General features: G+C 38.1%; 1 pseudogene; it reads left to right on the top strand.

Moving 5' to 3' along the window:
- Positions 1-72,854: 72,854 nt before the first annotated feature.
- Positions 72,855-125,769, top strand: LOC149153161 (receptor-like protein kinase THESEUS 1; annotated as a pseudogene).
- The last annotated feature ends 18,410 nt before the right edge of the window (positions 125,770-144,179 follow it).

The following is a 144,179-nucleotide window of genomic DNA, read 5'->3' as shown; positions in this document are numbered from 1 at the left end:
CAAAATCATTGTCTAGGGATAAGTTCATGTACTTGAGAAATAATATGGAGCTCGTGGATATTACTCCTCTCATTGAGAGGGAGTATTGATATGTTTGTAGCATTGATGGAAATTATCATGGTAGGGAGAATGGGTCCGAGAGGCCTAGAATGCTCAACAAGCAAGTTTGAATGAGTGCCTCTCAGAGGAGACCCAATCACATAGTGAAAATAGGGTGTAGTGAGGTCTATTAGTATTTAGACCCTGATCACACATTAGGAAGGGTGGAATGAGGTCCTTTAACATCTGTATTCGATCACAAACGAAGGAAGGTTGTAATAAGATCTTGGACCCTAATCACACACTAGGTAGAGTGGAGCGAGGTCCTTTCAGCATATAGACCCAATCACCAACCAAGGATGGGTTAAGTCAGGGCTTGGCCCAAAATTCTCACCAAGAAGGGTGAATGAGTGCTTGCTGGTTAAGGGTCTCAACATTTTGGCCTAGGGATAGGCCATGAGATTTAAGTACTGATCACTCTGGAGGAGTGGGTACTAATATGTTGATGACATTTCCATGTGTTTGGTACTGCCATGGATATGGCCACTAGCAGATATTGATGATATATTATGATGTTGGTGATGATGTATAACTTTTCCTTTATATAAATTTGTCAACATGAGAACATCTATGATAGTGATTATGAATACCTTCCTAGTTAAGAGGGATTTTTGAATTTGTAACTATGGTAAGTCTTCATAATGTATATTTGGTCATTTGATGCATTTCTATTTATCATTTTAAATCATATTTTAAATGCTAGAGTCAAAATAAAATTTATTTTGAGTCAAATTCTCATTATGAATTTTTAAAGGAGAAAATTTGAAAATTTGAAATGTAATTTTTTTCTCTAAAAGTTGTCAAGTCGATCAGCCCTAGAAAAGGACACACCCATTTGAACAAGACATACTACTATATAAAGGTAGTTCGACATCCTTCACTTGGGTATCCACATTTCTCACACAAGACAAGTTTTGAGCAAGCAAAAGAAGGACAAGAAGGGAAAATAGGTCGAATTGACACTCTCTTCTCTCTCTTGCAACTCACATGTGTGGATAGACACTTCTCTCTTTGGTTTGAAGTATTTCTGGGAATTATATTGCAGGGGGGAGAAATTCTTGGCAATTGCAGGGGCTGAAAATTTTTGGGTGACTAGAAATTGTAGTAGGGTCAAAATGCTGGGTCAAGATATGCAGAGCGAATTGCTGGATCAGATTGGGAGGCTTGACTTAAAGGGGAAGACCATGTTTTACCATAGGTCTAGGTGTGTCTCTTGTTGAACAAAACAATTTTTTCTATTGAAAAGGTTGCTAGGTTCCCCCCCCTAGTGGATTTTCCCAGGGTAAATCTTCTCTTCTTTTGTGCATTGTGACCTCTATTGTTCTACTATTCTTTATGGTTGAATTTTTGAAGTATATTTTTTTTTTTCTTTTCTTTTTTGAGGCTATGGTTCATGGACACCCTGGTCAACAGGTGGCGCTACATCCATGGAAAAATCTGGGTTGATTGACCCTGAAGGGAATCTAGCCCCACGACCCACTAGCAAGGCCTGACCCTAAGGGCTTCGGGGAGATTGGACCCTGTGACCTCCCGATGGCAAGGCACTAATTTTGACCAACTGAGCTAACCCTTGGGGCTTTTTGAAGTATAATTATTGAATTATACATTGGAATAATTTAAAATAATAACTACATTAAATGTAACAATCAAATTTCAGAAATATTGTGGTAATCCCTATTGCACTTAGAAAATCAACAATATAGAGCAAACAAGGAAAGGGTACAAGCCATATTTTTCAAGAGGAAGTCTCGGGTAAATTAGCAAGGACATCCCACACCCAGTGAGATAAATAAATAAGACACATAGGGAAAGAGGTCATGTTATCCACCCATTGAATGTTGGGGTTGCGAGGAAGGCCACGCATTTAAGGAATACCTTCATTAGGATGCCAAATTCAAAACTATTCCCAATGTTTAAGGAGTTGACATAGTGGAATAAATGGGTAGGAGAATGCCCAAAATATTTGTAACATTGGCCAATCGACAAGTTGATCAACAAGCAAACATGATAGGATTTGAAGGTAAGAATAATAACCAACCCATACGATTTTAACTGATTATGTAGATAGCCATAAATATATTCACCTAAAGCTTGTTGAAATATTTAGTTTGAAAAAAACCATCAATGGTATTATTTGGTTTGATCAACTAGCTACAAGTACAAAGCAAAGGACTGATGACTTGGTAAAAGAGTGTCCAATAGAAATCAATGGTGTAAGCACCAAAGGAGATTTAAATATCATTCCTCATAGGTCATATGACTGCCTCATATGAATCAATTGGTTGGGAAAATATCATTTTTTCCTATAAAGCGATAAGAAGGCATATGTTTCTCTTGATGAAGAAGAGAAATAGATGAAGGTGCAAGAAATTCCAACACCTATTTCTATAAGGGAAATAGCGAAGAATTTTTTTAGAAAATTATGTCATATTTTTGTAACCCGTATGAAGGAGGATCCAAGGATAAGGTACCAAAAATTTAGGACTATCTAGTGATAAAGGAATATGAAGATACTTTTGTTGATATTTTAGGGTTTCCACCTAAAATGGATCTTGATTTTTTTATTGATTTGATGCCTAGAGCTATCATGGTTTCCAAAAAACCATACAAGATGAGCATACTCAAACATAAGTAATTACAAATACATATTGAAGAGTTTGTATAGAAGGGGTACATACACCCAAGTGTTTCATCTTGGGGTTCCCTAGTGTTATTCGTTATAAAGAAATATGGTACACTAAGTTTTTGCACATAATTCAAACATTTGAATAGGATGGCAATAAAGAATGAGTATCATTTACCAAGGATAGGTGACTTACTTGGTTAACTGAAAGAAGTTAAGGTATTCTCCAAGGTTAATATAAGGTCTAGATACCATTAAGTCATAATTAATAGGAAGACATTGGTGAGATAGCCTTCATAACTAGATATGGTCACCATGATTTTGAAGTGGTTCACTGTGGTTTATCTAATGCAATAGCTATATTCATGTGCCAAATGAATGGGATTTTCATATTTTTTAGACAAATTTTTCATATCATTTCTAGATGAAATCCTTATATATTCAAAATCAATGGAGGAACGTAAGAATTTTATGAGAGCATCAAATCTATGCAAAAATTTGTAAGTGTTCCTTATACCAAAAACAAATTCATTTTTTGGGTTACAACATTGTTAATTAGGGATTATTTATGGAACAAGAGAAGATCAAAGCTATATATGAGTGGCCAGTACCTAGAAATGTGATAGAGGTCAATCCTTTTATGGGGTTAGTAATTTACCATAGAAGGCTCATTGAGGCCTTCTCAAAGATAGTACACCCAATCGCCTCTTTACAAAAGAATGGTGTAAAATTTGAATGGCTTAGAGATTTTGAAAGTTCCTTCCAACATTCCATGGGGCTTTGGATTGACGGTGAATGGGTGCACTGTTAAGGCACTCCTTGTGATAGGTCACTGGTTCAAATCCCTGTGGGTGCTTACCTACCAAAAAAAAGGAAAGTTCCTTCCAACATTTGAAATTGCTTTTAACAAGTGCACCAATTCTACTTATAGCCATGAGAAATTCATTGTGTGCATTGATGCATGCAAGGAATGGCTTGGGCAAGTCCTCATGCAAAATGGATAGGTAATATTCTTTGAGTATAGAAAAATAAAAGATCATGAGAGGAAATATGTTACCCATGATTTGGATTTGGAATTCATAGTTAACACTCTCAAGATATACAGACATTACCTCATAGGTAGGACATGTGAATATATAATAGAATATTGATCCAAGGGATCCATTTAGTGCTCAAAATTTAAAGTGCTAAAAAATTCTCAAAACTTGTACGATTGGATAGATCTTAGCAATCTAAATCCAACACAACTCGTTTCACTCAAAAACAATATCGTATGCTCCAATATCATGTTCTAATAGAATTGCCAAACTGTTAAAATCTTAAAAGTTGAAGTTGCAAGTACACCCAGTCAGCAGTCCATACACTGACTGGGCATGATTATGTTTTTGTGGGCCTATGGATTATTAACACTTGTCTTGTTGTGATTGGTTGTGAATGGTGTGTTGTTATTGGCTCATGGGTTCATTTATATGGACCAATTAGAGATAGCCATGTGGCCTCCTGATGGCCTTGCAAAATTTTGGTATTTGGCCAAATCGACCTCCATCGGATTCAAACACATGACCTCCCATCCAACAGCAAGGCTCTCCAACACCCCACCTACCATGTTACTTGATAAACAATGGAGTTGGGATTTAATTTAACGTTTGGTGCAATATATATTTGGAAAGGGGCTGGGGCTAAGCCCCATCCCTGGTCACTGTGCCCATGAGGTTCTAGGGGTGGGACCATGGGCAAGGTCTTAGCCCCAGCCTCATGGTCATGACCCAAGCATAAAACCATGCATTGGGAGCTCAATACCAAACTGCAAGCAGAAATATGGAAAGGGGTCAACCCTAAGAGCTATCCCCTGGGTCATATGACCCCTCACAGAACCACGAGTGTAGGCACGAAGGGGGCCAACCTGGGCACATGTGACCACATTGCAGCATAAAAGAAGTGTGACTTTAGCCCACAACATGAGAATAAAGACCTACAACTCGATCCAATGCACAACTATATGACTGAAATTTTTGGAACTGGGGGTTAATGGGCAGTTTAATTGTCCTACAATTTCACCTTTCGGGTAGGATTGTAGATTGGATTTGCATGCCGGTTCTAGGTTTGGGGTGCTCAAGCCATGTTTGGGCTGAATTGGAGGATGATTAGTTATGGAATTGGGTAAAAACTTGTAACATGCATAAATTTCTCAATTTTTGGCCAAATGAGGTGTAGAAAGAACCTAGATGGTGGTTTTTGACAGTGTTGAATCCATTGGAGACATCAATTTTTCTATGTGAGCATTGTAAATACATATAAACACACTTTTTAGCACTTAATAAAAGAGGCCCTGCATTGGAAGTTGGACCAGGAAATATAGCCGGGGAGAGGGGTGAACTCATTTATCATGTTTTGTGTTATGTGTTTCAGATATGGTTATTTGTCTCTATTTGGCTGTAAAATTTGGTTAAAAATCACTTATTTATGTGTTTAGTAAATTGATCCATTGCACAAAACACATATAAATTTTACTTGCAATTTATTCAAATCTTCAAGTTTTCAATTACAGATCATTTTGGTATCAGAGCACAAGTTATTATGAAGGTTTGATTTGTTTGGAAGTGTTTTTCTGATGCTTACAAGGTTGACGTTTAAAAGAGGATAAGGAAAACTGGTGGAGCCAAGATCTCAAATTGTTTCGAGGAGAAAAAATACACCTCCAGCTTCAATAGTTATGGTTAATGAAGAAGGTCCTAAAGGGATGTGTGAAGACGAGAAAACTTTCATAAAAGCATTCTTTGAGATGTCTAAAATGGTTAAGGTTATTTATGAAGAAGTGAATTCAATATTGTATGGAGAGAGCTCAAAGCCTCCAAAAGGAGATGGAGGAAAATGAGACAAGCCTCCAAAAGGGAAGGGAGGGAATGGTGACAAACCACCACCTTCACCTCCATCCTCATCCTCGTCTTCATCCTCATATTCTACTTCTTCTACCCTTTCAAAAACACCTCCAAATTCTCCAAAGGGACATGGTAAAACTCCTTTTCTTAAGCTTGATATAAAGTTTGAATTTCATATTTAGAATGGAGAGGTAAATGCTAAAAAATTGGATAATTGGCTATGTCAGATTGAAGTGTATTGTAGGATACAAAGAATCAAAGATGATGAGACCAAAATTCAACTTGCTTCTCTTAGATTGGAAGGTGCAGCACTAATTTGGTGGGAAGCCAAAATTCAATAGGACATGAATAAACATGGTAAGATTTTATCCTCTTGGAATGATTTTGTTGTTGCAATAAGAAGGCAAATTTATCTGTTAGCATACATGCAGAAAGCTATTATGGATTGGCAAAACTTTAGACAAGCTAAGGGGAAAAATGTTCAAAGATATACTCAAGAATTTAGAAAAAGGGCTTTGATTTTGGGTATAGAATTGTCTTCTAAAGATACTTTTCTCAAATACATTGGAGGATTACATAGTTATTTGAGACATACAATTCTCATGTTTAACCCTACAAAAATAGATGAAGTTTTTGTATAGAAAAATCATTTAGAAGCAAGAGGGAAGAATTTTCCTGAAGAGGGAAGCAAAAATCCATTCAAGAATGGTGACAAAGGAAAGGGGAAATTCAAAGGAAAAGGAAAGAATAATGCTTTAGTCAAGAAAGAGGGAGAAAAATTGACATTTAAACATTGTTCAAAAGAAGGCCGTGGTGAAGACCACTATTGGAAACTTCATCCTGAAATGAGATCCCAAAAGTTTAACAACAAAGGGAAACAAAACACTGTTGGAACTACACAACATGATTTAGAATCTGACTTTGGGGATGAAACAAATATCATAGCCATGGGATTCAAAGGTAAGGACTCTATTGAAAGTACTAGTTCTTCAAGTTGTAGCCTCAATGAAACTCAACATGAAAAATAAATAATAGAGATTTTCCACATTAGAGTTATTTCAAAACATACCAAGATAGATACATTGTTTGATAGTGGTTCACAAGCAAACCTGATTTCTGAAGGCATTTTCAAGTAATTGAATTTGGAAACAACTCATCATCATAAACCATATCCTTTAGGTTGGATATGTGACAATGCAAGATTGCATGTGACAAAAAGATGTAAATTAAGATTTTCCATCACTGCAAACTTTATAGATGAGGTAAATCTTGATGTCATTCTACTTGATATTTGTGGTATTATTTTGGGAAGCCCATATCTATATGATAGGAAAGCCATATTTCATCACCATGAGAAAAAATATCACTTGTTTAAAAATGGAATTGAGTACATTGTTAGAGCACATAACAAGAAGTTGAATTTTTCATTTGTGAATGATGAACAAATGAAGAGGTTAGTCATTGCTAGTAAGAACTTTGTACTCTTGATGATCAAACCCAAAGAGAATGTTGAAATTGAATCTTTCCAAGGATGTGATGCAAAGTTAAAATCTAAATTGTATGAGGTTTTTAACACATATGATGAGATTTTTTAGGAGCCCAAAGGATTGCCTCCTAAAATAGGTATCCAACATGAGATCCAATTTCAACAATATTTTCCTCTTCTAAACATTATCATGTACATGATGTTAGTTATGGATAATACAGAGATTAAAATACGAATACAAGATTTTCTTGAAAAAGGGGTCATCAAACCAAGAACATTGCCATGTGCGTCACCAATTTTGTTAGTACCAAAGAAATATGATTCATGGTGTATGTGTGTAGATTTCAGAGCCTTCAACAAGATTACCGTAAATAGTCGTTACCCTCTTCCTCGAATTGATTATTTGCTTGATCAACTGAAAGGTGTTGTGTATTTCACTAAGTTGGACTTGAGACGTGGTTATCATCATATTACAATTGTTGAAGGAGACACATGGAAGACAACTTTTAAAACAAAGCAAGGTTTGTTTGAATGGTTGGTTATTCCATTTGGGCTTTGTAATTATCCTGCAACATTCATGTGAGTTATGAATGATGTATTAAGGCCTTTTATTGATGATTTTGTACTTGTCTACTTAGATGACATATTGATATTCAACATATCTCATGAAGAATGTGTTAGGCATGTGAAACAAGTCTTAGATGTCTTGAAGAAATAATTTTTTTATTTTAAAGATGTCTAAATGTGAGCTTGGAAAGACCTCATTAGTTTATTTGGGACATATTGTGTGAGGGGGTGAATTGAAGATAAATCCCTAAAAGGTCAAAGTCATTGTAGATTGGCCCAAGACCAATAATGTAACTAAGGTTAGAATATTTTTGGGAGCATCCCAATATTGGAGAAAATGTATTGCTAACTTTTCTTCAATTGTAGCTCCATTCACTACAACAAAACAAAAAATTTGTGCCAGATTTAACACCATATTTTAGTGCATTTCTTCTTAATTGGGATGAGTAGCTCAGTGGTAAATCTAGCTCTATTGTACAGTTTTTAAATCATCCTTTTTTGCACCAAATTTTGTATCTTGTTTTATGCCAAATTTTGTATCCTTTTTTGCATCATTTGTTGCATCTAATTTAGCATCATTTTTAACACCATTTCTTGCATCCAACTTTGCATCCTTTTGAGCGTCCAAATTTGCATCCTATGTCGATCCATGTGCTGCATCCACCTTTGTATCCCATTTTATGTCTAATGTTACGTTCAATTTTGAGCCATTTTTTTTGTCTACTCTTGCATTTGTTTTTGCACCAAGTTTTGCATCATTTTTTACACCTAATTTTGCATCCAAATTTGAGCCATTTTTATGCCCGTTTTTGCACCATTTTTTCTACTTTTGTGTCCAATTTTGCACAATTTTTTATGTCCAATTTTTCATCCTTTTTGGTGTCTGATTTTTATTCCTTTTTGGCATCCAAATTTGCATCTTTTTTTCTGCCACATATTGTGTCCACATTTTCTTCTCATTTTGCACCTAGGTTTGAGTTTGAATTTGCATCTAGTTAGGCATTATTTTTGGCATCCAATATGGAATTCTTGGTTTCACCCTTTTTTAGTCCCATTTTGCATCTTGTTTTGTGTATTTTCTTACATTATTTTTTGTGCCCAATTTTGCATCATAAATTTACATCTTTCTTTGCACCCTCATTTTGGTGTCCATTTTTGTGTCCTCGTTTACGCCCAATTTGGTATCCTTTTGTATGCCCTATTTTGTTCCTTTATTTTGTCTAGTGTTGCGCCCTTTTTAATTCTACTATAAAACCATTTTTTTGTCATTGTTTGCATCTTGTTTTGATGGCTAGTTTAACATCCAATTCTACTCCCAATTTTGCATCCATGGTTACATCCACTTTTGGCTTCTTGTTTAGAGTGTACTTTTCTTTTCATTTATGACCCTCTTTATGGGTTCATTTTACTAATTTCATTTACATAGTGAAATATATTACAGTTTCTAGATATGATTTAAGAATATATCACAATTCAAATTGTTAACTTAATGATTGTAAGCAAATTTATGGGTAATTGACAACATTCATAAAAAAAATAGCAGTATCATCATATATAACAATTCTCCATCAAAATATCATTGACAAATTTCAACACATATATGACTATTAAATAAACACCTATCGCAGATATCATTATTCAAAGGTAAATTCACAACATTACATCCAAAAATAATAATATCATCATATATAATGATTCTCCATCAAAAAGCATTGACAATTTTCAACACATATATAAAGTAACAAGATAATACTAATAATATCCTCATCATCTTTAATCAAATCAACTAAGATTCAAATGTGTGATTATCAAATCAAAATCTTTTGTGAATATCATTATTCTAAGGTAAATTCACAACATCCATCCAAAGATAGTAATATCATCATACATAATAATTCTCCATCAAAATAATGTTGATAATTTTTAATATATACATAAAATAACAAGATAATAATGATAATATCATCATTATATTAAATAAAATTAGCTAAAAGTCAATGAGTGATTACCAAATCAAAATGTTTCATAGATATCATTATTCTAAAGTAAATTCACAACATCCATAAAAAATAGGAATCTCATCATACACAATAATTCTTCATTTAAAAAATGTAGACAATTTTCAACATATTCATAAGGTAACAAGATAGTACGTATCATCATCATTATTTGAATCAACTAAAATTCAAATGTATGATTACCATATTAAGACATCCCAACTAAATATAAAAAATAACGCATGGCTAGCTAGCACCATGAAAATCATAGTCAAGATCATCCTCATGATCATTTCCATGATCATCATCCTGACCATCTTGATAATATCATCCACATCATCATCACCAATGCCATCGCCATCCTCATCATCATCGTCTCTGATATCTGATGTAAGCTCAACATAGTATGTATCATCATCTTCGAGGTCATTACCTATAGTGTTCTGGAAAAAAATATCAATATTACATGTTAGTACTAATTCCATAGCACAATGCATATTTTTGTTACAATGCTAACCATAAAATGAGGTAGGACATAATAACATTTAATAGTACTAAAAAATAAAATGAAAATATGGTTTAAGATATATTGGAGATCCAACTAAGATTACACTTGTAATTCACGTTAAGTAGTAGAATCATTTTTTAATGCATATGAAGTAGGTACCCAATTGTTCTTCATATTCTATTGTGAATGTTTCTTATGATGTCCATGCACGATTAGAAAATTAAGAGTTACTAGAAGCTTTAGTTCAAATTACAATTATAATTCAGATTAGAAATGGAAGAAATTTTAACAAAAAAGAATGTCACATGAAAAAGTAAATTGTTTTTAATGAAAAATAAGATGCACCTAGAAAGAGTTAAGGTGTCCCTAATCTTGACAGAAACTTCTATGGTAGTTATATGAGCTCTTTTTAATCACATCTTTTCTAATATTTTAGGATCTTTGGTTATTTGTATAGAAGATTCAGTTGATACTCAATGGGAATATGGACATATACTTCTTTAGGATCTATGGCAGTTTTCTATGCTCCTTATTCCTGGGTCAAATATATCCAGCTTATGCTCCATGGAAATTTGGAAACAACCTTTCCAACTTCTATAGTTGTCTTCATCCATCACTGTAATCACTTTTTGGCCAGCATGCCATAATCTTGGGCTAACCATATCATGCTGTTGGATTTAATGGAAATGTACTTACACATGAATTTCCTAGTACCTTGCACTTTTCTGGCTTGAGGGGGCCTCACCCAGGTTCAGCGTTAGTTAGCCAAACAAATCCCTACACTACTGGCCCTTTTGGCACCAGCCCGCGTGGCACAGATTGAAGTCTCACTCGAAGCAGTATGGGGGGATGCTGGAACCAAGTTTCTGCACTGTTGAGATGGTTGTGATGTCGATTTATTCCAACTATACCTATGTTTGTGTAGGTTACTTAGCCCTCTGTTCAACCCTTCAGTACCTTCACAAAATGGTACAATTGGCTTCCGTGCAGCCCTAACCTGTGGCTTAAGGACCTTCGTGCTGCTAGGGCAACGAACTGCAATATCTCCCAAACTAGGCTAAGTGTCTTACTTATCTTATTAACTGATCTTAGTTAGCTTTGCGTAAAGAGATGTTCTTAATTTCATTCACTTAACCAACATATTTACATACATTCACGCATCATATAAGTATTATAAGTGAAATTCATACCCAATATAACACATGCATAAATAGGAAATAAAGACATAGAAATTATAGAATTCTTCCCTTTATTGATAATTCTGAACAATTACAGACTCGACTCACCTTATGCACTCAGTTGCGGACTTCTAGGCCTCTGTGCACTCAGCTGCAGAGCTTCTACCTATGCTACGACCCAAACTTAGACTTCTACTACATAGCTATCTCTCATACATCATATCTTCATTAATTATTGATTCTTTTTTTATCCTCCTAACTACTTAGAGCTTAGCCCTATTTATACAATCCCATGGTCCACGGACCATGGGTAGATCTTTTACAGCTAACATTACATTACCAAAATAAGGGTGGACAACCCTATGACTCTTTAACACCTACGCGCTCCGTGACCACAAAATGCAGATTCTTTACACTTGGATTACAAAATTGGACCAAAATATGGGCTTTTAGCCCCAAAACTGCCCTTGGCGGATCCTGCGCCCAATAGGCCCCCAACACAAACATCGTGACTCGCCCTCAAATCACTCTGCAGGCACAGATATCTTAGGGCAAAGACCTCCCAGCTCTGTTTAAATAACCACAACCTCGGTAGCGCACTATGTGACCACCTGCTGGACTTCTTCCACTCGCTTCTCGGTGACTGCCACTGAACTACTGCCCCGAATCTTCTGCTGAGTTTCCTGCACTGTCACGAGCTTCTCTTCAATGGAGGTTGTGATTGTATATGCTTCATCTATCCATGGTTGTAGGCGCGCTTTTAAGACTGCTTCTTTGTGCTGAGTGACATCCACCTGTTCCTTATGCGCCTTTTCCTCCTACATCTGTGCAAGCATCTATGTAAGGGCGACTGCCTGCGTGGTCCCTTTGACCTCGTCATATCTTTGTTGCAGCATACATGTCTTTGTTTCCAGGCGGTCTACATTCGGGTCCTCCTGTAGGGTAGTCCAGACCTCGAATGCCTGTTCAAAACGTCATGTGCAGTATGCTAATGCATTGCCAACAACCGCTATCGATGTTGTAACTACAGTGATACGTTGTTCCCTTACTTCTAGTGGAGTCGAAGGTTGAGCCCTCAACTGCAATTCGACAATCTGTAGGTTCAGCTCCAGCTAAACTTTGGCCATCTTTGTTCGAGCATGGCGCATCCCTCTGGCCAACTTGTGGGCACACACCTCAACCGGTTCCTCTGCCTAAATGTCCAACTCCAAAACCATCCAGCATTCTTCCTCTACTACCTGAATGATTTTCTTATTCTGCTCTACTGCCTCATTACGCTGTAGGCCCAACTGTTCTATATTGATGCGCTGCTCGCTCATCACCTGCAAAGTGTGACTCTCTTGAGCCCTAAGTTCCATGGTGACTCCATCCTGCAAGAGGTAGAGCATCTTCTGAGGAAGCGCGGCCATATTCAATCCTACCCCTTTCAAACTGCTAACTGTGGACCCTGTGACAATTCGTTGCTTTGCGCAGTCTTGAAATCACGCATCTCTCCAACCCGAGCTATGTAGTTTATAGTCTCGCACCTCCTTTCAGCTACCTCGAGTGTTAAGACTGTGCTACTTTCATTTAGTCACATCGCCGGATCATCAGTGTATAGCGTCAAGCGACTGCCATTCACCTTTCCTGGGAAGGGTTCTCCATTTAACTTGAATAGTTGTACCGCACCTCCGTTGGTAATCTCCTTAATAACATATGGACCTAACCAATACATCCTGAATTTTTCGAGGAATTTATCAAACTTACTTTCATACAACAAAACCAGATCGTTTACCTTGAATGTGCGCAACTTGATGTGTCGATCATGCCAAGTCTTTTCACACTGCTTTTGGACCTACTAGTGAAATCCAGCCAAAAAATCGTTCTTCTTCGAGTTCATCCAGCTGCGCAAGCCTCTCTTCCAGGTTTCTGTGTTCCATCATACCTATGAGCGCTACTATGCACAAACTAGGTGTTAGCACTCAGGTTGTCCTTAAGCTCCTTAAAGGATACGGCCGAGGTAACCACAAACCAATCTTTGGACTGCAGGTGCTAGCCCACCCGCAATCAGAGAGGTCTCTCTCCTAATGATTTAGCTTTGTTATTAGTTGATTTTAGGCTAGTTATTGAGTTCAAGGGGTTTTGTTTAAGTTTTGGTGGGAAGGATGATGCTTTCAAGTAGAGAGGCAGGTATAGTATGAGAGTTTAAAACCATTGGGCATGGAGTCAAGGAGTAGGACTGCTGGTGCGTTTTCTTGGTCACAAGAGAAATATGGAGCAAGATAGCTACACATGAAACAACATTCAAGCTAAATGGGGATGGATTGAAGGCTAAGGAATGAGAGGCAATTAAGAATCTCTCATTCAGCTTAACAGAGGGAAGGTGAATGAGCTCTATCTAGGAGCAGTAAAGAATCCCTAGATAACTGTCAAACATGAGTGAATTAGGGGAAATATGAGCCAAAGGGAATTCATATTCATTACCAATTCAGATGAAAACATAAAGAAACAGCAGAAATTGAGCATAGAGTGCAGTTAAACAAAGTCTAAGCTATTCATTTTTCCTGCTATTTTAGATGGTGATATGAGCATATGTCAATGGAAAACAGAGGTAGGAAACACTTATTGAATCATGTTGCAGCACAAGAATTCCGTATTCACCCTTCAACCATTAAACACACAGCAAACAGTCATTCCTCCAACCTCTTCAGCAGTCTTTGATTAAGTAAAACATCAAGTATACAAAGCAAGTCTCTAGTGGAGCAATACAACCAACCAACCCCCTAAACAGTGAATTAGGGTGGTTTATATAGAGAAAAATATCTAAAAATATCTATTACAGTAGACCTAAAACAGGTCTGAGGGAAACTAGTTTTTTAACCTAATTTTGTCCTGAAATTAATGCAAGAAAATATCTTCGAGCTGCGTTGGAGGCAGCTGTATCAAAATGAGTTAATATGGTGTCCTTATGGCTCTGTGCTATTCATTTAGCCATAAATGTGCTTTGGGTTCTGATCCCCTGCTCTTGAGTGGCTTTGATGTGCATTAATTGTGATTTGAGAGCCTTTAAATGGCTTCACCGATTTCTTTGACTTTGCTTGGGGGCCTTTAATGTTCAGCTGCTTTGGTATTGCCGATCTGATACTCTTTGCCGCTTCACTGATACTCTTTGATTTAATCAGGGCTTCATCTTTCCTCTAATACTCTTTCACGATCGAATCAGGCCGTTTTCTCTCCCTTGCTGTGTTGGAAACTGTCAAATCGCCTCTTTTCTGCCCTTTCAAGGCAAAAAATGGCTACTGCAAATAATGCTTTTCGTGGCCTCTGGAATGATATCGGCGCTGGCCGATTTGAATATGAACATGAATGATGAAATCCTGTCAAATTGCGAGTTTTTGGGTGCTGCAGGTAATCGAGCCATGAGAGGCCCTCCATTTTGGCCAATTTCTCTTAGCGATGCACAATTAGTGCTAAGCTAAATGAGAGATTCTTAATTGCCTCTCATTCCTTAGCCTTCAATCCGTCCCCATTTAGCTTGAATGTTGTTTCATGTGTAGCTATCTTGCCCCATATTTCTCTTGTGACCAAGAAAATGCACCAGCAGTCTTACTCCTTGACTCCATGCCCAATGGTTTTAAACTCTCATACTATACCTACCTCTCTACTTGAAAGCATCATCCTTCCCACCAAAACTTAAACAAAACCCCTTGAACTCAATAACTAGCCTAAAATCAACTAATAACAAAGCTAAATCATTAAGAGAGAGCCCTCTCTGATTGCAGGTGGGCTAGCACCTGCAGTCCAAAGATTGGTTTGTGGTTACCTCGGCCGTATCCTTTAAGGAGCTTAAGGACAACCTGAGTGCTAATCGCGCATCGAAAATTGCCTCAGTTTTTCATTCCGGGCATCCTGTGCTGCGATTTTCGCCTTTCGCGCCTTTTTTGGTGATGACGTCAGCATGATGTCAGTGGTGGGTCCCGGTACGACATGATGACGTGGCAGGGTGACATGGCAGTACGACAGGGTGACGAGGTGGCAGTGACACGTAACAGTGGGGGGGCGACGCAGAGGTGACATGGCGCAGACCTGGTGGTGGGGTAGGGATGGAGAGACGGAAGGCGGTTTATGGTTTCATCGAACCGCCTTCTGTACGAGAGCAGTATCTGTCAGAGGTCCTCTGATGCAATCAAAGGCGGACATGCGTCCTTCTGTACGGTGGAGAAACCGCTAGCCTATCGGAGGCTAACCGTCGATCGTCGGGGCGGCTCCGAAATTGCTGAGAGCCGTCGGATCTGGGAAGGCGGATCGGAGGGCTGACGGAGCGCGGAGCTGGCGGCAGGTTTGTGCACGGGGCCTGCTGGAATATTCAAATATTTATACAATGCTGCAGGGGTTTTAGACTTTGGGTTTGTGGGTTTTATGCATGGTTTGCGCGCCGGGGTAAAGTTTAATCAAAATATTTAAACAAAACCCAAAAATGTAAGTGCGCAGGGTAAAACAGTAAGGTTTATGGGTAAGAGAGGGGAAGGGAATGGTTGTTAGTTTAACCAGAAGTTAAGCTAACTCCTGGCTAAGACGCGGATGGGTTAATAGTAGCCCCAGGTGGACTATCATTTCCCAAAACCATATATACATAGCTATAATGCTATAAGGTGGGATATGTATTATTTTTTGGAATTTTATATAGTTTTTTGTATAATAGGGGATAAGGAGATGATCTAGGGAGCTAGATAGTAGAGTTAGGAGTTAATATGAATTTGTGAGGTGAAGTGTAGGGGAGAGGCTAAGTTTGTGAGCTGAAACTTAGACATAGGAAGTGAATGGACTATGGAGACATGATTTTTACACAAGAAATGTAGCTTCTTTTCACTGAAGAAAGTCAAAGCTTGACTTGGTATTTTACAAAAATGAAGTGATAACAGGACTGGTTGGGCAGATCCCAAGGTCCTCAAGGGGATGTTAGTGAGTGATTTGGGGAATAAGAAGAAGGGGGAGTTAGACATGCCTCGCTTGAGCTCCTCCAAAGGGAAATTGTTTTGTACCTGTGATCTGAATAGATATAACACTTGAAAATATGTAATGGATCACAAGCCATGATTCTGCAACCACAAAGCTACCTGCCCAGCCTACTCACCTAGCTTTTTTTCTTCTTTTTGCTTTGGGTGCACTTGAACTAGCAAACCCAACTTTTCATTTTTTCTTTTTGCTGTCCTCCTATCTAAATCTACACTTATTGCATCCAGGGGCTCAGATTAAGCTGTTGAGCACCCTTGTTTCTCTACCTATCTACAAATCTGCCAAGATTACGCTGTTTGGACAGATATTCATTCTCTACATTCTAAAACAAGAAATTGAAACCTAGGGAAGCCAAGATTAAACTGTTTGGCCTTCCCTTACCTGAAAAAATCTTCAAAAATGGAATAACTCATCAAAATTTGGAATACAGCAGTGGCATTTAGACTGGCACACTTTCATGGCCTCTTCTTTGGCCTCTTTCTGGAAATATGGAACCTTGCAGCATGAAAAGATGACATATTTGGCACTTTCAACTGTCAATCATGAAATATGAACACCTGTTGCAACAGGAGGCTAACAGTGGCTCCACTTGGGGATGGCTTTTCCTTGTGAAAAGCCAAGAACAGCAGGTCAGACTACCTTGATCTTCTTTTGTTGCTGTAGACTGAAACTTCCCTTGTGCTGGCTGTCAAATGATTGAAACTTTGAAACCTAAACACAGCATTCTCATAAACTGAATTTTTATACAATAGCAGCACCGCCTGCTTTCTTCTGCGTGCTCTATCATTATATGCACCTCTGCCTTTGAAATAAACACAGCATAGGGGAACAAAACTGGAGAACTTCCCTTGATTCTGTCTTGAAAAAGGGTGCTGATGTAAACTGAAAATCCTCCTTTCTTTTAATACTCTTGACTGAACAACTGCCTACTCTTTTGCTGAGATTAATGCAATGACAGAGATCTGAATGGAGGACTTGCGTTGGTTCTGCCTTTAAAGAACTTTGCTGTGCTGTTCCATTACCCAACCTGCTATAAAAGCAAAACAAAGTGTTGAAAATACAAGTATTTATGTACAAATATAATACAGCTGCATTGTGTTTAACAACAGGGATCATGATAGTGCTTTAACATTCGCCCATTAATAGGGCCTTCTTCAATTGTGCTTCCCTCTACAGATTTGAGGAAATATGTGTTATTTCCCTGCACAGCGCTGATAACAAATGGACCTTTCCATAGAAAATCAAATTTTTCATGTTTGCCCTTGTCTTCTCTTCGTGAGTCCCACCTTAGAATTTTGTTGCCAACACAGAAATCCTCAGCCTTAGCTCTCTTATCAAACATCATTTTGAGCTTCTCTTGCAAGATTTGAGCTCTGTCATAGACCTGCTCTCTGGTTTGCTGAAGATGAATGGTCTGATTTATTCTTCGTTGAATATCATTTGGTTCTGCCTGAACCTCTTGTAACAGCTTCATAATGGAAATGCCCAAAGAAGATGGAAACCTGGCCTCCATGCCATACACCAGCTCATAAGGGCTCATCCCAATGGATTTCTTTGTTGAAAGTCTGTCTGCCCATAGGGCATTTGTGAGCTTTCTATGCCAGTTCTTCTTGTTTTCTTCTAAGATCTTCTTGATAATACTAATCAAGCTCTTGTTAGATGACTCGGCTAAGCCATTACCTTGAGGGTAATAGGCTGTGGAATGGCCCAAGGTAATGTGAAATTTATTGCAAAAATTGATCATATTTTTGGATTTGAAGGTAGCAGCATTGTCAGTAATGATCTTCTTAGGGTAGCCAAATCTAGAAAGGATATTGCACTCAAGGAATTGGATAATGGTGGTATCATTGGCTTGCCTACATGGGATGGCCTCAATCCACTTGGTGAAATAGTCGGTGGCTGTTAAAATCCACTTGTGTTGGCCCGAGGAAGAGGGATGGATTTCTCCAATGAAGTCGAGACCCCATTGTTGAAAAGGTTTCTCGGTTGAGATGGGCTTAAGGGGCAATGGCAGCAGCTTTATTTTGCCCTCAAAGATTTGGCATTTGTGACATGAGATAGCAAACTTCTATACATCTGCAAACAGAGAGGGCCAATAGAAACCAGACCTTAAAATTTTATCAGCAGTGGACTTCCAATATAGATGTCGTCCACAGTCCCCCGCATGGAATTCTTTCATGACATTGTTAGTTTCATTCATAGTTAAACAATTAAGCAATATGCCTTCATGATTTTTCCAAAATAATGCACCATCTAAGACACAAAACTTTAAAGCCTTCATTTTCAAAAATATTTTCTTGGTTCTGGACAATCCTGGGGGAGCAAACAGGTTTAACAATACAAAGCATATATCAGCATACCATGGAGATTGCAAAAAGGTTTCACTGATCTGTGGAGTCACCAGCTCCTGTTCATTGTCTAGTTGGTTAATGTCTAAGGCTTGAAAGTTTGTTTCGGACATCAGTTTGGCTAAACCTTGTCCCTTTATCAGCTTGGTTGGTTTTATTTCTATGTCATATTCAAGGATGTTAGCAATCCACTTGCCTCTTTTGCCTACTAACCCCTCTTGGGTTAATATGTCTTTTACAATAGCATTTGGGATATAAGCAATCACATGTGAATATAAAATGTAAACTCGGAAATCTTTGATTGCTTTAACAAGGGCATAGGCTTGCTTTTCCATTATTTGATACTTCAAAGGGGCATCTCTTAAGGCTCGGCTGAAAAAGGCAATTGGCTTTTCATCTCCTTGATCATCCTTTTGCAAAAGGACAGCAGCTATGGTGTGATTAGATGCAAATGAGAATATGATAAAGTCCCTATCAAATTGAGGACTTGTGAGGACTGGAGCTTGGGTTAAGGCAGATTTGATATTGTCAAAGGCTTGTTTGGTTTCAAGAGACCATTTTACCTTGGCATCCTTTTTTAACATGTTGCTTAACAGTCTTATCAGCTTGGCTCGATTTGGGATAAATCTCCTTAGGAAATTGATCTTTCCAAGGAATGCTTGCAACTCTTTTATGTTTCTTGGATATGGGATTTGGAGGATGGCTTGGATCCTTTCAGGATCAATTCTAATCCCGTCCTTTGATATGATATGGCCAAGAAGTTTGCCTTCTTCAAGGCCAAAGAGAGACTTCTTGGGGTTCAAGGAAATGCCATATTTCCTACATGTCATGAATATTTGCCTCAAATTTTTTAGGTGCTCTTGATCAAATTTGGAGAAAGGGGTTAAGTCATCGAGGTAGACAACTAGGAAATCATGTATTTCTTTGGCAAATGCAATATCCATTGCCCTTTGAAAGGTAGCACTAGCGTTTTTAAGTCCGAAAGGCATCTTCACATACTTAAATGTTCCCCACGGTGTGGTAAAGGTTGTCTTGTCTTGGTCATCCGGGTGAACCAGTATTTGATTGAAACCTGAAAAGGCATCTAGCAAAGAGATTCTAGATGACCCCACTACTCTTTGCAGAATGTGATCCATTTTGGGCAATGGGTAGTGGTCTTTTAGGGAGACTTGGTTTAAATTTCTTAGGTCTACACATACCCTAATCTCACCTGTCTTCTTTCTTGTGGGAACAAGATTGGATACCCATTCAGAAAATCTGATGGGTGCTATGATACCTGCTTCAAACATTCTTTTTACTTCCTTCTCAATCAAGGGAAGAAGCATAGGATTGATTCTCCTCAGTTTCTGTTTGAAGGGCTTTTGGTTTGGTTTTAAGGGAATGGTGTGTTGGATTACTGAGGTGTCATAGGACTTCAAGTCCTCATAACTCCAAGCAAATACATCTTGGAATTCTTTGAACAAATCAACATATTTGGGCTTTTGATCGAGTGGCAAAGATTGAGATAGTTTGATCATTTTGGGCTTCTATGCTGTTCCAATATTGTGTTCTTCTATAACAGTGTTTAAGGGCTTCATTTTTGGATTTTTGGGAACATCATTTGCATCAAACATATCTTCTAATGGAGTGAGGCCAGCAGGGAGAAAGTTATCCTTTAGATCAATGATCTCGGCCTCTGTTTTGGCTATTTCCTCCAAATGCATCTGTTTCAGCTCTTCTATGTTTGCATTGTCAAAAACAGTTGGGTTTAGCATTTGTTTGGCTATTATAGCTGTTACAGCCTGCTGATTTTCATTTGTTTGGTGTTGTTCATCCGTCATAGTATCCATGTCAATGTTAATATTTGAAAACTCATACTCAAGAGTGAGGAAATTGTTAATCTGGGCATCATTTTCGAACACTTGCCAATCTTTAACATTATTTGGGACAGCAAGCCTATGTTTTGTCTCAGCAGTGAAATGGTGATTTGGCTCAAAGGGAAGCTTGCATGTACTAGCAAAAGTGGCTAGGCTGTGTGCATGAATGTTATGATTTCTTGAAATCTTGGCAAGCTTGGATTCAGTGAATGCATTGAGTATATTAGTGGCAGCAGTCCTGTAGACCCGCATTCTATTGTCATTGGTAACAAAGTTACCTTTCATTTGTTGTATGATTAAATCAGAGTCACCTAGAATGGACACTTTTGCAGCTCCTAGAGCTTTGAGCAGTTTAAGGCCTAAAAGGAGAGCCTCATACTCTGCCATGTTATTGGTGCATTTGAAGTTTAGTCTGTAGGCATGGCCTTCTGCATGATTGTTATGTGTATTGTGAATCCATACACCTGCCCCTGCTCCTAACTTGTTAACAGAGCCATCAAACTCTAAATACCATGTGATTTCTTGCTTGTGGTTAGTATCAAGAGTTTCAGTCATTTTAGGATTGGGCAGATTTGAAATTTCTGTTTGGGGAGGTTCCTCTTGTATGCTGGTTGCATTGGTTGTTTTGACAGTTTCATAAGTATGGGCAACTGATTCTTCATTGATGCATGTTTCTTGTTCTAAAGCCAAAGGCTTATCATCAGTTGGAGGACTTGTTTCATCATTAAACAAAATAAAAGAATCCATATCAGAATGGATTGAGTAAATAGGAAAATTTTGGGGCTTGTCCTCACTACTTACCACATATTTCATTAGTGTTTCTCTATATAGTCTCTTTGGTTTCCCAAAGACAGATATAGTGGCATAGGAGAGGTCTAATTGGAGGGATCCTTGGAGTTTTGCTCCCCATCATCTTGATAAGAGCATGCCATACTTTGGTGGAATGTCAGCAACCACCACATCCATGAGGATTGTCTTGTTGGGATATTGGACTAAGGAGACACACAAGTCTTTGATGAGGCCTAAACACTTGACTTGACTTGAGTCAAAGGAAAATAGATCTTTGTATGGCCTAGTGACCTCAAGGTTTAGCTTCTCCATTACAGCTTTGGGCATAAGATTGTGTGAGGCACCTGAGTCAAACATAGCATTGTGCAAGACTTTGTCATGTATGTGCAAACTGACATAAAAGGGTAGAACAGATCCATATGTTGATTTTCCATTAACTTCTGGACCGAACAGCAGTTTAGGCTGATCATCAAGAACATTCACATCATCCTTGTTCTCTGGGATTTGCAGCGATCTTTTGATTTGCTGCCTATAGATATCATGTTTGGCAAGTTCAGATAAAGGGATGGATATCTTCAGTTTACCTATTTCTGCCTCTAAGTTAAATGGTTTCTCCAATGGAGTCTTTGTGTTGGCAGTAGCAGATTTCCCCTTCTCAAGTGTATTTTCTGCATTTTCCTCTTGATTATCAGAGTTATGGTGAGTGATATCTTGCGGTACTTATGTTTTGGGAAAGCTTTTAGAAGTGTGATTCACATTTTCCTTTGAGGAAGAAGGTGGTAGAGGTTAATCATTAGAGGGCTGCCTGTCTGTGACATCCTCTACAGTCACTTGACGCGGGTTTGGGACAGTTATATTAGCAGTTTCTATGAGGGAAGCCTTTTCTTTGATCTTCTTTGGCTGCTTGGTATCATTTGGTTTAACCTTTTCGGGCACATCTATGGTTCTTGTCCTCAGCTTATACTGTTTGTGGACCTCATAAACAGCTGACTCATAACCTTGTTTAAAGTCAAAAGACTCACCAGACTTAGTCCGAAATTGATTTATCTCATGGTCATCTTGGTCTTCTTGGGTTAGGAAAATTTGTTGCTCACCCTTTAAATCCACTAAGTTCATGTGAGTGTCCTCTGTGGGCTCACTAGATGTAGATGCTTCAGCATAATTTTCATGAAAAGGAGGCCTTATATCATGGTCTGGGCTAGACCTACCAGCATTTGTGTTCTGAGTTTTCCTGAAATTTGGGTTCCTTATGGTATTGGGCTGTTGTCCTTCCCATGATGATCTTCTCTCGACACTCTCTACTCTGTCTCCCAGGCTGTGCATGCGAGTGATAATAGCATCCAGCTTTTGATCTAAGGCTGAGGGTTCTTCCTTGAAGGTGGTTCTTCTCTCGGTTCTAGCTCTGTTTCTTTTGGCAATTAGATTTGCCTCTACGCTAACGGCAACATTTTGAATGTCTGCAAGGGTTTGAGGGGCTCTTTCCCTTAACTGATAAGCCATATCAGTATCAAAACCATAAGGGAATTTATACAAAGCAAGATCAGGTGGAGGTCTTAAGTTCTGTGGTATTGCATTATAAACATTATTAAATCTTGCACAATAGTCCAAGACAGACTCTTGAGGGCCTCTTTTGATGGTGTCATATTCAGATAATATGTGCAAGGGGTCTTTCTTTTTCTCCCATCTGTTGATAAATGACTGATATAAGGCTTCTGGGTCTGCTATGGAATTGGCTATGAGTGCTCTAAACCAAGTCCTGACATCACCTGTCAAACTTTGGACAAAAATCTTCATTCTCACGCTATCATCATCTATCTCGTAGTTCTCAAAATAGTCTTGCATCTTCTTGGTATGCTGAAGGGCTGTGCAAGAACCAGTTCCATCAAAATATGTGATTTTAGTTTGATAATCTTGAGGCATAGCCCCAGGATTAGCAGGTAAAATCAGAGGTGCATATCTATTAGCCATATTCACAGGGATAAGTGGAACGACAGGAACAGCTGGAACAACTGTAACAACAGTGGTGGTAATGGTAGTAGGTGCAGTGAATGGAGGTGTGGAAGGAATGCTTTGAGAGGTGGATGATGAGCAAGGGGAAGTAGGGGTTGAACGATATAAAACTTTGACAGGGGTAGGGACACAGCTTGGCTGAACTGTTTCAGGACTAGAATCAGCAAAATCCTCTATTCGCTCTAGTTTCCTGAGATTTCTTGGGATTAAATTCGGATTTTCAAAAGCAGGTGGGGGATTTGGGTCTGGATTTGACCTTTTGTAACGTGAATTCTTTTTGGGAGCCAGCTTCTAGCTTGTTTTTTGGGGATTTTTCTAATAATATATGGGTTAGAAACTTTCTGAAGGTCTGGTTCTTTCCCAGCGGAGCTTTCCAACTTGATTTGTAAAATTCTCTGAGGATTTTCCCCAGTGGGGATGCCATTATGTTAGCACTCAGGTTGTCCTTAAGCTCGTTAAAGGATACAGTCGAGGTAACCACAAACCAATCTTTGGACTGCAGTTGCTAGCCCACCTGCAATCAGAGAGGGCTCTCTCTTAATGATTTAGCTTTGTTATTAGTTGATTTTAGGCTAGTTATTGAGTTCAAGGGGTTTTGTTTAAGTTTTGGTGGGAAGGATGATGCTTTCAAGTAGAGAGGCAGGTATAGTATGAGAGTTTAAAACCATTGGGCATGGAGTCAAGGAGTAAGACTGCTGGTGCGTTTTCTTGGTCACAAGAGAAATATGGGGCAAGATAGCTACACATGAAACAACATTCAAGCTAAATGGGGAGGGATTGAAGGCTAAGGAATGAGAGGCAATTAAGAATCTCTCATTCAGCTTAACAGAGGGAAGGTGAATGAGCTCTATCTAGGAGCAGTAAAGAATCCCTAGATAACTGTCAAACATGAGTGAATTAGAGGAAATATGAGCCAAAGGGAATTCATATTCATTACCAATTCAGATGAAAAAATAAAGAAACAACAGAAATTGAGCATAGAGTGCAGTTAAACAAAGTCTAAGCTATTCATTTTTCCTGCTATTTTAGATGGTGATATGAGCATATGTCAATGGAAAACAGAGGTAGGAAACACTTATTGAATCATGTTGCAGCACAAGAATTCTGTATTCACCCTTCAACCATTAAACACATAGTAAACAGTCATTCCTCCAAGCTCTTCAGCAGTCTTTGATTAAGTAAAACATCAAGTATACAGAGCGAGTCTCTAGTGGAGCGATACAACCAATGAACCCCCTAAATAGTGAATTAGGGTGGTTTATATAGAGAAAAATATCTAAAAATATCTATTACAGTAGACCTAAAACAGGTCTGAGGGAAACAAGTTTTTTAACCTAATTTTGTCCTGAAATTAATGCAAGAAAATATCTTCGAGCTGCGCTGGAGGCAGCTGTATCAAAATGAGTTAATATGGTGTCCTTATGGCTCTGTGCTGTTCATTTAGCCATAACTGTGCTTTGGGTTCTGATCCCCTGCTCTTGAGTGGCTTTGATGTGCATTAATTGTGATTTGAGAGCCTTAAATGGCTTCACCGCTTTCTTTGACTTTGCTTGGGGGCCTTTAATGTTCAGCTGCTTTGGTATTGCCAATCTGATAATCTTTGCCACTTCACTGATACTCTTTGATTTAATCAGGGATTCATCTTTCCTCTGATACTCTTTCACGATCGAATCGGGCCGTTTTCTCTCCCTTGCTGTGTTGGAAACTGTTAAATCGCCTCTTTTCTGCCCTTTCAAGGCAAAAAATGGCTGCTGCAAATAATGCTTTTCGTGGCCTCTGGAATGATATCAGCGCTGGCTGATTTGAATATGAACATGAATGACAAAATCCTGTCAAATTGCAAGTTTTTGGGTGCTGCAGGTAACCGAGCCATAAGCGCTAATTGCACATCTAAAACTGCCTCAGTTTTTCATTCCGGGCATCCTGTGCTGTGATTTTCGCCTTTCGCACCTTTTTTGGTGATGACGTCAGCATGACGTCAGCGGTGGGTCTCGGTATGGCATGATGATGTGGCAGGGTGACGTGGCAGTACGGCAGGGTGACGAGGTGGCAGTGACACGTAACAATGGGGGGGTGACGCAGAGGTGACGTGGCGCTGACCTGGTGGCGGGGTAGGGACGGAGAGACAGAAGGCGGTTTATGGTTTCATCGAACTGCCTTCTGTACGAGAGCAGTATCTGTCAAAGGTCCTCTGATGCAATCAAAGGTGGACACGCGTCCTTCTGTACGGTGGAGAAACTGCTAGCCTATCGAAGGCTAACTGTCGATCGTCGGGGCGGCTCCGAAATTGCTAAGAGCCGTCGGATCTGGGAAGGCGGATCGGAGGGCTGACGGAGCGCGGAGCTGGCGGCAGGTTTGTGCGCGGGGCCCGCTGGAATATTCAAATATTTATAAAATGCTGCGGGGGTTTTAGACTTTGCGTTTGTGGGTTTTATGCATGGTTTGCGCGCTGAGGTAAAGTTTAATGAAAATATTTGAACAAAACCCAAAAATGTAAGTGCGCAGGGTAAAATAGTAAGGTTTATGGGTAAGAGAGGGGAAGGGAATGGTTGTTAGTTTAACCAGAGGTTAAGCTAACTCCTGGCTAAGATGCGGATGGGTTAATAGTAGCCCTAGGTGGACTATCATTTCCCAAAACCATATATACATAGCTATAATGCTATAAGGTGGGATATGTATTATTTTTTGGAATTTTATATAGTTTTTTGTATAATAGGGGATAAGGAGATGATCTAGGGAGCTAGATAGTAGAGTTAGGAGTTAATATGAATTTGTGAGGTGAAGTGTAGGGGAGAGGCTAAGTTTGTGAGCTGAAACTTAGACATAGGAAGTGAATGGACTGTGGAGACATGATTTTTACACAAGAAATGTAGCTTCTTTTCACTGAAGAAAGTCAAAGCTTGACTTGGTATTTTACAAAAATGAAGTGATAACAGGACTGGTTGGGCAGATCCCAAGGTCCTCAAGGGGATGTTAGTGAGTGATTTGGGGAATAAGAAGAAGGGGGAGTTAGACATGCCTCGCTTGAGCTCCTCCAAAAGGGAAATTGTTTTGTACCTGTGATCTGAATAGATATAACACTTGAAAATATGAAATGGATCACAAGCCATGATTCTGCAACCACAAAGCTACCTACCCGGCCTACTCACCTAGCATTTTTTCTTCTTTTTGCTTTGGGTGCACTTGAACTAGCAAACCCAGCTTTTCATTTTTTCTTTTTGCTGTCCTCCTATCTAAATCTACACTTATTGCATCCAGGGGCTCAGATTAAGCTGTTGAGCACCCTTGTTTCTCTACCTATCTACAAATCTGCCAAGATTAAGTTGTTTGGACAGATATTCATTCTCTACATTCTAAAACAAGAAATTGAAACCTAGGGAAGCCAAGATTAAACTGTTCGGCCTTCCCTTAACTGAAAAATTCTTCAAAAATGGAATAACTCATCAAAATTTGGAATATAGTAGTGGCATTTAGACTAGCACACTTTCATGGCCTCTTCTTTGGCTTCTTTCTGGAAATATGGAACCTTGCAGCATGAAAAGATGACATATTTGGCACTTTAAACTGTCAATCATGAAATATGAACACCTGTTGCAACAGGAGGCTAACACTAGGCACGATGTATTCCATAGGCATTACGGCTTCCACACCATAGACAAGCCTAAAAGGGGTTTGTCCCATCAGCTTTTTGCATGTTGTCCGATAAGCCCACAATACTACAGGTATGCGTAGGTCCCAATCACTTCGCTGAGCATTACAAACCTTTGTCAGTGCGTTTTCAGGAACTTTTTTGAATGCCTCCACTGTCCTATTAGCCTGTGGGTGATAAGGTGTGCTCTTCTGGTGATACACCTGAAATTCCTCCGTTAGTGTGCTAATCGTCTCATTCAAGAAGTGCGTACCACAATCACTCATCAAGATCTTTGGACATCCAAATCGTGTTAGTACATGCTCAAATACGAACTTCACGGCTATTGTGCCCGTGCAATCCTTCACCGGCTACGCTTCTGACCAACAAGTCAAATACTCTGTCGCAGTAATAATGTACCTCACCTATCTTTCCTTGGGGTTGAATAGGTCCTAAAAAATCTATTGCCCACTTTTCGAAGGGTTGCAACGTTATTTGTGGATTCAAAGGCATTTCATCCCTTTGCAATGGCCTGCCTGTTCTTTGACATACATCACATGCCTTGCAATATGCTTTTGAATCCTGATGAAGCGTCAGCCACCACAACCCTGTATGTAGCATCTTCTATGCAGTTGCTCTCCCTGCATAATGTCCTCCCACAGTGCCCCCATGAGCGTCCATGAGGATGCTGCTTCGTTCAAACTCAGGTACATACCTTCGTAGTATCTCATCAGTCCCCATCTTGTATAGATGCCCAGCACTGACAGAGAAATTTGTCGTGCACACCACTAATACCTTCCTTTGTTGGACAGAGTATCCTTCCGGTGTAGTTCATGTTGTTAGGAAGTGTATTATATCCTTGAAATGATCATCCGTGACACACACTACAAATAGTTGCGCGTCAGGCAATCCTTCTTCCAAGTTAGTAGGTTCCTCCCCTGTTTCGATGCACAACAGATGATCTGGTCTTGCGTTCAATCGTCCAGGCTTCACAACAACTTCAAAATTGTACTCTTGGAACAATAAGAGCCATATGCATATTCACCCCCCCAACACAGGCTTATTGACCAGGTACTTTAGCGCGGAGTGGTCCATATACATCTTAAAGTGGCCTCCTAGCAAGTAGTGTCGGTACTTTTGGAGCACATACACCATAGCTAGCCCCTCATGTTTAGTGGTAGAATAGTTCTTTTCTGCTTTGGCCAACTGCCCACATGGATCATCCCGCCCATCGTGTTTATCTGTCAGTTGCACCTTAGGCTTCTCAAATCATGTTCTCATCATCCTCCTACATTCACGCCAATCATCAAAGCTTCCCTTGTGCATACCCCACCATCTTGCGGGCATAGCACGTAGTACCCAGTCCAAGGCCTGGAAGCACTGCTTTTCTAGCACCTCTCTTTCAAATGCATCCAAAAAGGTATCTACCTCATTTAGACCATCATAAATAGGAAGATTTCTTTCCTCTAATGACACACAATGTAGTGACTAGGTCATCATGTTGCAATTCAGCATAGTTACTTCATGTAACCGATTCTGTGAGCGTTCTATTTCTTCGTCAGAGTCTAAAGTGCAGGAACTCTCACGCTCCCACGTGATCTATCCATCCGCAATGGGATTCACCCAGTCTTGGTCTTGCACTGTTATCTTGTAGATGCAATCCAGATCATCATCACTCTCGTACTCATGGACTGCTTATGTATAGCGCAATCCTTCAGCAAGATCCAGGGGTATTATTACACAGAGTGATTTCTTCTCAAAGATCATCTTTCACTTCTTCAGATTGATTTCCCCATTCATATCAGTAGCCCAATCAATTCCCAGGAGTGCGGGGTAGGGATTGTTGTCATCCACAATCTCTATTACTTCAAAATCTGCCAACGTGCTCGCTCCCTCAATATCCACGGTCACTCCCTGCAGCGACCCCATGGGGATGATTTTCTATTGATTTGTCATCCTTAGCTGAATCGGAGACCATTGTGGCGCAGGTGTCCCCATTTCTCCCAAGATTGTGTCTACAGAACATTCGTATTTGACCCTAGGTCCAAAATGACTTGATCCATTTCATATTCTCCTATTTCCATGGTCAGTCTCATCTCCTGTCCCATCCTTGTTTTATGCTTGCTAATCTTTCGCACTACGTGTTGCTCACTTGGTGTGGTCCTAGCACATCTATTGATGATTTCTTGTAACCCTTTCATAGCCTTACTTTCGTGCAGTAACTTCATACAGGTTTCCAGGAAAGTCGTGAGCATAGAAGGGTCCATCTCCAGCTCAGGATTATCCTTGCTTCTTGAGGTAGAGGCCTCAGTGAAGCTCTTCTTAGCTTCAATGAAGGCTTCACAAGCACACTCAAAATCGAACTCAACCTCCTTTGTCGGGGCTTTGCAAACCCATTTACTTTCTTCCAGTTGTTTCCCCTTGTCATCTCTCATTGCGATTCCACTCCCGAGAACTATATTTATGTTCGGATCTTCCTCTCGTGGCTCAGACCTCATCATCTATAGGTTCTGAGTCAGGAGAGGTGGTAGCACCCCTTTGTCACATATCCTAGCTATCAACGTATGACAATCTTCCATTTCATGATCAAACAGTGTGTAATACTTGCACGACGGACGCATCGGGTTAATGCAATCATGGGCATAGTGTCCTGGTCCTCCGCAATTGTAGCAAATCAACTATCCTCGACCTCTACCAAGTCCTCCTCTGCCTCGGCCTTGTTCGTGCCCCTGAAATCCTGTCTGCGCCATCCCTACATTCTAGTCAATGGGCCGTGTTTCAGCCTGAACTCTGTAGGTGGGAGTTCTATCCATCATCAATTCATAGCTCCTACAAGTATGCTCATCATGTCTTACTGACCTACAAAAGTTGTAGAACAATTGTTGCGGTTCTTGGACATACTTCTCTAGCAAGTGACAGTTATCCATGGAATGTTTTCTGGCTACCTGACAGAGAGCACACCATAAAGCAGGCGTCGCGCTAGGTCCTACTTGAGCTTCCAGCCTTAAGGGCATCAGTCCCCCTCCTGTAAGGTAATTTGCAAAGACTGGGCAATGGTCTTTGTCATGACCCTGACTCTTACATTTCAAGCACCATACTTCCTCGTGTATCTCTGGTTGAACCATCCTGTCCTGCTTCAGACTTTGCATCTAAAGGCACAAGTTCTTCAATTGCACATGGATCTGCTGCACTCCTAGATTAGGATCCTGCATCAGAGTCTCATGCAGTCTCATGGCAATCTCCAAGGCCTCTACCTGAGTTGTTATCTTTTACTGCGACAACACGCTCCTTAAGTGTGGTAGTAACGAAGCGACAAACCACTCGCGATGTTGTCCATCTGTCAAATTCATGTTGGCTTCACAGATCATACATTTCAGCCTCTGATCCATTTCCCAAGGCATCTTGCCTGGTTTCATCGTGATCTCTTTGAATCCCACAATCGACTGTGCTTCAGATTTGGGCCTGCTAAAGTCCCTATTTAGTGTTGCTTGGATGTCTGCTACTCTAACATTTGGGTTATCGTTGGAGTACTTAATATACCAAGTTAGCGCGTGATCTTATAGGGTGTTAACTAGTGTCTCTTTATTTATAAGATCATTTGTAACACTTTGAGCTTCCCATATAGCCCTCACAATGAACCAAAATTGGTCAGGGTCCTCATTTCCCAAGCCTTTGAACAAAGGCAACTTCACAGTGTTTGCCATACTGAATTGTAGTGGAGGTGGAGGTGGTACGGGTGAAGTTGGAGGTGATGGAAGTGAAGTTGGTGGTGGTGTGGGCGGAGGCGGTATTTGCGGGAATCCTTGTCTTATCAACTAAATAGCACTTCGCAGAGGGACCTTCGCGATCCCTTCTTTGTCCCCTCGCGGAGGTGAAATCAAGGGGCTATGCTCTGGACCCTTATTTCCTTCGTTTATGTAAAATATTCCGCTTCGTGTAGTCTCGAACATCAAGGTAGTTGCATAACCTGTTTTTTGCACAAAAACATTTTAATCCAAGCATTCAAAGATTTTACGTACTTACCTCACAGTCCTTTGAAAAGGCGTCACTCTACCTTGCTATAGTTGATTGAGGTGTCGACCATGAATTCAGTCACAAATCCTCCTATGATGCGATCGAGCCAATGATCGATAGCGTGGGTGATCTTATCCTCTGATTCTTCCAACCTTTGTCCTAGCTCTGGGGTCCACACAATAGGACCGTCAAGTTTCCACCTTCCTTGGTTATCTGCTAGCTTCACGATCCTCTCATATAACTCAGTAGGAAACGAGGCGAAAAATATTTTATGGATCTCTGTATATAGATATCGGTCCAACCACTATTCTTTTGACAGTTGTGGGTTTCTATTCTCCTTTGCCACGAACTCGTGGATCCTTCTATCCAACCAGCCTTTGATTTCTTTCTTAGTTGGATTCTAGTGATACGACATCACACATCTCTTATGTAGATTTTGGTCCTGGAAACGGAACCATTTGTTGGCTTGAGGGGGCCTAACTCAAGTTCAACGTTAGTTAGCCAAACAAATCCCTACACTACTTGCCCTTTCGGCATCAGCCCATAGGGCGTGGACTAAAGTCTCACTCGAAGCAGTATAGGGGGATGCTGGAACCAAGTTTCTGCACCCTTGAGATGGTTATGATGTTGGTTTATTCCAACTATACCTACCTTTGCGTAGGTTGCTTAGCCCTCTGTTCTACCCTTCAGTACCTTCACGAAATGGCATAATTGGCTTCCACGTAGCCCTAACCTGCAGCTTAGGGACCTTCGCGCTGCTAGGGTAGCGAACTGTGATATCTCCCAAATTAGGCTAAGTGTCTTACTTATCTTATTCACTTATCTTAGTTAGCTTCGTGTAAACAAATGCTCTTAATTGCATTCACTTAACCAACACATTTACATACATTTGCGCATCATATAAGTATTATAAGTGAAATTCATACCCAATATAATAGATGCATAAATAGGAAATAAAGATGCATAAATTATAGAATGCTTCCCTTTATTGATAATTCCAAACTATTACAAACTCGACTTTCTCTGCGCACTCAGCTGCAGGGGTCCGTGCACTCAACTGCAAACTTCTAGGCCTCTGCGCACTCAGCTGCAGAGCCTCTACCTACACCAAGACCCAAACTTAGACTTCTACTTCAGAGCTATCTCTCATACATCATATATTCATTGATTATTGATTCTTTTTTTACTCCTAACTACTTAGAGCTTAGCTCTATTTATACAATCCCATGGTCTGCGGACCATGGGTAGATCTTTTACAGCCGAAATTAAATTACCAAAATAAGGGTGGACAACCCTATGACTCTTTAACACCTACACGCTCCACGACCACAAAATGCGGAGTCTTTAGACTTGGATTACAAAATTGGACCAAAATATGGGCTTTTAGCCCCAAAACTTCCCTTGGGGGATCCCACGCCCAACACACTTTTAGGATCTTTGACTATTTGTATCGAAGCTTTAGTTGATACTCAATGGAAATATGGACATTCAATGACCTTAGAATTTTAATTTGTTCATTGGATTATAATAATAGTGTAGGTGTTGATCTGCACTGTGAGAGCAAGGATGTTATTCTAGAAATAACAATTTGCCTTCAAGAGAGAGAGAGTGGGAAGGGCTACATGACTAGGAAGCTTATATGGAGCCCACTATCAAGCAACTGAGAATCCCACAAGGAGCAGGAGAAAGAAAGACAAAGTATCCAAAGTGCATTCAGGGGTAGAAAGGAAGGCTTAGAGAGAATCAAGCATGAGGACTTGGGAGTTGAAAAGAAGCCATGAGAAAGCTTTCAAGATACTCTACCCCTCTAAAGGATCAATTGTTGGCAGAGGAAACAGAAAGATTTAAGAGAGAAGGATTCCAGATGGGATAGAGTAGTGCCCTCTTTGTTCTCTACGAAGGATCCTTGGGATACTAGAGGATGTAGAAATGTCTTTAAGACATCTACAGATTCCCAGTGGATGGTCAAAGATCTAACAAATGTTGGCAGCCTAAACGAGAACATAGAATCTGAGCTTGGAAATTCAGTCCACAATATTTCTGTTGCTGATAGGGAATTCATAAAACAAAGGCTGACCTTAGTGGAGGAGCATGTTGTTAAACAAACCTTGATACTAGCATATTTTTTGCAGAAGGTTGGGATAAAGAATTTGAAATTTGAAGGGATGGAGTGATAAGATCATGTATAGAATCTAGTGGACCAGTGGCCCTTCTTTAACTGATTAAATGAATCCAAACTCTAGAGATATGATTTTGGGGCATTCTACTGGCCATATGCCTTTCTCTTAAGTTGTTATTTGTCTTAATGATTTATATCTATCCAGAACAATATTTCTTTGAGTTATATGCTAATAGTCTTCTGGAGAGGTATAATCAAGTTGTCAATGGAAGATCTTTGAAACTTTCTTTGTTGTATAATCCAAGGACAACAAAAAAGGACATTGGTGAGGGGATATGTGAAACATCAAACCAAGAATTGAGAGAAAAGGAAATATCTAAATACATAACAATGATATGAAAAATAAAAAAGAGAATGTGAAATGAAGAACTCATAAACAATTGGTAAAGAACCCTTAAACCCTACCTTCATCTTTTGATCCATGAGATTCAGTCCCATTTCCATCAACATCAACTTCACTGATCATATCATGTAGTTGAGAATCACTTAGATTCTGTCCCAAAGAGTGTATAACAGTGCCTAATTATTTGGTAGTAATACAACCTACAAAAAATCATGGTCAACAAATTGTCTAAATTAAATATGACCCCAGCTAAATATTTTTCAATTTTAAATCTCACAGAGCTCTCTCCCATATTTTAATGCCTAAAATTTATAATAGTTCAATTAATGAAACTTTATAATACAACCTAAAATGGATATATTTACATAATATTCACTTAAACACCCATTTATCTTGTGTTACCAGATCTGCCTAGTACGTAAGGTGATCCAGTTTTGGATCTGGGAGTGCCCACCTTAGATCTGCCTCAGCTAGTGGAGACTGCTAGGATCCATCCTTGGAACATATTCTATGGAACAGGATGCATCCAACACACTGATTGCAACATTTTAGGACTAGATTCTATCATGTATGAGGGTAAGGGTTTTCCACTTAATCAAAAGCACCATTCTCTCATGTACCCTGAGGTCAGTGGACTTAACTGTTGAAGATATCTATGATGACCTGCGTAAAATTGGAACTTTCACTAAAGCCAAAATCACTGATTACACATATTCAAATTTTTGCCTCACTTTAATGCTTTCATTAGCCAATTTCACTAAAATTGTATGGTTTTGTCTTGAGCAACAAAAAAATCATTCCATATAAGTGTTGTTGGGTTGTGTTATATTCTTTCCATGACTAGCCCCCTTAGTTAACCAGGGGGTTGGGGGGGATGGAGCTCCCCCTTCGTTGCGCTGATTGTTGGTGAGTTCCAGTATTGTAGCAAGAATGCTGCAACTCCTGGGCTACAAACTTTACTTTTATCAACCTAGTAGTTCGTAACAAACTTGGAAGTGTCAGTGCTATATGCACAAGTACTAGTTCTCACTACAGGTTGTCACTTGGTCAACCGACACGAGATCACTAGGAGCTCAAGCCAACTTCTATAGATTTTAGAAGAATCTCTATGTGTGATGAAAGGAAAGAAAGATTACTCTACAGATGCTATTCTAACTGTAGAAAGGAGAAAGACTGGAATGTAAAGCAAAACCTAGTAAACCCTAAGTAACAAGCTAATTCTACTTTTGCCAAAACACTATGAAAACCATGAAATAAATGCCATTACCTACTCAAGGAAGTAAACAACATCTAACCATGCTATTTCTGGAAGTAAATAAGCAAAAAACATATTTTTGGATTTTTATGTGTTTTTATGTGAATTTAACATGCATCTAAGTTATTGTGTGTGAGTGTGGCAGCAAACAGGTGGTGTTAGAGGGCGGTTTTGGAGCTTGAGAGGATGTAGGATGGTGTGGATGGTTCCTAGGAGGTCTTATGTGGCCTTCTAGAGGCTTTTCCCACACTCTGCCTTCAAAAGAAAGCCTACAGGAAAAACTACAGGAGGACACAGGAAAACTACAGGAGGAAAATAGGGAAACTACAAGAGGAGGCCGAGAGCAATTTTCGTTGTTTTGAGGGTGTGAGAGTGGGTGGAAAAGGTGGATGAAGGTTGGAATAAAGTGTTAGGGTGCCTAAGGTCTACCATGAATCACCAGGAGAGAGAAATATGATTGGGTTTGCTCAAGGAGAGAGGAAGAAGTTCTATGAAAATTGAAGGAAACTAGGGCAGAATTGAGGTGAGGTTTGGGAGACCTATAGGACATGGATTAGATGGAGGGTGTGATTGCTGGTAAGCTGGCCTACTGCTGGAAGAGATCTGTTGCATAGAAACTGATAGTCAACCAAGAAAATCAAGCAACCAATGGAATGAGTGCATCCTAGGAAAAATAGAGTTTTGCATTAAAATGGCCTAAACTATGATGTATAGAAGGAAATGTTGGGAAATGTTGTAAGAAAGGAAAGCATGCAAAAGGACTATTGAAAATAAAGAATTGAACATGATAAAGAAGACCTAAAGCAAAGAAAAATTGGACTATCAACCTACTAGAGAGCTGCAAACACTAGAAGTCTTAGGAATGAGGATAATCTGTGTTTTTGGGGCAGCAAGAGAGTCTTTGCCTCAAATCATGGTCCCAGAGGGAGGAAGAGGCCAAGGCACTATTTCTAGCCTTTTGAATCTTCTCTGATCACTGCTTAACCTACTACAAAAAGCACAAATGGAAGCAAGCTACTAAATCATCAAAAGCAACCTATTCTTAACCATAAGAGAAATACATCTAACAGCAAACTAATCTACAAACTGAAGTAAAGCGTACAAATACAAGTAAAGAGAAGATTTGATGCTTGGATTGGGCCCTAAACTAAGAGCTTTAGCCCTCTGAGGTAACTCAGTGCTATCTCAAAAAGGATTCCATCTTCATTATCAAAAAATAGCAAGATTACATAAAACTGTCATAAAATAGTAAGCTCGAAATTTGAGTAGAGTTTACACAAGCAAAAAAAAGTCGACCCTAGTGAGGCCCTAGGCCTCTCTACTTATACAACTGAAGCTACCAACAGCTTCCTTAAAATCAAGAAGGCTTGGCTCCCAAAACTTGAGATAACTATCAATCATCTTCCACTTTCTTGGCTACCTTCTAGTGCATGATTCGGTTGCTTGTACTCCGAGCTGAATGAAGGGGAATTCGAAGTGAGGAGCAGTAAATGAGGGGGATTCCCTCCTATAATCCCTCTCCTTTGTCTAATTCGAGTTATTTCTGTAGTTTGACCACTAGATCCTTTACTTTGACCTCGAAATCCATCAATAATCTGCATTAAATACATGTTAGACCACATGGCATAATAACTAACTCAACTCACCCTATAAGCATAAATATAATCAGAAAAGCATACAATAAGCTAAGAGAATGGTTTATTTGACTAGGTTAGGAGGTAAAATGAGCCCATATAATTACCCATTATGAGGCTTATCATCACCCCCCTACTGAAGGTGTTGCTCATCCTCTAAGCAACCTAGTCAATGTCTTAGTCTTTCATGGCCCTGGTGGCCTCCCTAGCATTACAAGCTTCTGATGTGGTATGCTCATGTTCTCCATAAAATCCTGTCTTTCTGTCTATTTCTTTCCACTGCTCCTTCTCTTCTTCTTCTCTTCTGCCTTCCAACATGCCTAGTATGTGTGGAGGACTCAGTTTGAGGCTAATCCAGTTGAGCTTCAGCCTTTGCATGGAGTTCTTGTACATTGGCACTCTTTTCAATGCTTCCTTCAGCCTCATGGGGGAATGGTATTCTCTGATCTGAAAGCTATGGGGTAGGGTGTTCCATCTTCTCATGCATGCATGCACACAGTCATCCCCAAGTAACCTAAGAATATCTTCAAAGTGTGCAATGGCTTGTTCCTGATTGGCTAGATATTTAGGGGCAATCTAAGGGTCATTGGCAAGCAGGTTGTGTGTGTTGATGAGTGCCATAGGATCTAATGGCTTAGCTCTTATCATCAATGGTTTACTCTGCTGTTTTATTGGCAATCTTTTCATTTTTATTGCCCTCAATTCTTCATGGTTCATCCATGACACCATGGCCATTAATTGCAGATCCCCTAGCTTGGCATTGGGGTCCCACACATTTAGGTCTGTGAGGGCCATGTTGTGTAGATAGAACTCTACCATATTTTCTTTTCCACAGAGGTGCTTTGGTCACACAAATCCATGAACTGCCTGTAGTCTTGGAAAGACATTATGCCTCTTTGTGCCAAAGTTTTTATTTGGAATTGAAGCCATTGATCCTTCAGATAGAGGTCATAAGATTTGGCTAGTGTTCTACATTGTAATGCTTCTATGGATAAGCTGACCATGCATTCCAAATGAGTCTCTTTCTCCTGCAACTTCCTCCTTAGTAATTCATTCTCATTCTCAAGGTGGCTTCTTGTAATGGCTTCTCTGTCTCTGAGAGCACTCAATTCCTTGCCCATTTCCCTGAGTTTCTCTTCCATGTGGCCAATATCCTCAACTCCTTTGGACTTGGCTATCTACATCCACCTATGCATTCTCACTCTCTCTTTTTCCAATTCAAAAAATAGTGGAATTGAAAATTTCTATGGGATTATCTTGCATCCCTCAAGTAGTCTGTAATAGGAGTCAAGATTAGGTAGGGGGTTAGGTTCTTGTAGCTCTTGTGCTTCCTCTTTCACCTCTGGCTATCCTCCTATCTTTTCCTCAAGTTTTTGTGTTTCCTGTAGTTTGGACAGTGTCTTCTGTAGGACTGTTTTAGCCTCCTATAGGTCTGGTTTGGGGTCGTATAGAATTTCCTTTCCCTTCCATGTAGAAGATCTTGTAGTCCTCCTTTCATAGGTTATGGGTGTCTTGGAAGGAGATTCTTTCACCTTGGTAGATGGTGAATCTTCAATTAGCCCTCCTAATTCCATTTTTGTCTTCAACAAGGGTTTCATTATCTTGGAAAAATTTCCTCTTGGCAGCCTAGCCAATTATTTTCTCATCCTTACTCCAAGGTAGCCTAAGAGGAAGGGTAGTGACCCTACTGATGAATTCAAAGGTTATTTCAATGGAGAGGCCTCTAATGGTTACAGTAGCATGATTTCTTGTGTGAGAGACCAGAGAGAGAGAAAATTCATGGGCAATTTCACCATCAAACCCTCTAAACTTCTCAAAGAAAATCATCCAATTTGCCCTTGTAAACGTTTCCACCACTTGAGGATGTGCATGGAGTTTAGTGGAGTTAGTGGGATCTTTTCTCATAAACTCCCCTATCATACTGCTTGTACTTCTTTTGAAAAACTAGATATGGAGGTGGAGACAAAGAATTTTGAGTGAAATAGAAAAACAGAGGGGACTGTGTTTTTTTTTTTAAACAGGTTTTTTTGTTTTTTTGTTTTTCTTTTTTTTTAATGTATTTCTACCCTCTTAAAGACTCATTTTATCTTCAATTTGAGACCAACTCTTTCCCATTTTGATATTAAATAGAGGGCATTCATGAACCCTACCTCTTCAGACTGAAATTCATGCCAAAAATCATGTTTCGTCCCTTCAAAATGACTCACTGCCCCTCCTGTAGAAGGTCATTGTCCCTCCTATAGATTTCCTGTAGGTGCTCTTGTAGAAAACCTATAGGGCTCTTGTAGAAGATGCCGAGAGAAAAAATATGGGGGAAATTGATGGAGGATGGTGGATACAAGGTTGTGGGGGCATAAGAAGACTGTTGTGTGGCTGATTTATGAGGAGAAACTGAAGAAAAGTTGGTGAGAATGCGCAGGGAGGAGTGCTCATTACCTTTTATGGTTGTTTTCGGTTATGAGTGCTGAGCTGGCAAGGTGTATGTTGCCCAGATTAGGACCGTTGGTCCCAACCTGCTTGGTCATCATGACCCCCTTGTAATCATCCCCTCATTACTGCATCAGAGTTAACTCTTCCTCCCACTAACTTTCCTTCGCATCTTTTGCTTGAGTTGATTGTGCGCACGTGTGGGTGATATCTCGGTTAAGTGAAGTCAACTAAATGAAGGTGGCCAAGTTAACTGGCCACCTTTCCCTCTTTTTGATTTCAACCATCTCGTTGCCTTCGTATGATTCCTAATTACACAAATGTAGATAGAGGAGTGACTTAGCTACATACCTGTAATCCAAGTGTATTTGTTGCCATCAACTGTGAGGTGTTGTGGTTTTCTCTGCTGCATGCCTTCATTTTCCTTCATGCATGCTGTCTCTGCTTACTGATGTGTTGTTGTGTGTTTTTGCAGGTTCTTCTTTTGCTGGAGCTGAGCTGCATGTGCCTTTTCAACCTTTAGATGTGTTGTCCCTTACTGTTGGTGCTCGACTTCTATGGGATCAACTGCTACAGGAATTCCTACAGGAGCTCCTGTAGCTGCTTCTACCTCTTGAAACTTTAGCTATTTCCCTATGCTTGGAGCTCAATAATAATGCCAGAGGTGGAGATGAATGATGGAGGGATAGTAGGTAAGCTTCAGGTAAAGTTAATGGTGCCTTTTCCTCTTTTTATTTTTGTTTTTTTTCAAAACTGAAAAACTATTTTTCTGTGTTTTTTCTTGGAAAGGGAAAAAAAAAAAAAAATGATGCTTGGAGTGTGATGCAGGCTTGGAAATGATGGCAAGGAGGTTTGAAGATGGTAAGAGGGATTATAGGTTCCTCATGAAGCTTTTCTTGTCCCTCAAACTACCTCCTGTAGACACTTTTGGCTCTCTGTAATTCCTACAGGAGCCTCTTGTAGAAAAAACAGAGCCTCCTATAGAAAACACAGTTTTGGAAGAAGAGGTACAGTGGGGTGAAAGAGATGACAAAAATGATGAAGGAAGGTGTGGAGAAGATGAGATGGATGCTGGTATGAATGTTAGGGTCCCCTTGGCACCTTCTTCTGCTCCTCGGTGTCCTCCTGCAAACCTGTAATGCAATAAAAATTAATTTTTTCTTTCTCTTTTTTGTTTTTTTTGTTTTTTGAAAACAACTAGGGCGTCTCAGAGAGGTTTTCACCTTAATTTCCTGCCTTGGACACCTCCAAGGGAGGTTTTAACCCAGGGATCTTATTCTTTTCCCTTTTTTTTTTTACATCACTAAGCCGCCTCAGAAGAGGTTTTCAACCCAATCATGGGACTCAAGCACCTCATGGAGATTTTCACTTGAGTCCTTATTTTTTCTCTATTTTCTTCAGTGAGTGGGTGAAGTGGAAGCTCAGACATGCTTCACTACCATCACTGTTTTATTCAAATCTTCAATAAACTCTCGCTTGGAGAGGGGTTTCTTGTAGACTTTCAACCGATGTCCATTGACAAGCATGGGGACGGCTTCATCATCAATGGTTCTGATCAGAATTGAACCATTGTCATTGCATTTCTCCACAGTGTAGGGTCCCAGCCATCTTGTCCTAAACTTGCCTTTGAAATCCTTGTATCTTGAATCATAGAGTAGTGCCCAATCTCCCTCTTGGAATTGCTTCTACCTGATATTTCTATCATGCCATATCTTTCTCTGAAGCTGAACTACCTCTGTATGGAGAAGGGCTCGCAATTTGTATTCATCCAAAGCATTGAACTGAAGTAATCTCTCCTTTTGTGCATGGCTGAGGTTTAGGTCTAGTTGAGCTACCATCCTTAGGGTATTGAATTCAAACTCTATTGATAGCAAAGCCTTCTTCCCATAGACCAGTTCATAAGGTGTGAACTTGGTGGTGGTCTTCCATGTTGTGTTGTAGGCCCAAGTGGCCGCAACTAATCTGTCTGCCCAGTGTTTTCTGCTGCTACTCACTACCTTGGTTAGGATCCCTTCCAATGCTTTGTTAGTGACCTCCACTTGCCCATTGGCCTATGGATGGTATAGGGTGGAAGTCCTGTGCTTGATCTTATGATGTGTGAGTATGTCTTCAATCAGGTTGGAAGTGAATTGATTGCCTTGGTCTGTGACCAACTCTCTCAGATACCCGAACTTGTAGAATATGTTTTCCCTTAAAAAATTAGCTACTCTTTCCTTTGTCACTGCTTTGATTTCTTTTGTCTCTGCCCACTTTGTCAAGTAGTCGGTGCACACAATGATGTACTGCTTCTGCCCATTTTCCCTAGCATTTCTATTTTCAGCCATTGGCTCCAAAGGAATGTTTTATTCTTCTTCTTCCCCTATAGGTTCTTCAAATATGTCTGGATGTTCACCTAAGGGTTCTTCTTGATTGCAGCCACCGAAGAAGAGAGAAGGTTGGCTATGTGAAGCAGTGGGGGTGTTGGGCAAAAAATTTCCTAAGTTATCTCTACTCCTACGAGGCATGAGAGGAAATATTTTTGGTTGGTTTTTTGTTTCTTTCTCCCCACACTGAAAGTACCTACAAAAACTGAAATTGTGATTGAAAAAAAAAAATTGCAACTAGGTAAAATGAATTTGTTGAATGGAAATTTTCAGAATTGAAAAGGAAAGCAAGGAAATGCAGAACTGAAAGAAAAGAAATGACTAGTCTACTTTTGCCAAAATAAACTATTAGCATAATGTTGTAATAGGAAATAGAAGAAAGCAGTAATCACAGAATACTCTGACGCTTCCCTAGCAATGGCACCAAAAAGTGGTGCACTCCAGTATTGCAGCAAGAATACTGCAACTCCTAGGCTACCAACTTTACTTTTATCAACCTGGTAGTTCGTAACAAACTTGGAAGCGTCGGTGCTATATGCACAAGTACTAGTTCTCACTGCAAGTTGTCACTTGGTCAGCCAGTGCAAGATCACTAGGAGCTCAAGCCAACTTCTATAGATTTCAGAAGAAGCTCTATGTGTGATGAAAGGAAAGAAATATTACTCTACAGATGCTATTCTAACTACAGAAAGGAGAAAGACTGGAATGTAAAGCAAAACCTAGTAAACCCTAATTAACAAGCTAATTCTACTTTTGCCAAAAACACTATGAAAACCATGAAAGAAATGCCATTACCTACTCAAGGAAATAAACAACATCTAACCATGTTATTTCTAGAAGTAAATAAGCAAAAAACATATTTTTGGATTTTTATGTGAATTTAACATGCATCTAATTTATTGTGTGTGAGTGTGGCAGCGAACAGGTGGCGTTAGAGGGCAGTTTTGGAGCTTGGGAGGATGTAGGATGGTGTGGATGGGTCCTAGGAGGTCTTAGGTGGCCTTATGGAGGCTTTTCCCACACTCATCCTTCAAAAGAAAGCCTACAGGAAAAACTACAGGAGGACACAGGAAAACTATAGGAGGAAAACAGGGAAACTATAGGAGGCCTACAAGAGGAGGCCGAGAGAAATTTTTGTTGTTTTGAGGGTGTGAGAGTGGGTGGAAAAGGTTAATGAAGGTTGGAATGAGGTGTTAGGGTGCCTAAGGTCTACCATGAATCACCAAGATAGAGAAAGATGATTGGGTTTGCTCAAGGAGAGAGGAAGAAGTTCTATGAAAAATGAAGGAAACTAGGGTAGAATTGAGGTGAGGTTTGGGAGACCTATAGGGCATGGATCAGATAGACGGTGTGATTTTCTGGTAATATGGATTACTGCTGGAAGAGATCTGCTACATTGAAACTAACAGTGAACCAAGAAAATCAAGCAACCAATGAAATGAGTGCATCCTAGGAAAAACAGAGTTTTGCATTAAAATGGCCTAAACTATGATGTATAGAATGAAATGCCGAGAAATGTTGTAAGAAAGGAAAGCATGCAAAAGGAATATTTCAAATCAGGAAGTGAACATGATAAAGAAGATCTAAAGCAAAGCAAAACTGGACTATCAACCTACTAGAGAGCTGCAAACACTAGAAGTCCTAGGAATGAGGAAAATCTGTGTTTTTGGGGTAGCAAGAGAGTCTTTGCCTCAAATCATGGTCCCAGAGGGAGGAAGAGAGGCCAAGGAACTGTTGCTAGCCTTTTGAATATTCTTTGATCACTTCTTAACTTGCTACAGAAAGCACAAATGGAAGCAAGCTACTAAATCATCAAAAGCAACCTATTCTTAACCATAAGAGAAATACATCTAACAACAAACTAATCTACAAACTGAAGTAAAGCATACAAATACAAGTAAAGAGAAGCTTGGCTACTTGGATTGGGCCCTAACCTAAGAGCTTCAACCCTCTGAGGTAACTCAATGCTAGCTCAAAAAGGATTCCATCTTCATTATCAAAAAATAGCAAGATTACATAAAACTGTCATAAAATAGTAAGCTCGAAATTTGAGCAGAGTTTACACAAGCAAAAAGAAGTCAACCCTAGTGAGGCCCTAGGCCTCTCTACTTATACATATGAAGCTACCAACAGCTTCCTTAAAATTAGGGAGGCTTGGCTCCCAAAACTCGAGATAACTATCAATCATCTTCCACTTGCTCGGCTGCCTTCTAGTGCATGATTCGATTGCTTGTACTCTGAGCTGAATGAAGGGGAATTCGAAGTGAGGAGCAATAAATGAGGGGGATTCCCTCCTATAATTCCTCTCCTTTGTCTACTTAGAGTTATTGGTGCAGTTTGACTACTAGATCCTTGACTTTGACCTCGAAATCCATCAATAATATGCATTAAATACATGGTAGACCACATGGCATAATAACTAACTCAACTCACCCTATAAGAATAAATATAACAAAAAATCATACAATAAGCTAAGATAATGGTTGATTTGACTAGGTTAGGAGGTAAAATGAGCCCATATAATTACCCATTTATGAGGCTCATCATCACCACCTTAATGAAGGTGTTGCTCATCCTCTAAGTAACCTAGTCAATATCTTGGTCTTTCATGGCCCTGGTGGCCTCCCTAGCATTCCAAGCTTCTGATGTGGTCTACTCATGTTCTCCATAAAATCCTGCCTTTTTGTTTATGTCCTTCCATTGCTCCTTCTCTTCTTCTTCTCTTCTGCCTTCCATCATGCCTAATATGAGTGGTGGACTCAGTTTGAGGCCAATCCAGTTGAGCTTCAGCCTTTGCATGGAGCGCTTGTACATTGGCACTCTTTTCAATGCTTCCTTCAGCCTCATGGGGGAATGGTATTCTATGATCTACAAGTTGTGGGGTAGGGTGTTCCATCTTCTCATGCATGCATGCACACAATCATCCCCAAGTAGCCTAAGCATATCTTCAAAGTGTGCAATGGCTTGTTCCTAATTGGCTAGATATTTAGGGGCAATCTGAGGGTCATTGGAAAGCAGGTTGTGTGTGCTGATGAGTGCCATAGGATCTGATGACTCAACTCTTATCATCAATGGTTTATTCTACTCTTTTATTGACAACATTTTCATTTCTACTGCCCTCAATTCTTCATGGTTCATCCATGATGCCATGGCCATTAATTGCAGATCCCCTAGCTTGGCATTGGGGTCCCACACATTCAGGTCTGTGAGGGCCATGTTGTGTAGATAGAACTATGCCATCTTTGCTTTGTCCTCAGAGGTGCTTTGATCACACAAATCTATGAACTGTCTATAGTCTTGGAAAGGCATTACGTCTCTTTGTGCCAAAGTTTTTATTTGGAATTAAAGTGCTTGATCCTTCAGATAAAGGCCATAATATTTGGCTAGTGTTCTACATTGTAATGCTTCTATGGATAAGCTAGCCATGTATGCCAAATGAGTCTCTTTCTCCTGCAGCTACCTCCTTAGTAATTCATTCTCATTCTCAAGGTGGCTTCTTGTAATGGCTTCTCTGTCTCTGAGAGCACTCAATTCCCTGCCCATTTCCCTGAGTTTCTCTTCCATGTAGCCAATATCCTCAACTCCTTTGGACTTGGCTATCTGCATCCACCTATGCATTCTCACTCTCTCTTTTTCCAATTCGAAAAACAATGGAATTGCAAATTTCTGTGGGATTATCTTGCCTCCCTCAAGTAATCTATAGTAGGAGTCAAGATTAGGCTGGGGTGAGGTTCTTGTAGCTCTTGTGCTTCCTCTTTCACCTCTGGCTATCCTCCTATCTTTTCCTCAAGTTTTTGTGTCTCTTGTAGTTTGGACAATGTCTCCTGTAGGACTGTTTTAGCCTCCTGTAGGTCTGGTTTGGGGTCCTGTAGAATTGCCTTTCCCTTCCATGTAGAAGATCTTGTAGTCCTCCTTTCATAGATTATGGGTGTCTTGGAAGGAGATTCTTTCACCTTGGCAGATGGTGAATCTTCAATTAGCCCTCCTAATTCCATTTTTGTCTTCAACAGGGATTTCATTATCTTGGAAAAATTTCCTCTTGGCAGCCTGACCAATTATTTTCTCATCTTTACTCCAAGGCAACCCAAGAGGAAGGGTAGTGACCCTACTGATGAATTCAGGGGTTATTTCAATGGAGAGGCCTCTAGTGGTTATAGTAGCATGAGTTCTTGTGTGAGGGACCAGAGAGAGAGCAAATTCATGGGAAATTTCATCATCAAACCCTCTAAACTTCTCAAAGCAATTCATCCAGTTTGCCCTTGTAAATGTTTCCACCACTTGAGGATGTGCATGGAGTCTAGTGGAGTTAGTGGGATCTTTTCTCATAAACCCCCCTGTCATACTGCTTGTACTTCTTTTGAAAAACCAAATATGGAGGTGGAGACAAAGAATTTTGAGTGAAATAGAAAAACAGAGGGCACTGTGTTTTTTTTTTTTAAACATACTTTGTTTTTTTTTTATGTATTTCTACCCTCTTAAAGGCTCATTTTATCTTCAATTTGAGACAAAATCTTTCCCATTTTGATATTCAACAGAGGGCATTCATGAACCCTACCTCTTCAAACTAAAATTCATGCCAAAAATCATGTTTTCTCCCTTCAAAATGACTCACTTCCCCTCCTTTAGACGCTCGCTATCCCTCTTGTAGATTTCATGTAGGTTCTCCTGTAGAAAACCTGTAGGGCTCCTGTAGAAGATGCCAAGAGCAAAAATATGGAGGAAATTGATGGATGATGGTGGATATGAGGTTATGGGGGCATAAGAAGACTGCTATGTGGCTGAGTTACAAGGAGAAACTGAAGAAAATGTGGTGAGAATGCGCAGGGAGGAGTGATCATTACCTTTTATGGCTGTTTATCGGTTATGAGTGCTGAGCTGGAAAGGTGTACGTTGCCCAGATTAGGACCGTTGGTCCCTACCTGCTTGGTCATCATGACCCACCTCGTAATCATCCCCTCATTACTGCATCGGAGTTAACTCTTCCTCCCACTACTTGTCCTTCGCATCTTTTTCTTGAGTTGACTGTACGCACGTGTGGGTGATATCTCAGTTAAGTGGAGTCAACTAAATGAAGGTGGCCAAATTAACTGGCCACCTTTCCCTCTTTCGATTTCAACCATCTCATTGCCTTCATATGATTCCTAATTACACAAATGAAGATAGAGGAGTGACTTAGCTACTTACCTGTAATCCAAGTGTATTTGCTGCCATCGATTGTGAGGTGCTGTGGCTTTCTCTATTGCATGCCTTCATTTTCTTTCATGCATGTTGTCTTTGCTCGATGATGTGTTGTTGTGTGTTCTTGTAGGATCTTCTTTTGCTGGAGCTGAGCTGCATGTGTCTTTTCAACCTTCAAATGTGTTGTCCCTTGCTACTGGTGCTGGACTTCTATGGGATTAGCTGCTACGAGGACAGTCCTAGAATAGAAACAAAAATAAGTCAACAAGTGGGAGAAATAAATCTAGAGGGAGATCTAAATCTCCAAGAAAACCTGTAAAGGTGGTGTGATGGAAATGCAAAAAGGAAGGGGACTACAAAAGGGACTGTAAATCTAAAGCTCCTGACAAAGGAGAGGGATCTGATGATACTCCTTGTATAGAGTTAGAAACCACCTCAGATGAAGGTGGGGATGTGTACTTGGATTCTTCAAGTACACATGTAGATCATGAGGCATGGTTGATTGGTTCAGGTGCATCCTTTCACTTCACTCCCCATAGATAGTGGTTCTACAAGTATGAGAAATATGATGGTGGTGATGTCTTCTTGGGGGATGATAGGAAGGATAGAATCATTGGTCGTGGAAAATTCAAGTTGAAGTTGCAAGTGGAAGGATTAGAACACTTCTGGGTGTTCTGTATATTCCTGCATTAGGCAGAAATTTGATTTCTGTAAGCAAGCTAGATGATGGAGGTGTAAAAATAGTGTTCGAGAAAGATACCTTCAAGATGGTTCAAGGAGCACTAGTATTGATGAGAGGAGTTCAGATTGGAACTCTGTACAAGCTGCAAGATAGCACTGTTATTGATGGGTGCAACAGTTTTGTGGTTCCTAAAAGTGGAGCATAAATTCTAGTGGTCTCTGGAGAAAAGACCATGTTGTGGCATCAAATGCTTGGACATATTGGAGAGAAGGGCCTTCGAATACTTCATGGTAAAGGTATGGTAGAAGGTATGACTAATAGCTCTCTAAATTTTTATTTTTGTGAAAATTCTATATATGGGAAGCAAAATCGAGTGAGTTTCCCTTCTGGTAGTAAGAGGGCAAAACATATATTAGATCTTGTGCATAGTGACGTGTTTGGACTTGTGAAGGTTCCATCATTGGGTAATTCTGTGTACTATGTATCATTTATAGATGACTTCTAAAGGAATACATGGATATATTTCCTCAAGAAGAAATCTAAAGTCTTTGACAGGTTTAAAGAATTTAAGGCTCTGGTGGAAAACCAAACAAGAGAAGAAGATAAAGGCGTTGAGGACAGATAATGGTGGAGAGTTTTGTAGCAAGGAATTTGAAGAATTTTGTAAGTGTGGTATAGCATGACAAAAGACTACTCCATACAAACCTGACCAAAATGGAGTTGCAGAAAGAATGAACAAGACATTGATGGAAAGGGTAAGAAGCATGCTTAGTGGTGTCAGGTTAGGACAGGAATTCTGGGCAGAGGTGGTGGAAACATGATGTTACCTGGTCAACAGATCATCTTCATCAGCATTGGAGGATAAGACTCCACAAGAGATATGGACTGGTAAGAAACCCTCTCTTTCACATCTGAGGGTATTTGCATGTGATTCATATGTACATGTTCCAAAGGAGAAAAGAACAAAGTTAGATAGTAAATCTAAAAAGTGCATCTTTATTGCTTCTAAGGATGGTTTAAAGGGTTATAATATTTGGAACCCAGTAACAAGGAAGGTTGTGTACAGCGGAGATGTGGTGTTTAGAGAAGTGAAAAATGTTATTAAACATGAAGTCCCATCAAAGGAACCTGAGAATATAGAGTTTGAGCTTAAGGAGGAAGAATCAGAATCTACAGCAGAAGAGGAATCAAAAAATGAAAAGCCACAAACTCTAGGTGTGAGAAGATCAGTTCAAGAAATAAGGCAACCAGAAAGGTATAGTCCATTTGCTTTCTGTTCAAATTTTTCTTTATCTATTACTGATGATAATCCCAGAACTATGAAGGAAGTAGTAGATTCAAAGGATGGCAAACTCTGGAAAGAGGCCATGGTTGATGAAATGACATCTTTACACAAAAATGAGGTTTGGGTTCTAGTGGAGTTGCCGGCTGGAGGGAAACCCATTGGCAGAAAATGGGTGTTCAAGAAGAAGACAAATGCAAAAGGAAAGGTGGAGAAATAAAAAACTTAGTTGGTAGCAAAAGGTTATTCCCAGGTGTCAGGAATTGATTTTGGTGATATTTTTTCTCCTGTTTCCAAGGTAGTTTCTATTATATTACTTTTATCTCGTGTTGCTTCTTTTGACTTTCAGGTAGAATAGATGGATGTGAAGATAGCATTTCTTCACGGGGATCTAGAAGAGGAGATTTACATGAAGAAACCTGAAGGCTTTGTGGTGAAGGGTAAGAAAGAACTAGTATGCAAGTTAAAAAAGTCTCTGTATGGGTTAAAACAATCACCAATGATGTGGTATCAGAAATTTGATACATTTATTTGAGGACTTGGCTTCACTAGAAGCAAAGCAGATCACTATGTGTATTTTAAATTAATTGGTGACCGTGTTATTTATCTGGTTTTATATGTGGATGACATGTTGCTGGTTGGAAATGGCAAAGAAATTATCCAAGATTTGAAGACCCAATTATCCTCCAAATTCAACATGAAAGATCTTGGTGCTGAAAACTATATTTTGGGCATGGAAATTAAAAGAGATCGGGCAAAGAGGAAGCTCTGGTTAAATCGGAGGAAGTATGTTGAGATAATATTGCAGAGGTTTAATATGCAGGATAGTAAACCAATGAAGGTTCCTATTCCTGTAGGTGTAAAGTTATCTGTTGAACAGTGTCCCAAGACACAAGAAGAGGAGGAGGACATGTCCCGTGTTCCATATGCAAGTGCAGTCGATAGCCTGATGTATGCGATGGTCTGTACTAGACTAGACATTACACATGCAGTGGGAGTATTGAGCAGGTTTTTGTCAAAACCAGGGAAGGAGCATTGAACAATAGTGAAGCGGGTTTTCAAGTATTTGTGTGGCACTAGTGATTATGGTTTGTGCTACCAAGGAAGACCAGGATTGGAATGAGTTTTGGATATTCGTGGCTTTGTTGATGCAGACTGGCTGGAGACCTGGATCAGAGAAGATCTACAAGTGGGTATATGTTTAACCTATTTGGAGGTGCAGTCAGTTGGATGATGAAGAAACAATCTGTAGTGGCACTATCAATTACAGAGGCAGAATACATGGCAACCACTCATGCAAGCAATGAAGCAATTTGGTTGCAAAGATTGTGTTCAAGTATGGGGTTAGTATAGGGAGCTACAAGGATAGACTGTGATAACCAAAGTGCAATTTTCTTGGCAAAGAACCCTGCTTATCATTCAAAGACAAAGCACATTGATGTTCAGTATCACTTTGTGAGGGATATGATAGAAGACAAAAAGGTGTTGTTGGTAAAGGTGGACACTTTGAAGAATATTGCAGATGTATTGACAAAATCTATGAGCTCTAAGAAGTTCTCTTTGTTTAGAGAAACAATGGGTGCTGCAGGGCGGGATAAATGACTAAGCTCTCCTGTGGCCCCCTGTGGAAAGAAAACAACAAGTGGGAGAATGTTGGGTTGTGCTATATTCTTTCCACGACTAGCCACCCTAGTTAACTAGGGGGTTAGAGGGGGGGCGAAGCCCCCCCTTCATTGCACCGATTGCACAGTGGGGGAGTCACAGGGGGGGGGGGGTGGGTAGCCCCCCTCTACGGGGTTTGGGGCAGCGCCCAGGGGGAATTTTTTTGTTGGACCTTATATTAGGTTGGGCAGACCTACCTATGGTTTTGTGCATGGTTTTCGCACATGGTTTTGGATGTGATGGTTTTTCGGTCCATGGTATTGGATGCTTTGGCATGTATAAATATGTATTGTAACATTGAAAGGAACATAATGAAAAATCAAGCTGGTAGTCCCGGTTTTGGGATCCAGGGGAAAATCTTTGTGTATATGTGTTTTATGTGTTATGCTCTCGCATTGTTTATTTTCTTTGTTTTAGAATTCGTATGCAGGCAATTTCTATATGGGGTTAAAAACTACAAGTGTGATGCCAAATATGTTCAAGGTACAAATTCACACCTTGTAATAGAACCAATGAGGCTATGTCGACCATTCAATGGCAGTGGTAAGCTAAGGAATCCTCCAATTGGTCATCAATACTTAGGCAATTTCTTTGTCAATACCATTGTGAGTATGTATATTCCAGGCAAGTAAAGCACAATCAAGGTCATTTTCGCGCATGAAAAGGCAACCAATTTGCAATTCCTTTAACAATAGTCTATGTTCTAAGAATCTGGAAAGAATAATTTTGCAATTCCTTTAATGATAGTCTACATTCCTTGAATTGTTGATTCTTGACAAGTAAAACATAATTATGAAGGTTCATAACATTAGTAAAGCTATGGACCTACAAATAAAGGCAATGTATGCATCTAAATCAGTGAAAATTTATGCCATAAAGAAGGTTAGAATATTTCCTACAAATTAAGAAAAATAATACCCGGATTATGTTTAAAATATACTATGCATGACCTTACATTCATCTCATTTTGCCAACATCATCCTGGCAAACTCCTCATAGTTGACTTGACCATCTCCATCGACATCAACCTCATGGATCATCTCATCAACTTCTTTGTCAATTAGTTTTCCACCCAAGTTTGTCATCACAAGTCGCAATTGAAAACAATAATGTCTATTATAGAAGCAAGGATTCAATGACATAGGTACATGTGAAAAGTGTAATAATCTACAAAAACAACATATAAATGACCCAATAATGCACTACAAATGAGTGAAATTCACCTCTGTTGTAGATATGAAACCATTTTGATCCTTGTCAAGTCAGTATCCTACAACAGCAATAGAACCACATTAAGCTACAACAACTCAAAATATATGTATGCAGAGTTTCCAATTGTTTAGTAAAACCATCCTTGGCATGTAGCTCAAGTGGCTGAGAGAAGAAATTGTTTCCCCCCCACCTGGGTCCAAATCCCACTTTGTGACATGCTTTCTCTTCATGAGGTTTCTACCCTAAAGAATTTGGTTCCCTGAGTACCATCCCTGGGATGAGGGGGAATTCCTAGTGGGTTTCCATGTGAAATGCATCATGGTAAAGAAGAATGAAATAAATATTATAATTCAAAACAATAATGACCCAAGTTCAAATCTTAGTTCATATAGAGCCTTGATCATGTGTATGATTGAATAAATTTCACAGCCCACAACTTCAAGTGGGAATTGTAAAAATCATGCAGAATTAGGGTTCATAACTACCCATATATCAAAAAAAAGGTTTACCATTACAAAAAACGAGGGGATATGTGAAACATCAAACCAAGGATTGAGAGAAAAGGAAATCAAAAAGAGAATCTAAAAAGTAGAACTTCATAAATAATTGGTAAAGAACCCCAAACCTTACCTTCATCTTTTGAGCCATTAGATTCAAGAACTCTGGAAAATCAATTGTCCCATTTCCATCGACATCAACTTCACTGACCATATCCTATGGTTCAAGTTAAATTGGATTTTTTCCTAGAGAGTTCATAAGAATGCCCAATTCTTTGGTAGTAATGTAGCATACAAAAAGTCATGGCCAGCATATTGTCTAAATTAAATATGACCCTAGCTAAATATTTTTCAATTTTAAATCTCATAGATCTCTCTCCCATATTTTACACACAAAATTTTGAATAGTTCAATTAATGAAGCTAATATAACTTTAGAATACAACCTAAAATGGATATCTTTACATAAGATTCCATTGAACATCCATTTATCGTGTGTTATTGGATCCACCTGGCAGGCAAGGTGGAAACACAGATGCCTAGATTAGATCCAGTTTCAGATCTGGCAGTTCCCACCTCAGATTCCTCAGCTAGTGAATATTGCTAGGATCCATCTTTGGAACATGTCCTATGGAACAAAACACATCCAGCACACCGATTACAACATTTCAGGACTAGATTATATCATGTACAAGATTTGATTCTATCATGTATGAGGGGAAGGTTTTGCCACTTAATCAAGAGCACCATGCTCTCGTGTACCCTGATGTCAGAGGTCTTAACTATTGAAGACATCTATCATGACCTTTGTAAAATTGTACCTTTCACAAAAGCTAAAACCACTGATTTCACATCTTCATATTTTTGCCTCATTTTAATGCTTTCATTAGCCAATTTCATTAAAATTGGAGGGTGTTGTCTTGAGAAACAAAAAAATCATTCCACATAAGCATGATTCCAAATATGTTCAAGGTACCAATTCACACCTTGTAATAGAACCAATGAGGCTATGTCGATCATTCAATGGTAGTGGAAAGATAAGGAATCCTCCAATTGGTCGTCAATACCTAGGTAATTTCTTTGTCAATACCATTGTGAGTATGTATATTCCAGGCAAGTAAAGCACAATTAAGGTAATTTTCACACATGAAAGTCAAAAAATTTACAATTACTTTAACAACAGTCTACATTTTAAGAATCTGCAAAGACAATAATTTTGCAATTCCTTTAATGATAGTCTACATTCTTTGAATTGTTGATTCTTGGCAAGTAAAACACAATTATGAAGGTTCATAACATTAGTAAATCTATGGATCTACAAATAAAGGCAGTTTGTGGATTTGAATCAGTGAAAAATTATGTCATAAAGAAGGCTAGAATATTTCCTACAAATTAAGAAAAAATAATACTTTTAAATGGACAGAAAAGCATCACAAACTGTTAGGATTTTCATAAATCAGTCCAAAAGGAATTCATGTCATGACATCCCTGTCATATTAACAACATTTGTGTATGAATATCAAAACCATGAATTGAGTATTTTAAGAAAGTGTGAATCAAATCTAGTATAAGTCCATTATAGAATTTTTTCTACAAATCAGCTAGCTCTGATACCATGTAGAAATTCCCATTGTAGATCACCTGGTAATGCAATGTACTAAATAAAAATACTTGATCTACTTCTTAAAAAAATTTACCAGAAGCTTAATCGAACATGAGCAACATCAATAAGAACACATATAACTGATATGGAGAAATAAATCACACATAACCCAAAAGAATTTACCCGGGCAAAGCCTCAGCCTAAAACCCCAACTCTGTATTATCATACAAGTGGAAATATAGCCAGTATTACAAAATGAATCAGCTCAAAAGCTATCCTTCTCTCTCTACAATACCTCTGCTGCTCATAGACAGTGAAAGGCCTCTATCTAACCTCTAGTCTGCCCTCCAAGCCTCCTATTTCTTTGCGCAATTCTAATTGGGGTCCAGTGCAACCACTTGTGTGAATTGGCCTCTTCACACACTCACCAACCTCTGATCCAACTACGCAGTCCTGAAGGAGATAAATCCTCATCATGGATGAGCTTCCTTTATAGGAAAAATATTCATCCAACTGATAGTACACTGTCCCTTCTCTGATCTCAACTGGGTCTCTGTCTGAACTAACATGCATGAGTTATCCATGAGTGAATACTCAGTTATTTGAAATACAATAGTTACATGCATGCAAGCATTAACTAACTGAACTCTCATTAATTTAAAAAACTGTTAAATTAATCTAACTGGACTTGACTCAGTTAACTGAGCCAACTAATTACAACTCATCCTTATCTCTTTAACTGATGGATAAATTCCTCAATTAATAGATAAACTGTTGCATGTCCTCACATAGACTTCAAGTTTGTTTTTCCTTAACTAATTAACTCAAGATGAATTAATTAATTAATTTGCAAACTGTTGTTAATATCAAATTCAAATTTTACTTCCTATTTTTAGTCTAAGGACTAACTAAAATTGGAATCCATCCTGAACTGCTAAAAATAGAATGCTATTTTTAGCACTTCCATTTTTCATTTTGTGTTGCCCAATCTAGCACTGGTACCCAAACTGCTATTTTTAGCATTTCTTGTTGCCATTTTCAACACTCCCTCTCAACAGGAAAGGCTTCCTCTCGAACCCGATCCTATACCTTCGGAATGTTCTACATACAACACTTCTACCAAGTCTGGTTGCTCCAACAACTCTCGGAACAAAAAAAACTCCCAAATGACCTCTTTGTTGGGCTAGAGACATACTCTGATGTTGAAGCTCTACCTGCTGCTGACAAGTGCTCCCTCTCTGACCTCTACACTACTGCAACATCTCCATGCATCTTGCACTTTTGCACACCTCTTTGTGCCATCCTGCACTGGTGCAACACACTTGTGTCTCTCGCATTGCTGCAGCCTACTAGCTCTGCGCTGTCTTGGGATTCCTGCACTGTAGCTCTCTCTACTACTCCATCTACATCTGTCTCTACCCAATCAGCCAGTCTTGCTACTCCTCATCAGGGCTCCTATAGCAAAGTTGAATCAAAGAGGTTGGGTACCTCAAGGATCCTGCCCCTATTCCAGCCTTCTTGGGACAATCACTCAACATCGCCCCACCTCCTACTTGGAGGTATGGATGCATGTGATCCCTCTGCCCACCTAGCTTGAAATTTCCCCCTACTGGCGGTCTCTGCGTGAGTGGATGCCCCCACTCGGTCTCCTCTCAGCTTCTCTAGTTGTGGCTGCTCCACAACCTCCTGAAGCTACTTCACCAATTGTGGCTCCTCCATGATTGTCTGAGACTTCTTCCAGTGCTGCATGTTGACAGGTAATGTACTCTCCCTCTCAACCACCAAGTATCTAACCTTTGACTTGCTCCTCAAGGCTTTGCATGCATCTTGTACCTCAAGTGCATACAGGTTCTTGGCTAGCACACCAATCTGTTTCCACTTTCCCGCCATCATGAAATTTTCTGGAAAAAGAGTTGATTTTAAATCAGCGATATCTCCCTCATCCGAACTCCGATTTGTTTTTGAAAATTTTGTACAGAAATTTTCAAATCTGCTCTACAAACTCTCGGCCCAAAACTCAAAACTTTGAAATCTCCTCTCAGTATATTGTTATCTCCTTTGATCACCTTTGCTCTGATACCATGTATAATTTTTTCTACAAATCAGCTAGCTCTGATACCATGTAGAAATTCCCACTGTAGATCACCTGGTAATGCAATGTACTAAAGCAAAACACTTGATCTACTTCTACAAACAATTTAGCGGAAGCTTAATCAAACATGAGCAACATCAATAAGAACACATATAACTGATATGGAGAAATCAATCACACATAACACAGAAGAATTTACCCGAGGAAAGCCTCAGCCTAAAACCCCAACTTTGTATTATCATACAAGTGGAAATATAGCCAGTATTACAAAAAGAATAAGCTCAAAAGCTATCCAGCTCTCTCTGCAATACCTCTTCTATTCATAGATAGTCAAAGACCTCTATCTAACCTCTGGTCTGCCCTCCAAGCCTCCTATTTCTTTGAGCAATTCTGATTGGGGTCCAGTGCAACCACTTGTGTGATTTGGCCTCTTCACACACTCACCAACCTCTAATCCAACCGTGCAGTCCTGAAGGAGATAAATCCTCATCATGGATGAGCTTCCTTTATAGGAAAAATATTCATCCAACTGATAGTACATTGTCCCTTCTCTGATCTCAACTGGGTCTCTGTATGAACTAACATGCATGAGTTATCCATGAGTGAATACTCATTTATCTGAAATACAGTAGTTACATGCATGCAAGCACTAACTAACTGAACTCTCATTAATTTAACAAACTGTTAAATTAATCTAACTGGACTTGACTCAGTTAACTGAGCCAACTAATACAACTTAATGTTACAACTCATCCTTATCTCTTTAACTAATGGATAAATTCCTCAATTAATAGATAAATTGTTGCATGTCCTCACATAGACTTCAAGTTTTCTTTTCCTTAACTAATTAACTCAAGATGAATTAATTAATTAATTTGCAAACTGCTGTTAATATCATATGCGAATTTTACTTCCTATTTTTAGTCTAGGGATTGACTAAAATTGGAATCCATCCTGAACTGCTAAAAGTAGAATGCTATTTTTAGCACTTCCATTTTTCATTCCCTATTGCCCAATCCAGCACTAGTACCCAAATTGTTATTTTTAGCATTTCTTATTGCCATTTTCAACATCCATTTTTTCCATATAAAGAGAACTTTTTGGACGTCAAATTTAGCCATCATAAAGTAAGAACATTCTAGACATGCTATCTCCCAGCGAGAATAAAAGTCACAATTCATGTTATAAAAATTTCCAAGGCCTAAAATATCTTGATTAAAATTGAATTCCAATAAAAAATAAACATTCAATGGCATTTGTTCCTTGGATTTAGATTCAACATAAAGACTTGTGTGAAAGTACATATGATAGATCAAATCTAGTAAATGCATTGTAAGAGAAATTTTTGGATGTCAAATAAGCCTTCCACTCAATTCACATTTCAAAATGAAATTCAAAACAACAACCAACTTTAAATTTCAGGTTCTATTGCTACCACTTAGCATTCTAACAAAACAAAAGAGGGTTTCCCAAAGAACATGGAAACAAAAGAGGCCATCCTCTGATTGTTCTTATTGATACTCCCTGATGAAAAACATTATAAACAAGAAGGTAGCTAGCTATATGATGTACTCAGATTATGTTTAAACTTTAAAATATACTATGCATGACCTTACATTCATCTCATTTTTCCAACATGATCCTGACAAACTTCTCATAGTAGACTTGACTGTCTCCATCAACATTAGCCTCATGGATCATCTCATTAACTTCTTCATCAATTAGTTTTTCACCCAAGTTTGTCATCACATGTCACAGCTGAAAAAAAAGAATGTCCATTATAGAAGCATGGATTCAATTACATAGGTACATGTGAAAAGTGTATTAATCTACAAAAATAACATACAAATGACCCAATACTGCACTACAAATGAGTGAAATTCACCTATGCTGCAGATATGAAACCATTTTGATCCTTGTCAAGTTAGTATCCTACAACAATAATAGAACCAAATTAAGCTACAACACCTCAAAAAATATGTATGTGGAGTTTCCAGTTGTTTAGTAAAAGCATCCTTGGCATGAAAGCCTGTAATTGGATAATGAAAGGAAAAAAATTCAATTGGGTGTAGCTTGAGTGGCCGAGAGAAGAGTTTGTTTCCTCCCCAACCTGGGTTCAAATCTCACTTTGTGACATGCTTTCTCTTCATGAGGCTTACCCTAAAGAATCTGGTTCCCTAAGTACCATCCTCAAAATGAGGAGGAATGCTTGGTGGGTTTCCATGTGAAATGCATCACGGTAAAGAAGAATGAAAGAAAGAATATAGTTCAAAACAATAATGACCCAGGTTCAAATACCAGTGCATAGAGAGCCCTGATCATGTGTATGGTTGATTGAATTTCACAGCCCCCAACTTCAAGTGGGATTTTCCAAAATCATGCAGAATTGGGGTTCATAACTGCCCACAGATCAAAGGAAATGTTTTCCATTACCAAAAAAGAGGGGATATGTGAAACATCAAACCAAGGATTGAGAGAAAAGGAAATATCTAAATACATCACAATGATATGAAAAATCAAAAAGAGAATGTGAAATGCAGAACTCATAAACAATTGGTAAACAACCCTGAAACCCTACCTTCATCTTTCGAGCCATGAGATTCAGGAACTCCAGAAAATCAATTGTCCCATTTCCATCAGCATCAACTTCACTAATCATATCCTGTAGTTTAGCATCACTTGGATTCTGTCCCAGAGAGTGCATAACAGTGCCCAATTCTTTGGTAGTAATGCAGCTTGCAGAAAATCATGGTCAGCAGATTGTCTAAATTAAATATGACCCCAGCTAAATATTTTTAAATTTTAAATCTCATAGAGCTCTCTCCCATATTTTAATGCCCAAAATTTAGAATAGTTCAATTAATGAAACCAATATAACTTTAGAATACAACCTAAAATGGATATCTTTACATAAGATTCACTTGAACAACCATTTATCTTGTGTTACCAGATCCACCTGACAGGCAAGGAGGAAACACGGATGCCCATATTAGATCCAGTTTTGGATCTGGTGGTGCCCACCTAAGATCTGCCTCAGCTAGTGGTGACTACCAAGATCCATCCTTAGAACATATCCTATGTAAAAAGATGCAACCAACACACTAATTGCAACATTTAAGGATTGGATTCTATCACATATGAGGGGAGGGTTTGCCACTTAATCAAGAGCACCATGCTTCCATGTCCCCTGATGTTGGTCGTCTTAACTATTCAAGTCATTTATCACGAGCTTGTTATGAACCAACTCACAAAATGATAGAAAAGAAACATCAACATCTTAGAAATCAGCCTCTTCAAGGGGGAAACCTCCTTTACATTACACAAATGAAAAATTCTTTGATGATACAAATGACAAGACCTCCTTTCTATATATAGGAGTCTAAGGGGTCACAATATGACCAAAGCTGACCTAACAATAATAATATAAGGGCACAAAAATAACAATAGTGGCCTTCTCTGGGGCACAATAATAACAATATGGGGACAATAGGTGCACAACAATAACAATAAGGGCTACAATGAAAATAGTAATGGGGGAATCACTAGTATTATAGCGACCTAACATGCCCCTCTCCTTCAAAAAAGTGTTGTCCTCAATGCTTGAGTAGTTCTTGATGCTTCTGTATAAAATTCTCATCCTCCCATGTGGAATCTTCAGTGGGTAAGTTCTTCCACTTGATGAGATACTCTGAAATTGATCGATTTCGTAGCTGTCAAGTTCTTGTTTCTATGACTACTTCAGGTTCCAATATGATTTTTCCTTCCTCATCAAGTTTTGGCAATATTTTTTGAACTAGGAGCTTGTCACCTATAAATTTCTTTAAACATGAAAAATGGAAAACTGGGTGCACTCGGGAAGCTGCAGGAAGCTCCAATTTGTATGCCATAGTACCTATGTTTTGCAACACCTTGTATGGACCATAATACTTTGGTGATAATTTATTATCCTTCTTAGCTTGCTTGAGGGACATTTTTTTATATGGTTGTAGCTGTAAGAATACCCAATCACCTACAACAAAACTTCTTTTGTTGCGATGTTGATATGCTTGTTGTTTCATTCCATTCTACGCCAAAGTGAGGTTATCCTTTAAGAGTTGGAGACCTTGTTGTTGATGCTCGATGTGATATTCCACTGCTTGAGCCTTAGAATTTTCTCCTAAATATGATGTGATGGATGGTGGATGGTATCCATAAAGTGCCATAAATGGGGTCATTTTTGTTGCAATATGGAAGGAAGTGTTATACCACCATTCAGCCAAAGGCAACTACTTGACCCATTGTGTCTGTTTATCAGATACAAAGCAACAAGGATATCCTTCCAAACATTTGTTTACTATCTTAGTTTTCCCATTAGATTGAGGATGATAAGATGAGCTATGAGCTAACTGAGTACTAAGAAAAGAAAATAATATTGTCCAAAAATTTTCAGTAAAAATGGGATCTCTGTCGCTTACAATAATCATTGGGTTTCCATGTAGCTTTTGAATTGTTTCCATAAATACAGTAGAAACTGTACTCGCTTTAAATGGATGAGATAATGCATAACAGTGTGCATACCTAGTAAGTCCGTCAACTACCACCATGATAACACTCTTTCCTTTGGACTTGGGTAAACCTGTAATAAAACTCATTGAAACCTCCTCCCAATGTTGGCTTGGAACAGATAAAGAATGTAATAGACATGGGGTCTTAATTGTTTCAACTTTATTTTGTTGGAAAACCAAACATTCCACCACAAACTTTTGAATGTCTGATTTAAGGCCATCCCAAAAAATTCCTTCTTAACCCTGTGGTAAGTTTTTAAAAATCCTGAGTTCCTTCCTAAGGGATAGGTGTGCAATTCCCTAAGAATCTTTTGTTTGAGTTGGGAATTCTTACATAGGTATAACCGATATTTGTACCATAACGAATCATATTTCCAACTAAATATATCAGATGTACTGGGATCTTGTTGTATCTTTTGAATGAGTGCCCACACTTCTTTGTCATTATTCCATTCATCCCTTGCTTCGTTTATCCAATCTAGTTGGATAATAGAAATGGCACAAAGAAATACTTCCACATCCTCATCCTTTCTTGAGAGTGCATCTGTCAAAAAAAAAAATCTTCCCTTTTTTGTAGATGATTTCAAATTCATAACCCAACATCTTTGTGACCCATTTTTGCCACTCTTCTGAAGATAATATTTGTTATAAAAAGTATTTAAGACTATCATGAACCATTTTTACCTTGAAGTGTTTCCCATTAGGTAGGGTCGCCATTTCTTAAGTGCATGTAGTATTGCCAACATTTCCTTCTCATAAATAGCTTTGTGTAAATAATTTCCTTCGGTTGGATGAATTTCGAAAGCAATGGGTCTTTCTTCTTGCATTAAAACAACACCAATTCCATTTCCTAAGGCATCACATTCCACAATAAAAGTTTTTGTGAAGTCTGGTCTAGCTAAGACAGGTGCTTGACACATTGCCTCTTTAATATGTTCAAAGGCCTTCGTTGCTTCTGGAGTCCATGAAAATGCATATTTCTTTAATAATGTTTCTAGAGGTGCTGCTATTCTCCCATAATTCTTAACAAACTTGTGATAACACCCTGTCAACCTAAGAAATCCTCGTAGATGCTTTATGGATGTGGGGATTTTCTATTCCTTAATGGTTTTAATTTTGCTAGGGTCTACCTTAACACCTTCATGAGATACAATACGACCCAGATATTCCACCTCTTATACTCCAAAGAAACATTTGGAGCTTTTTGCATATAATTGTTTCTCCTCCAATAGTTCGAGCACCCTATCAACATGTTGAACATGATCCTTCAAAGACTTTTTGTAGATTAGTATATCATCAAAAAATACTAACACAAATTTTCTAAGGAAGGGTTTGAAAATGGAATTCATCAAACCTTGAAATGTATAAGGTGCATTGGTAAGGCCAAAAGGCATGACCAAAAATTCATAATGACCCTCATGAGTTCTAAATGTTGTTTTTGGAATGTCTTCAGTCTTCATTCTGATTTGATGATATCCTGAATGAAGATCCAACTTGGTGAAGTAAATTGATCCATGCAATTCATCCAATAATTCATCAATGACAGGAATGGGAAAATTATCTTTAATAGTGACCTTGTTGAGCTCCCTATAACTAGAAACATGCGCCATGATCCATCCTTCTTGTGAACCAATACTACTGTAGCAGAGAAAGAACTTTGACTAGGTTGAGTTATGCCAGCCTCTAATATTTCTGCAACCATACGTTCAATTTCACTCTTTTAGGCATAGGGATATATATAAGGCCTCATGTTTGGAGGAACACTTCCTGGAATCAAATGAATAGCATGATCATGATCAGGAATAGGTGGGAGGCCTTTGGGAGTCTCAAATACCTTGGAATGATTGTCCAAGGCTTTTAGGAGATCTGGAGAAATAGATGATTATGATGTGGGAACCCCTAGTGAACATAATTATGCAATAATGCCTCGTTGTTCTTTCTTTAGAATCTTTGTCATTCCGTTAGAGTTGAGTATCTTTCTCGATTTGCCTAGGATACCCCTTAATTCAACTTCCTTTCCTTCTGAAGAAAATTTCATGAAAAGTTCTTGAAAATTAAAAGCTATTGTACCTAAGGATTGTAGCCATTGGACTCCTAATACAACATCAGCACCACCCATTGGAATGGAAAGCATTGGGCTATTCAATACGTATTCTCCTAGAGCAATTTATGGTTCCTCCACTTGCAACCATCACTTGACACTTTGGTGCTGGATATAGGAAGCAAGTCAATTCCTTGGCTATCTTACAATGAATAAAATTATGGGTACTTATTGAATCAATCAACACTATTACCTGTTTCTTTTTGATATTCCCTTCTATCTTGATAATTTGAGGAGTGATAATTCCGACCAATGCATTACAGGATATGGTCGGATTCATTTCTTCTTTCACTAGGGTTTGTTCCTGTTGTATATCCTCTTCTTTTGACGTTTATTGTTCCCTTTCTTCCTCCTCTTCACAATCTATGTAAAATAAATTCTTCTCAGCACACTTATGACCTTTAGTGTATTTGCTATCACAACTGTAACCAAACCCTTTTGCTCTTTTTTCTTCCAATTGTTGTGGTGTCAACCTTGTAGGTTGTGGAAGGCTAGGGGCAACAACACTTCCATATTTATAATTGTGAGTGGTAGGCTTCGTTGTTGCCATAATTTTTCTTTCCACTTTTCTTGCCAACCTGAATGCCTTCTACAATGAATCAAGTTCCCAAAGGCAAACCTTATGTTGAATGTTATCCTTTAAAGTCCCTATGAACATATCAATCCTATGCTCCTCTGGAATATCTTTTACTCTTATATTCAATTTTTGGAAGTCCTAAATGTGCTCCATCATTAAACCCTTTTGTTTGAGATTTATCAATTGGCTAAAAAAAGTGTTGCTTTTTGTATCCTCATAATGTTCTATCATTTCATCCGTAAAAATTGCCCAAGTGACAATTTGTTTATGAGAGAAAAGCCATCAATACCATATAAAATGATTTGGTTCCAAATATAAAGTTACAATGCGTACCTTTTGTGTGTTTTGCACATTATGGAGATTGAAATATTGCTCCATTTGTAGCATCCATGTTACGAGATCCTTGCCATCAAACTTCTTCATATCGATCTTTGGAACATGGTGGGTCTTCGATCCAACGATAGAGTCTATGAAATCATGATTAACATTTATTTTGTTCTCATCATGAGTTTCCTTTACTACCCTTTCGCCATTAGTAAGAATTTCTTGTAAAAAAATTCAAATCTGTCTTCAAATCTCCCATCTTAGCTTCCACGCCTTTTTTTAAACCATCCATCTTAGCTTCCATGCCATCGATATTAGCTTCCATGTCATTCATCTTAGATTCTACGCCTTTCTTTAAACCATCCATCTTAGCTTCCATGCCCTTTTTTAAACCGTACATCTTAGCTTCCATGCCATACATATTAGCTTCTACATCTTTTTTTAAACCATCCATCTTAGCTTATGTTACTTTTTGTGAGAGTGAATTTTGTTTCACTTGGTCTCGTAATTTTGATATATCATGTTGCATTTCTTCCTCTTCTTCATGAGTCATGCTAGAGATTTCAGGTTGCTTACTAGGTGTTTCCATTTTCTTTCTTCGGGGCATCAATTAATGATAATAATGCTTCACTATTCCCTTTGAATTCCTTCAAATTATTTTTTCAAACCAAACTTATGCAAAAATTAAAAAAAACTACATGCCTTTTTTCACTTTGTAGGAGCTCGATATTGAATCTTCTTTATCTCTATAATTTCGGATCTACAAGATTTGAAATTTCTTCCTGAGGTAGCTCTTTGAGTCATCATTCTAACCCTGTAAGTTTGATCAAGATTGGATTCTCCAAGGAATAGTTATTCCAAATCTTCCACGATGATCTAATTATAAACTAGTTCAGTAGAGAGAACTTGTACGAAGTGCCACATGTCACTGTTTCGACATTAGGACCTAAACCAGATACGCCGAAAACTACATGCCATCCTATGTCTTTAGCTTCTTAGGAAATTTCAATATTATGCGCAAAAAAAAGTTATGACGATTTCCCCTAGGTCACTTGTTTGAGAGATAATTCAGGATCCTACAAAAATCCTAAATTCCATGAATCATATCTCCAAAAATATAGCACTAAAAGGTCTAAAATGTAGACCCGAGGTTCCGAGCGATTTTGTCTCCAATGGGTTTTGTTTTTAGATTCTAAAACGTCGCAAAAAAAATGTTATAGCTCAAATTCCACGATGACCTGTTTGGAGCAATGAAACCCTAGAATCCAAACCTCTGATACCAAATGTTATGAACTAGCTCACAAAAATATAGAAAAGAAAGATCAACACCTTAGAAATTAGCCTCTTCGAGGGGGAAAACTCCTTTACATTACATAAATGAACAATTATTTGATGATGAAAATGACAAGACCTCCTTTCTATATATAGGACTCTAAGGGGTCACAATATGACCAAATCTGACCTAACAATAATAATATAAGGGCACAAAAATAACAATAGTGGGCTTCTATGGGGCACAATAATAACAATATGGAGACAATGGGGGCACAAAAATAACAATAAGGGCTACAATGACAAAAGTAATGGGGGAATCACTAGTATTATAGGGACCTAACATAGCTCCACAAAATTGTACCTTTCACTAAATCCAAAACCACTGATTGCACATTAAGCTTTTTCCCTCTTTTTAATGGTTTCATTAGCCAATTTCATTAAAATTGGAGGGCGTTGTCTTCAGAAACAAAAAAAAGCATTCCATCTAAGCATGATTCCAAAGATGTTTTAGGTAAACATCTATAATGACCTTCATAAAAATGTACATTTCACTAAAGCCAAAACCATTGATTACGTATCTTCAGCTTTCTGCCTCATTTTAATGTTTTCATTGGCCAATTTCATTAAAATTGGAGGGTGTTGTCTTGAGCAACAAAAAAATTATTCGATATAAGCATGATTCCAAAGATGTTCAAGGTACCAATTCACACCTTGTAATAGAACCAATGAGGCTACTTCAATCATTCAATGGTGGTGGAAATCTTGATAGTAAAACCAAAGCCACTATACTCAGAAAAAATTGAGAGTTCTCAGGAAATAAATAAATAAAAAAACACAATTTAGGAAAACAACAATAATAATAATAATAATCTAATTTTAAATTTATGGCCAAGACAAACACCAAATTGGTTTATGTCACCCCTTGTTTGTGGGACAAGGAACATACCTCTACACAACAATTTGATTGCCAAAGTCTAGAAAGTCTATAGATGACATATTCTACCCCCTTGGAATAATAAGAGTGTTTGTGATGTCCATATAATGCAATTTTTCAATAATGGCTCATTTCAAAATCTGTAAATTGTATTGCATATTACAAAATGACATGGATTCTGGATAGTTGAAAATTATGTTGGTTGTCTACTTAAAATTAGGTCAAAGAAGCATGCTAAATGTGTATTTTTTCATTTTTACAGCAACCTTCATAGGCAAACAACCAAGCCAGACTCACAAGATGGCTACTCAATCTCGCTCAAACCACATTTCACTTGTAAGTACGACTCAGGGTTGTGTAAGACTTCGAGGAGCTGGCTAGACTCAATTTCCCCAAAAGGATTTAACTTAAGAGGACACAGAGTCAAAAGAGTTTAATGAAACTAGGTAGAATGGCCTGCCAGAGAAAGGTAGGTCCTGGGTTAAATCCTAGCCCATCAAATTTCCAACACTGTCATAACCAAATGTTGAGGTTGATTGTCAGTGGTTAGAGGCTTGAACCAAAATATGACTTGAAGTCAGCTTGTCGAAGATAGCAATCTACACCTTGTCAACAAACCAGTAGAGGTTACTCATCATGCAAGGGCTACGTAGATTAGTAGCAAAGAAAACTTCCAAGTGTAGGCATGCTCCTAGCTTGAAATCCTACCCACTCTCAAAACAAATAACCGATCTCAAACAAAATTTCTCGTTTTTAAACAAGCAAAGGGAAATGCCCCTACAGAAACACATCGGCACTAATGATGAATAGAAAAAAAAAACCTTATATACCCTTTACTTGATCAATTCCCTTTATAGCATATGGATCCAATCAAAACTTTGCTTCAATGCACAAAATGGCATAAAAAGGAAAACCAGTGCTCACTAAAGTACTCCAAGAGGTTAATAACAAGCTCTTTTACAACAAAATGAATATATAATAGTAAAGCATAAAACAAATCTTAGCTGAAGAAAATAAAAACCTCAGCAGCCTTTTCTTTAAAAATCACAAACAAAATCCTGCACAAGCATATCGCATAGCAAGGGCATATCTACTCAAGGAAACAAGCCCTAACTCTAAACAAAATATGGCAAAAAACATCTTAAAGAAAGGGGAAATGTTTAAACCTATTACAGAATATGAAAACCTGAGGGTGAAATAAACCCACAAAGAGAAATACAACGAAAACAACACTTTCATTAACCAAAGAATTCAAGTCTCAAATATTGGTATGCATGAATGCAGAGAAATATTGCTTACCATTGCCATCTTTGTCAAATAGACTGAAAGCCTCCTTGAACTCTGCGATCTGATCCTTGGTCAACTACTCTGCCATTTGCACTGCATAGTCAGATTGAAACAGGCAAACACAAATCAATTAGCCTCACTAAAATACTTGAACATATGCAAAAAGATGTCAAGGTTTCAAATCCCACTAGATCCACATAATTAAAATATTAAATGATACCTTGATTTTACCTCAAACAAAAATAAACAAAAAGAGAAGCAAGGAAAGACACACTAGAGAATAACTTGTGGCGTATGATGAAATGACAATGCACCCTGAAATTGAAATCACTTGGATGTGTTGCACTGGGAAAGGAACCCTCTCTATCATTTTGGTCCTCTCAAGAACCCTCTCTTTTTTCCATTTAAAAAAACACATACTTTTATCAATTCATTTTCTTGGATTTCTCGTCTCTTTTTCCATTATCTCTACCAGTAACTCTTTAATTATGTCATTTTCCATTTTGTGATCTATCACTTCACTCCTCTCTTTCCTTTGTTTGTCATTTTATACAAAATATACTTTAATCAAACAAAAACCAATCTCAAACCATTGGTACTTTATCAAAATACAAAAGAAACATTAAGATAGCTACAGAGTTCTATCCTTCATATTTTAATGGGCCCTAAACGTATAAAGGAGTCATTTTAAAAAAATGAAAATTTGATCATTCTTGGATCAATGCTACATCTCTCTTTTGACAAGCCATCAGACACATGATTTTTTTCTCGTTAGATATGAGAGAAGGATAACCTCTTGAAAGTCCAAATCAACATTCTAATCTTCTTCATCCAATTTGTCAACATTGAAGACTCCAATTCCAATCCCATTTTAACCCATCCAATAATCACTTTGGATTCTCCAAAGATGTCAATATCATCAATAGTCAGTCATTTAGCATAAAATAAAACTACCCATAGTTCTAATAGCTCTGCTTTGTTGTTTGTTCCCACTCCACCGTACCAACTAAATTGGAAGCTCTCCAAGCTTCAAAACTATGACAACCACACTGCCACATGCCTTAAATGATGAAGCCCCATCAAAAAAACCTACTAGATATTTATCCCAAACATCCTTCATCTGACAACATCAACTAGATAACTTATCCTTGGTAGGGCCTATCTCCTGAAAATAAGTTGAGACCTTCAGGAAAGTACCCCTCAAATGGAACATCATGATAAAAAATCCATGCATTCCTAGTTCTCCATATGTCCCACATGATATAGAAGGGCAGAGCTCTATATTATTTATACTCCATGAACCACTATGATAGATAATCCCCAATGGAGGACTGGTCCCAATTGGCTCTTAAAATAAGCATTTGAAAGACCCTTATCCATACTAAGACCACATATGGACATGAGAGAAAGAGTCCTGTTTCATATTTGTTGATATTACTACATAAAATTACAACTTCCTAGTACTTGATAGCCTCCTTTTATCAAATTAACCAAAGTTAGAATCTTTTTATGAACATCCAACCAAGAAAAACACTTCAATTTTTGAGGGATTTCCCGTTTCCAAGATTTTTGGAGCCATAAGGCATTAGGGCTTTGGCTTCGTCCCTGAGTAATGAATGAATAGACTTATTTGATGTGTAACTACCCTTTCCTAGAGAATCTATTCCATGACAGTGAATCCTCCCTCATCGATAGAAAAATTCCTTCAAGATGCAACTAAAGTGTGTACTCATCCCATTCTTCAACTAGAGGGCCCAAAATTCCAATCTTCCTGGCATCTAGCTAAGTAATCGAATCCAAATTTGGACCACACAATACATAAATATGATTCAAGAAGAATAAGCCATTGTTATGTAAATGACTGAGTAGAGATGCAGATAGAGTATGGTTACTAGTCAATCATTTGATTGGAGCCAACCCAATCTCCATCCTCGCTCTAAATCCAACCCCCCATCTCAAATTACCTATAAGCCAATGTTTTTCCTTCATCATACTTCTCCATGTAAGTGATGCCACCTTTTTTTCCATAGCCCCTTTATTGATCCAGCTTGTCATCTAATTATCTTTGAGGTATTTCGCTTTGATTGTCTATTACCAAATGTCTTCACCACTCAAATCCCTCCAAAGATTCTTAACTAGCTAAGCCAAATTGAAACACTTTATGTCTTTGATGTCCCAACCACCTATGACGACATGTATTTATAGATCCTTGAAGCAAACTAAATGAACTTTTTTTTACATTGCCAAGACCAGCCCACAGAAATTTAGCAATAATTGTATTGATTCTTTTAATGGTCTCTTTTGGTAGCTTATATATACACATCTAATAAATGGAAATGATCTATAAAACCATTTTTTTCATGATAAGTCTCCCTCCCAACGATAACCATTTATAGGACCATTGTGACAAACAAATTTCAAATTCATTTATGATCTAGGCCCATTCCATTATCTCATATTTATTCAGCTTCAAAAAAACCCTAGATATATAAACCCTGTGTCCATTTGGATCGACTAAACTTCAAATATTTTTGTGATCTCCAAAATCTCTACATCCTCGTGATTAGTTGAGATTAGAGCAGACTTTCCTTTGCTCATAATTAAGTCTGAAGCTTCCCAAAGCTAGTAATAATATGATGATAAGTGCACCATTATGTTTTAGTATTGTTTCCTATAAGAAGAACACCATCTAAAAACATAAGATGAGTTATAGAAATTTTTCTTGATATCCTACCAAAAAAATAATACCCGTAGAGCGACCCTCCTTGATCCTTCTACTTAAACCATCAGTAACAATAAAAAACAAAAGTGGAGATAGAGCACAACCCTGTCTAAGGCCTTGAGATGCCTTGAAAAAAATTGTTGGAAGCCCATTAATAATGACCACATAGCTAACAGTTGAAATACACACCATGATCCAATCTACTAACTTTGTTCCAAAACCAATCTTGTGTAGGATCAACCTTAGTAGTTCCCAATCCACATAATTGTATGCTTTGATCAAATCTATCCTCATAAGGCATGCCTCCGACTGATGGGTTTTAATTGAATGAATGCACTCTTGAGTTATAACAACTATGTCATGGATTTGTATTTGATATAAAAACCCAAATTGCTCAGAGGAAATATGCCTAGATAGAGTGGGTTTTATCTTGTTAGCTATGATTTTGGAAATCAATTTATAAACAATATTACAAAGTGAAATAGGGTGATAGTCTAAAAATGAAGTATGCTTCACCACCTTAGGGATAAGTGTTAAGAACGTAGCATTTACTGATCCCAAGATCAAGCATAGTTGACGAGATTCCTCAACCATCGTAGAAAGCTCCTCTATCATTACATCCTGGAAATGAAGAAAGAGCTCCATTGACCATCCATTTTGTCATGGACTCTTTTCCCTTGCTAAAGATTTCAAGACCTCTAGAACCTCTTCTTTTGTAATCAACCTCCCCAATATATCATTTTCCTCCTCATTGACCATAGTAGGAAAGAGGTTAATTAACTCCATCTATTTATCAAAATAATCACGAAATCTTGCTTTATACAATGAGATGAAAAAGAGAATAACTTACCTTTGAATGTCCTTTTATGAATAAATGAATTTTTCCTCACTATCTTTGATAAACCAAATTTTGTTCTGCTTCCTTCTGAAAGACTCATGATTATGAAAGAACCAAGTATTTTTATCTCCCTCCCAAGAATCATTTTGAAAGAAAAGTATTTTTGGATATGCATAACAAGAGATGTGAGAAGGTATGTGTAAATATGCAACGTTTTCCAATTGGGAAAACATAGAAGTCAAAATACTTGACTGTATAGTCCATTAGTTGTGCCCTGTTTTTCATGAACGTATTGTGAATGGGTTCTTGAATTTGCTCGGATTGGCATCCAGGAAGCTCATGAGAATGCATTAATGTATAACATATCTCTTGACCGTGTTCATATCATGTTCTTTATCACAAGTCATATTCATGTTTGTACCCATAGACATCACTCAAGTCCTTATAATGTCTAACATTCTCACATAGGAAACTATTTATTATTCAACTCTTTCGATGGCTCCAACGTCCAACATCAATCTGTTGCAGTGTATCAATCACGAGTTCAGAGTCGAGAACCAATTAAAAACCACATATTGGCTTCATATTACACAAGAAAATAGTCTTTTTAACCCCACCAATTTCCTACAACAATATTTCAAGATATTCATGAAGCATGAGACAAAAATTCAAAGCTAGTGCCATCAATCAATGTACCCATTATAAATCACTAATTGATAACCTTCTTGCCATTCCCAATAGCCAATCAGCTCAATCCACATCTTACTTGCCTGAAGTGTTCAATGGCTAATTCCAGTTTGTATTGATTACCTTGTTCTCCTGAATGCAATGGACGACTTCTAAAAAGATGTTCTCAACTTGGATTTTGGATCTTCAATCTGCAAAATATCTTGAGAAGGGTAGTATTTCTCTGCTAATCTACCACTGGATACCAATGGATTGTTTGCCTTGCCTTTTATATGGCATCAGACAATTTCCCATCCACTATGCTAGTCTAGCTACATGCTTCTTCTCTCAAATTTGGATGTAGTAATTGATTGGGGCTACTCATTGTTGTGGTTACAACATATTGACAATACATTTTAGTAGAGAAGTGGAGAGGGGAAAGATTTGGACACTATACTCTCAAGGCTACTCTCATTATGTGTCTACTGTAAGCAGGAAAAAATGCCACGATTCACCTGTTAGATAGCTGCCACGTCATAAAAAATGTGCATGAAAGAAGTGCTATCTCAATTCAGTGCAGAGAGTAGTTTACTAAAGCCATTCAAACTGCTCCACCTATAGCAAATTCGAAAAAACTGATATACTACTCTAAAGGATTGGAAAAAGAGATAATTGATCAAAGTAGTTTTGAATCTTCCCCCATGGATAGTGTTGGGATGTCATGGCTAAAAAGGCATGAGTGGAAAGAAATTTGGGCATGCATTATAGATGAAATCACTATTTACAAAATCCAGTGATAGGAAGAAGAAATTTGTCTCTATGACACACAAAGATTAAGGATTAAAAATTGGCATCTGGAAGACTAAATCAAGCTTCCATTCTGCTCAAGAATACCATTGACTTAGCATAAAAAAATTACTTGGTGCCTTAAAGAGCACTCCATCCATTCTAAAAATCGTCATTATGATTGAAGCAATAAAAAAATGACTTACACTTGGAACTAGTTGCTAAACTAATTTAAAGCACAAATAATCAAGGTGCCAGATGGTTAAGGAAGTTTGACTTTGTTGGAGAAGGGCACCTTACATAACATCATGGCTTTGTAATTATGTACCTATACACATGTCGGGACACACTTTTATGATAACTTTAGTATACCATTCTACATGAGCACAATATCAATATTCTCAATGAAGGCATCAAGAACTACATTAAATATTGCAAGGAAAATCCTTGTATCTCCAGAAACATTATTAATGTATCCAACATTTTACAAACTACAATGCCTATGAACCCATAAAGTAGGTTTCTCCAAGAGGAACTGATTTGTGTAATTCTCAAAAGAGGTCACAACACTCCATAACCCCTAGGAACCACAAGAAGGAGAAGTTGAGATACAATCCTCTTAATAGCCATAAATTGATTGCCCAAATAGTGTGATACTTATCGGTTGATGCGTGGTTGCATTAAAATTAGCATATTCAATTTAACACAAAGTCATCTTAAATATACCAAGAGATATAACTGTGCAGTTTTATAGTTGTAATATATGTATCTTTTCAAAGACAAACAATTGGGAGAAATTAGATCAGCCCAAGATTGAAATAGGCTCAAAGAAAAAAACCATAGAATTTCTTGTGACATACCTAGTGTGAAATAAGATTTGGCTATAGCTATGAAGGAATGGGAATCCATTTTTCATTGAATGCAAGCGATGGACCATATAAAGGATATAATGTCCTATTTATAAAATCCTAAAACATAAATTGGTAGATGGGATTTTCAATGAGTGAAGTCCCAGTCCAAAAATACCTAACGTATATATATATATATATATATATATATATATATATATATATATATATATATATATATATATATATATATATATATATATATATATATATTGCGATGATAATCAGAGAAAAATTGAAGAAAATTTGTTTATTAAAAAGTGTCCAGACAAAGCACCATTCTTATCAGTCACTAGAAGTCATACACATGAAAAGAGCAGCCTACTTTTCATTTGAAATGTATTTTACCTTAACAGTTTTATATACAGGTATAACAAAGCATTAATTAAAGCGAAGGAGGAGCTTCTAGTTGGTTTTGAGGAGTGTGGGAACAATGTAATTGCAATGGCAGAGGATGATACTCTGAATCCATGCTAAAACATTATATTGAATAAGATAAAAGTGTTGATGGACAGACTGGTTGTTGAGCTTAGTGTTAAGCTGGATTTCAGTGTCCCATATGAATTAGAGACCATTGTTGAAGCATTCATGGAGGCTACACTGAGACAGTATGAATAAGAGATAATGAATTCAAGAATTGGAACAATAGGGGATGGAGAATATGGTGATGAACAAGAAGCCAAGACTTCAAGAGAGTGTGCATTAATTCACCTTGAGTCACTCTATTTTGAGGCTAAAAATCCAGGGGAATTTCCATTAACTGCCAAGTGTGAAAGTACGGGCAGGCATGATTTTTCTCAGATGTCATAATTTGAGGACTCTGAAGAATAGATTGATGAGATGGATAAACCTACTTGTGATGTGGGTGATTTTTAGGCTAATGTATTTGAGACCCCTGTTGGCAGTAGTGAATAATTATATGTTGTAAAGCTTCCAGACTTGTCATAGGTTTTAGAAAAAAATAATAGAGTGGTTGATAGTGGCAATGAAGCAGACTCATCTCACGTACTTCATGGTCTTTAACAATGTGTATTCAAGTCATGCAGGAGCTTCCCATTTGGTGACTCAGAAGAGGAGTTTCCTACCATGGATAGGCTCTAAGAAAAGGACCATAATAACATGGGCCTATTTGTAGCTCGGAAAAACCAGTTAGCCATTAAAGAAAAAGACTGTAAGAAAACTCTTGCTTGTAAGCTCTATCAAGAGCAGCACAACCTCTAGAAGGGAATACTTGCAGGCAAACTTTTATAGGATCGAGCAATGGGTTCAAGTAAAGTTTACAGCCAAATTTCACCTTCAATTAAAAATCCTTGAACACCTGAACTATGTGGACATCTTAAGTGGGAAATCAACAAGTAGTTCTTCAAAAAGCCAGAATTTGAATTCTGCAGAAAGTTCCTTGAATGATGAAGAAATGGATCAATTATGGGAAGAATATAATGATGCACTTTTCCAAGAGAGAGAGGTTCCAACCAAGGGACTTAGCAAAGGCCTTGCAAAACTTCGGAGACACAAAAAAAATATTGATTCTGATCCAGAGGATGGCCCTGAAGATCGTCAACTTTGTTGATTGAGAGCCTTTAGATTCTCCCTGGGGAAAATGCCTCTTAGAAGACCAAATTTCATGAAAGTTTCAAAGGATTTGAAGAACTTTGGCCTCATTCAACATCTCTGAGGACGGAAAATTGAGTTTCCATGCAGGGAAAATGTGATGGTAGTATGGACCTCTTCTCTAGCCATTGAACCACAAATACATAGGATAGGAATGCCAAGAAGCAGCCTTCATTGTGACTTAGCTCCTCATTTCACACAGGAATGTTATTGAAACACCAAATTTCATTCCATGCAGGTTGAAATTGGAAACACCAAATTTGGTGTTGATGTTAGGTTGTGCCAAAAAATGCTAATTTGTGACCAACCCTATGCCTATCCATTATTCTACCCACAATGTTTCCTAGTTTTCCCTTGTGCCTTACACCCTTGTTTCATGTGGGCATGTTGTGGAAACACCAAATTTTGTTCCTTGCAAGTGTGACATGAAAACACCAAATTGTGTTCCATGTAGGCTCTCCTCGGGAACACCAAATTTCATTTTTTACAGGCACACCCTGGAAACACAAAATCTCATGCCATGCATGGAAACATCAAATCTTGTTCCATTCAAGTGCACCTTAAAAACACCAAATTTTGTTCTGTGCCAAAGTGCCCTAGAAATACCAAATTTCATTCGGTGTGAGGGCACCTTGCAAACATCAAATTCCATTATGTGCGAGCACATCATACAAACACCAAATTTCATTCTATGTGAGCATGCCTTGTATACACCAAATTTTGTCCCATGTGCATGTGCCTCGAAAACACCATATTTTGTTTTGTGTGTGTAGGGATATAAAACTCCAAATTTTGTTCCATTGCTCAGTCATGCACATGAGGGCATGCCAAAAATGCTAAGTTGTAACCGACCTTGTGCCTATTTTTCATTCAACATGCCTTGTTGTCTAGTACTTCCTTGTGTCTTGCCTCATTGTTTCGTGGAGGCATGTCATGGAAACAATGTTTTTTTTTCCATGTAGGTGCATCATGGAAACACCAAATTTGGTGACGACAAGAGGTCATGCCAAAAAATTTTAAGTTGTGACCGACCTTATTCCTATCCATTGTTTGGCCTGCCTTATTTCCCAACACTCCCATGTGCCTTACCTCCTCATTTTTTGCAGGCATGACGTGGAAACACCAAATTTTATTATGTGCAGGAATTCCCTAAAAACACCAAATTTTATTATGTGTGCATGTGCCCCACAAACACCAAATTACAATTTGTTGCCAGTCCACGCACATGAGCCCGTGCCAAAAATGTTAAGTTGTGATTGGTTTTATGTCTATATGTTGTTTGGCCTACTTTTTTGCCCACTTTTCATGACCCTAGAGGCTATACATAGTTACATGACGTATTTGGTGCACTATGATCATTGAGTGTGCAACACCGACATGATTCACAACCAATTAATACTAGAACAAAGTTACTTCACCAAGACTATGTCTCATAATATGATACTTGTTATTAACAATCTATATTTGTTATTTAGAGAAATATCATAACAACACTATAGAACCAAGTAAAGTATTGCCACATTCATCATCTTCTTTAATACTTCAACAATTAAACCAAACATCATTTTTTTGCATGAAACAACTCGCAACCTTCTTTATTATTAAACAAGTGTAAACACCAAAATTTAGATCACAACACCAAAATTTGGTAGGATGGCCCTCTAGTGTGATTGCCCCTCTTTATAATGTGAAAACACCAAAATTTGAGCCCTTCAGCATGACCCCATCTCTTTACAAAGTGAAAACACCAATATTTAGGTGAGTGCCCCTTCAGCACGACCCCCTCTCTTTACAACATATAACAAGAGTTATCACTCTCCATGACCTTTGGTTCAACCTTCAACAATTCACTTATTCTGAAACAAGTCCCAACTGAAGTGATCCTCCAAATCCCTGACTAGAGACCGACTGCATCTAGTGTCAAGTCCCCGACTTATATAGGATGACTTAACTATACCACTAATTGGACAATTACTATGTCAACTAGCATAAACATCAAAATATCTTGCATCCATTTGCCTAATTTAAAAGACAAAAACATTTCAATTTTGTTTTCTACTACTTTAGGCCATAAAATGTCATATCCATTGTTCTATCTAGGTCTTCTGTAATCTCCTTCATGTTCCCGTTATTATGTGGTTTTGCATGTGCTTTTCAATTCATCTATCTTGAAATATACTTTTGTAATCCCCCTGCTTACTATTTCGAGGCTCATAACTTTTCATTTGTGTTCATTTCAGTACAATTCACCATATCTTGTCTTTTCTCAAGCTAGAGTTCAGCAAAAATTTGTTGATTTTTTTTCTATATGTGATATCTATCTCAAGGAGTCCCCTACTGTGTTGCTAAATTCACCATATAATTAATCTCAACAAGATTGATTCAACCTTTCTTTTATACTAATACTAGTACAAGGATACCTCACCCCAATCTTAACATGTTCAGTTTTCATAATCATATTTCCATAGACCATACTCACCTTGGCCTTGGCTTGAACAATTTAGAGGAGAAGAAACTTCCTACCTAACTGTTGTAGGCGAGAACACCCTAGGGTCTTGGGTTGAAAACTCCAACAGATTGGAGGGCAAACAACAGTTAGAAATGCTCAGACAAACAATCTAAATGCTTATTCCACTGAACTAGGAAGAAGTGTCCTTACCCGGAGGTCAAATGTTTGGGTAGATCTCACAAGGTGCAAATCCTTTGCTTCTCCTGATGCCTTTGAAACCTATAAATTATTCTAACAAAGCATATACAGTAGTATAAAAATAAAGCATATTCATGATATATATGTTAGATCATAAAAACAAATGAACAATTATGCATCAATATAAGATTTATAAACAAATCACAATATAGAGCAATTCATAAACATGTTTTAATATCAGGAACATAACAAGATTTCTTTATTCATGTAAGCTACAAGAAAGGTGGAAAACTACAACCTGAGTCTTCCTCCAGCTCCAAGTGGAACCGTTCTCCAGATTCGTCCTTTCCCGGCCTCAGCAATCTTCCTCCATCATTATACACAAGGATATCTCAAAAGGGGAAACAAGGCTTTCCTAAAGCTTTGGGGAGTGTAGGAGGCACAAGTATTTCATCATACTCAATCAAGGATAAATCAACTATAATATCAATATCTCCTTTTCTTCTCCCTTAAGGCCTTCCCATGGAGGTTTATTTATACTTCTCCAAATTAGTTTTTTCAGTTGGGGAATAGTTGGGCCATGGGCTATAGGAGGTGAGTAATAGGTAAAACCCATGAACTCCGCCTAAAATTAAGGAAAATTATTACTTTCAAGTGTTTTAACACATGTACATGGGTTGGGTATATGCTGACCCTCGTGTACTCTCTTTTATCACAGGGAAAAGTAGCGTATAGCAAATAAAACAATGTTTTTTAGATTTTGGACCAAGTCTAGAAGGAAGGGTTGCCCTAGCCCATAATCAGAGCATCAGATCTACCAAGAGTGGTAAATGGTGCTATAACACTAATAGAACGCTGCAATTCTAGCTACATATCCATGCAAGCATTCAACATGCGTTGCATGTTTATCATTCCTTGTTGTAGTTGTTCCATCTCAGTCCTCAAGTCATTTAAAACTTCAAACTCCTGCAATACCAATATCCACAGGGATTTTATAGTTGAAAAGACCATTCATTACCTTCAATTACTTTAAAATGTCAAGATTTAAAACATTACATATAGAGGTTTTCTTTTTCCTAAGTAAATTGCAGAGAAACTTGAAACCAATGTCTTAAAAGACTTTCCTAATTCACTTCAATCTATGCCTTATTTGTATTAATAAATATTTTATTACAATTTGATAGTTACAAGGGAAAACACCAATGATCATGATTGTGGCTGGGCTATGTTAATTTCCTGTGGCCTCACCCATGAAGGAAAGATTACAAGATTTTCATGTGATTCTGTTTTTAGGATTAGGCATTCTCATCATAAAATTCCCTTTGATTCTCTTTAGTGTTTTCATTTCAACTTTCTACTACAAGTTTGAAGCATGGTGCTAGATTTTAATGGGTGAGAATGCTCCATTCACTTTCAACCATAGCAGAATTCTAGAACTGCCACACATCACAATTTTATTCTTGTTTAGTCTGTTGATTAAGCTTTAAATTTTAAAATTTTGATGTAACATGGGTGATTTATATTGCAACGTTACAAATATTTTAAGTATGCAAAAGGTTATTGAATATTCAAACTAGTAAAATCTTCTAGAATTTCTTGATCCATCATCTATGAACAATTCAGTTGATTTTGGTTCTATTAGGCCTTGTAAACATGCATTTTCTAGAAAATATAGTGATAGGAGATCAAATCCAATTGGGCTGATGCTATAGTTCAACGGTTTAGAAGAGGCAAGCTTTGGAAGGATGTGGCAAGCATATGGAAAATCAAAAGACTGGATGCACAAGTCTAGGGACATCTGGTAAGAGGAGAGTTTTCTTTATTTTGTGTGCAAGGGGTTTTCCATTTTTGTGTTATTATTGTTGGTGATGTGGATAATAGTAACATCTTTTGGTTCGAAAGTGTTTTCAGCTAGCTAGGAAAGCACTTTTCATGGTATGTATAGGGCTTGTGGTTTCTTGGCCCCTTTGTTTATTTTTTACTTACATTTGGAGAGCTTAGATTAGATGTATGCTTTCCTTGGGATCACTACTAGGGAGGCACACTTCTTGATGTGGTAGTTGGCTTACGTGGTGCATTTGGCATCTTCTACAAGGGTGCACTTGTTGAGGAGCATTGGCTCTTGGCATGTGGAGTAACTAGTCTGAAGGGGGGTGTTAGGCACTTGGAGGTTGGGTGCTTGGCCCTTGAAGCATGTTACCACCTTACACATAGTTTGAGTTGAGGACCATTGATTGGAGATTGCACCATCTTGGAGGAGGAGCACTTGACATGTGTACACCTAGCTTGGAAGGTGACCACCTTGGATTCAAAAAAACCATAGTGTGATATGTGGACACCTTGCTCTGAGGAGAGCTCCATCTAGGGCTTTCCTTGTTGACTTAAGCTAGTTGCTTGTGAACTTAGCCTAGGGTTGCTTGACTTAGCATATGATTGTAGCATATATAAAGGGAGGAAAGTGACTTTGTTAAGAGTAACTACTTTGTATCTTAGAGATTGATAGTTGGTGTGATGCTAGCTATTTGGAAAATCTTGGAAGATCATGTATTACACTTGTAACAAGGATTAATGTTTGTGGGATACTAGCACTAGGGTTCCTTGACTTGTGGGATGCAAGTGTTGAGTATTATAGCTTATGGGTCACAAGTGTGTGAATCGCTCTGATAGCTTCTGTGATACAACTGCAAGTGGGAGATCTTGGGGTTTGATAGTTGGTGTGATGATGGCCTGTTTGGAAGCTAAAGAGATTGTCTTGTAGAGCTTGTTGGGATGCCTTGCTTGGCCTTTGTAATGTTGGTTAGGGTTGCAAATTTGCAGTGATTGTGGAAGCCCTAGCTAGGGTTAAGGATGTATTGAAGAGTCCTTGCTCAAGATGTACTGAAAGGAATTTTTGTACCAGCATTGGATGAGTTGAGGTATTTTACTTTATCTTCATTACTCTGATAATATGAAGTGTGCCATTGTTGTCCTAAATTTGTGATTTCCAATTTTATTTTTTTCAAGGGTTGTTTTAGTATGTTGATTTATTGGGACAACAACACTAGATTCTATGTTGATTTTAGCATGCTTAATGAAGCTTTCAAATCTCTTTGTTGTTGTTATATTTCCACTGTAAATGAAGTGATTTTCATATCTATGTACTGAGATAGATCTTTCCCTTAGGGCTGCTGAAATGATATATGCGTGAAGTCTTTGTGGTCTACACTCTTGAGTTTGACTAGTAGTGTTGGGTAGATTTGATATTTCTTGTAGGGTTGTTGAAGAAAATAGTTTAAGCACCATTGTTGGAAACTCTATGAAGTAGATCCATGGCCTCACATTAGTGAGGTGGAAATTTCAGATTCAGTATATTTTTTCTACAGTTTTTACATGGGAAGTATTGGTTTTAAGGTCAGGCAGGTCTATAGGTCCCTGTTATGTTGAAAGGTAACAGAGGCATGGGACAACCACCTTAGCTTATGAGTCTATGTATCCTTTTCCAGCTGGACTCAAACCCCCAACACCCCCCTCCACACAACACGACCTAGGACATCCACCTTAGCTTATGAGTTCTGTTTTTTTGCCAGTAGTATTTGAACCCCCAAACTCACTGGTTAGAAATTCCCCCCCACCCAACAACGCTTCAGGCACCACTCAATTCTACATTTTGTATCCAAATTCTCAAAATTCAGTTGTGCATAATTTTGTTTTCTGTAATTAAAACATAGTTATTTTGAACAGATTAAAACCCACACAAATGTTAAAAATGTAGAGCATATATACATACTTTTTTTCTTCTTTAGGATGTGCATAGCTCGTGCTTTATAGTGATGTGAGAAGGACTGGGTTAGGTCTTCTTGAGCTGCTCTTTGTATATGTAGAGCTCCATGTCCAATTTCATGATATTTTCATTAATCACATTGCTCTCTTGTTCATCTACCCCAACCAAAAAATAAATTAACAGTCTTTAATCATTTTTGCTATAAGAATTGGGTTATTTACAACATGCATTTGATCTACAGTCTTGCCTATTTCTGCTGCTTTCACTCAGGTGGTATTGGATTTCATGGCTTAGGTGATGGGAGCTTCTACCACTATCGGTATGGCTGCTGATGTGGAATATAGTTTTAGGAATGTTGTAGCTCACATTTATTCTATAAACGGAACTGAATCCCATCTCTTTCCTCTAACTAAGAGCTATAACCAAACTACTGCGTGAGCGATCTGAATAGAGTAAGCAACAAGTAGGTATGGGTAGGACTAGTTAAGCTCATGCAGATCTGTACATTAGTAGACCTATCTGTTCATCAAATCTACTATGTCTGATCATCCATGGAAGCTACAGTAAATAATGGCTTAAATGCTTACCTTCTCATAGGCCTCTTCCATGGATGGAGGAATTAGGCCAACCTTCTTCTTCTTAAAACTGAATAATTGCTTCATCATCTTTGCGTGAGTCAAACTCTCCAATGTACTATTGGTATTGATGAAAGGGTGTAATGGCTCCCCTCATGTAGCTCTGCCCTACTGTGTTGGTAACAAAATGTTAACCATGTTTGATTTGCCCGCCAATCCTCCATGGACAATACCCTCGTAAATTTAAATGGAGTGGGAAAATGATATTCAATGAGTCAACGCATTTTAATCAGAAGGGTCAAAAACTTGTATCAGAATGTTAAAACATTATTCAAATATATATATGTATATATATGTATATATATGTATATATATCTATATTTAAGTTATTCAAATATTATAAATATTTTAATGTTTTTAAAAAAAAAAGTGAAAACATATTTATAATATTTTTCAAAAGAAAGGTGGAAACCATGTCATTTTTTTTATTCTTTTCATTATATATAATCGGTCTTGCTCCATCTTAATTTTGGATCTACCAATTGCCCAAAGGGATCAAATCTCTTTTCACTCTAAAAGAGGTTTGCACCTCAAGAGATTTGATTCATCCCTCTCAAAACTTGGTAGATCTAGAGTTAAGATGGATCTAGATTGGTTTAATTATAAATTTTTATGCTTTTAATTTTTTAATTTTTATTTTATTTTGACAGAGTCAAAATGTTAAAGAGGAAATTACAAAATCTCTACCATGGAAGAGGAATTCAACACTGAAGAAACCCTAGAGGCCCATGAAAAAATTATAGGCAGAGAAAGGGTCATCGAGTTTCAAACTAGAGCAAGGCGTAGTTTTGACGAAGAGTGAACGGGCTCTGGACAATGTCAGGCTTTGATATCCTTGTCAAAATACAAAATAAGATTAAATGGTAACCATGAGTTTTTTATCCACATGATATATATTTTTTAAGTGCAGAGATGACTGCCATGATAAACCCTTTGAAGACACACAACTACTTGTCAAATATGCTTTTCATATGAGATGTCAGTTGCTTACTATTGGACCCACATGGAGGAGGAGGAGTTGGTGGATTATGAACCAGAGGAAGGGGGTTTTCAACAAATTTGGGCTAGTCCCAAGGATTTTATCCATTCACATTTGGAATTCAGCTTAGAAGGTCACCATACCACGGTTTCTAGGCCTACCTGGTCTTTAGCAAGCAAAGTTAAGAATTCAATAGGCGGTCGTCTAGCAGTTCGAAGGCCCTAACACCTGCTCTAGCCGTGCACTATTTGGGTCCTCTAGTTTTGGCCATCCCAGGGCCTGAGGACGTTTATCAGGGGCCAGAGAACTCTTCTTGGGGTTCTTTGGCTCTGAGTTTAGTTTCCTTATCATCCCAGAGATCGAAGGAAGACATACAATGTGTTATGACTACCATAGGGTTTTTAGAAATTCTTGAACACATTGGGGGTTCTTCACTCTGAGAAGCCTTTCCAGTTTGTTTTCTTTCTTGTCTTTCATCTCAAGTGTCATTGGCCTTGCCTTGGGAAAACTAGTTGGGGTTTTAGCTCGTCAGCCAATGTTATTGTGCTCACTAAGCCCATAGGTAAAATTTCCAAAATCCAATCCAACTTTTCTAGTTTCATGCAATGAATCTAAACGTTGATGATAGTTTCTAAATTGCTCAGAATTATGTTCAACACCTGAAGGTCATCTAGACCTCCAACTGCAAGATGAAACTTTGTCAAATGCACTGGCCTAAGCGAATCTTGACAGAACTATCTGTGCAAACAAAGGTGGATCTGATACATTATCATTTCTAGCCAATTCATCTCTTGATGAATCTATTTCTCGGGGAGTAGCCCAGGCATTTGGAGTTTTTGTAGCATATAAAAAGGCATGCCCATCGGATCTACTAACTGCAAATTGTTGAGCTACCACGACCCATCATGAACTTGACACCAGTTTCACTATTTGTTGCAATGGGGTAGCAAACTAGTGACCAAATGGTGTCTGATGATGGGAGGCTAGGTTTGAACCATGATCCTAATTAGCAGCTAATCCAATATCATGCTGGAAAGGAGGAGAATACTGAGGTGGCTGAGGAGGAGAATAACTTGTCTTCAAAACCTTGTTGTAGATTGGTTGTAGAACCCTACCTACCATGATGATCAACTACAACATAAACTCAGTTAATAGAACCACCCCAACTTGTTCCATTGTTTTTCTTCTTGTGTATGCTCCTATCTATGCCCTTTAAAACTCTACAAACAAAGGAGATATACACACTTCAGATCAAACCCTAAGAAAAAAATAGCAATGACCATAACAATAGAATGTAAAGACAATTTTTCTTCTCCCAATGACTTGTATATAGGTTCCCTTATCAGGTCATTTTTCCCTAATATTTACGCATGTCATCCAATGAGAGTTTTAAACCATTGCTAAGCCCACAAATTTCACTGTAAATCATCATTTCACATACCCTTAAAGGAGATGAAATGCAAAGCATAAAAAGAAAAACCCTCGAAAAGAAATGAAGAATGAACTCACCCGGTGTCAGGGGCTGAGGGCAAGGGAAGATCCGATGGAATGGAACCACCATGGAAGTACTTGAGTGTCATCGTGCATCCTCTAAAAGCCTCATTCTTTGACATCATTCCTCTATTTCATATGTTTGAAAAGTGAAAATGGATGTTATGTGATTTTTTGGCACATTTCAATTTTATTTTTCACTTATGTGAGCATCACTTGATACCAAAAAAAATTCTAAATGGATTATTTAACCTCATAAGAAGCTCATTATTAGTGAAGGAGGCACATTGGATATATGTTATAGATTAATGGATTCAAATATGCAATTAATATTATAATAATGGTATTTCATAATGTTGGAATGTTGAAACTATTTGTTTATATAAAGAGAAAGAAGCTTTAAGTGAATAGTTTACAAGGCATGATGATTGTTAATAATTTGTGGGTGGGGTAGCAAGCTAAGTGAGCTTGACTATTGAGAAAAGATCATGGTTAAGTCTATGAGATTTGGAGGAGTCTTGGCATGGGTGACCTTCCCATGAATTCTTGGTTATATGGCACTAGACCTAAAGGTGACAATTGATGATATATGATTCATTTTACTGATTTCAATCCCCCTTCTTCACCCTTATGAACATCACCTATTGCAATGAGTGTTAAGTAGAATATTCAAGCTCGTGGAAGATGGGTTATAGATGAATGAATTTGAATATTCAATCAATATCAAAACAAAATATTTCATCATAAATTATGATTGTAATAGTTTTAGTGACTTATAGTATTTTACATATTTTTTTAAATAACAAGTATCTAATTATATTTAATGAAATGAAAGCCCCAAGGATTATCTTAGTTGGTTTTGAGCTAGACATGAGATCTCTCCCCCAAAGGTTGGGGAGATCATGGGTCTGACTCTTTTGATCCCCTTCGAGATAGGCCCCATAATCAAGGCTGATGGTTGCTAGGGAGTGTCAAGGAAACAAAGTGTCAAGACAACATAATAGAGTATTGGGTCAAAATGCATGGAAATGAACGAATTAGAAGATGTTTCAGGGATGCATTTAATAAATAAATTTGGGAAACATGGAGGCAAAGGTATTATGAGGAACTTACAGCAGCAACAAAAACATCAAGAAAAACCCTAGTCTTAGCATTTTTTAGTTTATCTAGCCAGGGGTTTCGATCCCCAAGCGATGGGGTTTGGATCTCCAAGTGGCTAGGGTTTTGGATCTACAAGCAGCGGGGTTTGGATCTCCAGGTATTAAGTTACAGGATTTTAATCAACTGGAACTGTATATGTATTTTAAATGGTATCTGCAAGAACTCTTGATGGAATTAGGTCAATCAGTGAAACTTAAACTGGACTTGTCACTCAATCTCAAGGCCTATGATTTAATACCTTTGTATCCTATAGCTTAGATATTGTTTGCATGGGATCTATATTCTAGAAAAGGGGTTCTTGGGCAAGAACTTAGCGAAGAGATGTTGGAACTAGCACTTGGCGCAATCAGCAGAAACAAGTAGGGGTTGTGAAATGGTGAAGTGGCACAACAAAGTAGTGTTTAGGTATCATGAATACTTGGTACCAAGTGTGCCCAACAAATGTTTAAATCCTTCTACTTAGCATCACCGTGAGTAACTTTCAATTATTTTTAAAAGGCTAGAAACATATATGGTGGGATCATTCATAGGGGATAAAGGTTTAAATGCGCTTTCTAAAGTCATCCATCAATAATTTGTTACCATATTCTTCTACTAGTCTAATTTGGGACTCTTCCACATTTAGTATGAGAAAATATGATACATTATTATTAATAAATTCTTATATTTCATACCATTATTTCGTCTTTTAAATTTTCTTTTCACCACAATAATTATGATTTATGTTATGTTTTCCAATAAAAAATTTATAGGATACTTTTTGTAATAGTATTCAATGTAAATTTGCACTATGATAATGGAAATAATAACACATATATAAATAACATTAAATAACATATATGAAATATCTATATCTATATATATATATATATATATATATATATATATATATATAACAAATATATAACTGGATTTAAACAAAAATAAAAACATATATATAATGGTTGTCGCAATTGCAACAACAAACGTGGTTCAACGCACTTCTGACCAAATTTTCAACAATATTACTTTCTCTACAACAAGAGGGCCTTCAAGATGTAATTTGTATCTGCAAACCAATTTTCAACACACCTTGTTAGAAGTTTTAATTTCATAGCTTTGACCAAAATTGGAGCAGTTTGACCAACATTGACATTAACCCTTGGAGGTGACTTGGAGGAGGGCTAGACTTGTTATCTTGGTATTGGATATTTCTCATTTTGACCAGGGAAAATTTTAGGGGCTAATATTTGCAGGTGGTCTAATATTCCATGCTTTTTCCAAAAAAACGATTTGCCAATTTCCATTTTTCTAAAAATGAATTCTCCCAAATTTTATAGTATAAAATTATTTTACCTTAAAAATCACCAATATTATATATTGTCTAATATAAAATAATTAGAAATCTACATATTTTTACAAAATTATCATCAAACATTTTAAAATAGGGACTCGTAAGATTCACCAAGGTTGCTAAACTTTAATATAAACTTCCATCCACACAAGTTAGAATGAATCAAATCAATATTTTTACGTGCTCTAGAAATATAATCATGAAATGGTTATTTGTTATGTTTTCCTAAGATACAAGCATCACATTGCTTAAGTTTCCTTGGAATGGTTGGCAAACCAGTAACATTGTTTCTCTTCAATAAACGAATATTGTCATAGTTCAGATGTCCAAATCTTGCATGCCATAAAAGACTAGATGGAAATGTACCTTCATTATACTAAGAGTTGTATGCATGGTTATGTGCACGAGCAAACGTTCCTTGCAACTCCAAGAGTCTTTCTTCTATTCCTAGCATGACAAGTGAGTTGTCTGATGGTTTTCTCACTTCAACTTTTCCATCAAACATGTGAATGGAGTGTACTCGCTAGCAGAAGTGAACCAAGGACAACAAGCACTAGTAGAAAATGGTGGAATTAGTGACTAGGTGACTAAAAATGTTAGTCACCACAAATACTACCAAAAATTAGCAATATTAAGAGACCCAACTAAAAACGACTAACATAAATGACTAATATAGTCACGAGTTAAAATATACGACTAGCTAATAAGTAATACTACTAAAAATGACTAACATGAATGAATAATTTAGTCTAGGAACAAAAATATGACTACCTAACAAAAATTACAATAATATGAATTAGTCATTTATGTTAGTCATTTTAATTGTGTCACTTCAACAATTTAAACTTACAAGTCATAGGGGATTCAAAGGTTGTTTTAGATTGGATGAATGGTTATACTTCCTTGTACACTTCTTTATTGGATCAAAGGATGATTAAAATTATGGAGCTTATTAGAATCTTTAGGGTCATATCATTTGATCACATTCACGGGGAATCAAATTCAAAGGTTGACAAATTATCGAAAAGAGGAGTGGGCCAACACCTCCTTTTGAATCACGACATGGCCACCTATATATGTTGCAACAACCTTGCCCACTTATTTAGTTGGTTGCACATATATTTCACATTTCTTCTTTGTCTTGCAAAGTGGTAGTGCTACAAAGAGGGTATGAACTTTGATCAAAGAATGTTCACTTAGTAACACTACCAAATTTCCTTTGTGCAACTTGTCAAATGTCTTAAGTTTGCTTCACAAATTCTCATGGTGCTTAAATTACTTTTCTAAACCTCTAATTGAGACTACAACCCTCCAACATATCTAACTATTCAAACTCTTCAACCTTTGTTAGAGTCTTCTTAGACGTGCACTCATACCTGAAGCAGAACCTAACGTCACTAGCATCTCGAATGTGCATGCTCATTCCCTATTTTAATGCTTTATTGAAACCACATTATCACACTACTTAAAATGAAATGTTCACGTCTTAAGGAAAAACACCTACTTTTCTTATAACAACCTAAACTATGTGAATGACTAGGAGAGAACTCCATTTTCTCAAGATGAAAACATAGGGTCTTACAACCTCATTGGCGCAAAAGGTTGAATGTATTTAACCTAAAAAAAGATGTGTATTCTACTCCTTCCAAATTTGACATATGAATGTTAATAAACTAACACTTTAATTAAATCCATTTACTATATACTCTATTTTATTTTTACCCACTTAATATGTAAAAACACCTAAATGTTTTCAATACAACTAGGTTAAAAGCACTTGTTTCCTTCCAACATCTCACATTTTGCCTCTATAAACTTTAATAACAAACTCATTACATAAAAACATAACTTTAAAATTAAATTATTTTTATTTGTATTATTATAATAAATACTACCTAATATCTCAACCAAAAACATGTAAAATCCTCCAATACAATTAAAATATGTAAAATTGTAAATAAAACATTGTATCTATTTTTTGAACATTGGAAAATTTAACACTTTTAAAAAATTTAAACTTTAATTTTGCTTAACAATATCCCTCCCAAGCACAAATTTTTCACAGTGCCGCAAAATGATATCCCAATTTTTTTTTCATAATGCGGGGGAAAATGATATGGTTTTACTACCATTGGACCCAAGATCGAAAGCCAATATCGAATCTTCAGTCCATCCCTCCCAACCACAAACTTTTCAAAGTGCGGGAAAATTATATCCCAACAAATTTTCCATAATGCGAGAAAATGATATGGTTTTACTACCATCGGACCCAAGATCGAAAGCTAATATCGAATCTTCAATCCATTGATGGCAGAAGACCCAATATAGAATTCTAATATTCAGTCCATTGATCGTGGCAGATGCAATCAAATAAATCGAATTTTCATGGACAGGAAGTGATTCTGGTGGAGGATACTGAGGACTGGATTTATTCATGTTGTACCTCAGCATATGGACCTAGCTAGTGAGATATCTTTCTGCTGGCCTCACATATCTCTCTTCTCCGCATCACAGATGCAAGTAAACATAGTCCACCTTTTTTTTCTAAACTACCATCTGAGTCAAACTACCATTAGAACAAGCAATTATAGTGAACCCTATGTAGAGGAGCATGGTTTTTGGCCTCGGAAATTGGTGATGGAGTTTGGTACAATAACAATACGGGCATGCTTATTGTATGTAGTTTGATCCAAAGTTCGGGTCATGTGATCAACTCTGAGAGAGTCTCAGTTCTATCAGCCAACTTACAGAGACTGTGTGTAGTGCTAGATAACTAAAATTCCATAGCTCTGTAGGGAAATAAGGTAGCTCTGCAGGATTTTCCAGAGCTAGGAACCATTATCATTCAAAAACTCAGAGACATCTATTCTTCTTATTGTTGGCAATATTTATCTTCCTAGAGCAGTTGTCTTCTTCTCGATATATTCAAAAAATGGTGAGTCATTCCTAGCTTTAAGTTCATCTTTAAAAGCATGAGACTACCATTCTGGTACAAATTAGATTTTGATTTATACTATAAAAACTATCTCATTCTTGCTTTGAGACATGAATCCACAGATAAATACCAAAGATCACTTTTGTACATTCCATTTGGAGCCCAATCTGACACTCCAAACTATTTTTCTATGGAAACCAAATCCAAAAAACTGAAATTGACATCATATTGTGATCCCATATGGGTTGAAGCCTCCTGTCATGCGAAAAGAGTCAATTTTGCGGACAAAACCGACCTCCCTAGATGCTAAGGCTTTCTAGTGACAAACAAGATAATCAAGCACTATCTTTCCCTAAATATGCATTTAAAATACAAGCAATCAGGTGTTTAAAGCATACCTTTAGTCCAACGCTGTTTGTAGCAGCCACGCCTCTCCGATCTAGATGAGCTCCTCCTTCTCTTTGAAACCTGCATTCACTAACAAGCAAACGATTACATAGCACTTGAATAACTCATATAATAAAACATATTCATCATAAAGACCAAGGAGTATATGAAACAAATTATATATAACAACTTGTTGAGAAAAATGAACTTAATTGTATTAATTGGAAACAAAAGAAACCATTACAACCAGTGCCTTGGTGTTGTGCAGGTCCCTCCCAGGGTCCAGCAAGAGTTCTCCTTTACTTTGATCAGCTCACCCACTTCCAAATGAAGCTAAGAAAGGATGGGAATCTCTCCTCTCAAGCTCTATAAGGGAGTCCTAATTTCAGCAGCATCTACCCTTAGGAATGTTCAGCTTTCAACCTCCCCTCCCTCTGGCCCAATGCCTGTATTTATAATGCTTTGGAGGAAGTTAATCAGGTCCACCATAAATGGGATAAGCCCCTCTTTCAATGGGATAGCTCCCCTCTTGATGGGATAAGTTCCTCTTTCTTTGGGATGCATGAACCATCTGGAGGCACTCAATACACGTCAAACCATCTTCTAGAATGCTCTAGAATTGACCACAAGTAACGTTTTTGAAGTAAAACTCGCGCCTTTTGACCTTTACAGGAGTACGCACCCACCCCTTTACAGACAGAGCGTACAAGTACGCAGGTATTGTGAACTTGAGGTGCGTACACGCAGGTAAGGTTAAGAGAAACTGCGTAACCAGAGTTAATTGACTTTTTAAGGACTTTCTCTCTTTCTTGGAGTTTGACATGAGGAGCAGAGGTATAAGACTTGCCAAGGAGGACAGTATGACTATTGACAGAGCCATACTGACTGCAAATAGTCATGGTGAAAAATTTTAGTGTAACAGATTGCCCCCTAAAGTGCGAAGCCTGTAGTAGATTAGGGTTTCATATCATCTAGGAAGGGTGAAGTACTTTATCATTTCAAGGATTATCTTGTGGAGAGCCCAGTCGGAATCTGCAAATATTCAACACAAAATACATATATAAGATCATATCATTGTTGAGGTAGGCATTCCCATACTCAGATTGAAAACTTTAACTAACAAACTAACTACTGCTCTGATACAGGAATGATTTCGTAGTACATCATAATCATAGACTCATGTAGACACAGTATGGACGCAACCATCTGCTTATAATTAGTCTACTGTATAATGAATACAAAACTCCTCGCAGCCTGGATGGTGGAAAATAGATCCAGGGTCTTCATTTCTACTTCCCGAAATAGTACGATTCTATCCATGCGAATAAATGAGTTGATGTCGAACATGGTAGAAACCACTTGATTACCAGTCAATGATGTAAACTGTTAACAAGTGCGAGAGAGACCACCAGTGATGTCAATGGTTCTCAAAGTACCCAGTACAATCCATGAGATGTGAATGAATATGTTGATGTCGAACATATCACGGAATCCTTCGATCGAAAGTCAATGATGTAAACCGTCGTCAAAGGCGAGAAACCTGCCATTGATGCATGCAGATTTCAAGGTACTGACGATTTCTAGGTCATCTTTCTAGATAATGTGCTGATGTTAATAAAAAGCGACCCGTTGCAGGCAAGCCCACAACACGAAATCATAGATCAAGTTGAAGAAATGTAGCTGTAAGGACTAACTCAGGGATGGTCAAGATGGATGACAGGTATTTTGCAGATGAATGGTTTATTTGCAGTGACCTCTTGGACACATAACGACACAACAGATGGCTTGGTGACGAGTGACCCAAAGTTAATACCTAGAAACCGGCTGAAGATTTTCAATGTGGTTTGATCAACTATTAGGCAAAGGATTTCCCAACCCAAGTGAATGAAAAGTGTCATGTTCAAGAGTGGTGATAAGGTTTTTCTGTGACAAAGGATAACAAATAGGCTCATTTTTCTCTCTTTTCCCCCACCATTTCTGGCAAGTACCTCTTTATTTTTTACAAGCTTGAGGAGGATAACATATGCTTGATTATAAGCTCATCCTTCGGATGAGTCCAACTTAGTTTAGATTCGAACCCTAAGAAGGAGTGGTCCGTTCCTGTTTGTAATCGAACAGGTCCTTTACTGTGAAATTTTAACGAGTCCAGTATAGGAGAAACTCGGTGTTTTTCAATTTTAGAGAGTCTGAAAAAACTTAAGAAGACTCTAGGGTTGAACTTTTTCGTAAATTTGTGTCTCCCAAGCCCGAAAAAGTATAAAATAATACTTGAGAGAACTGCTTGATCTTTACGACCAAGGAGTACTTTCATGATTAGTGTCTTTGACCTGAAAAGTAAAAAGCGATCAAGGACACGTCGTTTTATTTCCAATATCGAATTTGAAACGACAAAAATCCGGCAATCTTTTCATGTTTTTACGGTCAGAAAAGGGCTATAAGAGGACCGTCTTTTAATTCCGTTTTAACGAGTGTAAAAGAAACGCTCGGCAATCTTTTCATGTTTTAGGAGTCAGAAAAGGGCTTAAAGATGACTCTGATGTTTTTGTTTGTAAAAAATGACAATTTTCCCTGAAAATCCTTTATCCTGCACAAAAACCAACACATTACTCATACCTGTTTAAGATAGATAAAAATACTTTGAAAAATACCTTTTCATGGTGAAAAATAAACAAATTTACCATTTATTTACCCAAAAAAACCTATAAAAAGGGCTTTTACCAATTCATTTTTACCGTTTTACTGTTGAGGAGAGAAAAAGGGCTTTTGGCAAGAAATTTCCCGTGGACATTGCGGAGAATCTGACCGTCGAAACTGAACGCCGTCTCTTTCAGGTATTCTACAACATCCTCCTCTTCATTTTCATCCGTTTGGAATTCATTTTTAGGCCCTAGTTTCATTTTTTGGAGGCTTTGGGGTTTCAAGATCCGCCTTTCGAGGTACGCAGGTGCTCCACTGGTGACCCGCGTACCCCGACATTTTCTCAGTTGGGAAAATGTCGGGCGTACGCACCTTGCCTTAAGGGAACCCGCGTACCCATGCTCTGTTCCTAAAGGCAGGGTGCGTACTCCGCGCAAAGGGTTTACAAACCCCAAATTCTCCAAATTGGACCAACAATTTTTGATTTCATGGATTCTAATGGATGTTTTCTGGTGTGTAGATTGCCCACCATGCTTGATTGGCGCGAGAGAGAGCACGAAGATGTTGATTTGGCCACCATTAGTCATCAACCGTCCATTGATGCTTTGAAGGCATGCGGCCTTTACAAATACTGGGCCATACCTGGCATGAGGGCCTAAGTGCGCTTTCTAGAGTGGCTGGTAGAGAGATGGAACGTTCAGGACCAGTGTTTTTATATTGGAGGGCACCAGCTCGAGATAGAGCCCTCAGATATCTACTTTCTCACTGGTTTGCCTAAGAGAGGCGAACACTTGACTCTGTTCGGGACTAGGCCGGGTGGCCAGTCCATCGCTAGTCTCCGACTAGAGTGGTGTAACACTCAGTCTCAGGAGAAGGGGATAGAGATCAAAACTATATCCCGACCTGAACTTATGGTGATTGCTTTTACAGTTACCAGACTTTGCGGGGCTGCCGCTTTACATATTGCCACTGGATCCCAGATGCGGATGGCGATTGATTGCTATCGAGGCACCATTTTCAACTGGTGTGATGCTGTGTTGACCAATTTGAAGGGCCAACTGACTAGAGCCAAAAACGGACAGCTAAAGACTTTTGGTTATGGGCCTTTAGTTGTGAGTTTTGGCTTAGAGAGGGTTCCGATGCTGATCCCACAGCAGCTCACTGTTGAGGCTGGGTTTCCCCGAGAGCCCAAATTGATGCGATGGGTTGCGGTTATGGCCCGTCATCCTGATGAGGGCACGGAGGTTGTCTGATTTACTCCGGAGTACTTTCACTGGTTAGAGGACCAGGTCTTTTCCATACAGGATTTTCCTTATGCCGAAGTTGATTTTCATGGAGATCCGAACATGGTTCTTCCACTGGGAGAACAATGGGATGACACAGGTAATTCATTTTTCACAATTTTTTAAATTATCTATTTTTTTTGTTTTTTATATCGTCTCAAAACTGACAGTAATAATTTTCAAAATGCAGATGTAGGCCCACGTCGTCCAACCAATCTCGAGCCTTTCGAGAGGAGACTACCAGTTGCAGCGGCACCGGCCCCACGGGATGAGGCCACAGAGACCTTAGCTGAGTTGGAACAAGACCTAGAGCGTCTAACGGCAGATATACCAGAGACTACTATAGATGATATTCCTATCAGGCTTCAGCGCTATGTAGTCGCAGTCCCAGGACCTTTTAGAAGGTTCTTGTGTAGGGTAGCCCGTGCAGTGGTGTCATATAGAGATCATCACCAATGATTGGATGGTCGTTTTGTAGACACATGTGACATTTTGGTTTTTTGTACTTATCATTTTTGCCGATCATAAGGTGTTTTTCAACCTATGATCGAAGACGATGTATTTTTTGACACACTCCTATCTATATATATCATTATTACCGGCTTATCTTGTTAAACATGTGTGATGAAATGTTTTTAAATTTACATGTATGATTATTGCAAATGTCTATTTAACATTCGAGAAGCAATTGCATCTGCTAATGTATTTAAAGACCTTGGAATATGCTGATATTCAATGTAATCAAATTCACGTTCCAAGAGACGCACTCTCAAAAATAACCTTAATAACACTGGATTTCTAATGGCATACACTCTATTAAGCTGTAATACAATGAGTTCAGAATCTAACCTCACTATCAAACTCCGAATCCCAAATGAAATAGATTCAGACAATAACTCAATCACTGCACTGTACTCGGCAATGTTGTTTGTTGTTTGACCGAGGCTCACCCCATGCATAGAAACTAACTCGTCAGAGGGTGAATAGATAACCCAAGCTGCGGAAGAGATATTCCGTGTACTACGACAAGCACCATCAGCAAATCCAATGTATGTTTGGAGAGGCATCGACATCTGCAAACATCAAGGGTAAAACCAAGATAAGCAGAATAATGACGAAAAACACACTCTCTAAGCTAAGCACATTGTCTAAACTAACAAACACACCAGCTAGAAAGAAAAACTAACCTAACTAAAAATTCTCCATACCCATCATTTAAGCATAATACCTCTTTAAGTAAAGTCCATTTCTGGGTTTACCCAAAGAGTCCCCGTCAAAGTCTACCAGCTCATAGGCCCCTTTTGCTAGCTTTCGCTTGACAATATAGGGCCCATGCCACATAGGAACGAATTTTCCAGCACCTAATTTATCATTAGCTTGATCATATAATAGCACTAGGTCTCCTTCCGAAAAATTTCGAGGGGTCACATTTCGATCATACTGAGCTTTCATACGTTTTGCGTGAGTCTCGATCGCCAATGCAGCATCACGTCGAGTCTCATCTAATTGAGCTAAGTATAATAAACGCTTCTCCTCTTCGGAAGTAGCTGGAAGTAATTCGATGGCCATTTGCAGTGACGGGATTTCGCATTCAATGGGTAGCACAGCTTCCAAACCATAAACTAGTTGGAAAGGAGTGAACCCTGTTGATGTTTTCACTGAGGTTCGGTACGCCCAAAGCGCTGAAAATAACATGTTGTGCCAATTCGACCGATGAATACCAATGATTCGTCGAATCATGATAACTAAAACTTTGTTGATGGACTCAACCAGACCATTCGCTTGTGGATAATAAGGAGTTGAGCTATCGTGACGCAAACCAAGCTGGCCTGTAAGTTCTGTCATCATAACGTTTCGAAAATGGCGCCCATGGTCAGTGATTATCGCTTGTGGGACACCAAACCTAGCAATAATGTGATTGAACATGAAAATTGCAGCTGTCTTGCCGTCTGCCTCGAATGTAGGCATCGCCTCGGCCCACTTAGTAAAATAATCTACCGCAAGGATGATATACGCATGCCCCCCGGCCGAGTGAGGGTTACATGTAATAAAATCGATACCCCATTTGGCAAAAGGACCAATGGCAATTATAGGGTGGAGAGGAGCAGGTGGAGCGCGCATCTTGCGATCAAACACTTGACAGTTGTGGCATTTCCGGACCGCAGTAATACAGTCTTTAAACAAGGACGGCCAGAAGTAGCCAGCGCGCAATATCTTTTGGGCTGTGGCATACCCAGACATATGACCGCCACACACTCCAGAGTGACAGTCATTCAGAACCCTTTCAGCTTCCTCATGAGTTAAGCAACGTCGAAAAACCAAGTCCGCCCCACGGCGATAAAGAGTATCTCCAATAATTTTGTACTGTTGGGACTGGAATCGAATTTTCCGACGTTCCGACTTTGAAACTTCGGGCCGAAAGGATTGGGTTTGGAGATAGACGATGATATCTCCATACCACGGATCTAAAGTGCTGATGAGAAACAAAGATTCGTCCGCAATGGGCTCCTCTGCCACAGTTTCTGTGTCAGCACGCGGGAAGTCACACATTAACTCTGCAAAAACTAAAGATTTCTTAGACTTAGATTTCTCAAACTCCAAGTCGAACTCCTGCAGGATAACGATCCATTTAGAGTACTTGCCCCCTAGCAATTGTTTAGTCAAAATGTAGATCATAGGGTTGCAATCCGAAATGACTGTAGTTTTACGGAGTAAAATGTAGTGACGAAAACGTTGGACAACTTGAACGGCTGCCAATGCCAATTTCTCCACATGTGAATATTTGAGCTCAGTTGGGTTTAACGTCCGACTAAGGTAATATATCACATGTTCCATTCCGAATTCGTCTTCCTGAACTAAGACCATTCCAATGGTGGAATGGGTGGCGGCGAGGTACAAAAAATAATCCTTGTTGTAGTTGGGAGGATGCAGCAACGGTGCATGGGTCAACGCGTGCTTGAGTGCATCAAAAGATTTCTGAGCTATCTCATCCCAAGAGAATTGAGCGTTCTGTTTCAACAACCGGGTAAAACCCTTTGTAACCTCGGCGTAGTTAGGAATGAATCTTCGTAAAAAGTTTGCTTTCCCCTGCAAACTTTGGAGTTGGCGAAGACTCGAAGGAGGAGGCAATTTGATGATAGCTTCGACCTTCGAGGGATCGACGCGAATGCCGGCTTTCGAAACTACAAATCCCAGTAATCGATCCACTTCTATACAGAAGACACATTTGTGTGGGTTCAACCGAATACGATAATGCCTACACCTCATGAAGATTGCTCGTAAATGGACAAGGTGGTCAGCTCGATGTAATGAATGAGCGGGAAAATCATCGAGATACGGTTTCACAATGTGTTTGATGTCATGAAACGCATAAGACATCGCCCTTTGAAAAGTGGCTCCGGCGTTCTTAAGCCCAAAAGGTAATTTGCAATAAGCAAATGTCCCCCATGGACAAATGAAAGCCGTTTTTGGTTGATCGGCAGGTAGAATATTGATTTGATTGTAACCGGAAAAATCGTCCATAAAGGAAAATATTTCACTGCCGGCACAATCATCAATTATTTGATCGATATAGGGTGTTGGGTAGTTGTCCTTTGGACAAGCTCGATTAATGTCCCTATAGTCGATGCATATTCTTATTGTTCCCTGTTTTTTGTTAACTGGAACAATATTCGATACCCAATCCGTTAACGGGATCGGATAAATGAAACCTGCTTTCAACAGCTTCTCAACTTCTGCTTTAATGGCAGCCGCTTTTCGTGGGTGAATCTGACGCAAACGTTGCCGGACGGGTTTAGCGTCTGGGTAAGTCTTGATCTCATGGACAACAATCGCGGGATCAATTCCTGGCATTTCCTCATAGGACCAGGCAAACACGTCGCGGAATTCTTGAAATAGGGCCTTGTATGTCTGAATTTCGTCATCTGTACACGAGGCACCTATATGAATGTTCTCAACAATTCCAGGCTTGACTGAAATGTCAATGGGAATAGTGCGAGAGATGTTTCCCAAATTCAACTCTAAATCAGGATGTTTCATTGGATTCTGAGCTTCTTTGACATATTCAGCTGTAAAGATTGATGAGAAATCATTTTCAAAACGATCATCCTCAGGTAAAAACGAAGATCTGTGATGGAGATCTTCCCATGGTAAATCGTCTACACACAGGACTTCACGAAGTTGCTCGTCAGATGACACAACTTCTGGAAACGCTATTAATTCCGAGGTTGATGTGAAAAGTGATTCCTCATGGACCACATTCATTTGGTCGATTTTGGTTGAACGCGGGTCGGTAAAAGACTGCACGGCCTCATAGGCAATTTCATATGGACTCAAAGGCATAGTATCACCAAATGAGTCTATCTCAGATTCAGAAGGAACGATCCAAGGATCGTCATAAACAATGGTGTCTGATGTAATCATATGAATGGATGCAAATGAAGACAATGCGTTGATTGGAGGAAAAGGAAAAGTTCCCAGTAAACCGACATCTTTAACTAATCCTACTCCAACATCCTTATAAGGGATAGTCGCTTTACCAACATGCTGAATACTCTCTGAAGAGGCTGGGTCGAATGAAAATTAGGCCAGCTGGTCTATTGTCATGATCTTTCCATTATGTGGAAACTTTATTACTCGGAAGACTGATGAAACGACCGCTGTCATAGCGTAAGACCAACTTCGACCCAAGAGAAGGTTGTAGTCTAGAGGGGCATCAACCACCTCCACATCTAGACTAACGGTTTTTCCTTCAACCCCTATAGGCAAATCCTGTAGAATGCCAAACGGATGAAACCCACGGCCATCAAAGGCCTTAAGAATTGTCGGGGATTGATTTAGTGAAGGAGAACCAAGCGATCTCCAACACTGTATCGACATAATACACGTGGAAGCTCCCTCATCAATTACAGTCCGATGAATAGGCCTGTTTTTGACTATCACTGGGATCTGGAAAGCCATTTGATGAGGCAAACGCGGTGTACTATTTTCTAGATCAAAGATTATTAGGTTTGGGTCCTGAACATCAACAGCTCCTATAGCCGACAAAAGTAATTTGCGCTGTGCTGGGCATGATTGCAACACTTCCAAAGCCGACATTGCTGAGGGAGAAACAACTAAGTCCTCAACAATGTTATAATTCTGGGCCGCTCTCGCATGTGGATTGAAAGCAGACTTTCGAAGTATGCCCTTGGCGGGTGGTTTGATTACTAAGTCCGGGTTAGGTTTCTCGATCTGTAGTGGATCGGAACCGGGAGCTGAGGTTGATGGATTAGAATGAGAAGATTCTGCTTCTTTGCCATCAACAGGACTTTTACTACCATAATCTTGTGATCGAGTCACAATCCTTACATGAGACATCATCAATATGGGTTCTTCACTGGCACTCGAGGAAGAACCTATCATCTTACTCTCCTGCTTTGGAAATGGATCTTTCAAAACAGCAGGAGTTGGGGAACCTTTGACGATTTTCACAACCTCTGCCCGATGAGGGCAATCTCTTGTAAAATGATCCTCTTCACAAACAAGACAAGGATAACGAGGTTTGCGCTTTTCGTCATTGGTTTCCGACTTTTCAGTTTTCTCCTTTGGAGTTTTGTCTGCTTTATTCTTCTTCTTGCCTTTCTTTTTCCCACCGGATTTTGATTTAGCCGTAGATGACTCTACAGTGTGAATATCAGCGGAAACTTCAGCAGAAGAATCTCCTGTCGGGGAGTCAGGCAAGGTTATAATAGGAGAAGAGTTCTTGTAAGACTTCTTCTTACTTTTAGTATTCACCGTACTAATCATACCATCAGCGGCATGAGACCCCGAAGGAGCAGCAGCGATTTGATTTGACTTAGGAAGATCTGGGATCTTTTCGTGTAACGTACCTGACTGAGTATAAACTAAGTCAAGGTACTGCGCTTGAGCAATCACTTGCTCCTCAGTAACTACTCCGGCCTTAGCTACGTCTTCAGTAATCTTCGGTAACAATGATTTAACAAACCATTCAGCTAAGATTTGGTCCAGGATAAAAACTTTCACTAACCGCCTTCGACGTCTCCATTCATGAATATGATCGGAAATATAAGTGGACGTCGATTGTTTTAATGAAGTTAGTAACTCCGTGCCATTATCATATCTGAGCGGCAACTGAAAATGAGTTAAAAACGAGGTAACTAACTGGCTAAAATTATAAAAAGAGGCCCATGGTAACTCAATGTACCACTTGGCCGCGAGACCAATGAGAGTACGCTGGAAAAGACGTAAGCGGATCGAATCATCCGAGATGGAATTAGAGGCACACCAGATGTGGTAAGTCATCACATGATTCGACGGGTCCTCTCCAGACTTACCTTCGAACTTGGGTATGTCACTGGGCAACTTATTTGGCATTGGCGGCCAAAACAGAAGATAATTTATTGGATCGTTCGTTAGGCGCGACAAGTCTGGTAAATCCAAAGTTGCGATAAATGGTAATTGCCGATTAGGATCCCTAAAACTCTGGGTCACGAGACCAGTCCCAGGAGGAGGATATCCAGGATAACTAGGAATAGGAATTGCGTTCGGGATATTGTATCCTCCCGAGAAACCAGGATTAACCGGACCATACTGGGGTTGTTGTGGTTGTTGATAAGTGTACCCAGGATACGGTTGATACTGGTAAAATGGCTGCTGGACAGGAGGACCGTATTGGTACTGTCCCTGGTACGGTTGATAAGCGAATTGTGGTTGACTAGTGACAACCGTACTTAAACCAGGTTGTCCTACAGGCATCTGAACCGTAGTTTGAATCGTGGATCCAGACGATGGTAAAGATGTCTGAGGAGTAGTTACAGAGACAGTAGAAACCGGAACTGTCGATACTCCAGAAGTAAGTGGGGTAGATTGAACAGATGTTGCAGTAGTTGCAGCAGTCGTTTGAGATGGAGTACTAGATGCAATAGGCCCAGACTGAGAAACTACCGAAGGTACAGAAGTTTGAATATTAGACTGGACTGGTTTCTGGGGTGAACCAGAAACTAGGGGTTGTCCAGTTTGAGATGACAACTGTACACTTGGCTGCAATACCTGTTGAACTTGCGATGGATCCCACACTATGTTCATTCCGGGGTATTGACCCATAACAGGTTGAGGATATTGAGATCCATAACCGGATTGAGGGTAGGATTGATAATTGAAAGGTACATTTCCCGTACCTTGAACATAAGATTGACCTTGGGGTGGCTGGAAACCTTGACTCGAGTACTGACCTTGGGGTAGATACCCTTGAGGTAGGTACTGATACTAGGGTTGACCTTGAGGTATAAATTGATACTGAGGTTGACCTTGGGGTACGTATTGAGGCTGGGGTTGACCTTGAGGAGTGTACTGCACCACGGGTACATACTGTCCTTGAGGTTGCCCCCCAGACACAATTTGTGTACCTTGAGGTTGCCCCCCAGGCGTTAATTGAGGCTACCCCCCAGGCGGTAACTGGCCACCTTGAGGTTGAGAACTGGGAATTGAACCTGACATCATGTAAATGTCTCCTACGCTCAACAGTTTATTACCATTGTTTCCAGTTAATAACCCATGTTCAATGGGTTGAGGAGATGCTCCCGCAAAAGTACCAGAAAGTGACAGATACCCAGAGGGAATAGAAGGACCGCCGTACAAAAAGGATTCAGGCGATTGAGTAAACATGGACGACTGACCAGACATATTTACAGGAGTATAAAGACCTCCAGGTGGATAAGGAGCACGAGGTGGAGAAAAACTTAACCCTGAGTTGTCCAAATAATTAGTTAAAGAAAGATAACAAGTAGTGCTTCTAGGTGGACTGTAAAAAATGGATTCACGCTCCCTTAGATCAATAGTAGGTTGATCTTCAGGGATAGGGACGCCTATTTCTTCTTCTGGAGCAAGTTCTTCAATAGCTATCAAACCAGAAGGAAGATTTTCGGTGATGACTCTTTCTACCCTAGGTGGATCAGGAGCACTAGAAGTTGGAGTAACAGGTTCAGATATCTCAGGTTCTTCGCCTATATCACTAGTAGATGAAAAACTACCAGCAAGCTCGGAAACTGCAATAGCTTCGGGATTATAACCTGTTTCTAGACTTTGGTAATCAGGATGAACTACCAACGAAGACTCTCCTTCTTCAGGTGAACCTACTTTACTGCCACTAGGAGTTACAAGGACTCTCAAACCTTCGTAATGACCCAGGACGTCTTCAGGAGGTTGGCCCCGAAGTCTACGGGACTTCCTCAACAAATCGGCCACGGTTAGAATCTCAGGAGACTGGCCTCGAAGTCTACAAGACTGTCTCGGTAATTCAGCCACAGTTAAAAACTTTTAACTACTGCACACGCAAACAAAGTAAAATCTCAAAGCAAACCGCCTAAAGTCTCTAAAGAACCAAACAAATTCGAATCACACGCCTAAAGAATCTAGGGCGTCAAACCATACATAAACAGTAACCTTCCGGACCGAAAACACTAGTTGGTGATGAAACCCAACATCGCAGAATTCAGTACAGAAGTGGCGGGTGGAACAGTTACCCCGGGAACCTGCTTAATGAATAGACTGGCACAAGTTCCTCCACTTTAACCGTCTCGAGTGAAGTGAACCCCCCAGAAAATCCAAGTGAGTCTAGCCGACGTCTGCTCCAGGTACAGTGGAATCTTCCCTCCACCGTCACCTTGGGTAGAACCCTAAAGATAATAGTCACTAAGGTCACCAACAGCAACAAATATACCTGGGGGAATAGTCTACGATCCGATAGCACGCAAGGGCAGAGTAACAAGCTCAATCCCCTTGCCGGCTCCTTGACAACAATCCAAGGTTTACCGAAAAGTGACCCCAGGCTCCTCGACAATGGTCAATCCGAGGTTTACCATTTGTAGTACGTGCGTATCTGGCGTCGTTCCCAATGAAGGAGGATTGATCCCCTCACTGGTTCGGACACGATCTCGTGCTTCTCCTTTAAGAGGAGCTTTCCCAGAGCATAAATGTAACAGTTGGATTTATCCTACCACAAGATGAGCTACTTGTTTGGTTTTACTGTCTTGGAGAGTTAATTACTCTCCTACTCCAAGACACTAGCCTGATCTATATTGGTGTTTCAGAGCCCTAGTAAATAAAAAGTTACTAAGTAAATTTTACTTTAAACGTTAATTTTTATGGCTTTTCTTTAGGACAAAAGGTAGTGGAGATGAAACTGATGGTGTGTAGACTCGACTCAAATCCACTAAAAAGATGCACCTAGGATGATTTAAACTATTTTTCTTTTTCAATGAATTCCCTAGCTAAGAGAGTTGGAGAATGCAAAATTTATAAAGACAACTTTCTTGGCAATGAAAATCAAAGAAACAATCTCTTTATCTTTTCCAAAGCACACAACACATGACCACTAATTATTTCACGAAAACTTCCTTTCTCTTTTCAAAGACTTCAAATGCTACTAAAACAAACTTTCCTTCAAAAGAGATTTTTGTATTTTTTCCTATTTTAACAAAGCATGTAAAACTACTTAACAAAAATCAACTTTTAAAATCTATGAAAATCAAATCAATTTTACCTAAAAGCAAATCTAAGAGAAATTTACCTAAAAGCAAATCTAATGAGGTAAAAGCCTACAAAATATAATTCCAGGATGTTTTACTCAGTTACAATTCAACCAAGGACTAATTCATGCAGAATCATAAACTAGTCAAAAACAAAAATAAAAATCTTTTGTTCTTTTTCTTAAGAATGAAATTCACAGCTTAACGAACAAGCTTTCTCGAAATTCCGCAAAGAGACAACGCAAAGGTAGGTTTCTCACAAAGGTGGATTTTATGAAAGGTCCGACTCCTAAGAAGACTGAAAAGATCAGGGATATCCAAGGTTTTTACAGCTTCTAAAGCCAAAGTCACTACAAGACCGATGCAAACATCAAACCTAGGGCTAGAACTTCTATGAACTTCACTAAAACTCTTGATGCTAATGAAACAAGCTTAGATGAAAACTTTTGACAGGTAACCAGTGGATCTGGGCAACAAAAACAAATTATAAACAAAATCTAAGAGGCAAAAAGGAAAAAATTGAAATTTTCTAAAGTTTTGACAGGGTACGCAGGCAGCCTGTTTTCACAGGTGCGGCCACGCTCTGTGTACACAGTTGCAGTGCGTACAGGTACGCACTGTGCTTAACGCAGAGGGTGCGTACTGCTAGCAAAACCAAGAAAAATAAAAACTAACTTAACCCTAAGCTATTCCACCCAAATTCACAGTCAATCAGTCAAAAATTTGTCACCAGAGATTCTGGGTTCGATCCCCAGTGGAGTCGCCATTTTGTCATGTGGAAAGAGTCAATTTTGCGGACAAAACCGACCTCCCTAGAAGCTAAGGCTTTCTAGTGACAAACAAGACAATCAAGCACTATCTTTCCCTAAATATGCATTTAAAATACAAGCAACCAGGTGTTTAAAGCATACCTTTAGTCCAACGCTGTTTGTAGCAGCCACGCCTCTCCGATCCAGATGAGCTACTCCTTCTCTTTGAAACCTGAATTCACTAACAAGCAAACGATTACATAGCACCTGAATAACTCATATAATAAAACATATTCATCATAAAGACCAAGGAGTATATGAAACAAATTATGTATAACAACTTGTTGAGAAAAATGAACTTAATTGTATTAATTGGAAACAAAAGAAACCATTACAACCAGTGCCTTGGTGTTGTGCAGGTCCCTCCCAGGGTCCAGCAAGAGTTCTCCTTTACTTTGATCAGCTCACCCACTTCCAAATGAAGCTAAGAAAGGATGGGAATCTCTCCTCTCAAGCTCTATAAGGGAGTCCTAATTTCAGCAGCATCTACCCTTAGGAATGTTCAGCTTTCAACCTCCCCTCCCTCTGGCCCAATGCCTGTATTTATAATGCTTTGGAGGAAGTTAATCAGGTCCACCATCAATGGGATAAGCCCCTCTTTCAATGGGATAGCTCCCCTCTTGATGGGATAAGTTCCTCTTTCTTTGGGATGCATGAACCATCTGGAGGCGCTCAATACACGTCAAACCATCTTCTAGAATGCTCTAGAATCGACCACAAGTAACTTTTTTGAAGTAAAACTCACGCCTTTTGACCTTTACAGGAGTACGCACCCACCCCTTTACAGACAGAGCGTACAAGTACGCAGGTATTGTGAACTTGAGGTGCGTACACGCAGGTAAGGTTAAGAGAAACTGTGTAACCAGAGTTAATTGACTTTTTAAGGACTTTCTCTCTTTCTTGGAGTTTGACATGAGGAGCAAAGGTATAAGACTTGCCAAGGAGGACAGTATGACTATTGACAGAGACATACTGACTGCAAATAGTCATGGTGACAAATTTTAGTGTAACACCTCCTCTCTCCGATAAAATCCTCAAGCTTGTTCAATCCATTGCTAGCCTCTTCCTAGAAGAGTGAAAGTAGATCGGCCCCTACCTGCGGGATAAGTTGAGGGTGCTTTGCATTGAGATGTTGTCAGTGGAGGTTGCTGCAGTGATCCCTTAGGCAAGTCTAGCCTTTGGTGCAATGAAAGCTGAGGAAACACATGTGAGGATTTCCCTTTTGGTTGGGCTCCATTCCTCTTCATTTGGAAGGGCCTTCATGCCATTCCTAATCTTTCCAAAGATGATATGGAAGATTTTCTATCGATGCTAAGTGCATGCTGATTAGATTTAAACAATCTTATTCAACATTTACCATTGCATGATGCTCATTTTTGGTTACTTGAATATAACTCCCTTCTTGATTTCAAGTCTAAGAGGTATCTAGTAATGGCTATGCTTCTAGAACCATAAGAAGATCATGATGAACAACATGAAATTGTAGTTCATAAATCTCAACTTCTTGTGGATTCATTTGAGCCACTTGCTTATGTAGAAGTTGTTGTTTTATAGGGGGGAATTCCTGTAGAGTTTGCAACTGGTATAGGAGTTTTGCAGGAGCGGTTTTCATTAATATGCAAAGAAATTTTTGATCCTGCAAAGGCTCTCTTTTTGTGTTAGCCCAAATTATCATTGAATATTTTTTCCCAACCCTGGTGAGTGGGAAATTTATTAATCTGTTTTTATTTAACCCACTAAATTTTGCTATGTATTGCTATACAAGATGCTTGAAATATGATGTAAAAGTTCCCCTTCAATTTTGTGGACTCTGTAAAAGAGTTAGGTAGATATTGAGCTTAGTGAATTTTAGTGTAATATGTAGCCATGAAGGCATTCACATCGAAGATGTGGTTTTGAAAGCATCGTTGTCCTTCAACAAGTTGTCCTCAATTATGAGGTAAATATTGACCTTGGCAAATTTTAGTCCAGGGCATAGTTTTGAAAGCATTCATGTCCTTTAACAAGCTATACTCTATTACCATTTAATGTTTCTTTTTCTTCTTGTGTCTGATAAAATTGTTGGATAAATATGTTCCACTCTCTGATATTGCCTTATTAATGAAGAAGTTTGCAATTTTTTAGGTCATTTGACAAAGTATTCTCTGTGATCCAAAATTAGTGTTCCAAGATGCATGTCAAATACAAATAAGCTATTCACAAATGTGCTCTTCTCTAGAGATTGACCTCTATTCTCAACACATCCTAGGTTTGAAACTAATCTCTAGTCCACTTTATTACATTGGAAAATTAGAAATACTAGATGATTACAATCTTGCATTGCAACGTTCATTCCCATGAACTTCAAACACAAACAAAATCAAATTTTTATAACAAAAAAAAAGGGATTAATGGATAAACCCTCGTCCTTCTCTTCATTATGGTTCAGGAAGAGGCACAAAATCTTGTCGAGGACATTTGTGTGATTCTTTACTTTTTAATGCAATTATGGCATTCTTGCCACCAATCTTCTTTCATTTTAGATTGAAGCGAATGACCAGGAAATCCTCTCTTGGGATGCTAATTTTGGTTCGATTTATACCCAATTAGGCTCCTCTCTGAATTGGATTTGCAATTTACGGATCTTGTATTTGTGTCACAAACTCTGATCTCGTTTTTGCGAAATTGAGCTTGTTTCTAAAGTGGGTTTATAAGATAGAGGATTCCTGAAAATGGGGTGCCAGGGATGCTAAGCATTCATGGTGTTTTTGCTGAAGTTTTTAAATTTCATTCAATCTTTCATTGGAGCATTGATGATTTTGTATGCAATATGGATTCTAACCACTGGAATTCTCATGTTGTTAAGTTTAGGTATGTTCTATGCTAGAGCAATTTATTTCAATTTTCACAGTTAGCTCAATATCTTTTCCAGATTAGCAATCACATTAGCATTAAAGTAAACTGTAGATAGAACATAAATATAAATCACAGAAGACAAGCCAAGACAAGAAGACATAAGATGTGGTGCTAGCCAGGGACAAACCCCAATGTGGGGAACCCTTTGTCAATTCTTCTTATATGTTCTTCAATATTTCAGCAAAGAGAGAGAGAGAGAGATAGTACATTTACAACAGAAATCAACACTTTGAATTATCTAGATAAGAGCATAGATCATCTCTAAGAAGATGATACATGAGATCAGTTGAAGACATGTTGCTTCAACTGATTCTCCAAGGTGACTCCTTCACCTATCATTGTGCTGCATTTCGTCATCATATTGCACCTCACCGTGATGCACCATGCTGCACCCATCATCACTATGTTGCATCTCATCATGATTCATCAATCATGATTGTACCCATCATGTGTCATTGCTGCACCATGTTGCCATACTGACCTATGTGCTTATTGCACCTTGCTTTCTTGTTGTCCCTTGCTTGCTTGTTGTCCCTAGCATGCTTGTTGTCCCTTACATGCTTGTCATACTTGCTACACTAATTATCATGTTGTTGTCCCAATGTGCTATACTTGCAACACCATGAAATTGCTATATCATACTGCTGCACCTCACCATTGTGTTGCCCCTCATTATGCTATGATACACTTCATCACTATACCCATCATGCTGCATCATTCATCATCATGTTGATGCAATATATCATCGTCATGTTGCTTCAATGTATCATCATCACTATTTTGGGGCTTCTCTATTTGTTGCATTGCTGGACTGGTTAGGGCATTCTAACAGCAATCCTAACAGCCTTCAAAATGTGGCCAGAATAGCCCTCCACAACTACGGCTGCCTTTCTAAGAGAGGAGGAAAGCCTTGGCTGCAATGCTTAGCTATTCCAACCCATATTCCACCCTTCAGCCTCCTCTTATCTACTGTGGCTTGCTATAGAAAGTTGTCCCTTAGCTGCAGTAGCCCTTCTAGGGGATATCCCTTCACCTAACCACCCAAAACAATCCTCCTGCCTCTCAATCTCAAGATATGGGTTGTGGCCCTCTTCAACAACCCCTTGACCTCCTGGAATAGCCTCCTAACTCCTCATTATTCTCTTCTAGGCTTGCTATGGCTAGGGTATATCCATACCACCCTTAGGACAACGTATAGGCTTCCTTTTTGATAGGGTCTTAAGGTCTCTCCTTAGACCCTTCATGACTACGTATTATTACTTCTTCATAGGCTATGTTAGGGCTTCTTTGATCTGTGACTAGATATTCTTTTGCGACGACTTAGGGTATCTTCTTAGCCGCGTATAGGGCTCCCTCTTTGCTGCGGATTAGGATCTTTTCTAGCTACACATTAGAACTCTTGTTGACTGTGGTTAGGGTTTCTTAAATCTGCGGTTATATCTCCTTCAAGACTGCCACTAGGGATCTCCTTTCAACATGCTAGATCTCCCTTCCTTCCTACGTCGAGGGCTTCTTCATTAGGGCAACGTAGGTCTCCATTAGGGTAGCATTATCCCTTAGGATCTCTCCTCCTACTAAAACCCAAAGACAAGTAGAGAGGAAGAGATCCCAAGTGAGTGTGTATAAATGAGTTGAAGGCCACCTCTATTTATACTAAAACGTTGAGCGCAAGAGGGGTTTATTTGGTTGCTAGCCGACCTTGATGAATTGTCCCATAACACAAATAAATTCATATCTCCATGAATACTTATCGGAATCAGATGATATTTAGATCAATCCTACACCTCTCGATGAGAGGGATCCAAGAAAAATATCATCTACCATTAATAAGATGACCCACATGGAGTTTGGCCCTAGTTTCCAATTTTAACACATGTTCATCCTCCTCTGAGGACACCTACACCCAACAATGTTGATGGGTATATTTTACCCGTAGAATTAATGTCCTTTCATTCCTCTGTGGGGCAACAACTTGATGTTCCATTTTCAAATCCTCAAACAATCTCGAGAGAAGATCAACTTCAATTTCAGAAATTTGGACAACACTTTTGATATAGTGGATATAGTGGATATGGATGCTTTAAGTCTTTTGGATCCTTAGTAAGTTGTTTTTTTGTTTATTTGTTGTTTCATTTTAAAATTTTGTCTCAAAAATAACTTTATAAGATAGGTGTCCATGTTTTTGAAAAATTACTAAGTGAAGGTTTCAAATTAGTGGTATTATTATGTGTTCATTCTTGTATGTTTTGTTTTCCCTTACATTGAATGCAAGCCATTAAGAGTGGTACTCATTAGGTATGGAGACCTCAATTCAATATTGTTACAATTTTCTAGTGTCTGAGGTGTCAAATATTTGTTTTTTTTTTTACTTTTCCCTGACAAAGCTCAGGTCTTAAGCATAACTCCATGCTTATCTTAGGCACCCATCTTCCAATTGTGGCTTGGAAGGTCCTCACTAGCACCTTAAAAATTTATAATCATCACATTATATCTCTTTATTATGTCACTGATAGCAGTCCTGGTGAACTGGGGCACTCTTGAAATTGCTTTTCTTAGAAGGATCTAACTGTGCTACTTGAAAGAGGGGGAGGGGATGGTTTGGAATATAAAAATGATACCAGTCTTGGGGAACTGGGGCACTCTCCAAGTCACTTTCTTAGAAGGATCCAACTATGCTTCTTGAAAGAGGGGGAGGGGGTTGTTTGAATTCACAAAAAGAAATAGTAATCCCAGTGAACTGGGGTACTATCCAAACTAATTTTATTAAAAGGATCCAACTATGCTGCTTGAAAGAGTGAGGAAGGGGGGATGGTTTGATTCATATTGGTTTGAATCAAAAGGAAAATTGATTCTGATTCAACAAGTCTTCTGATTCAGAAACAACTTCCAACTTAATATTGATTTCCTATAAGTCACCTTCAAGGTGAGACTTCAGTTCTCTAGATTTAGTATTTTTATCAACACTGCTCTCAGGTGGCAGTGTTTGCACAGGTTTCTGCAGGTCTCCACTAGTTGAAGCTACTGGCTATTGGCATTCATGTTGTCTAGCCATAAATTCATCCACATGAATAGATGGTGGCCTACCACCAATAGACCCTCCACGTTGAACATTAACAACATTTTAGGAACTCGAGTCATGCACAATAAGGAACTTGTTTTGGCTCCTATGATTAAGGCACAAATCAAGGAACCCTTTTCTTGCTAATATTTCCAACACTCCCTCTTAGTGAGGAAGGTGTTCCTGGAAGAACCTTGTCCACTTGGATCTGTCTTCAACTCTACCAAGTTCTCCATTGTTGCAGTTGTTCCCTCTGAAATAGAAGAATTCCCTGCTTTCTTCTGTGGAACCTTCTTTGAAGACTTGCTCTTTCCCACCATGCTCTGTGAGTCCACCACTTTAGTCATAAATTCCATGTACTATGTGTATCCCTATGGTTGCTTGTTGATTTTGGGAGGCTCAAATCTCTTCAGATCTCCCATAACCAAATCCTCTACCCACTTGGCTCGAACTCTCCCAATACTGGAAGTCTCTAGCTGAGTGGTTACCTCCACTCACCTTGGGATATGGTACTCATCATCATCATCCTACTGGTTAGCCCAATTTCCAACTAGCTTAGACTGAAATTAAGATATTGGTTGCAGCTCCATCTTGAGGGCTCTATCCTATGCTCGCTCAACCATCACTTCTCTGCTCTATGCACTACTTGCCTTGTTGCTCAAGGCTGCACCTGTCTCTACCTGCAACTTGTAGAGATTCTTCACCCTCAAACCTATCTACTTCTTACATCCAAAAGCTAAGTGCTGGAGGCACACCTTACCTCTGCTAAAGATGACCTCATATCCCTTGTCCTCATGGGTGGCTATCGAAACAAAATTCTACCTCAATCCTGGAACATAAAGAACATCTTTGAGGTGAAAGGAATTACCTGACTCCCTATGAAAGCTGACAGTACCAACTCCTCTAGTTGCATACTGACCATCATCTCCTAGCTCAATCTGAACCTATATGTCCTTCTCCTTCAGGTGGCTGAAACTCTTCCTATTCCCAGTCATGTGGAAGGAAGCTCTTGAATCAATATACCACATATTGTTATCTGTTGATCTTGCCATGCAAGCCATCAATGAGATATCCTTCTTGAACTGGGTAGAAAAGTCATGTACCTTCGTTGATGCAACAACATGATCCTTCTCGACCCCCTTCTTCTTACCAACACACTTAGAAGCATAATGTCCAAACTCATGGCAATGGAAGCACTTGATATTACATAGATCCTTCTTCTTTCCCTTCTCATTGGACCCAACCTCTCCTTGGCCCTTCTTGCTCTTAGCCTTGCTACCCTTGCCTGCCAGAGCACAATTCTCCTCATCCTCTGTCATAACTGATCTCCCTTCTATGTTTCCTCTTCGGATCTCTTCCTGTATGCAGTCAGTCGAAAACCTTTCCCACTTTAGGAAGTTCTCTCTCCCACTAACAACATCTTGGAACCCTTTTGATGACTTGTGAAGTCCAAGTAAGGCAAAACCCACAAGACCATGATCAAATACAACCTCGCCCACCCCACCTAGTTCATCTCATACCTGAGTGAACCTTGTCAAATATGGGACGATGGGCTCATCCTTTCTCATCCGGATACTCCTCAACTTCTCCTTAAGAGTAAGATTCATGGTATCACTAGTACTCTGATCAAGATTGTATTGTACATCTCATATGATGTCTTCTTCTCATGGATACGAGGCACTATTTGATCTTTGACCCCTTCTAGAATGATCATCTTTGCCTTGATATCATTCTTATTATGTTGGGCCAATTGTTGGGGGTCTTGAGGTGGTACTATAGCATGCTTAATGTACTCTCCCACCTTGTTATCTTCCAGCACTATCGTGGTACTCCCTTTCCAAGCTATGAAGTTCAATGCTCCCCTTATAGACTGATCTTCTCTCAACCCTTGGTAAGACATATTGCTTCCCCTAAGAGCTCTCTAAAAAAGTGGCCCACTAATAGTCTTGTAGTCCTTCATAAGAAGTTGTACTTAGTGCTCAAATAATTCAGCCTCTCTAATTAGTCTTGTAGTCCTTCACAAGGATTGAACTTAGGGCTTCTTCTGGCAGCCCTCTAATAGTGTTCCAACATGTACACGAGCTGCCCACTTCTGTCCAAACACGACCTCTACCAACCTAACATCAACACGATACTTGAAAGGTGGAATATCACACCTGAAGGATCAACTTCTTTCTCAATTCTTCTAGACATGTGCTTGTACAAGTGTCAACAACCTTTGGCCCTGGTTAGGGTTATTGTAGCAACTGCTACAACCCTCCTCTCGGCTTGCTATTGCCTTCAACACCTGCATTGAGCCTTCTTCTATCACCCTTTCCACTTGCGTTGTTCCTGGGTTCTATTCAACCCCTGTAGAAACTTATTTTAAGTCCCTACGACCCTCCAAAATATTTGATACTTGAGATCGGTCTATTTCTAAGAGACACAGAGCTATTGCGGCCTGTTCTGAAGAGAATATGCTCACTAATCTTGCGCAAAAAACCTTCCAGACTTCAACCTTGTCACACAACCAACACCTACCTAATCGTGACTATCTTGAAACACAAGAAGAAATACTATCTTGGCCTCCTTTCACCTCAGACCAATACCTAAGCGACTTAGCTGCCACAAACCTCCTTTTCCTTGTGTGATGCACTTATGATTATCTTAAATTTGTTCCAAGAGCTTTGATACCATGTCGAATTTCCATGAAATTATGATCTGTTGATAAGAACAATCTGAAAAACATTTTCTTTTCTTACAAACACAAAATTTCTCTACTCAATTGGCAGCAGAATTAGGAACAAAAATAAAACAGGGTCACACAATTCGAGACACAATTTTTTTTAGTAGGGAACCCAAATGGGAAAAACCCTTTCCTTGATGAGAATTTTATTGATAGCAAAAACTGAGTAATTGATCTCTTACAAAATACAGTAGTTTCAATCTAAAAGACACACTTGTCTTTCCTGCTTGATCTAAGCTTGAAACCCTTGCAATACTATTGATCTCTACCACCCTCTACCAACCTGTGCACAAGATTCTCTTGCACACTCTTCCTCTCACAAGAAACACGCACAAACTTGTGCTTCTTATTTCTTGGTCTCACCAACTCATGCTCACCAAAACAATGATTAAACTTATGCCTTCGTTCCTTCTATTAAAGGAAATTCGAATGGTTAAAATTAGTGAGTTTTCTATTTAAGGAATGCTTTTGTGATTGATTGTGTTGGCACCTAATCTTTGGGATTAGGGAATTTGTGTAAAATAGTGTAAATAGAAAATAAGGAGAATAGGAAATGAAGAGACACTGGGAGATGAAGCCCAAGAGTCTCTCCCTCCATGTATATATTCATGATCAGTCTTAATGCAATACACAATAATCCATTTGAGGAGTTACCTCCTGGCCTGACATGGTATCAGAGCCAACTCCATTTTATCTTTTTTGCCCTTATAACTCCCTCCTGTTCTGCCTATTTTACAGAACTAATGCCTCTTCCATTGCTCCATTCTCTGCATCTTGTATGCATTTGGTTGCTCCTATACACCTGCGCTACCCCGGTGGTTTCTCATACAACCCAGTTACTTCCTCCCACTCAAACTATACCAACATATACCAAACTCAACCCCTTACCATCAGGCGTCATTTCCCATACTCTTCCCTTCCATACATTATACCTTCATAGTCCATACCAGAGCATGGTTGGCCTGAACTCCCGCATCCTTGGTACCCCAGTTGGGATGTTGGTCTCAACACCTCTCCATAGTCGACTCCTCCCAACTGACCTCACCTTCCATACCATAACTAAATCCATATATAGAACTCGCGACAGGCTTTGAAGGAGGAATGACCACCACTCCATATCACAGTTTACAATAGCGCTCCCACCGGTTCGAATTGGCATACACACTGGTCCCTCGCACTGTTAACACTCGACGTCAACTCCTTGTTACTCTAGTCCCCTCACACTCCTACGCACAGTCGAATCCCTTTGTCTCTCTCCGATGTGACTGCAGTCTAGAGGTACGCACCTCCTCTTCAGTCTGGAACCCACATCCACCCTCCCACAGTCAGTGGCTCTGAGCGCTCCTCCTCACTGGACCCGTCGACTCCTATGACCCATGACATTCTCATTCGTAGTGACAGAGTAGTGACATTCTCATTCGCATGCAGAAGCACTTATATATGTAAAAACAAAAATCGCCATCGCTTGGATGGAGAGATCGAGTGATTGAGTCATTATAGTAACATGGTTCATTTAGCTCATATAATCACTTCAAAGAGTCAAATGCAGGCCATAAAGAAATAGAAGAAATGTTGTCGAAAATCTTATTTGGTTTTAATATGGAAAAGTTTAAGCTTCAACAGAAACTTCAGGTGTACTAGGAACCCCAATTCTCTCTTTGCATATCCCTTGTTCAGGGTCTGTTCCATGTTCATGTTCCTATTTATCGGTATGGCTTGAGAGGTTCACATTATACTCAAGCCTCTTGTCTAGCAAATATTTTAGAGATCGATAAATATGGCATCTAAATAATCATCATCCTGCTAAATGGTTAGGAAGATATGTGCCATTAGTAGATGTAGGCAATGACTTTCCATAGTTAATCCACATACTGATTCTGCCAATCAAAGAACAACATCAAACACCAGATATCCAAACATTACCCTGTATAGTTTATTTCTTCATACAAGGATATAATTCAAGCTTATGCTTATAACTTGCTCCACTTAGCATCATAAATAATTTCCTCATGAACAATCTCCATCCTTGAAATGATGGTAACCTCACAATGATTTTGCAGGAAACAATCTTGGAAATTAATTTGGGTGTAGAGTGACAATCAACACATACTCAGGTTCTTGACAATTCGAATGGTTGTTCTAGGAGATGTGTTTAACAAAACAAATGAAATGGTAAGCTTCTCACTATTGTAGAAAAAAAATTCTCCTTCTCCTCCTTCATAGAATTTAGTACAAACCTCCTGTTAAGAAGACACCCAACCACCTTCATCTCCCAAGATAAAATTGAATAGATTTCCTCTATTTGTGCATGTGATCTATTTGTTGTAAGGAAAACATATATTTGTCTACTAATATTAATCCAACTGCACTGAGGAGTCTTTTTTAGGCCTTTATCTTTCATCATTTTTTATACCCTTTCAATGTTAATCCACCTACCAGCTGAAACATAAATATTTGAGAGAAGCATGTAAGGGGCCAGATTGTTAGGGTCTAGCTCAGAAAGACATTTTTCCATGCATTCTGCTAGGTTCATATTATTATGTAGTTTACACAAACCGAGCAAAAAACTCCATATAATTGCATCAAGTTTTATTGACATTTTATTGATAAAGTCTTGTGCTTCATACAAACAGCTAGCTCAGCCAAGAAGGTCAAGCATACACATATATATAGTGCTCCATTACAGGTGTGATCTGATAATGTTCTCTCATGCAGTAAAAATATTTATATCCTTCATCAACTAAATTTTCATGGTTGCATGTAGATAAAACACTAAGGTCACATGATTCGGGTTCATCCCATAATGGTTCATTTTTTCAAAGAGTTTTAGTGCCACCTTGCCCTAGTCATGCATTGTCTATCCTACAATCATTGCATTCCATGAGACTATATCTTGTTGTTGTGCATCCTACAATCATTGCATTCCATGAAACTATATCTCGTTGTTGTGCATCCTACAGTCATTTCATTCCATGAGACTATATCTCATTCAAGCATTTTCTCAAATTATTCAACTTCCTTATGAATGCACCCACATTTTTCATACATTTCTATAAAGGAATTCACCCCCATGACATCAAACATGAATCCATTTCTACCTATTTTATCATGGATCTCTATACCTATTCCAAAGCTTCTAAATTGACACATACTAGAAGAATACTAACAAATGTTTTTGAGTCTAGCTTCATACCTGTAGATTACATTTGTTGAAAAAGATCCAAGGCTTCTGCACCATGCCCATTCTATGCAAATATTGTTATCAATGCATTCCATGAGACTACATTCACATCAGGCATTTCCTTAAAGAGTTCCAAGGCTTCCTGAACAAGTCCATTATGTGTATAACCTGTAATCATTGCATTCCATGACCTGAGGTCTCTATGATGCATTTTGCTTAATAATTACCATGACTTGCCTATCATACATATCAAAAAGTGCAGTCATCACCACAACATCGAAATTGAAATCCATTTTGAATTATTTCTTGATGGATTTCCATACCCTGCTCCAAGCCAACACAAGTTGGAAGAAGACTAACAAATGTTTTTGAATTAGCTCTTATGCCCACCAATTTCATTTCAAAAAATAGCTTCAGGGCTTCCTTACAATGCTCATTTTGTCTAAATCCTGCAATCATGGCATTCCATGAGACCACATTCCATTGAGGCATTTCCTTAAAGAACTTTAGGGCTTCATCAATGAGTTGATTCTGTGCATATCCTACATGCATGGTTGTCTGTGAGACAACATTTTGTTGAAGCATTTTGTTAAACAATTCACGTGCCTTCCATATACTTCCACATTTTTCATACATGTCTATGAGGGCATTTTCTACAACCACATCATACATAAACCCATTTCTATTTATTTCTTCATGGATCTCCACACCTAGTTCTAGGGCTGCCATGTTACTGCAAGATGGAAGAATGATGGCAAAGGCAAAGGTCTCTGGCATTTGTCAATGCCATTGAGGTTGTCTCAACCCCTGATGGGTTGATAGTAGATACCAATGAGGGCTCTGTCTATTCATCCTCTTGTGGATGGATATGCACTCTCTAGTGTAGCTCTGGAGATAGTCTATACGATTAATATGGGAGGAGCTAAGATTGATTCTAGGAATGATACTTTGTGAAGAGTTTGGGAGACTGTTCAGAAGTATTTGAAGATAAAAACCATTGCTAAGAGTGCTTCTATTAATCCAAGCTTTATCAAATACGATACTCTTGATAGTGATGTTATTTCTCCTAACATGGTCTATGCAGCAACACATGAAATGGTTGTGAGTGCATCTAGTACTGTAAACCCAAAATTTCAACATTTCTTGGACTTTTAGTGTGGACTCTATTCTCACATATTTTGTTCAAATGCATTTTTGTGATATCGGTAGCTAAGCTATATATCTGTGGATTTGCAGTGCCTATATCAATGGTTAATATGCATTAGCGGACTTTGATATGTCTAGCAAGGAAAAGGCGGTTGGATGTGTCTTTTTATTGAGACTTTGTTGCCAACACTTCAGTTGGGGCAAAGCTGGTTCAAATCCAAGTTGGTCTGACAAGTCCTCTATATGTTAATACCAATGTTAATGCTATACTAAATGGGTTGGAAATAATGAATATAAATAGTCCTACTAGAAGTCTGGATGAGCCCTATCCTGTTCATGGCAATAGTCCTATGAACTCCAAAGGAAAAAATGGGAAGATGGGACCTATTATTGGATCAATTGTTGGAGCTTTTGCTGCATTAAGACTACTAGCAACAGGGTATTGCATGTATATCCACCCAAAATCAAAGTGAAAGAACTCCCCTCCAACCTGGTTTCCTCTTCCTTTGCATGGTGGGAATTCAGAAACTATGGCCAACAAAGTTTCCCCAGGTTCCCACAAGAGTGGTACTGGTAGCTATGTTTCATCTGCACCTTCAAGTATGGGCTAGTTCTTTACATTTGCAGAGATACAATAATCCACCAACAACTTTGATGAAAATTTTATATTCGGCATGGGAATTTTTTGTGAAGTTTATAAAGGTGAACTAGAAGATGGGACCAAAGTTGCAGTTCAACGAGATTATCCCAAATCTAAACAAGGTCTCACAGAATTCCAAACAGGAATTGAGATATTGTCTAAATTTCAACACCGCCATCTTGTTTCTCTGATTGGATACTGCGAGGAATGCTTGGAAATTATTTTGGTTTATGAATACATGGCCAATGGGCCTCTGAGGAGTCACTTGCATGGGACGGATCTTCCATCTCTGTCCTAGAAATAGAGGCTTGAAATAAGTATAGGGGTGGAAAGAGGCCTCCATTGCCTTCATACTGGGGCAACATAGAAGATTATTCACCATGCTATGAAGACAAAAAATATTTTTCTAGATGAGAATCTTCTTGCTAAGGTGGAAATTTTTGGTCTGTCAAAAACTAGACATACATTAGACGAGACACATGTGAGCACTGCTATGAAAGGCAATTTTGGATACCTTGATCTCGAGTATTTCCGAAGGAAGCAACTCACTGACAAGTTTGGTGTCTATTCTTTTCATGTGGTGCTCATGGAGGTTTTCTATGCAAGGCTTGCGATAAATCCTACTCTTCCAAGAGCAAGTCAACATGGTAGAGTGGGAAATGCACTGGCAGAAAAGAGGAATGCTTGACCAGATCATTGATCCTCATCTTGTGGATACAATAAATCATGGCTCCTTGCAAAATTTTGGAGAGACAACAACTAAGTGTTTGGCAGAGCAAGGTATTGATATGCCTATTATGGGCGATGTGCTATGAAACTTGGAGTATGCCTTTGAATGATCTATTAGAGTGAAGAATTGTCTCCTTACCCAGTATGCAATTCTTCCATTTGATGATAGACTATAGAATTCAATAAAATCATTGTTATAAGATTAACAATTATCAGCAAAATCATTGAAGGTTTTTGAGTGCTATGTAATGGGGTGACTAAACTATATTAGAATTGTTCCCAATGCATGCTTAGAAGTAATTATTTGGGTTTCAAATGGTTGTTGTAGATCAAGCAGGTATAAAATTAGGCGTGTAGCACAATTTGTCTTTGATTTCTTCAAATTCTTATTGTTATATTTGATTCCATTTGAGAACTATGTTTGATGCTACTCAAAATTTGGTTTGGAAAAGGTGACACGAAAGGCAACCAAGGTGAATTTATTGTAGAAGTTTTACCATGCCAAGAAATTTGTGTGGCTTAAGGATGTTGGTTGGAGTAGGTTGTGAATCTGTGATTGATCTATATCTTCTCTAGGTTGATGCGAACTCTTGTTTCCTCAACAATGTATCTAGGGTAGTGAATTCCCTTTATTGAGAAGAAACATTTTTCCAAATTGGTGGAGTTTGAGTTGCCACAGAGTTTATGAGATTTGCACAATATGTTGAAGGTGCTCATCCCATGTTTTGTTGAAGATTTTCATTGAGGTAACCCATGATGAATTTCGTTTCCAACTATTCATATAAACCATCATTTTCCTTGAATGTAGTTTTCCAAACATCTGAAGGTCGAGTAGAGCCTAGTGATACCCAAAATTTAGATCAATTTTGGTGAAGTACATTGTGATTCTTAGCAAACCCCAAAGGTAGTTTGTGCAATGGAATAACAACTCTTTACTTTGATTTTCTTCAAGGTGCAATGATCATGCAAAGGCACCATGTATTGTCTTTATGTGCCATAAGAACAATGGGGCTTCTGTATCTGTGCCTAGATTTGGCACTTGATCTTTGTGTTTTATATGATGCATTTGCAATATATTGGTCGATTTGGAAATGGAGCTCTAGGAATATATTAGTTGAATGTGGGACATGTTATTCTAGAAGAACATTGAAGGGTCCTTGTTAGTGTATTACTCTAAAGTCACATTGTGCTGCTTCTACTGCATAGATTATGTGACAAAGGACAGTTGGGTCTGTGCGATGGTCTTTGTGTGACTTGTGGGAATATAATCACCAAGTTGAAATTTTCCAAATGACAGCTTAACTTGCATCATTGTTTAGTAGAAATTAAAGATACTTCAACATTTGAGACTACCTTGGGATCTCTATGGAGTTGATTCACAATGTTTAAGATGATGCTTTGAGGTCACAGCTTGTACCTTCTAGGGTTCTTTGACATGAAGAGTTTGCCATGCAACAAATCATAGATATCTAGTGGGGTCACATCATAGGGGGACTTTATCCTTGCATGCCTTGATGTTACACTAAAATAGGCATTGCTATGTAATCAATAGATCCTTACATGGATTCAACCAACCAGTGGTGTACTATTACATGTGCAGTGTTGTCACTAGGTTGAGTCACTTGAAAGTGGCCATATAAATCATAATCTTTAAAAATCCATTATCCATGATTCCATGGTGGATTGCAGAGCATGTTTGGGTAGTTAAAATTATGAGTGGAAAATGCACTATTTTTCTTCCTCTATGTTAGTGAGGTTGGTTGTCCCTAGACTTGTTTATGTAACCAATAAAATTGTTCCTAACCCTAAATCTATCAAACACCATGATTGATCAAATAACTCGAGGTGAAAAAACTTGAATAAAGGTTTGTATCTTGAGGGATTTGATTCCTCTCAACTTTTGCTAGACCCTACGTAAGATGGATCTAGAATGTTTATTTATTAGTTTATAAAGGGGACTCAAATGATGCATCACCTATATTAAGAAAGAGGAATTCTAGGTACTATCCCTTTCAGTAGAGTTTTTATTTTTGGAAATGATTTATGGGCAATGTATGATGATGTTAACATTGCCCATGAGACATATCTATTGTATATTATGTTGTAAAATGCACCTCTTGGTGTAATGCGAACTAAGACATTGGAAGATTCATGCTCATGATAAAATGCTTTCCTTCATCTTGTGTTGGACAGTTTGGCTGAATCTGTGCTATAAGGGTTTTTTATGCATGACACTCATCATCTGAGTCCATTCCTGACTTTAGAATGAACACCATTTACTAGATTATTTTTGCTATTGTTGGCATTGATTGCAGTGTGACCCTTGGTTTTGATTGGTTGTGGTTGTTGGCCTTGTGCAACTTATCATAATTGTGTGATTGATTCTTTAGCACAGAATTTCACCTGTTGGTGTATTCCTTTTCTGTTTTAGTTACTGGGTGGTATCTTACCATGGTTCAACAAGATAATCCTAGATATGAGCAAGGTCTTACAAAATTCCAAACAGAAATTGATATGTTGTCTAAATTTCGACATCACCATCTTATTTCTCTGTTTAGATACTGAGAGGAACACTGTGAAATGATTTTGGTTTATGAATACATGGCCAATGGGCCTCTGAGGAGTCATTTTCATGGGATAGATATTCCATCTCTGTCCTAGAAATAGAGGCTTGAAATATGTATAGGGGTGGAAAGATGCCTCCATTACCTTCATACTAGGGCATCATCGGGGATTATTCACCATGATGTGAAGACAACAAATATTTTGCTGGACGAGAATCTTCTTGCTACGGTGGAAAGTTTTGGTCTGTCAAAACTAGACATACATTAGACCAGACACATGTGAGCACTGCTGTGAAAGACAATTTGGGATACCTTGATCTCGAGTATTTATGAAGGTAGTGACTGACTGAGATGTTTGATGTATATTCCTTTGATGATGTGCTCATGAAGGTTTTCTTTGCAAGGCCTGCAATAAATCTTTCTCTTCCAAGAGAGCAAGTCAACATTGCAGAGTGGGAAATGCATTGGTAGAAAAGAGGAATGCTTGACCGTATCATTGATCCTCGTCTTGTGGATAAAATAAATCATGGCTCCTTATGAAGGTTTGCAGAGACAACAAAGAAGTTTTTTTTCTGAGCAAGGTATTGATATGCCTGTTATGGGGGATGTGCTATGGAACTTGGAGTATGCCTTTGAATGATCCATTAGAGTGAAGAATTGTCTCCTTACCCAGTATGCAATCCTTCCATTTGGTGATAGACTGTAGAATTCAATAGAATCACAATCATAAGATTAACAATTGTGGCAACATCATTGAATGTTTTTGAGTGCTATGTAATGGGATGACTAAAATAGATTAAAATTGTTCCCATTGCATGCTTAGAAGCAAATTATTTGGGTTTCAAATGGCTGTTGTAGATTAGGGAGGTATAAAATTGGGTGTGGAGCACAATTTTTCTTTGAGTTCTTCTAATGCTTACTGTTATAATTGATTCCACTTGAGAACTATGTTTGATGCTACTCAAAATTTGGTTTGGAAAAGGTGACACGAAAGGCAACCAAGATGAATTTATCGTAGAAGTTTTCCCATGCCAAGAAAAATTATGGCTTAAGAATGGTGGTTGGGGTGGGTTTTGATTGATCTATATCTTCTCTAGGTTGATGCGAACTCTTGTTTCCTCAAAAATGTATCCAAGGTAGTGAATTCCCTTTATTGAGAAGAAACATTTTCCCAAATTGGTGGAGTTTGAGTTGTCACAGAGTTTAAGATATTTGCACAATATGTTGTAGGTGCTCATACCATGTTTTGTTGAATATTGTCATTGAGGTAACCCTTGATGAATGTCGTTGCCAGCTATTCATATAGACCATAGTTTTCCTTGAATGTAGTTTTCCAAACATCTGAAGGTCAACCAGAGCCTAATGATGCCCAAAATTTAGATCAATTTTGGTGAAGTAATTTGTGTTTCTCAGGCAAACCCCAAAGGTAATGTGTGCAATAGAATAACAATTCTTTACTTTGATTTTCTTCAAGGTGCAATGATCATGCAAAGGAACCATGGATTGTCTTTCTATGCCATGAGCACAATGGGGCTTCTATAGGGTGAAATGCTCAAGATGATGTATCCTTTTTGTATCTGTGCCTAGATTTGGCACTTGATCTTCATGTTTTCTACGATGCATTTGCAATATATTGGTCAATTTGGCAATGGAGCTCTAGGGATATATCAACTGAATGTGGGACCTATTATTCTAGAAGAACACTGATAGGGTCCTTGTTAGTGTATTCCTCTAAAGTCACATTGTGCAGCTTCTACTGCATAGATTACATGACAAAGGATAGTTGGGTTTGTGCAATGGTCTTTGTGTGACTTTTGGGAAGATAATCAACAAGTTGAACCTTTGCAAATGACAGCTTAGCTTGCATCATCGTTTAGCAGAAATTAAAGATAATTCAACGTTTGAGATTACCTTGGGATCTCTGTAGAGTTGATTCACAATGTTTAGGATGATGCTTTGAGGTCAGAACTTGTACCTTCAAGGGTGCTTTGACACAAAGAGTTTACCATGCAACAAATCATAGATATCCAGTGGGCTCACATCATAGGGGACTGTATCCTTGCATTTCTTGATGTTACACTAATATATGCATTACTATGTCATCAATAGTTCCTTACACAAATTCAACAAACCAGTGGTGTACAATTGAGGGTGTAGTGTTGTCACTATGTTGAGTCAATTGAAAGTGGGCATATAAATCATAATCCTTAAACATCCATTATCCATGATTCCATGGTGGATTGCAGAGCATGTTTATGTAGTGAAAATTAGGAGTGGAACAAGCACTGTTTTTCTTCCTCTATGTTAGTGAGATTGGTTGTCCCTGGACTTGTTTATGTAACTAATAAAATTGTTCCTAACCCTAAATCTATCAAACACCATGAGTGATCAAATAACTCGAGGTGAAAAAAATTGAATAAAGGTTTGCATCTTGAGGGATTTGATTCCTCTCGACTTTTTCTAGACCCTACGTAAGATGGATCTGGAATGTTTATTTATTAGTTTATAAAGGGAACTCAAATGATGCATCACTTCTGGGTACTAGCCCTTTCAGTAGAGTTTTTTTTTTTTTTTTAATGATTTATGGGCAATGTATGATGATGTTAGCATAGCCCATGAGACACATCTACTATATACTGGGTTGTAGAATGCACCTCTTGGTGTAATGAGAACTAAGACATTGGAAGATTCATGCTTATGACAACATGCTTTCCTTTGTCTTATGTTGGACAATTTGGTTGAATCTGTGCTAGAAGGGTTTTGCATGCATGACACTCATCATCTGAGTCCATCGTTGACTTTTCTATTGTTGGCATTGATTGCAGTGTGATCCTTGGTTTTGATTGGTTGTGGTTGGTGTCCTTGTTCAGCTTATCATAATTGTGTGATTGATTCTTTAGCACAAGATTGCACCTGCTATTGTATTCCTTTTTTGTGTTGGTTACTGGGTGGTCTCTTACCACTGTTCTTAGCACAAAATTGTTCTTTTTTCTTTGCTGGAAAACAATATGCATCCCACAAGAGTTCTTATTGAAGTAATTGAGCTTGATTTAAAAGTAGTGATGTGATCAGCTCCAATACTTGGGGATTTGGTTGCATTTGGTCTCTTAGCTGTCCAAATAAGCCATTACGTCATGGAACTTGTTTATTTAGTCTTGTGTAGACTAGTCATTGAAATGGTGCAATGGTTTCCATTGGGTATACTGAGCCTTGTTGTGACAAAGAGAATTGTATGCACGCTATTTGTTGTGAGACTCCCACCAACCAAATGTGGTTGTTGTTTTTCTAAATGTAGCAAAGGCAATCTTGTTTGTGTCACAGAAGTGGTTGACTGCAAATAAGGTATTGACCTTCTACAACCATCCATCCAATGCTTCAACGTTGATCTTGACTTCAAACTACAAGATGTTGATTTTCACTTGAAATTTTAAGGTAGTACGTTCACCAAATAGATCAGATCCAGTGTTCACAGATGTAGCAATTATTATCGACAATTGAACTCTGTCAAGAATCTGGGAAATTTCTCATACATTTCTTCATGTAGGCATCATTGATAATGATAGGACTATTGGGTTTGATATTTCCTAGCACTGAAGATTGTGTGGAGTGTGGAGAGTAGGATTGAATTTGTGCTTCCTGTACTTGGATATCATCCATGTGGACATTCAATGCAAATCACCATTGTTGCTTCAGAAATTGCTACTATGGTCCAAAGATGATTGTACTTGTCAGAGACTTTTTTGAGCTTTGATAATATGATCAAGCTTCAACAGCAATTGAGCCCTTGAAGGAAGAGAGGGAACTTTGCATTTGAGAAGATCATAGTCCTATGCAAAATCGTTAGATTTGCAGAAGTGGCTAAAAGTGCTTAGGCAAGGAATAAAGCTTCACATGGTAATATAATGAACTAGAGAATTGTTAGAGAGTAGCGCATATGTTGTGTGCACAATGAAATAACAATGTATAATGTAGTAATCTCAATAAACAACTTAATTAGATAATTTTGCACAACATAAACAATAAATTAGATGATAATGTAGAAATATTTAGAAATTTGAGTGTTAGAGGGTAAACTAGAGAGAATCATGAACATCCCATAATGAGCATTCCCCTAGTGACAAGATGTAGCTCAAATTTGTACAGTACTATTGCTAGTTCAAAGGAATAAAATCAAGCAACGACCAGATCCTTGTGATGAGAGATGCCAGGCAAGATATGCTATAGCTAACTGCTAAAGAGATTGTTAAGAGAGCAATGGTGATATGATACATATTTATACAATTCAAGTGATCATTGACTAATGTTGTAACGAAACAATTAAAGGTAGATCATAATGGTTGGCCCTAGACATTGCATGTAAGGTCGGCCTTGGGCATTGTATCTGAGGTTGACTAGTGCCTCACTCCTTGTTTTCAGGTCTGCTATAGCAAGTCTTGACTTAGTCCAAGTTGATCAATGGCTTTGGCATGGATCCGGTGTTGACCTAGTCAGACTTGATCACAAATAGTGGCATCTATGTGGTATTACTAGGTTGTGTGATGGCACTTCTAGGCATGCTGGCATGTTTTCATGGTTGCACTGGGATTCTGGCATGGGCCTTTGGTGCTAACTCCTTGGCATAAATTTTTTTTGGTGCAAGAACAAAAACTTGGGCACTTTCACTGACATTTTGTAGGCTATGGTACATGATTTACATAATTGAGCTGGAGATGGATCATATTTATTTCTGACTGCTTGACTATTGATTTGTTTTTTCTCAGGTGGTTCTTGTTTTTAATTGATCTTGTTGGCACCTAGAGTCATAAGACATGAAATATTTGAGGTACCTTTATGAAATTATACTACTTTTTCCATTTCCATTGCTGCTACATGTTGAATTGGAATCTCACTTCTTGTTTTGCAGGAGTGAACACCTGCAGTTTTGGATAATCTTATCAAAATTTTCATTATGGAACAATTTTTTGTCTTGGTTGATGTCTGGAATATGCTTTGCATCAATAATATTTTCCAAATTGAAGTGAGAAGCTTTTAAAATGTTTCATCATTAGAAGCACACATCTGAGGTTGTACACCTGTGTTTTGGATTCAAGTCCTCCAAAATGTCATGCTAATGATCCAGTTGAGAATAACACTAATCAAAGTGCACAACTTCTTCTTCACTTCACTGAAACAGAGACTTTTGATAACATTATAATTGATAAGGCTAGTGAAAAGGGAAGCGATCAAGAATCAGAAGATGCAACAACAAGTCCAATTTTCTCGTAGTTGGTGAATCCTCAGGGAAGGTGAAGGCACAATAAATTATTTCGAGGGCATGCTGAATGAAGGTTGTTTATTGCACTAGCTAAACCAGCCAGTCAATCCTCAAAGATCTTGAATGCTCGTTTTGGTCTTTAATGTTGGAATAATTTCCTCTTAATTTTCTACATTTCTACAAACATCTTTACTTAATGTTCTATATGTAACCTAAGTGACCTATTCTATCACTTTAGGTAATCTCTCCTCTAGTGGCAGGGGCCTAAAAGGATGACTAAGACCAAGCATTGAGGCACCAAGTGAAGTTGAGAGTAGTGTGTCAGGTGGGGGGTTATATTGCTTGAGGATGATAGGTCGAGTTCCTAAAGCCAATCAAAATCTCCAGTACAAGGTTATTCCCCGTAAAGTATTAGGTGAGGTAGCTCACGAGAATCGCTATTGGTGTTGAAGGGTACCAAAGCGAAGAAGCAAAGATCGCATCTGTATGGCCCGGAGGGGACTCAACTGAGGTACGAGGTTGAGGTTTACCTTTTCCATTGTAACAAGTTCCATTTCAAGAGAGGTAAGTGGTGAAGGGTTCCCCCCAATCGTTGCACATGGAAGGAAAGTGAAGATGTACTTCCATTATCGAGTGGTAGTGAGAGTGATGAGCACATTGACGAGTGGTAGCTAGGATATTATTCGAGAGGTGTTCTCCTCGATAAGGACTTTAGCACTCGCCATAAATATTTGCAATAGGCATTATTTAGTCACTCTGAACTGCACTCTGCTAACTACTTCACTAACTCAACGTGAAGTTAAGGTCCTATAGTTTAATATAATATTATTAGCCTAAAGTGGGCTAGTTACTTGCTGGCTCTGGCTATTGGGCTAACTGTTGGCTGTGGTGATGTTGTTGGTTGTTCTGTTGGCTCTATAGGTGGGTGGTAATGTCTACTATGATAACTGACCTACTAGGATGGGTAAATAAGTTGGGCATGGATCAATTTATATGCTTATATGTAAACAACAAGGTTTAATCTCTTTCATCTGGTGGACCAATGGGTGAAGTGAGATGTTATCGCTTACCTAGTGGCATATATTCGTTTGTGTTACCTCATTGTGTCACCTACCTCATCGTAGCACATATTTTTTCCCCTTCCCATGGTTGCAAATATTTGTTCCCAAGCCATCGATTCCAGCCAACTATGAAAAAGAGAAAAGAAAGTGCAGTACCAGCAAGCCAGCCTGCAGAAAGAGCTTTGCCCAGATGGAGAGTAGTTAGTTCTATACGCCCTAGCCATAAACTAATTAGGCCCGAAACTAACAAACTATAACCACCTATAAAACTTACCAATAATGTTGATCCATGCAATTACATGATCCAAATCCGAGATGCAATACTGAGGCTGGCAACGTCAATTCATCAATTGTCGATTCACTCAATCAAACCACCACATGCTGCCACAATGATCTAACACCAAAAGGTTCAAGTGAGATACCATTAATTGTGTTTAGTTTTCATCTATTTTTCATCTTTCTTCCATTAGCCTGAAAGCCTTTTTTGTATTAGACATGTCAAATCATTATAACATATTTTTATTTGTTAAAGCCAAGCTATTCATTGAGAACTTTTATTGGTAATTTACGAACCGATATGTCTCTTAATTTCCATCCAAATAATGATATGCTCTGCCCTTGTGATGGAGAAAATGAAATGTGTTATTGTAGTGTTAATCATGTCATTTGCACAAGAACTTTTAAGATGGACAATTTATAAAGTATATGTTTTTTTAGCTTTGTGTAATTAATCGCAATGAATGCACTATGATATATGAAATGTTGTACACATTAAATTTTGCAAGACTTATTCTTGATTGTACTTACTTCACAAGGTGGTATGAGTCAAGTGCATTTTCAAATAGGAGTTGGTAGTCTTCTTACAACCCCTACAGAAAATAGTAGTTGGTAGACTTCTTACTTCACAAGGTGGTATGAGTCAAGTGTGATTTCAAATAGTTGTTGGCAGACTTCTTGTAGTAGCTGCAAAAAATCTTGTATCAGTTTTTGGTGTTGAGACTGAGCACAATTTGCATCCTTTACATGTATGTTTTGTGTTATCTTGCATTCACATTCAGTCTTTTGTTATGCACACCAAAATTCTAAGTAATATTGGATGAAGATTCTGAGTTTGTTGATTAAATTAGTTTACATAGAGTATATGCAATTTCCACATGTGATGCCTATATATTCTAATTTTTTAAATATGTTCTGTAAATATCTTTAGTAGTTGTAAACATTGATCAGATTAGATAAAGAAAGGCTTGAAAATGAATAGTATCTTTAATATATTTATAATTTCTAAGGCATACAAAACCCATGCACTCTGTTTGCTGAGACACAAGTGGAGAATATTTTGACGTTGTAAGAGAAGATTTTGTTAGGGTATGGTCTTTTCATTCTGGAAAAGAAGGTGAATGTGTGAATGAACTGAGCTACATTGAAAATAAATTTCATTCACATGTCTTTCATCAAAGCTATCCAAAACTTTTGGTAATTGGATGTCAAGTATTGTTTTTCCTTTAAAAATTAAAAGATGGTTCAATTATCCCCTCCCAAATAATGCCTGTTGAGTGACTTGCAAGACAGGTTTGCTTAATATATTAGCAACACATTTTATATGTTGTTGCATATTTCTAATGATCAAGGGACCTGCATGATAGGTTTGCTTGAGATATTAGCAGCATAATTGATATATTTTTGCAACTTTCTAATACTATTGTCCTCTTAAACTTTGAAGATGAACAATTCATCATTTCCCTAAAAGATGCTTGGATTTCTCATTTTGTCTTTTATTTTTGTGACATAATGGGCTTATAAATTTTTTTTCCTCCAAATCTTAGTATTTCTTTTGTCTAAGTACACTAGTTTCTAGATGATAGCCATCTAGCACATGCTACTACTTTCATTGATTGGGCTGCTTTGGTACCTTCTTGGCACATGCAAGCATTTGATCTATTTACTTATTTATTATTATTATTTTCCAATTTTTGATAATAGTTTGGGCGTAGGATTGTCGTTATAAGTTGATTTCATCCAAGCATTTACTCAATGGGAATTATTTCTTAAAGATTGGTGGCTTCGAAATCTTGTGTTTGATAGGTCAAATCATTCTAACATATTGTTATTTGTTACAACCAAGCTATTCATTAAGAACGTTTACTAGTCATTTAGGAATTGTTATGTCTCTTGATTTCCATCGAAACAATGATTTTCTCTACTCTTGTGATGGAGAAAATGAAATGAGTTATTGTAGTGTTAATCAACACATTTGCACAAGAACTTTAGAGGTGGACAATTTATAAAGTATAAGCTTTTTAACTGTGTAAATAATCGCGATGAATGCACTATGATAGATAAGATGTTGTACACATTAAAATATGAAAGACTTATTCTTGATTTCACTTACTTCATAGGGTAGTATGAGTCAAGTGCGATTTCAAATAGGAGTCGGCAGACTTCTTGCAGCCACTGCAGAAAATGTTGTATCAATTTTTTATGTTGAGGCTAAGCACAATTTGCATTCTTTACAGGTATGTTTTGTGTTATATTGCATTCACATTCAATGTTTTGTTATCCACACTAAACTTCTAAGCAATATTGGATGAAGGTTATGAGTTTGTTGATTCTCTTAGTTTTGTTGAAATTGGTTTACTTAAGGTATCTGCAGTTTCCACATGTGATGCCTGTATATTCTAATTTTTTAAATATTTTCTAGAAATATCTTTAGTGGTTGTAAACATTTATCAAATTTAGATAAAGAAAGTGTTTGAAATTATTAGTATGTTTAATATATTTATTATTTCAGAGGCGTACAAAACCTATGCACTTAGTTTGTTGGGATACAAATGGAGAATATTTTGTTGTTGTAAGTGAAGATTATGTTAGGGTATGGTCTCTTCGTTCTGGAAAATTAGGTGAATGTGTACATGAACTAAGCTATAGTGGAAATAAATTCCATTCATGTGTATTCCATCCAAGCTATTCAAAAGTTTTGGTAATTAGATGTTATCAAGTTAGTTACATTCAATATTTGACTTCAAAACTTTTACTTATTTAATATGTATTTTTTTCCTTGTAAGAGTTGTTAACTTTTGGTAATTGGATGCTATCAGGTTAGTCACATTCGGTATTTGACTTCTAAACTATTACTTATTTAATATGCACTCTTTCCTTGTAAGAGTTGGTAATGATAGACGTTGTGATTGAGATATGTGATATGTTGATCTTTATTGTGTTTGATTGCAGTTATTGGAGCTATGGAATATGGCAAAAAACATGAGTATGACCCTTCCTGCACATGATACCCAAATAAGAATTGGAGAAAAAGGAGAATAATAACACTGGAGCGACAAATGCAAAAAGAGAGAGAGAAGAGAACCTGTCTAGTGATACCCTTAAAGCCAATATCCCGCATCCAGAGTGATGGTCAAGCCTTTAGAGTTGGTGAATTCACCTGCAATGCCTTGGCAACACAATGATAATGTTTTGAAGTGATAAAACAATATTTCATGTGTAAATTGTAGTCCAACCAATATTTAGTTGGAAACTCATATTGTAATACTTGACATTTCATATAATATAATTTATGTGGTTGAAGTTATTTATAGTTGTATTTGATTTTATTTAGTATTGTAAATAACATATGTAACTTTTCGTTTTCATATTACACGAACATGCACATTGTATGACATTTTTTTTTGAAATTTTAGTCGCAAAATAATATGAATTAATTTATGTTGATTAATAATGAACATATAAAATCAATCTAGAACTACTAAATTAGTAATTTATATTGATTAATGATGAACACAAATAAAATGAATATAAACTACTAAATCAATCATTTATATAATGAATATGAAACTACTAAAAAAGATAAATGATAAGTTTGTGATTACAAATGATGACTAAATTTTGCATATATACGACTATTAGTAGCTAATTTACAATATCTTATAACATGACCGAAATTTAGCCATATTTCTTTGGTCACTAATTGGTTTCAAATGATGACTAAAATTCACATATATATAACTATTAGTAGCTAATTTATAGTATCTTATAACACAACCAACATTTTGGTCATATTTCTTTGGTCATTAATTGGTTTTCTCAGGTGACCATATAGTAGTATTCGGTCATTAATTGTGGTAATTAATGACTAAATCAATGACAAAATTTATGACTAAATATACTACTAGATGATAAAATTGAGACGACCAATTAATGATTAAGCTAAATATGACTAAAAGTTGGTCGCGTTATAAGATATTGTAAATTAGCCACTATTGGTCACCGACTGAAAAATGGTCATTTATATGCAATTTTTAGCCATTTTTTTAGTAATTAATTAGCCATTTTGTACTACTGAAGTTTCTTTGCAGTTATGGGAGGTAGAGAACATCATGTAGAAGAAAGTCAAGGAGTCTAGGTAGCTTGAGCATGACGGTGCTAATTTTGGATGGCTTGATTTTTTACTTTTTTGCAAAGTAGACTACTCCATCTACATTGTCACTGAAATATTCAAAGAAATATTTTTGAAAGGTCATGTGGTAGGATACACCTATATGAATCAACCATGCATCTTTCCACAAAGCAAATGAATTATTAAACATGTCTTTAGTTACTCCAATATTGCAATGTGCCACAATATAATGAGTAGATTTAGGTGTTTTATCTTTCCCTGGATCTAGTGTTTTACCTTTCTCTTCATTTCTTTCTTGCTTGATTTTATCCCAAGAGATATTGCATGTGGATGCATCATGTCCATTTCTGTTGCAACATATACAATGAAGATCATGTCTTCCTCCTTGGTAATGTTTGTCCCCCTTGCCTCTGTTATTCTTCTTTCCATGTCTTCTTCTATCACCTCTTCCTCTAGAAGAATCGTGTGTATGATTCTTCTCTTTCTGTGAAAGGCACACAACTTCTTCAGAAAGACTGAGAAATTATCTTCCTCTTCCCAAAATATTTCTCTCTTTCTACAAACTTCTCCACAGAAGTTTCAAAATTAATCTCTTTAAGTTGGCCACAAGCTTGTAATGATTTAAGAGAATATGTGGGATATAGTCACGATATAGTGCCTTGAAAAAAGTTGTGAGAGGAACATCCATTTTAACTTTGGTGGCTTCTACATCATGCATAATAGCTCTAATTTCAGAGGTTAGGGAAAGGGGATCATCATCTTTCAATTATAGATTGAAGAGTTTGATCATTAGTTGGACTACCTCAAGCTCTGAGTGTGATTCATATAAGTCTTTCAACTTCTTTAAAGCATTAAAATCATTGGACATAATTGGTGCAATGTGATGACTCACCTCTTCATTTACTAATTCAACAATCAAGGCATAGGCCTTGTTGTTCTTGTTCTCCCATATGGAAAGCTCTTTGTCTGATGTGGGCTTTGCAGGCAGATTGTCATCTCCTCCTTCACATGCTCCTTTCCATAATTCATTGAAAATGAGGGTATGCTTTATCTTTTTGGACCATTCATGGTAGTTCTCTTTGCTAGTGAGAACTACTCCAACAATGGAGATGAGTGAATGCATCTCTGCAAAATTTTGAGTTGGGCCCTGAATAGTCAAAATACTTGCAACAATAGTCTTTGATAAAAAAATCTAATATATCTCTACAAATAGTAGAGACTCATCATACATCTTAGCTCCAATTCTCTTTAATCAAAATAACCCAAAAAAATTATGCAGGCTCTCGATCTCAAATAGCCTCTTTGATGTAAACCAACTCTCATATAAAATAAATCAACTCAATACACCAATGAGTATTCAACATAGATATAAATACAAACTTCACAATGCCAACACTCAACAACAATGCTAATGTCAATGCTCAACACCAATGCCAACACCAACCAATAATCATAGATAAATGTAGGGATGTGTAAACACAAGTAAACATAGATTTAGTTACAGTACCACCATGGGCTTTCAAGCTGGACCCGAGTGATGAAATGTTGTCTGCAACCTTGTTACAACATGCACAATGTGTATCAACTAATGGAGGGCCTCAACCAGTGTGTATAGTGCATAAAATGACTACATAAACATTATAGTCAGGCAACAAAAGGAGAATTTGTTAAGGTCGATGTGGATGAATTTCAATTTTCCATAGTGCAAATGGTTCTACCAAGGAAAGGAATGACAGAGGGACAAGTTAGACTAATGGAAAAGGAGTTACAGAGGAAAAAGGATGCCAAATTTGGGACCTGTAGACCTGCACTCTAATACCATGTCAAGCCAGGTATATGGTAACTCAAAAATATTTAAATTTTATATTAAGAAGAACATTAATATATACACATAGGAGAGAGACCCTTGGGATTCACATTCCAAGGTCTCTTCATTTTCTTATTTTGTATTTACATATTTACACCATATTTTCCCAATCTCGAAGGATCAAGTGTCAACAATATATTAAGAACTAAAATCAAAACATAGCAACACATCATAGTATAAATTCAACCCCTAATTTGTGTGCACATTTGTTCCATGAAAACCATGACCCAAGGTAAAAGGGTGATGTGCCATCTTAATCATGTATAGAATGTGGGAAGGGTGATATAATGACATGTGTTATATCATATGATATATGTCCAACAACTATATGAGATAAAAAGGAGTCATATAGTATGAGTAAGTTATCAAACCATATATGCCTAGCGTAAATAAACTAAGGTGTTTTGGTTAAACATCAAAAAGTCAAATGGAGAATCACCTTGCTTTGTACAAGGGGAGATGTATATGTTGTAGCATGAAGCAAAAGGAAAACATCTTAGAAAGAGATTTTGAGGACAATGAAATGTGCAAGAGAGTAGGAAAAGATAAGAAATAAGCCATGTATTCCCTAACTGGAGAGTGATTATTGTCTATTGTATTACAAAAGAATTTTTCCTGTGTGTATAAATTGAGGTACATGAAAATTGTGTTTAATGTATGCAAAATATGGTCTTGAAACTAGTAATTTCATGAATCCATAAGATTGTAAGGTCATTGACATCATCATAACCATTATCATCATCTTCATTATCATCATCAACACTGCCATCATTGTTATCACTATTGTCATCATTAGCATTATCATCATAATCACCATTCATGTCATTGTCATCATATTCATCATCATCATCATCATCATCCTCATCATCATCATAATCAACATTGTCGTCAATTGTTCATAATAATCAGCGTTGTAAGAAATATCATCAACCCAAAAAAATGTGATGAGTGTTAGAAAAGTGTTTTTTAGGACACGTATGATATATGTATGAGAAATAACAACTCTATTTTTTATAGATGATGATGATCATCTTCACCACCATTATCATTGTCATCATCCACATCATCATCATTAATGTAATATCTATCATCATTATTGTCATCATCGTCATGGACATCATGATCATCATTCATGACATTATTATTATTGATGATGACCTACATGACAATGATAATAATGATGATCAGGTAATGATGACTTGGATGATGATGCCAAAGATAATGATTATGATTATGAAAATGACAACATTTAAAATTGGGAAGATTTTCTAAGGTCATTAGCTCGTCATCATCATTGTCATTGTCATTGTAACCACCATCATCTTTATCATCATTGCCATTATCATCATAATCGCCATTCATGTCATCATCATCATCTTCATTATCGTCATCGTAATGAATATTAGCATTTTCATCAGTTGTTCATAATTGTCAATGTCATAAGAAATACCATCAATGCAAAAAAATGATGAGTGTTGGAAAATGGATTCAAAAGCATACGCAAAAATGGGTGCAACAATGGATGTAAAATTGGTTGCAAAGGTGGATGCAAAAAAATTTGCATTATTCAATACAAACTTAGACACAAAATATGATGCAAACACAGATGCAAAAGTGGAAGAAAACATGGGTACAATAGAAGGTGCAAAAGATGGCGCAAATTTTGGTGAAACAAAAGTGGATGCAACAGAGGATACGGAAAAGGACATAAACTTGGATGTAAAAGGGAGGCAAACTTGGATGAAAAATAAGATGTAAGAAAGGATATAAACATGGATGCAAACATGGGTGCAACAATGGACACAAAATTAGATGCAAAAGTGGATGCAATAGAAGTAGGTGCAAAAGTAGATGTAAAATGAGATGCAAAACCTGATGCAAAACTTGACGTAAAAGTGGATGCAAAAGGGGATGCAAAAACATACACAATATTCGATGCAAACTTGGACACAAAATAGGATGCAAATGTGGATGCAAAAGTAGAACCAAATGTGGGTGCAATGGTAGGTGCAAAACATGGCACAAATTGTGGCACAACAAAATTGGATGCAAAAGTGGATGAAATAGTAGACAAAAAAAAAGATGCAAACTTGGATGCAAAACAAGATGCAAAAAATGAAGAAAAAGTGGACACAAACATGGGTGCAACTGTGGACACAAAATTGGATGCAAAAATGGATGCAACAGAAGTAGATGCAAAAGTAGATACAAAACAAGACACAAAACTTGATGCATAAACCTGACACAAAAGTGGATGAAAAAAAAGATGCAATATTTGATGCAAATTTGGATGCAAAAGAGGATGGAAATGTGGATGAAAAAGTAGAAGCAAACGTGGGTACAACAGTAGATGCAAAACATGGCGCAAATTGTGGCACAAAAAAAGTGGATGTAAAAGTGGATGCAATGATAGATGCAAAAAAAGAAGCAAATTTTGATGCAAAAGAAGATGAAAAAAGGGATGCAAAAGTGGATGTAAACATGGATGCAATAGTGGATGCAACTGGACTTTATGCAAAACAAGATGCAAAACCTGATGCAAAATTGGATACAAAAAAGGATGCAAAAATAGATGCAAAAGTAAATGCAAACTTAGATACAAATGGGGATGCGAATGTGGATGAAAAATTAGAAGCAAAAGTGGGTGCAAAGGTAGGCGCAAATTGTGGCACAACAAAAGTGGATGCAATAGTGGACACAATAATGGATGCAATAGAAGATGCAAATGTGGATGCATAACAAGATGCAAAAGTTGATTTAATAAAAGTAGGTGAAAAAATAGATTCAAAACTAGGCACAAACCTCGAAATAAAACTTGGCGGAAAGGGGGATGTAAAAAAGGATGCAAAAATGGATATAAAAAACGAAGCAAAAGAGGATGCAAAAATTGATGCAAGTGTAGGTGCAAAAAATGGATGCAATGGAGGATGTAAAAGTAGGTGAAACAAAATTAGGTGCCAAACTTGATGCAAAACCTAGCACAAAACTTGGTGCAAAGGATGGCGCAAAACTTGGTGCAAAACCTAGTGCAAAACCTCATGCAAAAATTGGTGCAACACTTGGTGCTAAACTTGCTGCAAGGCTTGGTGCAAAACTCAGTGCAATGTTTGCATCAAGTTTTGTACCATATTTGATAAATGGATGCAAAAAGCACCAACAATGGGCTTATACGCAAAAAAGGAAGCAAAAAGGGATGCTAATCACAGGGTTTTGTTGTAGTGGTTACATGCCTTGAGAAGCATTAAGCAAGTTTTTCAATGGGGAGGCAAGCATCAAAAAAATTTTGATACATTGAAGGAGAGAATTAGTACAACTAAAGTTCTTTCACTTCCTAATTTAAGACAACCATTTGAGATACAAACATATGCAATTGACTATTCCATGGGAGTGGTCTTGATGCAACATGGTAAGCCCATATGTTACCATTTTGAAACTTTTAATGGCGAAGTAGTTAACTATCCTACTTATGACAAGGAAATGTATGCATTGGTGCAAAGTGTGAAAAGTAGAAACACTATTTGATGGGAAAGGAAACTATTATTCATAATGATAATCAACCATTGCAATACTTGCAATCACAAACTAAGCTACAACAAGTGAGGCACTTCATATGGATGGGTTTCTTGCAACAATTCCACTTGGTCATAAGGTATAAGAAAGGTATCTATAACAAGGTTGTTGACATGCTTTCTAGACCAATTGTTATTGCTTCAGTTATTCTTAAGCATATTTCTATAATGCATGAGAGCTATGTTGAAGAATATGATTTAGATGATAAATTTAAAGATGTATATGCAACTTTTTGTTAAGGAAACCAAGTAGAGGAATTGGATTACCATGTGTAGGATAAAATTTGTATCATGTTGGAAAGCTATGCATTCCATAGGGTGAAAGAGTCAACATCATAAGGGAAGTGCATACTTCTCTTATTGCTGGCCATTTCGGTGTAGGCAAGATGGTGGCACAATTACAAAGGTATTGTTATTGGCCTAGAATGAATGAAAGTGTATCACGATATGTAAGAGGATGTTCTTTATGTGCTACAAGTAAGCCTAGCAATAGAAAGTTAGGATTGTATACTCCACTTCTAGTTCCTTCCCATCCTTGGGAAAGTGTTTCTATGGACTTTGTAGGAGGACTGCCTATGTCTAAAAAAAATCATGATTATCTTTATGTTGTGGTGGATCGTTTCAACAATATGTGTATTTTGATTCCTTGTAAGAAGCAGGTTACAGTTGAACAAACTACACAAATGTTCTTTCAACATGTATGGGTACATTTTGGGTTGCCCAAATCCATTATTTCTAATCGAGATTCTTGATTTGTCGAGAAATTTTGTTCAAGCTTATGGGGAGTCATGGAAACCAAGTTGAAAAAGAAAACATCATTCCATCCACAAACTGATGGTTAAATAGAAGTGGTGAACATAATGGTAGTACATATTCTTTGTGGTTATTGCAACAAACATCCTAAGCTTTGGGATGAACACTTACACTACATTCAACATGCTTATAACCGAGCAAAGCATTCATCGACTCAAACATCTCCATTTGAGGCATGCTTTGGTTACTTACCAAAATCTCCTTTAGATTTTATCTTTGGGAAGGATGTTTCTATTGATGGTCATAGTGACATTGATAAGGCCAAGCAGCTCATTGAGCAAGTTCAGTTGGTGCATGAAATGGTTCAAGAACAACTAGAAAATAGCCAAGACAAGTACAAGACAAGGCATGATAAGCATTGTGTTGACCATAGTTTCCAAGTTGGAGATGAAGTTTCACTCTACAATATCAAAGAGAGGGTTAAAGGAGAAGGTAAAAAGTTGAAACCAATAAGGTATGGACCTTTTAAGATTCTAGAAAACATTGGTAATAATGCCTTCCATTTGGATTTGCCTCCTTATATGCAAATGTATGCAATTGTTAATGTTGATAATTTCAGATTATATGAGCCTCATTTGATTGATGATCAAGGAGAGCATGTTCAGATTCCTTCAATAGAAGATTTCTCACCATAATTTCTCGAAGAATTGCAACAGGATACCATCCTTGACAGAAGGACGAGAACTTCAAAACAAGGGAATGTGGAGTACCTTCGTGTTGGTCTCAAAGGAACAAATCTAAGAAAAGCTAAATGGATTGAGGTTGGAAGGGTGAGGGAACTATACCCTCATCTATTTGTTGACTGAAAGTAGTCTTTTGGAGGTCCAAAATCTTCTAATGGGGAGGAGTGATCCAAAGGATCAGTTTAGTGCTCAAAATTTAATGTGCTAAAAAATGTTTGAAATTTATACGATTGGATATATCTCAGTGATCTAACTCCAACGCAACTCATTCCCCTCAAAATCAATAACTATTCTCTTGATACCATGCCTGATCAAATTTCCAAACAACTAAAATTTTAAAAGTTGAAGTTGCAGGTACACCCAGTCAATAGTATGTACGTTGATTGGGCATCTATCTGGGCATTACTATGGTTTTGTGGACCTATGGATGATTGACACTTGTCTCATTGTGATTGGTTGTGAATGGTGTGTTGTTATTGGCTCATGGGTTCATTTATATGGACCAATTAGAGAGAGCCACATAGGCCAATCATTTGCTGCCATGTGACCTCCTAATGGCCTTGTAAAATTTTGGTATATAGCCAAATCAACCTCCACCAAATTCGAACGCATGACCTCCCATCTGACAGCAAGGCTCTCCACCACCCCACCTACTATGTTACTTGATAAACAATTGAGTCCGGCTTTAATTTAAGGTTTGGCGCAATATATATTTAGAATGGGGCGGGGGCTAAGCCCAAGCCTGGGTCACCGTGTGCATGAGAGTGTAGGGGCAAGACCATGGACTAAGGCTTAGCCCCAGCCCCATGGTCATGGCCCAACCATAAAACCATGCACCGGGGGCTCAATATCGAACCGCGGGCAGAAATATGGAAAGGGGATAGCCCTAAGAGCCATCCCCCGGGTCACATGACCTTCACAGAACTAGGAGCGCGAGCCTGGATGGGGCCATCCCCTAGGGGACTAGCCCTGGGCACATGTGCACCCATGCGACCATACTGCATCAGAACTTTAGCCGACGACCTGAGAATAAAGGCTTACAACTCGGTCCTATGCGCAATCATATGACTGAAAATTTTGGAACTAGGGGTTAATGGGTTGTTTATCTGTCCTACAATTTCACCATCGAGCAGGATTATAGGTCGAATTTGTGCACTGGTTCCGGGTTTGGGGCACCCAAGCCAGGTTTGGGCCGAATTGGAGGATGATTAGTTATGGAATTGGGTAAAAACTTGTAACATACATAACTTTCTCAATTTTTGGCCAAATGAGGTGTAGAAAGAACCTAGAAGGGGGTTTTTTATAGTACTTGATCCATTGGAGACATTAGTTTTGTTGTTTGAGCATTGTAAGGCCATGTAAATACAATTTTGAGCACTTAATGAAAGAGTCCCTACATTGGAAGCTGGACCAAGAGATGTACCCCAGGAGAGGGGTGAACTCCTTTCTCATGTTTTGTGTTATGTGTTTCAGATATGTTTATTTGTCTCTGTTTGGCTGTAAACTTTGGTTAAAAATCACTTGTTTATGCGTTTAGTAAATTGATCCATTGTATAAAACACATATAGATTTTACTTGAAATTTGTTCAAATCTTTAAGTTTTCAATTATAGATCAAATATAGTGGTCTAAGGCATTTGTTTGGACAACTATCTTTGATTGTACGATAAATAAAGTGGTTGGAATTTCTAGCTTAATATGCCTTGTAAATCAGGCACATAAATCAGAAGGAGAACATTCTGGTGGAAGCATTCCACAGAAGGAATCATGAAGTAGATGTGACATATATCAACCCTTGCAAGACTAATGTAAAAATTAAAATTCTAGAGGCTAGAAATAGAGATAAATAATATGCACAAATTGGAGAGGGCCTACAACAAAATAATTTGCATCCTAAATACAAGGACTAGGAGTTGAGTGAGGATGGAGTTCTCATGTACAAAACCATAATTTACATACCAAATTCATAGGATATGAAATAGTAGTGTTGAATGAGATGGAAAATGTATTGCTAAACATCGAAGGTACCAAAATACCATATTGGATATAAAAAATGTATACTTTTGGATGGGTATTGAAAGGGAAGTGTCTGATTATATTGTTAGGTACTTGGAGTGTTAAAAACATTAAAGGTTGAGCATAGATATCTAGAAGGACTAATTCATCTTATATACATTCCTAAGTGAAAGTGGGATATTGTTTTTATTGACTTCATTACCAAGCTACCTAATACTATTAAGAAGCATGACAACATCCTGGTGGTGGTGGATAAACTTGCTAAGGTTTCCCACTTTAATGTAATGAGTTCAACACACAGGATGTTGGACATAGTGTTAGTCATTGATGTCAAATGGTATGTCAAAGGAAGGGTATTGTTGAGTATAGGGTTATCATTAATATGAAAGAAAGTATGATATCTTGGAAGTTTGATTCCTTGAAATATCACCTCACTTATGACAAAGTGGCTTGAATATTATTGATTTTTTGTTGAATTTATGATGTCTAAAGGAAAATATAGATGGTATTGTTGCATATTCCTCTTCAAGACCTTTTGAATGGTATATTACACTTGGTCAAACTCCTCTGGGATGAGAAGATAAGTCAATTTGAAAGTGACAATGGAAAAAAGGGTAAAAATGCCAAATTTGTTAATAAAACACCAACTTTGTTGATGTTTGTGCATGTTTAGGGTGGATCCATGCATTGGTGGGAAATCAACAACAATAAACACATATACATGTGCACTATTTAATGATTTTAAACGATGTGCATCTCAGGGAAGATCTGACAATTGTGGAAAAGATGTATGTTGGAAGGTATGCAACTTGCATGACATTTAGCGAAGGCCATGCCCCCCCATGACCTCCATGTAGATTTTATTCGTCCTGTAAAACTAAAAATGGCAAGTGTCAGGTGGAACTCATATCTAGATGCCAAGTGGACCCCTTCAATGTAGGTGATCGAAGGTTTGGCCCACGGACGTGGATGCACAAGTGACGACACCAAATTGGAAAAGTAGTAGCATAGTGACACGTGGCAACATGATATTGGATCAAAGGTGATGAAGTGGATGTATACATCGTTGATCACGCGGTAGTATGGTGATGACATGGAAGCATGACAAGGTGCCATATGGCATGCTCAATCAAACTTTTTGAATGGAAAATAGGGCCAAAACTAGGTGACATGTGGTACCACTAAGAGAGTTCCACATGGAATTGGTGATGTCATATTGATGTCAACTCACGGGTCACCATGGACACTAAGGACTAGGTCACATGGAGAAAGAAGGGCTAGCCTGAGGTCATGGCTAGGTGCAAAATTTGATCATATGGAGAGTTTATGGCATCCCCCAAATTAATTTAACATTGGCCCCAAAAGTAATTTCACATCCTCCCCAATCTGCAGGATATTCCACACTGATATGTGTATATATGAGCATTGTGGAATGGAAAAATAACATAGACAACACTTGTCATGATATACAACAAGAATTGCATGTGGAAAAATGGTCAAGTGTGAAGGTCTTGATTATGTTGTTTTAGGGTCGAGTTTTGACCTATGGAATGGTTTCATTAGGTTGATATCATGGCACATTGTTCTACCATACAATTTTAGTGTATGGTCTCATTGGTTGATATTGTTGGCATATTTTTGTTTGGAATATGGTTTCATTTTGGTTTGATTGACATATGGTTTTGGTTTGATTGATTTGCATATGGTTCTATTGGTGTTTTCATTTCATATCATTATGTTAGTGGTTTGATTGGCATATGGTTCCATTGGTGGTTTGGTGTCATATGGTTTTGTTTTGGTTGAATGACATATGGTTCTACGAGTGGTTTGATTGCATATTATTACATTGGTCATTTGATTGGCATATGGTTCCATTGGTGGTTTGGTGGCATATGGTTTCATTGGTGGTCTGAATTGTGAGAAATCTTTGTTTCAAGTCCTCGCCCCACAATATTTTGTTGTAACTCTATGAACAATTGGAACAAAAATCCAAATAGTGTGGAGGTTTAAACAAGCGACATATTAAATTGCAGTGGCATCACTATGGTTTAATCTGTGGGTGGTCTTTGGTTTAAGTCTTACAAAATATTATTTTATGTTAACTGAAACTAAATCACACTCCAAAATGGAGTGGTGGGCATAGTAATTGATCAATAGTGTGTAGCGTAGATCTTGGTAGTGGTGTGTAACAAGTTGGTGGTATCAGTTTTAAATTCGTTCCTCTTACCATAATATTTATTTTGCAGCTTGAATTGTTTCTCCCTTAGGAGTGCATTCTGTCGAATCTTTTGACATACCGAAGTTGTGCATTTTATCAAACGTGTGTAAAAAAGGTACATTTTGTGGACAGTAGACCAAAAAGGTGTAGTTTGTATAATTATTAACTTTTATAATGTTTTGTGGGTTAATTAGAGGGATAATTTCATTTTTGAAAAAGGGAAAATGGCTAGAATCTTCTTGTGATTTGAAAAGGGAACATGAAAATTCATGAAGACAAGTTTTTTAGGATAAGCAGTTGTATTTCTTTTATTATTCTAAAAAAAAATTGGGCCATATGAATAGGTTTAGTGTTGATACAAGAAACGAAGGATAACATGTTACTGATGTTTTGAAGAACTAATTGAATTTATGTTGATATGATCAGTTTTGGAAGAGGTGTATTATGTTGAGCTTGTGGATCCAATTTGAAATATTTTGAGAAGTGGTCCATTATGTTAGTGTGAAGGATGTGTGTGCCTCCATCGAGGTTGGTGCCTCAATCAAGTTGGAGCCTATTGCAATTTGGTGCTTGCATATTTCTAAGGTTGATGCCTCAATCAAGTTGTAATCAAGTTAAAACCTTCATTTGGTATCAAACCATTTTTGGCTTCAAGGGATACCTTTGCAGTTGAGGGGTTTCACTTGAGCCTGTGGTAGATCTTGTTATAGTGGGATATCTGTGAGATCAATTATTGGGGTGAAAGGAGATGATGAACAGTGGAAAGATAGAGATCGATAAATTCAACAAATAAATTTTTGAGTTGTGGAAGCTTAAGATGGAGGATCTGTTGTTGGATAAATATCATTGGATTGTGGTGGATCTAGGTACTAAATTGTTGATGCCTGGAAATGTCATGGATCAACATGAGAGGAATCACCTGGTCAGAGTCCTAAGTAGACCCTTTTCCGCTCAAATGGCAATCTTGACTGGTTCAATGGATCTCCAATTACTTGTGTCCTAAGACTAGCCTAAGTTTAGTCTAGCTTGAGCTACCAAATATTTAAAGTATGAATAATATCTTCAGTTTGTTGATGAGTGACGACGATTTTGATTAACAAACTGAAGGGAAAGGAATCATTTGTGTGATATTGTTTTAGAAAATATGATCCCTTATGAGTGACCTAAACCAAGGCTCAATCTAGCGACAATAAGGCTTTCTCCTACAAAAATGGACTTAAAAATGGAAGAAATTAACCTAAATGCAAGTGCATATTAGTCTTAGGATGCAAGCGAACAAAGGGAAATCTAATATAATCTATCCCAACCAAGAGAAGCATAGCCTTACTCCTAATCAAGAGAAAAATATGCAACAAGAAAAGGGAAAGGATTGTAATTGAATTTGGGATAAAGATATCATTGTAAATTTTCAAAATAGTTTAATAATCTACAAGGCATTCAAATGGATATGCAATAAAATAATTTCAATAAATAGTTACTAAAATAACTCTATACAGATACTAGAATTCAATAATGAAAAATGGATCCATTGTAAAATTTATATCAATCTAGAGAAGTAGTTCTTTCGGTTCGATATAGAAATAAAATAGGATAAATTTGTAATAAGCTAATGAATAGTCATTTAACCATTACAAGAAAAGCCCCATGAATCCACTATCAACTATGCTTTCAACCTATTGAGCCCTGCAAAGATATATTTACAAAGACTTATAATTAGTACAAATAAATCACACTAATAATAGTGAAAAATTGACCATTAAAATACTAATTGATATAGGATTAAAATTGAGTTGAGAATATATAGGATTAAA

This window comes from Pinus tabuliformis, chromosome 9, assembly GCF_031772625.1.
Source record: "Pinus tabuliformis cultivar Carrire ecotype Pingquan chromosome 9, CPIR1, whole genome shotgun sequence".
Taxonomy (NCBI): Eukaryota; Viridiplantae; Streptophyta; class Pinopsida; order Pinales; family Pinaceae; genus Pinus; species Pinus tabuliformis.
Note: the sequence above shows the minus strand (reverse complement) of the source record. Positions and strands in the feature narration are given on the sequence as shown.